Source organism: Lygodium microphyllum, chromosome 25, assembly GCF_053477565.2.
Source record: "Lygodium microphyllum isolate KBCC chromosome 25, Lygodium_microphyllum_v1.1.10, whole genome shotgun sequence".
Classification (NCBI taxonomy): domain Eukaryota; kingdom Viridiplantae; phylum Streptophyta; class Polypodiopsida; order Schizaeales; family Lygodiaceae; genus Lygodium; species Lygodium microphyllum.
In genome coordinates this window covers 7,406,336-7,550,514 of record NC_141159.1, presented here as the reverse complement: position 1 = coordinate 7,550,514, position 144,179 = coordinate 7,406,336, and the positions used below count along the sequence as shown (strand labels likewise).

General features: G+C 41.7%; 1 protein-coding gene and 1 long non-coding RNA gene across 12 annotated transcripts; both read left to right on the top strand.

Annotated features, from left to right (window-relative positions):
- Window positions 1-30,270: 30,270 nt before the first annotated feature.
- On the top strand, window positions 30,271-92,972 carry LOC148013881 (zinc ion binding protein). 10 transcript variants are annotated; one of them, XM_087666393.1, is made up of 10 exons: window positions 30,271-30,522; window positions 30,678-30,746; window positions 51,672-51,760; window positions 83,388-83,547; window positions 91,011-91,317; window positions 91,428-91,503; window positions 91,615-91,661; window positions 91,748-91,966; window positions 92,065-92,266; window positions 92,522-92,972. In XM_087666393.1, the coding sequence occupies exons 3-8, from the start codon at window positions 51,677-51,679 to the stop codon at window positions 91,947-91,949; spliced, it is 876 nt and encodes a 291-aa protein (XP_087522519.1). In that variant the 5' UTR covers window positions 30,271-30,522; window positions 30,678-30,746; window positions 51,672-51,676; the 3' UTR covers window positions 91,950-91,966; window positions 92,065-92,266; window positions 92,522-92,972. The 10 variants fall into 10 exon arrangements, with proteins under 10 accessions (XP_087522519.1, XP_087522518.1, XP_087522515.1 ...); XM_087666392.1 differs by having other exon boundaries at window positions 30,648-30,746; XM_087666389.1 differs by having other exon boundaries at window positions 30,642-30,746.
- A 12,139-nt stretch (window positions 92,973-105,111) lies between these two features.
- On the top strand, window positions 105,112-112,862 carry LOC148013880 (uncharacterized). 2 transcript variants are annotated; one of them, XR_015688712.1, is made up of 3 exons: window positions 105,112-105,662; window positions 111,925-112,057; window positions 112,501-112,862. It is a non-coding gene; the product is annotated as an uncharacterized LOC148013880 (long non-coding RNA). The 2 variants fall into 2 exon arrangements; XR_015688713.1 differs by having other exon boundaries at window positions 105,750-112,057.
- The last annotated feature ends 31,317 nt before the right edge of the window (window positions 112,863-144,179 follow it).

Here is a 144,179-nt window from a genome sequence, read left to right as displayed (position 1 = left end):
TGCAGTCTGAGATAGACTCCCTGCATAAGAATGACACTTGGGATTTGGTTTCCTTGCCTACAGGCAAGAAGTCTTTGCCATGCAAGTGGGTATACAAGCTAAAAAGTACCCCTGGACACCCCAAGCCGTCATATAAGGCTAGATGGGTAGCAAAGGGTTTTAAGCAGGAGCATGGTGTGGACTTTGACGAGGTCTTTTCTCCTGTGGTTAAGATGACCACCCTGCGCTTAGTCTTGGCTTTGGTTTCTCAGCTTGACTTGGATTTATACCAGATGGATGTCAAGATGGCTTTCTTACATGGGGACTTGCATGATGAGATTTATATGGAGCAGCCTACGGGCTTTGCAGAACCTGGCAGGTAGCACCTAGTGTGCAAGTTGAAGAAACATCTTTATGGCTTGAAACAAGCACCTAGGGAGTGGTATCATAAGTTTGATGCCTTTATGCAGTCGCAGGGCTATAGTCGGAGTGCTATGGATCCGTGTCTTTACACGAGGAAAGCCCGTGATGGTTCTTTTGGTACTCTATGTGGATGATATGCTAATAGCAGGGAAAGCTCATGATGAGCTAGATGCTCTTAAGGCTCAGCTCAAGAAGAGCTTTGAGATGAAAGATCTCGGACATGCTGCTCACATACTTGGCATGCGCATTAGACGTGGCAGGCATCAGGGACTCCTCTACTAGAGGGAGTACATTCATAAAGTCCTTGAGTGCTTCCGCATGCATGATGTAAAGCCTATTGGCTGTCCATTGCCTTCTTATGTGAAGGTATCACAGGCCGATTGTCCGCAGACAGATGAGCAAAGGGCTGAGAAGGCCAAGATTCCTTATGCATCTGTAGTGGGCAGTCTTATTTATGCCATGATAGCCGCTCATCTAGATATGACCTTTGCAGTTGGTATTGTGGCACGCTATATGGCTACACCTGGCAAGAAGCATTGGGATGCCATGAAGGATATCATGAGGTACCTAAAGGGCACTCCAAATATGTGCATATGCTATGGCAGCCAGGCTACAGGAGTCGTGGGGTACACTGACTCTGATTATCTAGGACATGCAGATAGTAGGAAATCCACTTTCGGCTATGTATTCACCTATGCTGGAGGTGTTGTTTCTTGGATGTCCAGGGTGCAGAAATGCACGGCCCTTTCTACTACAAAGGCCGAGTATGTTGCAGCCATTAGGTCTTGCAAGGAGGCCATTCGGTTGGGTCGTTTGGTTGCTAACCTTGGTATTGATGCTATCCCTACACTGCATTCGGATTCTATGAGTGCTATTCAATTAGCCAAGAATCCAATCTTCCATGTGAAGACGAAACACATTGAGGTGAGGTATCACTTTAGACGTGGGGTTGTTGAGGACAAGTCTGTTGATCTTGTCAAGATCTCGACTGACCAGAATCCTACAGATCTGCTCATGAAAAGCCTCTCTACAAAGCGCTTTGCCTTCCTCAGGAGGTTGATGGGTGTGGGATGAGATGATGTCTTTCCTCATCCTGTTGTACATGTGCACATGTTGTACTTTCTTTTTTCTTTTTCTTTTCACTCCTGACTGGGGCAGATTCGCCTTTAAGTGGGAGGTTGTTGGGGGTAAAGGCGCCTCTACCTAGCCGCCCGTGTATTACTACACTAACAGTCATCGCCACTGCACACTGCAGGTGGTGGGTGCCCGTCACCGTCACTTTATTCTTTATTCTTTTAGTGACAGTTTGAATAAAGGAAGGCCTGGTCACACATTGTGGCTGTTGGAGTTCCCATTTCTAGTCTCTCCCTTTCTTGCTCTTGCTCTCCTGCCATAGCTCTCGAGTCCAACCTTCGATCCGTCGCTCCCTTTCATGTGATTTGTCTCTCTTGTGATCCTTTTATCCATAGCTCTCTTGCCATGTCATTTGTCCTTGCATGTTCCATTGCTTAGCTGGTGTATGAGCATGTGTATATGGGTAGTGCTTCTCTAGGGTGGTTGTAAGAATTGGTCCATGATACTACTCACATGAAACATTGGATGCATTGTCCAATTACAAGGCAGCCCCAATTGATAAGTCACATCACTTAGCTTTACAATAATGCAGAATGGTCCCTTCTTCCAAGGTGCTAGCTTCGGTGAAAACTCCCCAAACTACTTCTGAAACTAGCCTTCCTTCAATGCATGGGTGGTAATTCCGTGATTACAACTTAATTACAATACTAAGCATTTATTGCAAAACTAAAAATACAAATTTACCTACTAAACTTTGGATAATGGACACCCGGTTTGTGGTCCTTCCAGTTGATTTACAATGGGATTCTCCAAATCCCCTTTGCAATCCAAACTCCGCTTACTATTCAAAGTGACTGGCAAGACTTCAATTTGATTTGCCCCTTGATTCGGGCTATCAATTGGCCTTCACCCACTTTGAGAAGACTAGAAATGCCCTAGAATTATTTTTTTTGATAAAGACGTGAAATGTATTAAAAATGTAAGTAAGGTAAGTATGTACAATTGGGGATCCTACCCCTATCAACCAAAAGCATGACTTACAAGGCTACAATGACAACACATTTGCCAAAACCTTATACAAAAAAACTTTTGGAGCTAGTCTATTTGGATGAAACAAGGTGAGTTCGTTAGTTTATTTGGCTGGGGCACAGCATGCGATCCATTATCAATGTCCAGTATGGAAGGGGCTTGGGGCTGAGTCATTGGGGGGAGTTTGTTCACCGTGTTTACCGCAGCATAGAGAGGGGGGAAAATGGAGCAGATGAGCGAGAAAATGGAAAAAATGAAATAGCAAAAAAGCTGTAGGATAAAAGAAGGGAAAGGCACCCTGACCGGTAACCAGACCCTGAAAAATTTAAATGTTCAAGCACGACCCCTAGAAAGTCTCAGTGTCACCTCGAGAAAGCAAAAGAGTAAAAAGCGCACCATTAAATGTGGAAGCGCTCCCAAATCCTTATTAAAGAGTGCCAGGCTCGCTCCTGTATAAATTGTATGCATTAGTTGGGAATAGGATAAATTATAATGGTGGGAAATGAGAAATGGGCTTAGGCCAATGGCCGGCCATGTAAAAAAAAGGGGATGACTGCCCAAAGAAGGGAGGGCATGTATATAAAGTTCAAAAGTGAATGAGAAGCTCATTCTTGTGTGTGGCAAAAAGTGGCTCTCTTCTTCTTCTCTTTTTCTCTTCTTCTTGCTTGTGTGTGCTCTTGAGAGAGGGAATGTGAGAGTGTGAGGGAGTGAGCGTGTGGGAGTGAGGGATCAAGAGGGTGAAGCTCTTCACCATCTCCTCCTCTCTTCTTCTCTTCTCTTCTCTTCTCTTCTCTTCTCTTTTCTCGCGCGTGCGGCTATGGAGAATGGAGCTCATGGGAGAAGGATTGAGGTTGCTTGAGCTTGCCACAAGGATCATGGAGCTACCAGTGTGTAAGAGAGAGGAGGGTACTCGATCGAGCATCAAGGTAAGCTCACTACACTCGTAAGGTAGGCATGGCGCGTCGGCTATGTGAGAGGTAGCCATGGCCGCTCGACTTGAAACGCTTGATCAATAAGCGGTCTGTAGGTCTCGGGGTAGAGCTTGTAGCTCCCCTCCATTTTGGTTCCGTTGTCGAGATCAATAGAATCGAGCCTTGAGTGCCGCGTGCATCAAATCGAGCATAGGAGTAGGGCCTTTGCCCGAAATAGTGCTTGAGATAGATAGGAGATTTGGGAGGTTTAATCATTGGAACAAGTAAGTATTTTGAGTTTTTTTATGAGTGCTTGAGTAGTAAATACAACCCATGCTTGGTTTTGCGATTTTTTGTTAGCATTAGGTAAGATAGGATTAAGATTCGAAACTGAAATGGTAGGGTTTTTGCTGCTGTAAAAGCAGTTCGAGCAAGTATGTGAAGCAAACGGTCTTACTGACCTTGCACAACGCTCTCAAGCTTTTGGCTTGTGCTTAGGCGATAAGGGGAGAATCTGGTATTCTAGACTCGATGATGCAGAACGTACAAACTTTGCTCGCCTTAAGGACCTCTTCATCAAGAGATTCTCGGAGGCAGGGTATTCTAACAACCTCATCGTCCGGTTGATGAATATCAGCCAAAAGGAGAAGGAAGACGTCAAGGACTACGTCACTCATGTGTGTAGCCTCTTCAAAAGGATCCCTGCCAATGAACGACCTACTGAGAGGGCAGTGTCTACAGTATTCATGAATGGAATTCGGAGTGAGGAGCTCTACAAGGCTTTGGCCAGTAACTCTACCTTGCAACGAGACGTGCTAGCTAGAGTTTTCAAAGAGGCAATACATGTAGATGATCAGCTTAGGGAACAAAGCATGAGGACTACCAGCCGAGAAGGTGCATATCTGAGGGATCCAGAGAGATCAACTATTTCGGGAGAAAAAGCAACCGCTAGTGTGTAGGAAAAGGGAAAGAGTATGGACCAAGGCCAGGAGATGGCAGAGATGAGAATGGAGATTGCACGACTGCAGGAACTGATAAGGAAGCCTGCGCCATCGCATGTACAGTGTATATACTATGGTGGCAATCACCTCCCAGCTGAATGCCAAGATCCTAGATCTAGGCCATGCTCAAATTGTGGTAGATTCGGGCATGATGCATTGCATTGTAGGATCCCGAGGAGATTCCCATACGCACAGCAGTACAATCCTCCGTACTTAGGTAATAGACCACTCAATTTCTTTGGGAGGGGAGCCCAATTGGCACTCCCTGCACCAAATGACTCAAGACCTGCCATACCTAGGCTGGAGATAAACCCAACAGGTATACCAAGACCACAAGGGCCTTTTGTAACCCACCCACCGAGCGATGCTCCAGTTCACTATGTGGAAGAGCCTAGTGAAGAGGAGACATATGTCAACTTGTACATATCCTATGACGAGTAGGGCAACCCAGTCCTGATGGACTATCGGCTAGTGCCGGTGATGGCATTAGGTGCCAAGCCAAGATCCGATCACATGCTGGACCTGCGGCCATCCAAGCCACATTTCATCATGTTGCCTAGAGAAGGAACAAGCTAACAAGGACAAAGCGGATCTCTGATGCACAGAATGTGGGATCACTCACCTGTTTCCTGATTGTCCTAGGCGGAAACCATTAGGTAGCTGTACCAACGTATCGTCAGTACCTCTGGGGTTGTTTGGAGTGGAAACCTTTGATGGTGAGGACACACCTATCCCACTATAGGTTATGACGCGAGCTCAAATAAGGCAGGCAAGTATCTCCTTGCCTGGACCAAGTAACCTTGACGTAGCCTCAATAGGAAAGAAAAGCCTAAGGAGAAGGAAAAAGAAAACAGATGCGAAGATAACCCTTAAAACCGAGGAAGCCACGACGTTAGTGACAGGAAAAATAGTCACGGATGCAGAGGTAGAGACCTCAGCCCCTAAGATAGCTGAGCTAGGGAGTGCCAAGGTAGGGTAATATCCCCATCCCAAACGGCAACTCGAAGCTATAGCCAAAGTCAAGGAGTGGGTCAAGGATGCCCAGGAGCACCTCAAGGATGCTGAACCCATACTAGAAGATCCAATGGACGATTTTTCCAGCGTGAGCACCCCAGTCTCACCCACAAAACCACAAACTAAGAGTGTATCCTTGCCACAGAGGGCACTCTGCAGCAAGGCAAAAGGGGGACTTACCAGGGCAGACAGAATGCATGGCCCAGGAGTGCTAGCCTTAGGGGAAGACAAGAGCCCAGCAGTCTCCTTGCAACCTTGCTGTCCACCCCAGTGACTCTAAGCATAGAAGACCTGCTTAGGCAGAATCCTTCTTTCTGGTAGGAGTTAAAAGATTTGGTGGAGGGACACACAAGACTTATAGGTGCTGATCAACAAGATCATGATGCAATTATGCAAATCCCAAGTCTAACTCTACACTCAACTCCTAAGTCATTGCACATCAATGCTTTCTGGGAAGGCACTGAAATGCATGCAATCCTACCTGTTCTAGCCTTAGGAGATATGACGCGGAAAGGAATTGTAGACACAGGCGCCGGTGTTAGCGTACTGAGCCATGCAGTTTTAGAGGCATGGGGAAACCCTCCTGTAGAAACTGCTAGGTTCAATGTCACGTTAGCAAATGGAATGAAGATAAGGCCATTTGGAGTCTTAAAGAACTGGCCAGTAAATATTGCAGGTGTGCAGTTTTTCGTAAACTTCATTGTCATGAAGGGAGTGGACTACAACATACTGCTAGACCGACCTTGGATGAGAAACACTCGAGTCATTGAAGATTGGGGGAATGGTTTGATCTTCCTAGGGAGCAGAACTGAAGCAGTAAGGGTAGAGATGGACACTTGGAAAACGACCCCCGTTGACCTAAATGCCATCTCAGCCATGCTGAAAGGCGATACTCAAACGACCAAACCCTATGGATCACTCACTAAATATATTCCCTGCCTTGAGGATGAGCGGGATTGGATACACGTCTTGGCAACCATTGACCTACCATTCTCAGATGAGGAAGAACTATATCGGCAGGCCGCTAAAGCCGCCACCATGCCAATAGAGGAGCCAATTGTGCCACTCTGCATGATGGCAGGAAGCTCACTCAACCCAAGGAAACCTGTCTCTTCCATATCCCCAGCAATAAGCTAGAGCTTCAGGAAATCGTAGAGTATCTAACAGACACATTGAAGGGCAACTTGGCTGCCAAGCGAAAGCCTCTACGTGATCCGTTGACTAAGCCAGAATGGAAATGGACCAAAGTCCACGATCTGAATTTGTTATACAATTGGGCCTTAGTTACTGGTGACAAGGAGACTGAAGAGGAAAGCTTAGGCGATGATGAACGGTCTGAAGAGCAAGACTCTGACGACGAGGAATATGAGGACTACCGCTCTACAGGAGATGAAAGTGAGGAAGAGATAGATACAGTAGAGAATGACACAGAAGGGAGAGCGATAGAGCAAATCAAGGCAGACTCAAGACCCAGGAAGGAAAAGATGAATTGGAGTGAAAAAGGAGTCATGCAGATGGAATGCGATAGATCCTGGCTAGAACACATAGGAGCAGTGGATTACGAGCAAGCCGGAGTAGCATGACCATGGGTAATCCCAGTGCTCAAGATGGATGCCCCTACTGAACTACGCCCCCTGGGGAAACTCCTTCCTCGAGCGAGGGGTGCGAGTTTAACTCAGAGTCAGAAGTCAGCACTGAGAGTGATCCCGAGATACCCCAACCCTCTAAGGTCAAACGTACAAAAGGGGACTTGCCAGCCCACCTAAGGTGCAGGAGATTAAAGGAGGAGGCCAGGACGCGAGCGAAGGACTCTGAAGCAGAGAGGCAAAAGAAACCACAGGATCTACCCAAACGGTTTACAAAATTTAAAAAGGGTGATAGAGTAGTCATTCTGCTAGGTGCGAAGAGGCAGGGCCAAACTAGTGAACCGATCGAAGGACCCGCCAAAGCTAAGGAAGTCAACTTGGCTGGGGAGGGCGAAAAGCCAAGACTTGTATTCATTGTAGACGATTTGACCGAGGATGAGGAGGCCAAACTTGTTGCAGTCTTGCAAGAGTATATTGATGTATTTGCCTGGACATTGGAAGAACTTAAAGGGGTCGACCCTAGGGTTGTGACTCATAATATCCCAATGGTCCCTGATGCAGTGCCAACAAAGCAACGACCTTACCCCATGAATCCCAAACACGCCCATGCAGTAAAAGAGGAGATTGATAAGCTCATGAAGGTGGGATTCATATATGAGATTGAGTACACGCACTGGGTATCACCGATTGTGATCGTGATGAAGAAGAACGAAAAAATCCGAGTGTGCATTAATTACAAGAAAGTTAATGCCGCTACGAAGAGGGATAACTACCCTTTACCATACACCAAGCACATGCTTGAGAGGGTAGCAGGTAAAGAGGCCTACAGTTTTCTGGATGGCTTCTTGGGCTACAATCAAGTGCAAGTGTACCCCAATGCAGGCACAAGACTGCCTTCACCACGGAATGGGGTGTATTCGCCTACATTGTCATGCCTTTTGGGCTGATGAATGCACCTGCGACTTTCCAACACTTAATATGCACTATCTTCAAAGATATGCTTAGGCGCGAACTAGAGGTGTTTGTAGACGGCTTGTGCGTACACTCTAGTTGGGCCGAACACTTAGAGAAATTGAGAGTTGTCTTTGAATGGTGTCGGTTATACAACCTCTCATTGAACCCCTTGAAGTGCCAATTCTGGGTGAAACACGGATGTATCCTAGGGCACGTGGTGTCAAAGAACGGCATCGCCACGGACTTTTCAAAAGTCAGAGTCATTGTCAACCTTCCGCCACCCAATAACTACAAGGGAGTTCAGTGTTTCTTAGGACATACTGGATACTATCGCCGCTTTGTACTAAATTATGCACTGATTGCTAGACCATTGTACAAGCTGTTGATCGTGTTCGAGTGGACTGAGGAATGCCAACGCGCATATAAAGAGTTGAAGAAGGCTCTTACCACTGCACCAATCTTACGAGCCCCAGACTTAAACATAATGTTTCATGTGCACATAGACGCCTCTAAGTTTGCTATTGGGGCCATGCTATGCCAGCTTGGTGAACATAACTTAGACTATCCGGTGAGTTTTGCCAGTAGGCAGCTCACAAAGACCGAGATGAATTATTCCACCACAGAAAGGGAGGGGTTGGCCATGGTATTTGCTGTAAAGAAATTTAGACATTATCTGTTGGCCACTCCCTTTGTCTTCTTTGTTGACCATCAAGCCTTGCTCTATCTTGTGAACAAGCCTTGCGCTACAGGACGCATAGCTAGATGGTTACTTCTCCTATTGGAATTTGACTTCTCTGTGGTTATACGCAAAGGAAAGCAACATTACATGGCTGACCATATGTCCCGCATACCCACAGGAGAAGCCGCTGGACAAGGCATACCTGACGATTTACCGGATGCTCATATCTTTAACCTGTCTAGTGAGGGAGAATTGTTTAAAACTGATCTGACGCCATATTGGGCCGATGATGTAGTTCAGGTGCTGGAGAACGGATTACCTGAGAGACCAATTGAGAAGGCCAAGCTGAGGAGACTTATTTTGAAAATCCAACCATACTAGTTGATAGCCGGCCAACTTTATAGGTTAGGACAAGACGATTTGTTGTGCAAATGCATGTGTGAGCCTATCAGTCCCGCGGCACAGTACTCTCAGGCTCGCTACATCATAGTGGCAATTGATTACCTAACGAAGTGGGCAGAGGCAAGAGCTACAAGGAAGAACGACGCTAGAATCACTGCAAAGTTCTTGTGGGAGTAGGTCATTTCACGGTTTGGGTGTCCAATAGAATTAGTCAGCAATCAGGGCACACACTTCATTAATGAGGTGATATCGCATCTGATCTCTACTTTTCTAATCATTCATAGAAAATCCTCGCCCTATTACCCTCAAGCTAACAGACAAGCAGAATCCACCAATAAAATCCTAGTCAATGTACTCACAAAAGTGGTATCTACAAATCGGAGTGACTGGCACAACAAATTAATGGCGGCCTTGTGAGCCTATCGTACGGCTTATAAAACGGCTATAGGCCAATTGCCCTTTAGGCTAACTTATGGAACGGAGGCCATTCTGCCCTTAGAGTTTTTTGTCCCTAGCTTAAGGATAGCAATGCAAGAGCGCTGGGAGGGAAGAGACGCTTGGACAAATCACTTGGTAGAGCTAGAACGTCTCATGAAAACCCGGCTCTTGGCCACCCATGCGCTGATTTGTGAGAAAGCACGAAGGAAAATGTGGTTTGACAAGCATGTCAAGCAACACGACTTTGATCAGGGTTAAGGTAAGCTCACTACACTCGTAAGGTAGACATGGCACGTCGGCTATATGAGAGGTAGCCATGGCCGCTCGGCTTGAAACGCGTGATCAATAAGCGGTCCGTAGGTCTCAGGGTAGAGCTTGTAGCTCCCCTTCAGAGTTGCACATGTTAGTTTAGAAGTGGCAAAGAGAGAAGGCTATCATGGGAGCTATTGGATATGGTGGCATGAGGGTTACTAGTCATTTGACCCATCATGTTATCCATTGCAGAGGGGTTTCCAGTGGCCTAACAAATTGTTGATGGTGAACCCAAATTTTAGCTAGATAGAGAAGACATTGGTTGGAATCCTGACGGTGTAGTCCCTAATCATTGAAGTATTTATAATGCTCTGGAATAGTTCAGCAATCTCCTTCTTGATTTTAGCTTCTCTTTCCTCTTTTGAGCATCTAGTACCCAAACATTTGATGGAGGTCTTCATATCATGTGTCACTAATTTTTGGGCATTTCTTTGAACCTGCCAGTAAAGATCCACTTTAAGTTGAGGAAGCCAATCAACATCTTTACCTTTAAATACTTTTTCATTGTGAACAAGCCATATGGACCATAGAAACATTCCATGTATCAAGGTCCATAAGGAGGGGGAGAGGCTGTTTGCTTCACCTAGGAGGATTTCTTTCCATGTCAGTTTATATGGATGACCGAGGGAGATGAACTCTTGTAACCAGTTGACATAACACTTCTTACCTGGGCATGAAATAAAAAGGTGCATGATGGTTTCTTTGTCCCTCTTACATTGTGGACAAAGGCCATTGCCTACTATCCCGATACATTCTGCTCTAACTTGGTTCCAGACCGCCTTATGGAGTATGAGCCATAGCAGATGAGAGATCTTCGGGGGGAGGTAGGGGGTCCATGTTTGTTGAAAACGATATTCCCATTGATAGTTATTCCAGTTAAGAAGCCATCTTTGATCGAGGGCAGCGATTAGTTTACTGTTATCCTTGGGTATGTTGGGCAGAGGGAGCAGAGAGTACTTGGTGTTCCACCTGAAATCCTTCACCTTAACCTGCGCATTACATTGAATAAGCATTGGGTTAAAATCTTGCCTTTTTTTTTTTGGTCTTGAATGAACCTTAAGTCACCGTTGTTCAACCTGTACTGCCTTTTGAGCTCTTTCGGATCCCTCCAAGTGCTATTGTCCTTGTCCCAAATGTCCAACCAAATTTTGATTCCTTTCTAGTCTTGAATGAACCTTAAGTCATCGTTGTTCAGCCTCTACTGCCTTTTGAGCTCTTCTGGATCCCTCCAGGTGCTATTGTCCTTATCCCAAATGTCCAACCAGATTTTGATTCCTTTCGTGTTAAGTTTGGAGGCTATCCCATACTAATGAGGTTCAATTGGGGGAAGACTGAGGCTTAGCCATATGTAGTCTCTTCCACTCCATATCCTTTACTTCCTGGCCTTAGGGATGGTTATCAGCCTTTTATATTGCTGCCATGCTTCCCAGATATGTTTGACTAGTGGGGATGCAATGCGGGATTTATATTTGTCTAGGGAGAATACTATGGTGTGCATTGGTAGGTCTTTAAAACAAGAGTGTTGATTGACACTGAAATCTTGAACCTGACTAAGCAGAAGGATTGCTGAGTCCTTCTCTTGATTAAGCAGGCATCTAATGACCCATTTTGCGGCTAATTTTCCAAACAGAGAGAAGAGGTCTATAAGCCCCAATCGCCCTTTGTCTTTGGAGAGGGTACGCGTGTTCCAAGCAACTTTGGGACATCTATATTTAATAGGGTCTCCCCCCCACAGAATGTTCCTAAATAAGGATTCAGGTTGTTTGAGGGACCCTTTGGGAGGGCGCTAGCATGCTAGGAAGTAGACACAGGTAGGAATTAGGATGTGCTTGAGAATAATGCTACATGAAGCAATTCCTTGTGGGAAATCTTTCCATCTTTCTAGTTTAGAATGAATTTTGTTCATTACCCATTGCCATCTTTGTTTTAGTGTCGCTCCAAAGCCCATAGGGATACCTAATAATCGAAAAACCTCTCCATCTTGAATTATTTGGCAACCGGCATCCAAGATCCATTGAGGAGGGGCCTGGATAAGAGTTCTGACTCCTGTTTTGGTATGGTTGATTTTGGAACCTGTGAGGCTAAACAAAATATATCCAGGAAGTTCCAAAAGGCGAGGATGGACTCTGCATTGTTATTGAGTGTGGCATTAGTGTCATATGCAAATAGGTTAAGTATCATTTCTTTTTTATTGGGTAGTTTGAAGCCGCTGATTTTACCCTGAAGTCTAAAGTGCTCTAAGAGCCAGCCTAATCCATCTACAACTATTATAAAGAAGAGAGGTGCTAGAGGGCATCCTTGCCAGATGGACCTATGCAAATGGAATGACTCTATTTGTACGCCATTGACAGAGATGACTGTGGTAGCATTCCCAAGTAGAATAGAGACAAAATTGACATACTTCCTGCCTAATCCCATGTCTACTAAGGATTGTAGTGTATAATCCCACTCCAGCCTATCATAGGCCTTATCAAAATCTATCTTGAGAAACATGAAGTCCTGATGTTGTTTTTATGCATATTCCATTCCCTCCAACAAATTGATGATAGCATCCAGTATGTAGCAGCCCTTAAGAAAACCTTTTTGATCCTTCTGTATCCAAGCTTATAGGTGGTGTACTAGTCTCCTTGCCAAGGCCTTGGCGAAGACATTGTACGCGGAGTTGAGACAAGTTATGGGCTACCAGTTGTTGAGCTACTCCTTAGCTCCCTTCTTATGAATTAGTTTAACCACCCCTTGGTTATTTGTGATAGGGAGAGCCCCGTAATGGATTGCTTCAGCCCACACCTCCATAAGGGGCATGACCAAAAGGTTTTTGAAGAATTCTTGAAAGAACTCATTGGGAAGCCCATCAAGGCCCGAGGATTTTCCCTTAGCTAAAGAATCAATCGAGTCTTCTATCTCAACCGCTGAAAGGTCCATGCCCAAAATTGGAATTAATTCGGGTGGGATAACTTTTTTTATGTATCGAGAAATCTTGGCTTTGGCTGTTGTCTGCTCTAATGAAGGTTTGTTTCTTTTCCCAAAAAGGTCGAAAAAATGGCTAAAGTTGACTGTTAGGTTTTCTGCTTGGTCTGAGGCAAAGGTGCCATTAGGTTTTTCCAGCAGAGGAAGTCTCTCTTTGGCCTGCTTGGCCTTCAAAATACTGAAATTTACCTTAGCTAGTCTATCCGTGTGGTCTGACCACCAATCTCTAAAAAAAGGTGTAAACTTTTAGCTTCTAAGGCCTCTTCTTGTCTAAGGGCCACTCTTCTAGAGAGAAGTAAATCCTAAAGGTGAGGTTCCCCTGCAGTTATTTTATCTTCTATGAAAGAGATTTCCTGATACAATTTTGCCCGCCACTCTTGCCTTACCCTTGTTTGTGTTAGTTTCACCCTACTAAGAAGTCTTTGGATTTCTTTGATGGCAACTGCCTAGGCTTGGGCTGGGCTGCCTATCATTGGGAAATGGTTGGACCATATGGTTTCGATTTCCTTACGAACATGATGGTATTTAAATATGTTTGGGTTCGTGTGGAACCAGCCCACTTTGCATGAGGCAGATGACACTAGTGAGAAGGAAGAGATCATTGATTTATGATTCGACATTACTATGGTGTGTGATGTGGTTTGGGTATAGTTAGTAAGGGATGTGAGGACAATTGTAGATACATAGCGCCTATCTAGATGAGCTTTTCTCATAAATGGTGGGCTTTGGTTGTTAGACCAAGTATGCCCCCTATTTGGCCAATATCTACCAGACAATGAAACCCCACTAGTCCATTCCATTCTAGCAAGTCAACACCCCCTGTGATGTTGCCTTTACTTTCAAAGTGATTTTGAATATGTTCCACCATGTTGAAATTCCCCGCAAGTACCATGGTGAAGGGGATGAATTTTAGGGATTTCCAAGCGGAGATCCTATCTCTCTGGAAGAGGAGGGGGCGTAGATTGACGTGATCGCACAGTTTTCATGTCCTTTGAAGACTAATGATACCCAAGCATGGGCAGTGTCCTTGAGTACCTCCTTAATGAGATGGGATAATTTTCTTGAAATTCCTATGGCTGTGCCACCACCTCCACCCGGATAGTTTGTAAAAAACCATTGAAATTGGCATGAAAGAATCTCTAGATTTTTAGCAAGTTGGGGACCGGCCACCTTCACATCTTGAAGCTAGACTACATGGTTTGATATTGTCTTGAAAGAGTCAGGTCTTGATGATTCGGGCCCGATTGGGGTCAGCAAGCCCTTTACAATTGAAGTTAATTATCTTGAGCTTGTCTAACATTAATTCTTGTTATTTTTAGAGTTGGAGCCTTTAGCCTTGGGACCCTTACCTGTTGGCAGGGGGTTGGCATTTCTTGCATTCATGGTAGATAATCTTCTTTTATTGATTCCAACACTACCAAAGTTTGGATTGGATGGGGGGGGGGGGGGGAGCAGAACAGTGATGACCCGCATTTGCAGGTTGAGGACAGATGGGGAGGGACTTCGCCCCTGATTTCTCATTATATGAGACCCCCTTAGCCAATTTTTCCTCCATCGTAGTTGCATCTAAGTCATTAATTTCTTTCTCAAACTCATCTACCTGCATCTGTGTTTCCTGAAAAATTTACATTCCGTCGACAAAGTCGTCCCCATGGTCAAATTCTACTTCTGTGGTTTTTCGTGGCCCATTAGCGTCATCGACTATATCCCCACAATTTTCTAGCAAGGCTATGTATCTATTCAAAGAGTTAAACTTAGTATTATTATTCTTTTTTCCTATTTGAGAAATTTGATTTTTATTAACATGTTTTTTGTTCTGCACTCTTTGGAATCCTTTCGCATCTCTGTTTGTTGGGGGGGGAGGGGCGCTCCTTCACCTCCTCCTTCTTTTGTTCTTTGCCCCATTCAAGGCAATCCCTAATAAAGTATCCCTATTTAATGCATTTGAAGCAAGAATTAGGGAGGTTTTTATATATGACTGGTTGCGTATGAATGGACTGACCCTTCAAATTCCTGATTATTATACTGTCCTTAAGCTTCTTACTAAAATCCACTTCCACTAAAATCTATGGATGCCACCTCGGATTGATATCAGAGGAGGGTCTCTATCCTAATACTTTACCTAATGGGGCTGCTATCGAGCCTAGCAAATACTGCATGCTTGAAATGCCCTAGACTTGACGGATGGCTGGTCCTCCACCTCATTTCAGTTGAAAATCACATTTAGTGCTGAATAATTCAAGTCCCTGGAGTCTTCAATGTTTAGCAAGCTTCTGGAGGCAGCTACTAAACCCTAGTTTTTGCTGGAAATTAGGGTTTACAACAGAGATTCACCCAAAAGCTCCACCTTCAATGGTTGGATTGTTGTAAAACTTGGACTAAAGCTAGAAAATGGCTCGAGAAAGAGAGAGACTGTTGTAGAGAGAGAAAATTCAGAGATTTGTCATGAGAATTTAGTGAAATTGAGCAGTTAACCTAGTTTTCGAGCCCCAAATGGATTCACCAATAACAAAGGGAGCATCAAAAGCTGTAATCTTTAGGAGGTAGTGCATGAGCTACAATCACCGTGTTGAGCTTAAACATGCTTTATAGTCAATTAGCATTTTTAAACAGTCCCAAAACATGCTTAATTGATTAAAAAAAACAATTTTGGTGTGTGGTTCGAGAGAGTTCCAATGGTCTCCCAAAACCCTAACTTTTTGGGACGCCCTTCAATATATATTAATAGATGGGCTATCCACCATTCAGCCTCATCCTTTAGTGTAGGTTTCTCACTCTACTGTGCAGATTTCAACCATCAGTCACCTATCATCTATTGTGTAGCCATCGCCAATTGTAGCCTATCACTATCCAGCCCTAGGCGGCTTGTTTTCAACTATTGCCTTGCTATTTGGAGGTCTCCATATGCTACGTTATCATAACACTTGATTAGGTTGCGTTCTTGGCATTTTGTGCTTGGCGATAGACTACTATCATCTCTCGAACTAGATGAGTGCTGCAATACTTTCGTTTTTGTTGTACAATAGGCCGTCTACATTAGCAAACACCTCTCCTGTTGTTGCCTACCAAATCTTTGCCTTGGGCGATCAATTTTTAGCCTTCCTCTGGTGGTGCAATACTACATTTACTAGATTTCAACCTCTAAATGTTGCACTTGAGTTTTGAGTTTTTGCATTTGGGGATTTGTGTTTAGGATTTGAGTTTTACTTGTCTTTGTGTGAGTCTTTATGAAAGTAGCCTTCCTCCTCGGATAGGGTGGTAAATAACCTGATTAAGCACTATTTACAGCAATTAACGAATTCACAAAACTGAAATGCACACTTTACCATATAATCGTAGACATTGGACACCCTGTTGGCTCCAAAATTGGTGTCCCTTTTGGTATTTATTTAAGTTAATTGAAGAAGAAGTTGATGTACAATGGGATTCTCCCAATTCCTTTCTGTATTCTAACTTCCCTTCCTGTCCAAAATGACTAGCAAATCTTCAATATGATTTGCCCCTTGATTCGGGCAATCAATTGGATTTCACCTGAAAGGTGAGAGAAGGATCGAAGCTTGGACTCGAGAGCTATGGCGGGAGAGCAAGAGCAAGGAAGAGAGAGACAATAAATGGGAACTCCAACAGTCACAATGTGTGACCAGGCCTTCCTTTATTCAAACTATCACTAAAAGAATAAAGAATAAAGTGACGGGGACGGGCACTCGCTACCTGCAGTGTGCAATGGCGGTGACTGTCAATGTAGTAATACACGAGTGGCTAGGTGGAGGCGCCTTTACCCCCAACAACCTCCCACTTAAAGGCGAATCTACCCTAGTGAGGAGTGAAAAGAAAAAGAAAAAAAGTCAGTACAACATGTACACATGTACAACAGGATGAGGAAAGACGTCATCTCATCCCACGCCCATCAATCTCCTGAGGAAGGCAAAGTGCTCTGTAGAGAGGCTTTTCGTGAGCAGATCTGCAGGATTCTGGTCAGTCAAGATCTTGACAAGATCAATAAACTTGTCCTCAACGACCCCACGTATGAAGTGATACCTCACCTCAATGTGTTTCGTCTTCGCATGGAAGACTGGATTCTTGGCTATGTGTTCTTGGCTAATTGAATAGCACTCATAGAATCCGAATGCAGTGTAGGGATAGCATCAATACCAAGGTTAGAAAACAAACGACCCAACCAAATGGCCTCCTTGCAAGCCTAAGTGGTTGCAACATACTCAGCCTTTGTAGTAGAAAGGGCCGTGCATTTCTACACCCTGGACATCCAAGAAACAGCACCTCCAGCATAGGTGCCGGAAGTGGACTTCCTACTATCTGCATGTCCTGCATAATCAGAGTCAGTGTACCCCATGACTTCTATAGCCTGGCTGCCATAGCATATGCACATATCTGGAGTGCCCTTCAAGTACCTCATGATACCCTTCAGGGCATCCCAATGCTTCTTGCCAGGTGTAGCCATATAGCGTGCCACAACACTGAGGCAAAGGCAATATCTGGACGAGTGGCTATCATGGCATACATAAGACTGCCCACTACAGATGCATAGGTAATCTTGGCCATCTCGGCCCTCTGCTCATCTGCCTATGGACAATCAGCTTGTGATACCTTCACATAAGAAGACAATGGACAGCCAATAGGCTTAACGTCGTGCATGCGGAAGCGCTCAAGGACTTTATGAATGTACTCCCTCTGTGACAAGTAGAGGAGTCCCTGATGCTTGTCACATCTAATGCACATACCAAGTATGTGAGCGGCTTGTCCCATATCTTTCATCTCAAAGCTCTTCTTGAGCTGAGCCTTAAGAGCATCTAGCTCATCATGAGCTTTCCCTGCTATCAGCATATCATCCACATAGAGGACCAAAATCAATAAAGAACCATCATGGGCTTTCTTCGTGTAGAGACACGGATCCATAGCACTCCTGCTGTAGCCCTGTGACTACATAAAGGCATCAAACTTATGATACCACTCCCTAGGTGCCTATTTCAAGCCATAAAAACTTTCTTCAATTTACACACTAGGTGCTCCCTGCCAGGTTCTGCAAAGCCCTTAGGCTGCTCCATATAAATCTCATCATGCAAGTCCCCATGTAAGAAAGTCGTCTTGACATCCATCTGGTATAAATCCAAGTCAAGCTGAGCAACCAAAGCCAAGACTAAGCGCAGGGTGGTCATCTTAACCACAGGAGAAAAGACCTCGTCAAAGTCCACACCATACTCCTACTTAAAACCCTTTGCTACCAATCTAGCCTTGTATGCTGGCTTGGGGCGTCTAGGGGTACTTTTTAGCTTGTACACCCACTTCATGGCAAAGCCTTCTTGCCCGTAGGCAAGAAAACCAAATCCCAAGTGTCATTCTTATGTAGGGAGTCTATCTCAGACTGCATAGCCCTCTCCTAGGAGTGACTGTCACCCCTACGCATAGCCTCATCATAGGTGAAAGGCTCTCCTGCATCTGTAACCAAGACATAATGCATCGAGGGATGAAATCTATCAGGTGGACATCTATCTCTAGTAGACCATTTCACGGCAAGCTCTGCTGCCTGCCCAGCTGCCTGTCCAACACCCTGACCATGAGCATCTGCTGTAGCTGTAGCCTATCCAACTGGCTGTGTGGGAGCTCTTGGCTCCTCCTAAAATATGACCCTGCGGATCTCAACAACTCTCTCAAGCTGCCCATGCATCTTGTCTTCATGGAAAACTACATCATGACTGTGGATGACTTTCTGCGCCTGTGGATCCCAAAGACGGTAGCCCATCTCACCTGCATCCCCACAACCAAGGAAAATGCATTTGACACTCTTAGGATCCAGCTTACTTCTCTTGTCCTTGGACACATAGCAAAATGCCTCACATCCAAAGACGCGGAGATGCGTATAAGAGGGAGGTTTTCCAGTCCATACCTCCTCTGCAACCTAGAAATCCAAACCACTAGAAGGTGATCTGTTTATAACATGCACAGCTATACTAACTGCCTTAGCCCAAAAGCTCTGTGGTAGCCCTGCGTGGCTAAGCATACTACGTACACGCTCCTAGATGGTTCTATTCATCCGCTTAGCCAAACCATTCTGGGGGGGGGGGGGGGGTGTAGGAGGCGGTCAACTGACGCTTAATACCCCTCTCATCACATAACTGCTCAAAAGCACGTGAGACATACTCACCCCCATTATCTGTCCTTAGGCATTTTACCCTATACCTAGACTGGTTCTCAACCAATGCAAGCCATCTCTGAAACACAGCCAAGACATTGGATTTCAGCTTAATGGGATAAGCCCAAAGTTTCCATGAAAAATCATCTATGAAAGTAACAAAATACTTTGTACCACCCATAGACTGACAAGGCATGGGTCCACAAATATCTGAATGTACCAATGCCAAGGGCTCACTCATGCGTGGCCTACCAGACTTCTTATGCGTAGACCTAGTCTGCCTGCCATAAAGACAATGCTCACATGAATCAAAACATATATAATCAAGGGGCGGTAAGTACTGCAAACCAGAAAGCATTTTCATTCCCTTCAAAGACATATGGCCCAAACGAGCATGCCAAAGAGATACATGTGGGATAGAACCCACAGACAAAACATGATCAAGGGAAGAAGCTGATACGATCAAGGGATAGAGGCTGCCAGCCTTGGCACCTCTTGCAATCACAAGTATGCCACGAGTGATCTTCCATGCAGAGTCTCCAAAACATACATGATATCCTGCGTCATCAAGCTGTCCAACTGTCAAGAGACTGCGTGTTAAAGTAAGTACATGACATACATCCTGCATAACAAAACTGCTGCCAGAGGAAAACTGCAGCGTAACAGCACCAATGCCCACAATATCAAGAGAGCTGTCATCACCCAAGCGCATAGAACCCGAAACAATACAGTATGAATGAAACCACTCTTGGCAAGGTGTCACATGAAAGGACGCACCTGAGTCCAAGAGCCAACACTGTGCATACATAGAGTGTATCTCTGTCATCTGCAAAGCACTAGAATAAGCTGCAAGGATATAATCATCATCATCAACATCCTCATGCTGCATAACATTGATCTCTTCAATTTTAACATTGGACTTTGCATGCACTATGCTGCGATCAGAAGACTTATCCTGCACTTTGTCTTTCCCCTTATCTTTGCGCCTTTCATTGCGCAATTCATGGCATTGTGGCCTAATATGGCCCTTTTTCCCACAATGGTGACAAGTAACATCTACATTCCTACCATGGGATTTGCTACATGACTTCCCACGAGACTTGGACCCAGATTTCTAAGAATCCCGTCCATGGCCATTGCCACTGCCATGCTTTCCATACCCATCATTCCTGCCTCTAACTGTCATAGCATGTGACATATGAGAGGCATCCAAATTCTTACGATTAACCTCTTCCTGCAGAAGAGTACTCTCAATATCAAATAATTTCAAGGTAGCAGTAGAGGCACATAATGCAGTGCGCAATACATCCCATGACTCATTAAGAGTACCAAGCAAGAAAAGAGGAGTGACATCCTCTGCAAAAGTGATGTCCTGCGAAGTCAAGTTCTTGAGTATAGCATGGAACTGGCTCAAGTGAGCAAACATCGTCACATTCTTCTTCATGCGCAGATCCATAAGCTGCTTCAGCCAATACATTTGACTCACTGGACTTTTCTTGTCATAGAGATTCTTGATTTTATCCCACAACTGCATCAATAGTTTAAAAGAGCTCTCGAATAAATTATTCAACTAGCATGAACTCATCACATTTAAATTATTACAACACACACACAAACACAACCATCTGAATGACACCTCCAAAAAAAGATATATATAATTAAGAATAATCCAAAATACATTGCAAGGGCATTAATGAAGGTGATCCCTTTTGAAGGCTTGGTGATTACGAAAACGATCCATGGAGAAGGACTCATCCACAAATGTCTTGGGAGGATTTTGAAAGAGCTGAAGGTAGCACATCCTTTCGAGCAACACAAGATATCTACTAGGTAGACAAAGGGCATGAAAATATAGGATATCCAACTGTTGGGAATCAATGTTCACATTGACATTTATACAAAGCTTGGGAATGGCCTTTTGATCATAATGGAAATGCCTATGCATATATGCTAAATACCAATCAAAATGAGCCCATTTGTTTGGGAACTCTCTCCTCCTCATTCTCTCCATGTTTCATAGAAGGCATGCTCTATTGGCCTTCATATGCCATTCATGGCACCCTCTATACAGGTGCTTGTACTCCCTTCTTTACCCAAAGAGGACTGGCTTGATGGTTCAAACTACTCGCTTTGGTTGTGCACGGTGGAGTGTATCTTTGATATCTTTGATCTTTGGGAGTTTGTTGCCTACCCTATTCCCCGTCCAGTGGAGGATCCCCCAATTGGATCATCGATGGGTTGTGTGGCCTTATGGGATTGGCTTAACTCTAGAGCCTGACCTTTCCTCTTTATGAGCTTACAAGATTCTGTCCTAGTGCATGTAGTATGATTTCTTTAGAGTATATGGCTATGATTATTTTGACTCAGGTGCCATTTCTCGGTTTGATGTCTTCTACACCAACCTTCTTACATCAAGGATTTGTGAAAAGCATCTATGGGAGGAGCTTACCCCACTTATTTTGGAGCCTAACGAGCACGCCAAAGAGGTAGCCAGTGGATCCACCTCCACCAAAGCTTTTGTTGTAGGTTTGGGAGGGGGGAAGAACAAGAAAGGGAAGTCAAATTCTAAAAGACAGGAGAGTACTTCAAGCTCTTAACTTCAATTTGGAGAAGCCTAAATTCCCATGTTGTGGCAAGGGGACACATCTAGAGGAGAAATGTTGGAAGAAGTACCCTCACCTTCATCCGGGAGCAAAGGATTAAGCTCAAACATTGGAGTCTTCTACCTTTTCTCCAGTTGTTAGCCATGAGTCACTGTTTCTTCATTTTGTGAAGTTGGAGGGGCCTTCTTCAGTGGTTGCCTTGTCTTTTGAGAGGCCTTGGCTACTTAATAGTGGAGCTTCTAGTCATATGACTCCACGAGGTGATTTGTTGTAGAATCTACGTCCTTTTGAGTTTTTGGTCACTATTGCTGACATTGTATTGGTGCCTATTTGGGTTGTTGGCACTTTGCGTTTATTTATTGGATGCGCATCGAGGTCCTTTTCATAGGCCCTTTATGTTTTGGACTTGGACTTGGACTTTCCACATTTGTCAGTTCATGGTCTTACTAGGCTTGGTGCGCGTGTTGTCTTTGTTGAACAGGCCGTTTATATTAAGGATTCTTCTACAAGGGCTATTATCGCAACCAGTTGGCAGGAGAGTGGACTTTACAAACTCCATTCCCCTTCTCTTATGTAGGTTCTCCGAGGCAGTTGTCTATTGCTACACCCATTCCCGCTTGTGCATAATCTTTTCCATAGGTTTCTTCCCATCCTCCACCCTCTCCTCTGGTGGTTCTCTCGTACCCCCCATCGCTTCTAGAGGGGGACAATTTTGGTGATGCGGCCATCAGGGGGGCCAATGGCTGCTTGGAGACCCCCTAGCTAGAAGCAGCCTCCACACCCCTTAGACCCCAAAATAGGAGTCTTTGATAACTCCCACACCCCGCAACTCAATGCATTGTGCCTTGAGTTGCTACCAGCATAACTGCTCTAACCCAAAGGCTAGATCCACAAAGGTCACCTTTTTGCCATCCGATCACGTAGACCTCATCTGACATACAAGTCAGGACCCACCCAATGTTTGTGGTCACACATGGCTTCTCCTTGGATTCCTTGGTTCGTAGTGTTTCATAGGGAGTTTCCAAGGATTGTGAGGGGTTGCTTCATCGACAATCTTTATTGATGGACTTCATCGACATTAGCATTCCTCTTGCCCCCCCCCCCTCCCCCCCCAAGATTCACTTCTTCTTTTGCCTTCCAGCACATCCAAGAATTCGAGAGGGGGTGCTAGCAGTCACGTTTGTCACGCCTTGTCATCTTCTGCTTGTGAGCCTTAATCTAAGTCAGACAGACGAGGACGTTTGGAGCTCTAACTAGTTTGTCATGTGTGATGATAGGGGAGGCTACTCATTCTAGAGTTGCCATATCTGTGCATTTCTATGTATTTCCTCCAATTGTTGGGTGTTTCAATGTGCCTTTCTTGTGTAGTTTTTACATTTTCAGAGCTGTCCTTGCCTATTGGACATTGTCCATGCCTTTCAATATTTTTTTTTGTGCCACTTGTATTTTTTTGATATTTTTACCAGCATGACCAGCATTAAATGCTGGTCAATCATCTTTTTGGCATCCTTTTGGGTTAGGTCAGTCAAATTTGGGGATTTTTGGCTATTTATAGCTTGCCCCTCTCCACACTTCATCATCATTAGGTCATCTTCCTTCCTCTTGGCAGGTGCACACTCCGACTCCATCATCTTCCTCTGTCTTAGGTGTTGCCGTCATCATCAGCATGATTCGGTGCCTTCACTGATGTTGTGGGCTGTGTGCAAGGACTTATTAGTCTTCCTAGTGTGTTCAGCATTTGTTTCTCGTTGAGTGCAGGTTTCTTTTATTCTTCTCTTGCAAATTCTCTCTCTCTCTCTCTCTCTCTCTCTCTCTCTCTATCTCTATCTCTCTCTTTGTGTTCGAATTCCTTCTTTTGTTGTGCACTTCTCACAAATTGGTTTGCTAGTGGCTTGCCTATTGTACTTTACACATTCATTCTTAGGGCATGCACTGCACCATTGAGGACCCCTTCCCCACCTCGTTGTACTCGATGGTGGCTACACACTTAACCTTTTCCTTTTTAGACCTCCACTGTATATCTAAGTACTCATTGCATTGCATTGCACTTAGCTTGGCTTTCTTTTATTTTCGATTTTTTTATGGAGCATCTCGCTACTCACCTTTGTACTCGTAGATTTTTTATCTCTTTTGTAGGGTTTTGTATTTTAATGTAGGGTTAACATGCAAGCTTGTATTAGTCCTTCCTAAGCTGGAGATAGGAATTGTGCACTAGTCCTTTTATGGTTCCATCTACCTTGAGTTTTACTCTTTTAGCAGCATGGAGGCTTTCCCTCTCATGGCAGATTTTGTAGCCTCTCTCTTGATACTATCATGGCGGTGACTTCTATCCTTGCTATTCTAGTAGGGATACTTCATCATCTTCTTCCACATGGTGCTTGGCACCATATGAAGATTGACATCCTTCGGCTTCTCTTTCTTCTTCGGCATGGACATCTAGTTTGAGAGGGGGTTCCTACCCTTGGTATTCTACAAGTTTCGGCACTTGTCTTCGACATAAGCCTTCCCCCTGTTGTACATTCCCCTATGCATTGCATGATTTCATCATCTTTGTACTAGGGTGCTTAGGCAGATGAACAATTTTCCCATGAGGGACATTGTCCAAGTGACACTTGTTGCATGAGCATTCTTCAGCGGTAGCATAGTATCCTATTGTACAGAGCACCATTGGATGGATCCTAAGTTGTTTCCACTAGTGGATTACACCACCATCCTTCTTTCTATGATACTTTATCACCTTTCCCTCCTCATGGACATCCTCGAGTGGTTGGGTAAGCTTGTAGTGTTTTGTGATATGTTGGGTGTACCATCTCTACTCCTATATTCTAGGCCATTGTTATTTAGTTGGTCGCCACCTCTAAAATTAACTTCCACAAAAAAAAAAAAGTTCAATGTGGTTCCATCTACCTTTGAAGGGCTTGATATGCCATTTTGTAGTCGACGTGCACCCTTTGTTCGATGCCTTGTCCTCTCTAGGGTGACTACTTGGACTCCTTTGGTAAGATAACAATCGCCTCTGTAGTTTTGGTAGGCCATTGGGCAATCGACGTGCACCCTTTGTGCGATGCCCTAGTTGCCTTGGGGTGGGACACCTTAGGGTAAACATTATTGGCCTTCCCTTTTAGGCTTAGTTTTGGGCGTAGGAGGGGACGTTGAGCAAAAACATGCGTTACAATTTATTAGTATTTTTATACAACCCCAAAACATGCTTGATTAATGAAAAATGCAAATTTGGTGCGCATTTCGAGAGAGTTTTAGTGGTCCCCCAAAACCCTAATTTTTTGGGGACACCCTTCAACACCTATAAATAGATGGGGGTGCCCACCATTCAGCCTCATGATTTGGTACATATTTCTCACTCTACCATGTAGATTTCAGCCATCAGCCACCTTCCATCTGCTATCCAGTCGTCAGTGATTGCAGCCCATTGCTATCTAGCCCTACGTGGCTTGTTTTCAACCATCACTTTGCTGTTTGGAGGTCTCCATCTGCTGCATCATCATAGCACGTGATCTAGCTGCGTTTTCAGCATCTGGTGCTAGGTGACATACTGTTGCCATCTCTCCTACAAGGCGAATGTTGCAACACCTGCATTTTTGTTGTCTAGCAGGCTGTCTACATCAGCAAACACATCTCCTGTTGTCACTTGACAGTTCTTTGCCTCACGTGATTAGTTTTCAGCCTTCCTCTAGTGGTACGGTGTTGCATTTACTAGATTTTGGCCTCCTTGGATTATACAATGGTGTGGTTACTGGATTTCAGGCTTTGACCATTGTGATCTGATGACCAATGTCAAGAGGACGTAAAATTTTGAGATGCTTTAATCTTGATGATTATATTTGATTAAGTTATTAATAAAATATGCAAGGTTGTTTAAGCATATGTGATGCACATGGCAAATATTCCATAGTAATAGGCCGAGGACCTTGAGACTCCAATGGGTGTCAAACACAAAAGTTGTGATAAGTCATGCCGATTGGGTTTTGTTGGTCAGTTGGTGTTAGTTTTGACCTTGGGACAATTATTTGGCCAATAAGTATCCGTGGTGACACTAGGGACTAGCATTAATTAATTAATTAATGCAAGTCTTAGGGTCAATAGAGGTTGGGGACCACTCCAAGTTGCAAATGGCCTAGCTAAATTAATTATGGATGGACACATTTAATTTTGGGTAGGGTCAAAAGTGCACATCCATAATTAAATTGGCTAGGCCATTTGCATCCTGGAGTGGTCCCCAACCTTTGTTGACCCTTAGACTTGCATTAATTAATTAATTAATTCTAGTCCCTAGTGTCACCACCATCACTTATTGGCCAAATAACTATCCCAAGGTTAAAACTGACACCAACTGACCAACAAAACCCAATCAGCATGACTTATCACAACTTTTGCCTTCGACACCCACTTCATTCTCGGGGTTCTTTGCCTATTACTATGGAATATCTATTTGAATATTAATGATTAATCTAAGCCCTTTTGACCCTACCCAAAAGTAAATGTGCCCATCCATAATTAAATTGGCTAGGCCGTTTGCAACCTGTAGTGGTCCCCAAGCTTTGTTGGCCCTTAGATTGGCTTTAATTAATTAATTAATGTCTGTCCCTAGTGTCACCACCGATACTTATTGGCCAAATAACTACACGAGGGTTAGAATTGACACCAACTTTTGCCTTCGACATCTACTGCGTTCTCGGGGTCCTCGGGCTATTACTATGGAATATGTGCCATGTGTATCACATGTCCTTAAACAACCTTGCACATTGGATTAATAACTTAATCAAATGTTATCAGCAAGATTAAAGCATCTCAAAATTTGTTGTGACAATCAGTCTGCTACCCTTCATTATTGAACACTCTCTCATCTTCGACTAGTGATTATTGCACTTGGGATCTGTCTTCGATGGACATCACTCTTCGATACTACATTGCTCTGCCCTTGGGTATTCTGTACACTCTTACATTCATTTGCAGCATTCATTCACTTCAGAGTTTCTTCTCTCTATGTTCATCTTTATATTTGAGTTTTGAGTTTTTAGGTTTTGCATTTTGTATTGAGGGTTTGAGTTTTGCTTGTCTCTGTTTGAGTCTTTGCGTTTCAGTCTTGGTCATACGTGCTATGTTTCCTCAGTGCAAAGCCTAGTATATCTTCACACGAGCTTCCCTTAGTTAGGATTATGTAACCTCTTTCACTAGAATGGTTTCCAATGGTTGAGAAATGGCCCCAAAGGTAGGAAATAGTTGTCCAACCTCTCTTCCTAATAGCTCCAAAATGCGAAAACAATATTTTCTTCTCCCTTCAATCCAATTCAACTTTCCCAAACTTGCATGGGCAAGTTTTGCTAATAAGTGGCAACCTTCTAAACTGAATTTCTAGCATTATCTATCTCATTAAATTAATTTTCGAAATATGAATTTTGAAAACCAATTTAATAAATAGTTTTGTGTAAAAAAGAACTAACTAGCTAGTAATTAAATTGGCTAGGCCACTTCATCGCCGCAGTGTCCTTGTTCCATTTTGGCTATTAGATCGGCATTAAGTACTATTGAATTCCACATCTCTAGTATCACCAATTGACACTTATGGCCAAATAAACTGAGGCCAATAACTAGCACCAGATACCACCTAGTATTTGTGCAACATAACTAATAACTAATTGCAACTTTTGCGTTTAACATCCATTGATTCCCTTAGGTCTTGGGCTCATTAATTTGCACTAACCTCAGTTGCACCTCACATGTACAACATTTACTAAAACATATGATTAAAAATTAATGCACATGTTAAGTGAGGCTTGCAAAAATACATGTCCTCATGATAGCCCTTCCCCTTACGATCCTTGCAATCATCCTCGATTGCATTGTAGAGGCATCAAAAGCAAAGTACTGCATTGGAATTTCCACAAGGCATCATAGTCAATGCAACATTGCGCATTGTTGTTCAATCATTCTATATGCCCAACACATACTCGAAATACTAGTCAGTATAACATAACATAAGATATATAAAGAATCTCAAAAACATTGCTAGATTATCATGTGATGGATCCATTAATCATGAGCTTAAGTATTTTGACAAAACTCAACAATAGTATAGCATAAACTGAATATAAACCATGATTGAAACATCAATGGCATCATAATATATGTTGTTGTCCTTTAAATCAGCTGAATACCACTACAGATTAATGACCATACACTAAAAATCAACATTCGATAATTAGCCCTTGTTGATGGTCATTAACTAATGCAAATGTATAGTTTCAAAGCTACATATAATAAACCATACCATATGTATACTAAACATGGTGCCTAGTACACTAAATAGTGATCTCCTGGCAAACATATTGTTAGTTGCAATACCTTGAATGTATGCTGAATATATCCGAGATCCACTACATGTAAAGCTGTCCATCATTGATGAGGAGTGGAGTGGCTATCTCCCTCATGAGCATTAGGTAATACTTTGGACCCTTGCTTTGCTAAACTTGACGAGTCTGATCTAAAATCGGCTCTAACCGGAAAGTATCAAGGTAAAGCTACAACAACTGAGGATGGTTTGCCAAGTCATCCTCCTCCATCCATTTGGCATCCATTGATGTATAGTTTTGAAACTTCATGAAGTATAGTTTGGAAACCTTACCCTTGATCTTTTGCTCTTTGTGTGCCAAAATCTACTATGGTACTTGTATCTCATCGAGCTCTTCAACCTCCAGTTGAATTTCAGTATTTACATCCTCTTGCACATCACCATGAAAAGGCCTAAGCAAGCTCACATGAAAGGCATTGGGTATTCGAGAGTGTGGAGGCTTTGGATATAATCTCTCTTTGCACTTCGTCTTTTTCAACCGTGCCTTTGCAAAACGCAACAAGTAATTGCCCTCTATAAAGTGCAAAGCATGCCTATGATGATCAACTACTCCCTTTTGCTTATCTTGTGATCTTTGAAGCGCTTACTTAACCTTGTGATAAGCTGCATTCATGTTTTCCACATAGTGATTAGCCTCAAAGATCTTATCCTTTGTGTGTAAAATAGGGGGAACTTTGTTACCACCCTCTACCACCTCAAAAGGAGCCTTACTAGTGGAACTATGCACCTTGTTGTTATATGCAAACTCAACCAACGGCAAATACTATTCCCACTGTGATTTGTGGTTTGATATATAACAGTTCAAAAGATCTAAAGCTGTGGAATTAGCCTCCTCGGATTGGCCATTAATTTGTGGATGAAAGGATGATGAGAATTTCTGTGTTGTTCCCATGTTCTTAAACAATCCTTTCTAAAACAAACTTGTCATCTGTGGGTCATGATCACTAATGATCAACTTTGGCATATCTTGGTACCTAAGCACATGCTACATAAAAAAACTAGTCATATGATTAGCCTTTATCTTTTTCAGCTTGCTGCCTATTAGAACAGCTCCTTGCCACGTGTGCTTCTTGCTCACAAATAAAGTATTTATTTGTAGCCATCAATTTCGTACATCATGCATCATTTATTCCACTCATCTACCATTTGTTTCTCTTTCTAACCCTATTTTCAAATCTGCCCTGATTTTTAGCTTGTATTTTAGGTTTGTCCTTTTTCTCAACCTTAGTCTCTTTGACATGTGGCTTAGCAACTATGCCTTGGAACCCTGCATCTTTTCCACGCAGTAATGCATTAGTTGTATAAGCATTTTCTATTAGCTAAGACATGCTAGAAATAGTGGACTTCATGGAAAAATAATGTATATCCTTTGGTAAACCATGAACACACTTCTCTATCTACTCATGGGGAGGTACTTACCAATGAGAAGTAATGGGCAACAAAGCATCCTAAAACTTATTACTATACTGATCGAAGTTCTTGCAATCCTTAGAATCCAGCTGATTTCATGTTGTCATAATGTCTACTTCAAACATACTTGTCAACTAATTTGAAACATTTACTTGAAATTGACCCAAGTGGTAGGTGCCGTTCTCTGAATGAGAAGCATAGATCACTATTGCAATGCATTTCCCTTTAAGAATGTGGCTATCTTACGTATCTTAGATGCCTCTGTGAAGTTGCCTCAAGAATAGGTTGTATCAAATGGCTGAATAAAAGTAAGTGTTTTGAGCCTATCTTGTGTACCACTGAAAGGTTCAAACTTCACAACTTTTACCACCTTCATCATAGTCCTTTGGTGATCCTATGGTGTCAAATTATAATAAATAGGTTGCTACAAAAAGGGTGCATTTATTGTATTTACATGAAAACTTGCACTACCACATGCATTTGCATGACCAACACCAAATCCTTGTGCTCCAACAGTCCCTCGGGGTGCAGTTACATGTCCAAATGGCCCTCTTTGTGCCCTAGGCATCATGCCTATGCTACCTTAGATGGGGTTATGCATTCGTCTTGCATTACTTATGTGTGTTGTGAGCCATGCATTGGTTGTGGCATACCATAGGGTTTTGTGCCATGCATTCGCGTAGGTGGTGCCTTTCCAACCATAGCATGTAAAACGACACCTCCACCAAAGTATCCTTGTTGCCCTGTGCTTACATTTGCACGAATGCCTTGTGGTCCATACTCCCATGGATTGGCACTACTAAGTTGGCCATGCATCTGCACTTGTTGTCCCATAGGTACTTGTTGGACGTAAAGGTTGGATGTAAAGGCCCTTTGTTGACTTCCCATGTATTATTTATTTGTACATGTGAATGCATCCTTGCTGGTAAGAACCCGTAAACCCTAAAGTAGAAATACATTCTTTATCTTTGTGTACCAGACACATTGTTCGTACACACAAATCGTGTTATCTGTCTCTCTCTCTTTCTACTGTTGACTTCCTGCACTTTACGCCTGCACATCCTTCACCTTTGCTCCTCCCATTTCTTTGCTTCCACCTTCAACTCTCCTTCAACTCGTATCGAGGCAGCTGGTTGCGAGCACGCATCCCTTGACAGCTGTTCGTGGACTGCAGTAGCAAACTGTTCGTGAGCAGCTCCACGCACATCGAGGCAACGATTTTCAGGTCAGGTCGTCAGTTTTTCAGGTCCGTGTGTGTGCAGAGAAGCTGGCGACTGCATTTATTGTAGTGACACCGGCAGATGACTGCATTTATTGCAATGACAAGTCATTTTTACTGCTCAGGATCAGTCGACAGCAAAAACTGCTCTGTGCATGTAGGTGACAGCCTGCAGGTGGCTGCATGACAGCAGGCAGCAGCAGTAGGTGACTGCGTGGCAGTCAAAGCAGGTCGAGCACCTGTAAAAGTTCTCGTTTGTGCAGAAATCTTGTTTCCCGAGCTATATACTGTTTGAGATACAGCACTTTCTTCAGTTTTGAATACTCTGACTGAGCACACTGATTGTATATATCTGTGTACTTGCTGGTTCAGCCTCTGTATTGGCTGGTTGTGCATAAACAGCAGTGGTTTATTGCTGATAAAGCAAGGACAACAAGTGTATTTGGTGGTTATGCTTGGGAGTTTGCAGATACTTTGGCTGATATATCTGTGACTTTAGCAAAATAGCTACAACTTCTTCTAGTTGTGACACAAAGTTTGATGGAAATCAAACGGTTTGATGGTCAGGGTTTCGATCTTTGGTAAGATTGTATGTTGGGTATTCTTTTCTTGAAAGGTTGTGAAGATGCTTTGCAATTAAAAAAGCATGCACAGATGTCTGATGAAGATTGGGCCAAAGTGAACAAGAAAGCTGTGGCCTATATTACAATGGGTGCCACTTATGATATCCTTTCAGATATCAAAGGCTTGGATACAGGTTATGCTATATGGCAGAAGTTGAAGACCACTTATCAGATTACCACACTTGTCAATCAGGTGCATTTAATGTGAAAGTTGGTGAATATGCGGCTAGATGAGTCCAAGCCGACTTCTGAGCACTTGAGTGCATTTATAGGTATTCTGTCAGTCGCAGGATGCAAATCTTGACTTTGATGATAAGCAGAGAGCTATTTTTTTGATCATGACACTGCTAGACTCATGGGAAATACTTGTGGTTTCTTTGAGCAAAAATCCTAGTCTCATATATTTGCTATGGCCAAATAGCCTCATTCACTTATAACCTTCATCCAATACAAGTGGACCTTTGGCATTTTGCATCAGCTTTAGATGAGATGCCTTTACTTGTCTCTTTCTACATTGGGACTTCTCACTCATAGGCATCATGCTCTTACTAAGAGGAACAACATCCACCCAAAGGCATGATTCACTTATAGATGGCGAAGGTCTTTCAAGAGCCTTTCTAAGAACAAAATGAGAACCACTCATAGGATGCTTATCCACACTTATAGTCCCAATGGTTCAATTGATTTTTCCTTTATAGCCATCTCTCATGGAAGTGTTATAAGCTCTACTAGGACTTCTTGGCCCTTTCCATCAAGAGGCATACTATCACTGCACATAGAATTCACATTGACTGCTTTTTGGTAATTTGAATTTAGTTTCAATTATCATTACCATACAATCCTGGATATTTCATTAGTGCAAAGTGGTCAAGACTCTATTATCATTACCATACAATCACAATTACGAGATGATGAAAATAGATATTCATAATGATTTTTTACTTTTAAAAAAATAGATATTTCATTACGGAAGCTTTGCTCTCATTGGTCTACGGCAATTTTTATACATCCTAAAATGCATTTTTGAGATCTCAAAACTCCCCTAATGTAAGCTTGTAATCCTAGTCTGAACATGAAGCATAAACTGTCTTGGTCACGACACTGAGACGAGGACCTTGTAGGTAGCTTTTGCTTGGCCATTTGGTTGATAATAATATGGGCTAGATTTCTTATGGATGACTAGAAACATAGATAGAAGGTAATTGACTACCTCATTCAAAAAGTGTGTCCCTTGATTAGTGACTATCTCTATGGCACCTCCAAATTGTGAGATGATTTGTTCCCAAAGAAACCTAGCAATAGTTGGTGCGCCATTTGAAATGGAGGGATGTAAGTTTATTACGACTCCTATGGATCGGAATCAGAAGGCTACAGTTCATTCCGATTCTCCTTTGGCGGATGCTACTCGTTACAAGCAGTTGGTTGGCTCCTTGATCTGGCTTCTCAATACTTGTATTGACTTATGTTATGCTTAGAGGTAGAGCTAATAAGAAGAATGCAAATGCAGGACAAAGAATCAGAAGTGAGAGTAGGGGGAAAGAAAAGCAACAAGATGTCTTATGTTATCTGTGTGGCCATAAAGGTCATAATAAGCCTGATTGTAGATACTTCAAGAAAAGGAACATGAAATAAAGAAAAATGTAGGAGACAATAAGAAAAAGGAGGAAAAGGTTAATGCACTTGAGGCTTCAAAGGACAAAAGAGAAGGTCAATGTGACCTCCAATGTTGTCATTGAAGAAGTGTGTGATGCAAATGGTGATGTACTTTGTGCTATCAGTGATGCTCTTGCCCTCATGTTCAGGACTTGCAAATCACTAAAGTAGATGTCATTGATGCATTATTGACAGTTGATGATGGATTGACACAGATATGGATAATAGACTCTGGTGTTTCATTCCATATAACTCCATGCTTGGAGTGTTTTGCTACTTTTCATGTAGGCAACTATGGCAAGGTTTACCTTGGTAATAATCATGCTTGCAGTATTGATGGGATTGGCACCATACATTTATCTTTGGACAATGGTCAGGAGCTTGTGCTCAAAGATGTTAGATATGTACTTGGCATCAAGAAAAGTTTGCTATTTGTGGCACATATGGATCTGTATGGTTACACCACAATGTTCGGTAGTGGTTTATGGAAACTTAATAAGGGCTCTATGCTTATTGTAAAGGGCGGCAAAAAGGGCACACTTTATTGCTTTTAGTGCAAAGCCTTACTCGAAAAATTTCTTCCTATTATTGAAATTGGTTCTCATTTAGAGCTTTGGCATAAGAGATTGGGTCTTATGAGTCAAAAGGGACTTGAAGTCCTTTCTGCTTTGAAAAGACTTGATGCTAAGGGCTCAAAGCTGGACTTTTGTAATGATTGTCGATTTGGTAAGCGAGTGAGAAATTGTTATTATTCTGGTGTCTCTTGCAAACAAAATCTTTTGAATTTGGTGCATTCTGATGTGTGTAGCATCCCTATAAAATCTATGGGAGATGCTACATATTTTATCTCATTCATTGATGATTGTTTCAGAAAGATTTGGATATATTTGTTGAAAAAGAAAAGTGATGTATTGGCTGTATTTAAGTCAATTTCATGAATTTGTGACCACTCAAACAAAGAAAAAGTTAAAATGTCTTAGAATAGATAATGGAGGTGAGTTCACATTTGCTAAATTTAAGTCCTTTTGTGACTTTCATGGTATCAAAGGGAGCTTATAGCTCCATACGACCCTTCTTCGAATGGGTTGGTAGAAAGATATAACAAGACATTGTGTGAGAGAGTGTTGCATGCTATCCATTGCTAATCTCCCTCATGAATTTTGGGGGGAGGCATTAAAAACTGCGGTACACATTTGCAACCGTTCTCCTAACAAGTCTTTAAAGAATGGCATCCTTGAGGAGGTTTGGTTTGGCAAACCAGCCTCATATGACCATCTACGCATCTTCGGTTGTGACGCATTTGTACATGTCAGGAATGAACTGAGAAGTAAGCTTGATGCTAAGTCCACCAAAGGTATCTTTATGGGTTATGGTGATGAAGGTGAAATGAGCTATAGGGTGTGGTTACCTCAGTCCAAGAAAATTGTACGCAATTGAGATGTAGTGTTTAATGAGGCAAAGTTGTTGAAAAATGCTTTGGCCTCTGATGAAGACTCTAATAGAGTCAAAATTCAGCATGTATAGCCACCTACTATGTCAGAAAAGGAACCTCATGATGCTTTACCAGAGGCTGAAATTGATGATCAGCCAATTATTTTTGAGCTAGAAGAAGTTGGACAGCAAAGAGATGCTCATGAAGGTGCTGGACAGCAAGATGTAGGTGCTGGTCCACAAGATGAAGGTGCTTAACATGGTTTGCAGCAGCCTGAAAATGCTGAAATTTATTTATTTCGTGATGTAGAGCCAGTGCTAAAGAATGTGGATCATTGGGTACACAAGTCTACTTGTTTTAGAAGGGAGCCACTAAGATTTGACCCCTCTTTGCATTATATTATGCTGACAGATGAGGGTGAGCCTCTTACTTACAGAGAGGCAAAGTCATGTAAGTTCAACAATAAGTGGGAGCTTGCAATGCAAGAAGAAATAAAATCTCTATATGCAAATAATACTTGGGATCTTGTATCTCTATCCAAAGGAAGGAAAGCTCTTCCAAATAAGTGGGTGTATAAGGTAAAAACAGTTGATGGAAAACCCAAGTACAAGGCAAGATTAGTTGCCAAGGGTTATGCACAAAAGGAATGTATTGATTTCTGGGAGGTCTTCTCCCCTGTTGTGAAGATGACCACTTTACGTGTGCTATTTGCTCTCACCGTAGTGCTTAACTTGGAGCTGTTACTAGATTGATGTGAAGATAGCTTTTCTGCATGGTGATATAGATGAAGAGATCTAGATGAAACAGCTTGAGGGCTTTGTAGTTCCTGACAAAGAGCACTTGGTATACAAATTGAAACACAACATGTATGGACTGATGCAGGCACCACAATAATGGTATAAGAAGTTTGATACTTTTATGCTCTCTCATGGGTTTAATCGCAGCCATGCATACCACTGTTTGTACATGAAGAAGGATATTGATGGCAATCCTATTATACTTGTTCTTTATGTAGATGGTATGTTGCTAGTTGGGAAGACAAAAACTAGTCTTGATCATCTCAAGGATCAGCTGAAATCAGCCTTCTATGAAGGATTTGGGAAATGAAGAGCATATCTTGGGCATGAGGATCAGTAGACATAGAAATCAGAAATTGTTGTTTTTATCACAAGAAAAGTACATTGCAAAAGTACTTGATAGGTTTAACATGGCTGAAGCTAAACCTCTTGGAGTTCCTTTGTCTCCATACATTGAACTTAGCAAAGCTAGCAACCCAAAGGATGAGATGGAAGCCAATGCAATGAATGGAGTTTCTTATCCATCAACATGTGGCTCTCTTATGTATGCTATGTTTGCTACTTGTTCGGATATTGTCGATGTGGTGGGAGTCGTTAGTTGCTATATGTTTGATCCTGGTAAAGCACATTGGGAGGTCGTCAAATGTATTTTCAATATCTTAAGGGTACATAAAGAAAGTGTATATGCTATGGGTAGGGTGCTTTGAGTTTGTAGGGATACTGTGATGTAGACATGGCAGGTGACTTGGATACTCGCAAGTCCACTAGCAGGTATGTCTTTACCATTGCTGAAGGAGCAGTTTCTCGGTGCTCTAAATTACAGAAAATTGTAGCACTGAGTACTACGGAAGCTGAATATATTTTAGCTCTACTGAAGCTTCCAAAGAAGCTATTTGGTTGAGCAGACTTGCTGAAGATTTCAGCATGTCTTTGAGTACTGTAGTATTGGGATGTGATAGCCAGAGACAATGTCTTTGAGTACTCCAATGTTGGGATGTGATAGCCAGAGTGATGTATGTTTGGCTAAGAATGCCATGTTTCATTCGTGCACCAAACATATTGATGTGCGGTATCACTTTATTGAATATTCGATAGGTTTTGGAAGATGGTCTAGTCACACTGACCAAGATCAAAACCCAAGATAACCTTGCAGACATACTCACTAAAAGTCTTGGCAAGGCTCAACGCGAGCATTGCATACGACTAGTGGGAGTTGGTTAGAGGTTTACTTTGGATCTTTAAGTGGGAGGTTGTTGGGTGTAAAGACCCTTTGTTCACTTCCCGTGTATATTTATTCGTACATGTGAATGCACCCTTGCAGGTAAAAACCTGTAAACCCTAAAGTATAAATACATTATTTATCTTTGTGTACCAAACACATTGTTGGTATACACAAATCGTGTTTACTCTCTCCCTCTCTCTACTATCAACTTTTCTTGTGCACTTCATGCTTGCACATCCTTCACGTTTGCTACTGCCATTTCTTTGCTTTTGCCTTCAACTCTCCTTAAGTACCAACTGTTTGTGCCTATCAAGCTTTTTGGGCTCTTCCAAAGAAGGCTTAGGCATCTCCTTCGGTTCTTCCAATTGTCGCGAAGCTTTAGAAGAGGTCTTCTTCTCTTTGCTTTTGCTGTCTTTCCTTGGAGCGTTTAAGAATTGAGTAAATTGGGAATCCTTTGTCAATTTAGCAAAGAGTTTTGCTGCTGTTCGCATCCGAACCTTGAAGCTATCATCGAATTCTTTAGCCTCTTGTTGGTCATCAACCTCTTGATACATAGGAGTGCCAACATTTGGGTCATTTCCCATGGTTTTAGGTTGCTGTCCATGTTGAGAACCACGTTCGACATTAATCATTGCATTTCTCCCTTTACCATGTGAATGACCAAGGAGCGATGCATCCTCTCCACTTGATCCCGTAAAACCGTGTCAAGACATGCTTGTTGTAATTCATTGCTGAGAGCAATTTCAGTAAGATTGCAATGATCCCAAGTTGCAGTCAAGTGCCATGGGCCTACCAATTCAAAGGATTTGATGGTATCTTGGCAATGGAACCATGAAACCAATCTTCCCTTAATGAATGGGTTGTAATTTCCTGATTACAACTTAATAATAACACTGAGCATTTATTGCAAAACTGAAAATACAAATGTACTTCCTAATCTTTGGACAATGGACATCTAGTTGGTACCCCTACTGGTTGACTTACAATGGGATTCTCCCAATCCCCTTTACAATCCAAACTCTACTTGTTGTCCAAAGTGACCTTATTGAGCTCTTCAACCTTGCTCTTCAACCTCGCAATCCAAATTCCCCTTGTTGTCCAAATTGGGAAATCAAATTGCCTTCACCCATTTCGAGAATGTGGAAATGCCCTAAATATGATGGTTGGCTGGTCTTGCACTTGATTTCAGCTGAACATCACCTTCAGCCTTGAATAATTCAGGTCTTGGAGTTTTCAATGTTTAGCATTACCAGTTCATAGTGACTAGTACATAAAATAGTGATTGCATGGTATAAATTCTCTCAACATACGGTACTATGAATGCAAATTTGGTACATCTAAGATCCAGACAACCCTAACCGCAAAACTCAAAACTCAAATACAGAAACTTAAACACAAATAGAAGAAGGGAGAGAAGAATACAACTATGAAGTGAATGACCACTGCAAATGAATGTAAGAGTGTACAGATACTCAAGGGCAGAGCAGAGTCAGAGAGTCTACAAGCTCCCCCTAGAGTTTGATGGAGTGGTCAATGTGCTGAGGGAGTAGACATCCTCGACACATGTGAGCTTTACCTATTTGTCCTTCATGTTGCTTGAGCATGAGGCATCTTTGCATCTCTAGGGCAGGCTTTTGTATCATTATACAGGTTTTGGTGACGCTCTTGTATCTTCAAAGAGAGGTGACAGGAAGAAAAAGTCGAAGGCCTAGTGTTATCAATGTGGTAAGAATGGACACTTGTAGAAGGATCGTAAAGAGTTAGTGGCTTTGAGAAAGAAGGAGAATAAGAAGAAGCAAGATCCTCTCGCTAGGGCAAAGGCCAAGGCGCCGAAAGGATCCACTTCTTGAGAACTAGGGAAGGGCTTGGCTACCCCTTCCTTTGTTGCTTTCTAGTACAGGTGATGCGGTCATCCCTCAAGACTCTTAAAGTGCTAGAGAGGGAGTGTGAGAGGGTGGTCATATGGGGTAGGTACGTCCCGTTTATACAAATATACATGTGCACAAGTTCTAGAGAGGACATCCTTGACGTAACGACTGATGTCTGACAGGTTCAAATCTTGCAGTTAGGATTGACATACAGGTTCATGATGGGTTGATATTTGACAAAGAGTGGGATTGGCTTCTAGTTTGAGCTTATGAGAGGTCACTTTGGTGGTTTGGCCAAAGGTGAGGAATCCATGGTCAGATATGCTCAGAGGCATTTTTGACAGGATGGTCTTGTATGCTACTAGAAGACATTGTTGATAGACATTGAGAGTTGCTTTGATTCTTCTCTATTTTTAGGAGCTAGTACAATTGATATTGATATTGGATTCTTTTCGAGGCACCTTAGTGGTGGTTGGCACACCCATTGCTTGGGTATCCATGGTTCTACTTTGGTGGTCCTTGCGTATCCATGTTTCTACTTTGGTGGTCCTTGTTGTATGTACTTTGATGGGACTTTATTATTGTATATTGTATTGTACTAGATCACCCATGATTTGAGAGAGGGTGTTAGTAGATATGTCAGTTTATGGCTGAGTCTGTGCATGTGATCTAGTGGGGCATGTCACTAGGATATTATCTTGTGTATTTAGACATTGTATTTGGCTTTTTATGAGGTCTATTTTGGCATTTTATGTTGGTCGACCAGTAGACTTGTTGCCATTTATGGCATTATTTCAGCGTATTTATTTAGGTTCGTCCTCCACACCCTATCATTCATATGTCATCCATAGGTCCTTGTTGGACAGAGGAGCCGGTGCAAATGCCTTCACAACCATTGACTCACATTGGTTCTATACTGTCTCATGTCTTGATATATGGATTCCATTTCTCAAGTCTTCCTTTGAGTTCTCTTCTTTTACAATGTTATTCTTTTCTCTTTGTCTTGTGTCTAGTAGTTTATTTCAGCATATGTATAGGATTCCATTCCTGCATCCACTTCTGACAAAGGGAGCCCTTGAAGCTTGTTTTGATAAACTTATGTGGACCGATGACGATGGAATCCCTTAAGGGGAGTTTGTACTTTATGCTAATTGTTGATGATTTTAGCAGGATGACATGGACGTACTTCTTGGAGTTGAAGTTGGAAGCATTCTCACATGATAGACACACCAATGTCTATGGACTGAGGCAGTGGCCATTGCTATTCACATCCTTATTTGGTTACCTATATTGGCCGTAGTTGGTATGACACCTTTTGAGGCTTACTTTTGTGAAAAGCCAGACGTGTCTTATTTTAGAGTGTTTAGGTGTGATATATATGTTCATATCTCAAAGAAATAGAGAGAGAACTTGGAGCCGGCTTCCAAAAGATACGTGTTTGTGGCTTGTGGGATATAGCTCAAAGTCACAAAAATACAAGCTTTATGATATTGTTTTATAGGAGGTTGACACGAGTCGAGATATTCAGTTTGTAGAGTTTCCAATTGTAGAGGGGGATACTAAGCATCTTGTTTAGGGTTATCACTATACGTAGTATGGATTGATCTGTATGATACGATCCGTATGCTACCATACTGTACGTATTCGTATAGTACAAAAAAATGGGCACTTTTTTGCCATCCTCCCCCAAGCCTACAACTTTCTCTCTTTCTTTCTCCTTTCTTCTTTTTTTCTTTTCTCTTCCTTTCCCAAGCTTCTCTTTCTCTCTCTCTCGTGCGTGCGTGCACCTTTCACATCCTCTTTTTCTCTCAAGCCTCTATAGCTCTTTCAAGCTTGCTATGCCTCTCTCTCTCTCTCTTGTCTCTTCTCTCTCTCTCAATCTTCTCTCTCGCAAGCCTACACTTCTTTTAGTTGTATGATTGATCATGTATGATGTATCCACTTCCATCTATGTATTTGTGGGTTGTAGGTAATAGTAGTGCATGTTGTATGCGGCATGAGGTTTTGGCGTGTTACCCTGAAGTATTCATGTTATATACTCTAATAGCGTTGCTATTTAAACTTTAAATATCTATTCTATCATATTTAGTCCAAAATAATCAAGTTATTTTTTTAAAATACTAATATCGTATCGTATCTTATAAAATCTTAAGGTACCATTATTATCATATTTTATTGTATCCTACAGTATTGTATCTTTCATACTTGATAACATTGAGATTCCTGTTGTTGGAGATCCGAGTGATAGTTGGACACTTAAGCAAGTGCCTTCCGAGCCTATGTCTCTTGAGGATCCACCATTAGTGGGCGGATTCACCTATTGAGTCTACACAAGTGGATGTCCCAAAGACTTCCTAAGAGGCAAGGTAACAAGGAGAGTATCGGCCTTCCCCTCATTGGGCAAGTGATAAATAGAGATTGAGGGGGATCTTGATGTTGGGAATAAAGGGCCATCGTGCCTTTTATATGTGCATGGGTGTGAACACACCCTTAGCACATTTGTACTTTCGTATATATATCTATCTAAAAAACCTAAAGAGGTACACTTGTCATTGTACCCAACAAGTTGTGCTCACTCTCCTCACTACTATGGTCACACACACACACACACACACACACACACACACTCTCTCTCTCTCTCTCTCTCTCTCTCTCGTGAGAAAGCATTGTCTCGATCCTCGCGCTCCAGGGTGCAACAAACTGGTATTAGAGCGTTGGTTACAACGTTCTTGTTCCAAGGAGTGTCAGGTCGCAAGACTAATAGAAGTCTACAAACAACACTCGACAAGTGAGGCAGAATAGGTCACGGGCAAATGATATGTCTAGCACACGTCGTGCATAAGACCAGCAAGTGGTCATGTAGAGGACCAGCGGTGCCAAGCGCGCAAGTTGAGTAGAAGACCAACGGCGCCAGCAAGTAGTCGACCAGTGGGCGCCTGCTAGCGGGCGACCAGATTTGACAGGGTAATGCCAGATGGGACCAACGTGGCGGCCAGGCAGACATATGATACAGGTCGACGTGGGCAGATAGGCGACTAGCCAAATTTTTTTTTTTCTTTTTGGGTGAGAAGTGGCTTATTTTAAGCCTTGGTTCACGGGAGGAAGCATGCTCTTTGGACCAGTGCATTTTTAAGCCTGGAAATTTGGGTGTTTTCCCAAATTTGATGCTGGTCATACATAACAGGACTAGTTGACCAGAAAATTGCAGAAATTGCACACATTGGTTCCAAAAATTTTGGGCCTTTTCTCATATCAATGAAATTTTGCTCAGCAGAGTCAAGTTTGTTGACATTGGTGTACAATTGACCAGAGAATTTTTGGGGCGTTTGTAAGATTTTGGCAAACTTTGCTAATTTTTGGTGTAGATTTGTACCAAAAATTTGGGGATTTGTCCAGATTTGATGCAACCAAGACACAACAGTGATATTTGTCTTAGAAATTGCAAGAATTTGTGACATTTTGCCTCCGACATTTGGGGCTTTTCATGTACATGCAAGAATTGGGCTAAAATTTACCCAATTTCTGGACATTGATGCACATTGGACCCCATGCAATTTGGGGCTTTTCCTGTTTGGGCGAAATTTGTGCGCCATTTGGCCATTTTATGTACATGTGGGTTTAATTCCATGTAATTTGGACATCTAGCACTTGAAAAATTTGGGGGTTTTTGCTGAAATTGCTCTATCTAGTCAAAATTGGCTTATTCTATGCATGTCCGAGACAGTGCAGATGTATGGTTGATGCTTTGAGCACAAAAATTTTGGGGCTTTTGACCATACGTGTCAAATTTTGTGCCCGTGGGTGCATGTACAACGGAAATTGCAGCTAAAATTTGGGACTTCTCATGTATTGTGATGTATTTGTCCTTGAAACAACTGTAATCAGTTGTGGAGTGCTATAGCACAAGGTTTGGTGCTTCTGAAAATTTATTTGCAGATCTGAAATTTTTACTTCTACGTGGTTATTTATTGCTGGTTGGTACTTGCTTGTACCTTGGTCACTTGTGTGCAGTTTGGGCCTGCATTTGCTGAATTTTTTGGTCACATTTGGGCTGAAAATCATGGGTGGCAGCAGTGACAACAGTAATCTCATGCACATTAAGAAGCTTGAAGGAGCATATAACTTTGCAGTTTGGCAAAAACAGTGTTACAATATGCTGTTGTAGAAGAAGTAGGCAAAGCCAATTAAGACCAAAGGAGCAAAAGCCCACAGACATGGAAGAGGAAGATTGGGATGAGTTAAATGAGCTTGCACGCTCAACCATTGAGCTATCGATCTCTGATGCCTTGCTGTTTAACATTGAAGGTTTTGATTATGCATATGCTATTTGGACTCGACTGGAAGAACTATATGCACAGAAGAGTGCTGCAAGCAAAGTTTATTGGCTGAAAAAGCTCATGGATTTGCGTATGGAAGAGGGTACATCAATGTCTACTCATTTGAGTGAGTTTAACTCCATTTGCTGGTTGCCTTGAAGTTCATGATTGATGAAGAATTTAAGGTTACATTCTTGCTTTGCACTCTACCAGAGAGTTGGGATACATTCACGACTGCTATGAGCAATTCTAATGCGATCCTTTTGTTTGTTGATATAGAGAGTGCTCTACTCATGGAAGAAACGAATCGGCAGAACAATGCATCCGGTATGTCTTCCAATGCTTTGCATACTAGGGGCAGATCGCAGTAGAAAGGCAAATCTAATAGCAAGGGACACAATAAATCACGTGGTAAAGATGTTAAAAGCCATCATTGTGGCAAGAAGGGTCACTTTAAACATGACTGCTACAAATGGAAGAAAGAAAAAGAAAAGGGCAAGAAGACAGATGATAGCAAGGAAGAGAAGAAAGAGAGTCAGCCTAAGAAGAGCAGTGTCAAAATTGAAGAAGTGAATGTAGTCACTCGTGACGATGACAGTGGGAATGACGTACTCTTTGTCTCTTCACACTTTAGTACACATGTTTTACTTGCAGATATACGGATGATGACATGCATACTTGGATTCTAGATTCAAGTACTTACTTTCATGTCACCCCTCATCGTGAATGGTTCTCTGACTACACAAGGGGTCGACATGGTGTTGTCCATCTCGAGGATAACTATGCATGTGACATTGTAGGTATTGGTAGTGTGCAGTTGCAGTTTCAGCATGGTTCTGTCTTCACACTTCCGCATGTACGGTATGTACCTTAGCTCAAGAAGAGCTTGATTAGCATAGGGCAACTAGATGACGATGGATTTCATACCACCTTTGGTGATGGGAGATGGAAGATCTGTAAGGGATCTAGAGTGATTGCCAGAGGTTGTAAAAGTGATACCTTGTATCCTCTCCATGTATCTAGTGTGAGTGATCATGTTGTTGCCGTGACTGAGCATCCAAATGTTTCTTTGTGGCATGGCCGGTTGAGACACATGAGTCAAATTGGAATGAAAGTGCTTTTGTGTTTGGGTTACTTGCCTCGTCTTCGTTATGCTGATTTTGAGCATTGTGATCATTGTGTTTATGGTAAACATGCACAGATGTCTCATAAGAAGTCTCTTTTGCTGAAATCTTCTTCTCTAGAGTTAGTATATTCCGATGTATGTCAGATGCCAGGGTTATCTTTAGGGGGAAAAAAATACTTTGTCACCTTTGTCAATGATGCTACACGAAAGGTATAGGTTTACCCTATATGTAGCAAGGATGAAGTGCTTGACAAGTTTAAAAATTCTTGGCATTGGTTGATAATCAGACTGATAAGACACTTAACTGTCTTCGCTTTGACAATGGTGGGGAATATGTGTCCAAGGCCTTTCAAGCATTTTGTGACAGTAAAGGGATAAAGAGGGAGCTCACTGTCCCTCATAATCCATCCCAAAATGGAGTTGCAGAACGTATGAATTGGACCATACAGGATAAGGTTCGTACAATGCTGTCTCATGCTGCATTACCCCATGGTTTTTGGGTAGAGGCTGTTATGACAGCCGTACACTTGATTAATTGGTCATCAAACAGGTCTTTTGGGGGGGAGGGGGGAGTTTCCCAAGAAGTGTGGTCGGGTAACAAGCCACCTTTGTATGCATACTTGAAAGTGTTTGGCTGTGAAGCATTTGTGCACATTCGTAAAGAAGAGCGCAACAAACTTGAGCCAGAGTCTTATAAATGCATTTTCCTAGGGTATGGTGATGAGGGTGAAATGGGGTATAGATTATGGGATCCCGAGAAAAGGAAAGTAGTACAGAACAATGATGTTATCTTCTGGGAAGATCGCTTGCATAAATAGCCCCAAAAGATTGAGGAGGTCTGTAGGGTTGTATTCCAGAAAAAAATACCTTTTAGACAGCAAAATGTGTCTGCTGTACAGTAGCAAATACGTGCTGTAAGTGAATCTTCAAATGCAAAAAATAATGCTGGAAATGATCAGCTAGCTATTGCCCATAATAATGAGCTATTGAATGTACAAGAATAGCCAGGACAACAAGCTGTTAATGCTGATTTGCAGGCTGAAATGCTAGGACAGCAAGCTGAAAATGGGAATTTGGAGGAACAGCTAGCAAAAAATGATCATTGGGTTAGGAGATTATTTATCCTGGTGCAAACAATGTGGCTGATTATGTCATGTTGGCAGACTGTGGTGAACGGTCTTGTTTCAAGGAAGCAATGGACAGACAGGATAGCAAGAAATGGTATAAAGCCATGTTTTGAGAGATAGAATCTCTTGAGAAAAATGGCACTTGGGACTTCGTGCAGTTGCCTAAAGGGCAAAAAACCCTTCCATGCAAATGGGTTTACAAGATGGTCACTTTTGGTTCCTTGCCAAAGTACAAAGCAATATTGGTTGCGAAGGGGTACAAGCAGGAACATAGAGTTGACTTTGATGAGATCTTCTCTCCTGTAGTCAAGATGACTACATTGAGAACCATTTTGGGTTTGGTTGCAGATATGGAGCTCATATAGATGGATGTAAAGACTGTGCTTTTACATGGTGATCTGCATGAATACATATATATGTAGCAGCCTAAAGGGTTTGTGGAAAAAGGGAAAAGAGAAGATGGTATGTAAACTCAAAAGGAGTTTGTATGGACTGAAATAAGCACCAAGAGAATGGTATCATAAGTTTGATACATTTATGCAGTCTCAAGGTTTTCATAGAAGTCAAGTGGATCACTGCTTGTATACCAAGAAGGCAACAGATGGTACCCTAATTATCCAAGATCTTTCATGTCAAAGCTTGATTATCTTGGTTTTGTATGTTGATGACATGCTGATTGCTGGTAGGGATACTCATGCCTTGGATTCATTGAAGCAAAGTCTTCATGGCAGCTTTGACATGAAGGATCTTGGTGATACAAATCATATTCTTGGCATGCGAATACTCAGAGATAGGTCAAAAGGATTACTCTATCTATCTCAGCAGGAGTATATCTCCAAGGTTTTGCAGCGTTTCAATATGAAGGGGGGGAAAACAATTGGAGTTCCATTGCCTCCGTATGTGAAACTCAGTACAGAGGACAACCCTACATCTGATGATGACAAGGTTGAAATGACTAAGATACCGTATGTTTCAGCTATTGGCAGTTTGATGTATGCTATGGTTGCTACACGTCTTGATATTGCCTTTGCAATGGGAGTAGTTAGCAAATACATGACAAATCTTGGTAAAAAGAATTGGGAAGCAGTGAAATGTATTATGAGATACCTCAAAGGCACAAAGGATTTGTGCCTCTGCTTTGGAAAGCAAAAGGCATTTGTCGTTGGCTTTACGGATGTAGATTATGCTGGTCATGCGGATTGCAGAAAATTCACTTCTAGGTATGCGTTTACCTTCACAGAAGGAGCAGTCTCTTGGATCTCCAAGCTACAAAAGTGTGTTGCATTGTCTACTACAAAGGCAAAGTATGTGGTTGCCACTGAGGTATGCAAGGAGGCTTTATGGCTTTCATGTCTGGTGGGAGAGCTTGGAATTACGGAGTTACCTGTTCTCCATTGTGATAGTCAAAGTGCTATTACGCTAGCACGGAATCCTGTCTTTCATGCAAAGACGAAGCACATATAGGTGAAGTACCACTTCATTAGAGATGAACTTGACAGCAAGAGCATTGAGCTTGTCAAAGTGTATACAGATGATAATCCTGCAGATCTTCTCACGAAGGGCCTTCCAGTAGAGCGGTTTGCTTATTGTCGACAGATGATGGGAGTTGGATAGATATATGTATTTCAGCTTTGTACATACCTAGACCTAGCTGATTCTTTTCTCCCCTTAAGGCATATTGCCTTTAGGTGGGACGTTGTTAGGAATAAAGAGCCATCATGCCTTTTATATGTTCACAGATGTGAACACACCCTTGCACATTTGTACTTTCATATGACATATATATATATATATCTATCTATCTAAAAAACCAAAAGAGGTACACTCGTCATTGTACCCAACAAGTCGTGCTCACTCTCCTCACTACTCTGCACTCTCTTTCTGTCTCTCTGCTATGAGAAAGCATTGCGTGTCTCGATCCTCGCACTCCAGGGTGCAACACTTGAGGGGTAGCATCTGCAAGGTGACCCATGGCAAGCTTGGAGAAATAAGGCACATTCAACTGAGCTTGTTTGTACTAAATACTATTTGATAACTTATGCAATACATGATAGAGAGCCCATCTCCATGAAGGAGGCTTTGCACTGACAACATTGGTAGAAAGCTATGGAGTGGGAGTTGAAGGCTATCGAGGGGAATGGCACTTGGGATCTTGTGCAATGGCTCGTTCATTCGAAGTGATAGGAGTGAAGTGGGTCTTCAAGACCACGTATCATAGTGATGGCACTCTCGACAAGCACAAGGCATGGGTCGCTGCTAAAGGTTTCGCTCGCGTAGCAACCTAGAGCAGATTTCCATGATACCTTCAATACCTTTGCACCAATAGCTTAGATGGCTACTATTAGGGCTGTTCTTGCCTTAGCCAACCATGGGAGATGGCCGGTTTATTAGGAAGATGTGAAGTTTTTCTTATCTTAATGGGGATTTGAAGGAGGAGATCTATGTTGAACAACCTTCTAGTTTTTCCTCATTTGATGGCGAAGTTTACAGGTTGAAGAAGGCGGTTTTCGGCCTCAAACAAGCACTACACGCTTGAAATGAGAAGATAGACTCCTTCCTCCAAGGGAAGTTAGGGTATTGACGTTCTGTTGGTTGATCCCTAGTTGTATGTCTACACATTACTTGGAGGGCACACTTTGCTCGTGCTTTATGTGGATGGTCTCATTCTAATAGGTGACCATCTCTAGAAGGTTAAGCTGACAAAGGAGGCATTACTTGAGATGTCGGAGATGATGGATATGGGCCTTCTCCACTTCTTTGTAGGTCATAAGATTTGACAAAATCTGAGATGGATTTTCATCTCCTAGCAGTGAATGTGCAAAAGCTTTTGAGCGCCTTTGAGGTGGAGGGGTGTAAGTCTATTTCTACTCCCATGGATCTTAACTGGAAGACTATGGCCCATGCAGATTCAGTGGGGGAAAATGTTACCCGCTAAAGGCAGTTGATTGGGTCATTGATATGGCTCCTAAGTACTTGGATTGATTTGTGCTTCACTGTTGGTTTGCTTGCAGGGTTCATCAGTGAACCCAAGCCGGTTCATTGGTAGGTTGCTATGAGGGTTTTGCAAATCTTGAGGGGGATCCTTGACCTAGGTATGTATAATCTTGCAGGTATTTGAGATTCAACTTTTGTCCTACAGGGCTGGACGTGGGCTGGAGATGTTGACCAAGGTCAATGACTGGGTATTACTTTGGGTGCAGGTGCATGGATCTAAAAGGGGTTCTTAAAGATTTAGTCATCCCCTCAATGGGCACCGGCATTGTATAGTCAGTTTAGGGAGGATTTATGCATTTCCAGATCAGGTCAGACAATATGATGTAGACGCCAGCATGTATCCAGCATTTCCTGGCAGGTCAGGCAGTACTGGGACAGGGTGGACAGTTTGTGCAAGCTGCCATGTCGCAGGAAGATTTTTCACAGCATTTGTTCTATTATTTTATTTGATGCAGTCAGCCAGGCTGATTAGTCGGCTAGTTTCAGCCACGCCAACCTGATATTTTTGGTTTTTATTTTCTCCTATTTATGTCCTTCCCTTCTTGATCACAGTCATTCAGATTGTGTGGTTTGCAGGTGGAGAGACTCCGGCTGGCATATTTCCATAGCTTGTCGTACATATTTGTTTTCTTATTCGGCATTCATTCACTGCAGATTTCTGCGTTCTCTTGTCTCATTCTGTCTCTTCTCCATGTTCCTCTCTTTCTTTCAATCTGGTCATACGCTTTTGCATTTGCTGCACTTTGACATGTGTGTTGTCAACCATGGCAACAAAACGGGCCTTTAGGCCAACCACCCAAGTGCGACGTATGTAGTCACCGATGATGGCAACAAAGTAGATGCGTCCACTAAGAGAGGGAGTGTGGATAGGACCACATACATCACTATGTACAAGTTGCAATTTCCGTGTGGCACCCACACCCCCATCCTTGGAAAAGTTGAGTCTATGCATTTTGCTAAGCAAACACCCCTAACATATGTGCATATGAGGTATACACATTTCGAGCAAATTATGCACCATATCATCTCTGTGCATGTGTGACAACCAGCTAAAACTTAAGTGTCCAAACCGAGCATGCTAGAACTTTGGAGGAGGTAAGGTGGAAGCATTCACAATCTATATGAATTAAAAGTTTCTGCAATATGAGCTGCCTCATCCTTCCCACCAATAGGAGCAGTAGATGTGGTAGTCGTAATAGCCAAATGAGGCTTGTTTCTTCTTCTCCATCCATAGCCTCGTCCTTGCGAGACTCAGAGATCTTATACCTTGGCTTGCAACAATAGTTGCATCTCTTCTTTTTTTTGCTTGTTCTTTCTTTGTGGGAAGAAGAAGACGACGAGTTACGCTTGTCCTTCTGATGGCTCAGTGAAGAATTTGATTTTCCTTTGCCTCTATGATGAGAGAATGCAAAGGCTTGATCATTTGAGGCACTAGTAGATTGGTTGGGATGACTTTTCTCTTCCTGCAATAGAAGTGCGGTCAACTCATCAAGAGAGCAGTGTTGTTGAAACTAGTTGCAAGGTGGTAGCAAATGTCTAAAATAGGACTATGGAAGTAAGTCATAGGATTCCATGTTGTCTCCTTCATGTATCTTCATGTAATCTAAGCACTTTCTCAATTATAACATAGTTACGTTGGCTGGAAATTTCAGCATGTGTATAGTAGTAGCATGATTACACAATAGTGGTCTATGTGATAATTGATTTGACTACAATGCTTTATGTTTTTTTGAGTTAAGTACTTTGCTTTTGTCACAATGCGGTGTGATTGGGGACAATTGGAAGGATTTCAAGGGGAAGGTCTGTCAGAGTGATGTGTTTTTTAGATGCTTAGCTTTGGCAGTATTAAGTTGTGCACATGTGAACTACAAGTCATTCAAGTCATGGTGATAATCTAAAATCAAGTAGCGCATTGGGGACATTGGTAGAAGTTGTAGTAAGCTATGCTGGACATGCACTTGTGGATAGCTGGTGTTAGCGCTAGAACATTAATTAGGCCCAATAAATGTTCTTTGTAACATTTGGGCTAGGCATTAATTAATTGATCAGTTAATGCCATACTAAGATCCTAAAGTTGGAAACAACTTTTTATTTCAAAGAACGCAGTGCGTTAAATGAGGATTGGATGAGGCCAATTAATATGGTTAGGGTCAATTGGAATTAACTAGAATCACCCTTTGAAATAAAATTTTGTTTCCAACTTTGGTTGACCATAATCTAGCATTAAATGTCACAAAGGATATTTATTAGCCCTAATTAATGCTCTAGGGCCAAGATGACCTTGAGCACCCACAAGTACCTATCCAACATAACTTATTGTAACTTCTACCAATGCCCCTCAATGTGTTAGTTAGGTTTTGGACTGCTATCACTGTGTCTTAATTGATTTGGACTTCACATTTGCACAACTTAATAATGCCCAAGCTAGGCATTAGAAATACAGGTCTCCGTGACATGAATCAACACCCTTCACTTCAATTCCTCGAAGAAGCTGCTTTGTTTCTTTGAACCGGACAGTTGTTCTATGCCACTTGCTTGCCCTTGATTAGTCTTCAGCTATGATCTACTACGAACTCTTTGGATCGGGGATCTCACAAAACACTTTAGTTCGCCAGCTTGACTTCTCTTTGTTGCTCATCGTAGTAGGCACAAATCGAAGAAGGAGAAGATTGCATCTACTGATCACATTGTCTGCAGCACAATGTTCGCCAACAGTTTGCCTTTATGCAGTCTTGGAAAATGTGAAGTAATTGTTTCTTTTTGAGCTCACAAACAGCCACTTTTCGTTTGTTGCTTTTGTCCCACTTAATAGTTGTCATATCATTGAAATGATTTAATGTAAAAATATCATGTGTTTTCACTCTATTTCAACCATGACTTGCTGCATGACCCTGCACGCCATCACTGTGACTTGTCTCACCATGTTTCACCGGTTCTACATTTGCTTGTCCCCTTGTGTGCTCAATGTTTGAGCTTGTTTATGCCCATATATGACATAATCAGTTTTTCATTATGTTTTCCTTGTGTATTATTATGTCATGCTATCACCTTTTTATCTATTTCCATTATGTGTTTGAGTATGAGAGAGGGGAAGGGGTGAAAATGGTGCAACATTTGGGGATCTGAAGCAAAAGGGAGTGAAGGTGATGCATAGTAGCAATCAATGAAGGTGTTAGTTCCTCCTCCTCCTTGTGACACAATTTCCCAGGTTTCTTGAAATGGCAATTTCTACAAATGAGTGAGTAGATTCAATGCATAGTTTGATCAGATGATGAAACAATGTGTTCGTGTGGATGTTTATTGATTGGATTCTCTGGTTGTTTTCTGAGCGTGAGAATAAAATTGGGGGAATAAACATGTCTTATGTATAAAAAATAGAAGAAAATACCTAAAATTAAGAAAGAAAATGCAAAAAACTACCTTTTGGATGCTAAGCATCAGGCCAAATTGATGGATGGCATTAAAATTCATTTGGATGCATTTCTCCTTGTTGCTATGTGTCAAAAATATGGAATATCATATGTATTCGTGTTTACAGTATGAGATTGGTCTTGATGCCATCCCATTTGTGCAGCTTGAAGAGCGTGTGATTTATATAGGTGCAATATGCATATCATGGAGAAATGGGAGGGGTGTAAGGGCTTCTCACAGTCTTCTCTCCCTCTCTCTGTAGCTCCCAATTCTGCTTCACAAAAGCGCAAATTTGACCCTCTTGCTCACTGTGAGCCTTCCATCATGTGTCTAGTATGTAGGGGTTTAACAGTGTAGTCTTTTATGAGTTGTTAAAAAGAGCTGCTCTTCATCAGGTTGATTTGTTTGGTTTAAAGGTTTGGCTTAGAGATCAATGACCCATCGGCCTACTTAGTACTCCGTCAATATGAATCTCTGCTTTGAGTTGAATGATCCTCTTGTTATTACATTTCTGCAGATTGGTTTGTGCAGCGTATGAAAATTGACTAATCTTTTTATATGCTTGCTCATTGTTCATTGCTTCCAGATATAATGCCTGTTTGCAAGGTCTGCAATGTTACCGTGAAATCTGAAGTATTATGGCCAGCTCATTTGGTGTCTCGTGCACACAAGGAGGTGAGTAATTTTGTTAGTATTTGGTTTTGTACTGTCATAACAGATTGTGAAAGTTATGCTTTTAAAATATGTGTTGTAATGGTGTTATTAAAAAATGTGATTGTTTGTTCCATTTGTTCTATGTGAAATATGACATTGGTTTTGGGGTTAAAACTTTGTGACAATGATATAGTTGTTATTAGCCCTTAGATCGGTATTAATAAATTAATTAAGGCCTAGTCTCTAATGTCATTGCTAACATTAGTAGCCAATAAATTCGTCTAGGACAAAATCGGACACGAAGTACCACCTAGTACCTGTCAGACATATCATGACTTTTGCCTTTGATACCCACTGCATCCTCGGGATCCTTGGTGTGTTACCATGAAATAGCCGCCATGTGCATCATACACTAAACAACCTGCACATTTGATTAATATCTTTATCAAATGTTATCGATAATATTAAAGCATCTTAAAATTTCACATCCCCATGACAAACCTTCCCCTTGAAATCCCTGCAATCTTTCTCGATTGCATTGCATTGTGCCAAAAGAAAATCATACTCCACTGGAATGTCCGTAAGGCATCGTAGTCACAACATTAGTCACTATTGTCCAACCATGCCACATGGCTGAAACCTTGCTGAAAATTTTTAGCCATCATACACATAAGATAATATTAAGAATTAGCCCAAAACTGTTGCTATAAACCATTGGATGCATGGATCCATAACTCATGTTTCTCAACTGTTCTGACTTCGCAATCACAGTAAAGTATATTCTTAGTATAAACCGTGGCTGAAACTGTCAATTGCAGTTACTAACATGTTGTTGTCTATGGAACCAGCTGCAAACCATTGAAAATTGAGTGTAATCTGATCATAAACGGATCACTTGCTGATTTGAGAACTGATCACAAACTGCTGCAAATGTGACCGTAGACCGATCACAAACTGATTGCAAAAATTGACCAGCAATCCATGCAAAAAGTAATGCAAAATTGATTCCAAAAGTGACTATAAATGGTTCGCAGACTGATAAAACATGGAGTTGAAATAGATTGGAATTTGATCTCAAAATTGAGACAGAAACTCATGCCAAAGTGACCATGAACTAATCCCAAAGTGATGCAAAAGTATAGTCTTAGAGCCATGGTAACAATCATACTCGTTTGTATACGTGTCATAGTGACTAGTACACTGAGTAGTGATCCCATGGCAGACATATTGTCAGGGAGGAAGGTTGGTTTCATTTCCAAGTATTGCAGCTCGTTGATTTGCGAAAAAATGCAATCTAGACAAAAGCTAAAGATAGTTATGCTAGATAAGGATGGTGAGTTTACATTCTACGAAATGTCTCGATTCTATACGCATCGAGGGATACATTAAGAGTTTGCCAATACTAACACAGTCAGAGAATGGTGTGTTGAAATGCAAAAATCAAGCGATGGTAGAGATGGTGAAATTCATGTTTGAGGTATTGTTTAGCAACAAACCTAATGTCTCATATTTCAAAGTTTTTGGGATCGATCCTACAGCATGTGATAGCAGTTTGGAGCCCTCCAAGAGTAGGTGACAGTACCCGAAGGTCTTTCTGATGGAGATGACAACATATAGGATAGGGCAATAGTCTTTCTGGTAGTCCTAAGTTGTAGGTGACAACTTCCATGGCTGTTTAAGGAAGGCAACAACTGTTTTTTAGCATTCCTTGTGATGAATCTCTGAAATTTCTCTCTCTACAGTATTCTCTCTCATCCCCTAGCCATCTCTCAAGTTATCTCAACATTTTCCAGGAGTCTGAGCCATCAAAGGAAAAGATTTCAATCAATCTCTGTTGTAAATCCTAATTTATAGGAGAAATTAGGGTTTTGACAACTACCTCGCGATGCGTGCTTATAATTGAGGGCCTAGGACTTGAATTTCAGCAATTTCAAGGAGATTCAAAAGGCCAACTAGCCAATATCAGATTTGGGAGTGAATTTGTCTTTGAAGGAGCAAGGTGATGGCCAATGCCTGAGGAAACTAAGAGGCAAATTGGTTTGGAGGCTTGCTAGTTAGTTTTGATAGCAAGAGGTACTTGGATCAGAGGACCTATGTTGTACTTCTTCCATTTGCAATATAAGATAAAGAAATACTGCAAGGGGCACCAATTTTGGGGCCAATAAGGTGTCCAATGTCCAAGATTAAAGTGGTAAAGTATGCATTTTCAGTTTACCGAGTTTTATGCTTGTTGTAATTCGTACTTAATGAGGTTATTTGCCACTCTATTTGAGGAAGGAGCCCGGTTTCAAGGTTTCATCGTGGGGATACCACTCAATCCCTTGATTTCGTGGGTTCGAAACACCCAATTGAAGGCCAGAAGCTTCACTCAAGTGCTAAAATTGTATTCAGCTAAGCATTACAGCAAGAATGACAGTATTTACAGCTTTGGTCCAAAAATGGTTTGGTAATCCCTTGCCATTTAGCATGCACCTTGCCATCTCCACAATGGTAAGATTCTTGCAACACCATTCTATGGAGATGTATGAGGCATTGTCAATTGACGCTTGATCCGTTTGGTCTTACAAAAGTCTTTAAACTCTTTTGAGTTAAACTCACCACCACCATCTGTTCTAAATTTTTTCACACTTCTCATTCTTTCATTCTCAACAAGTTTTAGCCATTCTTAAACTTACCAAAAGCTTGAGCGTTATCACGAAGGAAGTACACGAGATCAAGCAAGGATGATATCTCTCAATCTGAAAATTCACTAAGTGTTGGGAAAAATGCAATGTTTGATTTTGGATGAGCATAGGGCTTGTATACATGAAATATTAAGAGAAATAGACCTATTTAGTCATTATGTAGATGACCAATGATCAAATTCTACAATTTAAACCTCCAATCAATGTCAACTCTTCAAGAATGTAATTATATAGGTGTTACCTGTCATTTCTCAAGAATGTTATTATTTATAATAATGATTAAACGGAAAGTGACCACATCATTATAAAGAATGATTAAGTGACAATATATGAAGGGAAAGTCATAAATATAAAAAATCAAGTTAAAGCAAATAGAGACATGTTACATATATAGCAAAAGCGAAAAACACAAATATATGTGGTGAAATTGTTAAATAAAACCCATGGACCTTGCCAAAATGTTCATCACAAAATGAAGAATTGAAACCAACCTTCCTTTTTGGATAAGGTAGTAAAACTCGATCAAGATCTAAACTACAATAATTAATAACTGAGCATAGACTGAAATGCGCACATTACCTTAACAAATCTTGCATAATAGACACCTGGTTGGCCCCAGAATTGTCACCCCAATCTCAACTGTTGAATTCAGTGTACAATGCCTTCTTCTATTGACACAGGTCCTGAGATGATTGTCAATCTCCAATTTCAGTAGAAATTTAGGATCTACAACAAAAATCATCTTGTTGTCCCACCAAATTTGATTGAGATCTGTTGAGAATGGTTGAGAAGTAATGAGATCTTTTGAGAAGTTTGAAGAGGGGGAGAGAAAGCCAAGATGAGAGGGAGATCTGATTTTCTATACGAAAAAACCCTAAAATATTCTTGTTGGGTGCTCTAGCTTGCATTTAATGTAGTCACCTACTGCTAGGCACCTCCAAGATGCTGTTACTAGATTAACAATGCTGTTGCTAGTCTGTGGAAGGTGTCTTCTTACGGTCCCTTGCTTGTTGAGGACCCTAGATGGCTGTCTTCTCTAGCAAATTGTTGTTCCTTGATTAGGAAATGGACAAGCGGTTCCCTCCCTCTCTCTCTCCTAGTCTATAAACTAATTGAATGGCTGAGATCCAGATCCCAAAAACGTTTTCTCGGGCATGTTTGCCAAGTGGTAGCCTTTTAAACCCGTTTATCAACACTATCCAGCCATTTAATATTGTGTTCACACTATAAATCAAATAACTAAAACATTGGGCATCTCCCATAGAATTGGCAAATTCTAACACTCCCCTACAGTGCCAATGTAGATACTAGGCAATCTACTTGTGGACACTGTTTCTTTCTGGTCAGTTCATGCATTTCATGGGGCTTAGGAAAAAAGAGCCTACAGTGGCTATCTCGTCTTATGAGGCTGAGTACAGGGCAGCCTTCATTGCAATAGTGAAATGTGTATGGTTCTGTAGATTGTTAGTTGACCTATAGATTTCTTTGGAGGGTGTTACGTCCATTCTTTTTGACACTCAAAGTGCTATTGGAGTGGCAGGGAATCGTGTGTTTCATGCTCGCATGAAACACATTGAGATACATTATCATTGTGTCAGAGAGATGCAGGAGAGATCAATTTGATGTATGTTCCTATATAGGAGAATGTTGTAAACATTTTTACCAAAGCACTTTCTTGTAAGAAGTTTGAGGCTTTTTGAAAGTCCTCGAGCTTGCTGCCCTTTTTTGATTGATCTCCCTATAAGACCCTTTACTGACCAAATAAGCATCAATTTTAGAGTAGCATACATGAGGAGCCTATTTGAGACCATAAAGAGCTTCACCTAGCTTGCATATCATGTGCTTTTTCCCTTAATCACGAACCCTGGAGATTTTGACACATAAACATCCTCATGCAAATCACCATTCAAGAATGTTGTCTGTCCAACTGATGTACTTTCTAGCCATAATTTGTAGCCATAGCAATCACACATCTCGCTGTACTCATATGGGATGTAGGAGCAAAAGTTTCCTCATAATCTATCCCCTTCTTCTGTGCATAGCCTTTTGCTACCAACTGTACTTTGTTCCTGCCAATAGTGCCATCAGCCTTGCATTTGAGTCTAAAAGCCCATTTCGTGGCTATGGTGGTCTTACCATGTGGTAAATCCACAAGATTCCTTGTAAAGTTAGTGGAAATGGAGTCTAACTCCTCTTGCATGGCTTGCATCCAATGTACATCTTGTTGAGCTTCGTCCAAGGAAGAAGGCTCATCATCATCTTATAGTGAGCTCATAAACACATGCTCATCACAATTATCTACTTCTGTTATATTAGCCAAATGTGCCCCCTTGAATCATGTGTTGCATGCCTAGTAGGCCATCTAGTACGTTGGTGTAATGGGGCATCCATTTTACTCTCCTAGAGAGTTTGTAACATCTAGCTTGGGACTGTTTTTGCTGCATTTACAGCAGCCCTTTCATTTTGAACTATTGCCTCCATTTCTTTATCGATACCTTTTTGTTTGGGAGCATATCAAGCAGCAACAGCTTGCTGTAATAGGTCTGTCCTGCCATTTGCAGCAGGTATCGACTCCAAAGAAAGTGGTAAGAGGCCTTCAGACACATCACCAATGTGATATGTGGCTGGCATTTGAAATCAGTCATGTGAAAATGTTGCATTTTCAGCAATATGATATCCCTTTTGACAAGCATCTTCTTCGTGCATGGGTCATACATGTGATAGGCTTTGCTTTACAAATTGTAGCCAATAAAAATGTATTTTACAGCCTCAAGATTTGTACAAAGCTTTTTCAGAACATGTGTGTAGGCTAAGCAACAAAACATCGAAAAGTACTCAACTTTGGGTTTCTTACCATGCCAAGCCTCAAATGGAGTGATCGTCTTCAAAGCCTTTGTAGATGCCCGATTCAATACATGAATGGCAGGTTGAAGCCCTTCTAACCAAAATTTATAGGGAAGCATCTTGCTTTTCAACTTACAATGAGTCATTTCTATAAGAGTGAATTCTTCCTTTTAGCAATTCCATTTTGTTGAGGAGTCATTCTCATAGTCGCTTGATTTGTCATACCATGATCCAACAAATATGTCTTAAATGCACCAAACATGTACTCGCCCCCCTCTATCTGTGTGAAGTATTTGCACTTTTAAACCAGCTTCAGTCTCAAGCTTTGCCACAAGATGTTTAAAATGCATGAATATATCAAATTTAGCCTTTAGCCCATACACCCATGTATACCTTGAGTAGCCATTAATAAAATGAAACAAAGTAAAGATGACCCCCAAGTACATGTGTCCTCATGGGACTACAAACATGAGAGTGAATGAGTTGCATTTTGAACAACACGCACAACACTATACTTTTTTAAGGCAAACCTATGCATCTTGCCCAAAATACATCGGTCATGCCCAAAATACATCCCTCGCATGCATGACGAGGTGGAGTCTTCACTGGAGGCAATGCATCTACCATATGCCACCTTTGGAGGGTCATCAAACTCCTAGTGAGCGTAAGACTAGTGACTGCCAAAGCATCGTAAAACTGTTAGTCATAAGTATCTAACAAGAATAGACCCTTGCACAAGGTGATGGATAGCCCTCAAAAGGCCATCTCTCTATGTCTGATAATACATTTTTCATCCTCAAAGATGACCTGAAAGCCATACTTATTGAAGGGAGAAATAGACAACAAGTTCTTCATAATACCATGTACAAATAATACATCTAGAAGCATAAAGTTTGAACCATCTATAGTAGAAATAGTGATTGTCCCAATGCTACAAACATCATAACTGTTGTTGTTCACACATGTGACACGCTTTCTAGTAGGGGCTAAATGCAAAGAAGTAAACAAGCACTTTTTGAAAGTGATATGCTTTGAAGCACCATTGTCAAAACACCATGCTTGCTGCGTTTTAGTAGCATTAAATGCTGAATCAACCATAGAAGAATCATAATTTCTTGTGAGAAATGCATAATCCTCTTCTACCAAGTTAGTTGAATCATTATCATCCGATGTAGGTGGGCAGCCCCAGATGGCGACACCCCCCCCTCCATGGCTTCTTGCCCCAATCTTCCCTAGACCACCTTGAGAGGCTTGTATACATGATGGATTTGTGATTTGCATCAGCTCCAGCTAGTTTGTTGAGCATGTGCACTTCGTTGTAATCAGCCTTCTGAGTAATATAATTAGCCACATTTTTCTTGCAAAAAAAATTTAGACCTATCCCTAACTCAACTAGAGTTAATTTAACTCTAGAATTAACTCTAGAAGTGTGGACTAAAACATTGGGCACTACCCATAGAATTCATAAATTCTAACATGTGCTAGAAGCTTCATAGTCATGTCTTCGGAGGAGATCACCTTGCTTGCTTAAAAGAATCTCTTGTTGTAATTGTTATAGCTTGTGGATGCAGTCTTTCATTGAGGCACACTTTGTAGGATGAAGGATCCGCATTTGTAGTTCCAAGGACGCCCTTTTCATGCGTGCAGCCACATTTGCTTGGTGCCCATCATATGCTTCTCATGAGCAATGGCTACTAGTGTGTATGAGAGAAAGTTGAAAGAATGAATGAGAGCATTCAACTTATCCCCATGTGCCTAGCCCTTCATGAAGTTTGCTTTCTTAGAATCAAAAAGAGATTTTGGATCCTTGACCACTAGATGGTCAATTTGCTTGGTCACCATCTTTGCTAGACTGTATAATTCCAAGATGGCTTCTATAGTAACCTTCCATGTGCTGAAGTTGTCACCATCCAGCTTTTGATCTTGGGGTAGCGCAAGTAGAACAGGGATCGTACGGCCAACAAGGCCCAGAAATCGATGCCAATTCACTAGACATCCTTTTTTGCTTGTAGAATACCCTAATTTTGAATTTTGGGGGTTTAAAGAAAATTGTGTAATTTCCAGTCTGTCTTGCCCATCTTTGACATTCTATATGCAGCCTGCACGTAGTTCCATGTGTAGTCCCGCATGCAGCCCGCACACAGCCTCTCTCAACCTTACCTGTCGCCTCTCTCAATCTTGCTCACCATCTTTTGAGCCTTTCCTGCTATTTTCTACAAATCTTTTAAAACAATAGAGAAACACTAATTTTTGAATTTGGGGGTTTTCAAAAATTGTGCAATTTCTAGTTCATCTTGCCATTTGTGCCATTTTGTGTTGTGCAAAAAATATGAGAAACCATAAAAGTGAAGAAACCCTGATTTTTAAATTTGGGGGTTTTGAGAAATTTTTGAAATTTGGGGGTTGCCTTGCCTGCTCATCCTTGAATTCCAAAGGAGTTTTCAGTTTTACCTGCGCGAACGAAGATGACACATAATCAAAACGGGTTGTTTGGGATGCTTTTTACTGATGACAAGTCATGGCCACTCCTACCTTTGGGACTTCTGCAACTGTCATTGCATCCGCAAAGGAGGCATGAAGAACTATGCCGAAGAGCCGTCCAAAGTCCTCCATTAACTAGCGGTACTCTACCGCCAGTCGGGGGAAAAGTAGAGTAACTGGATGTTTGAGAAATCTGTTATGGAGCGCAAATGTCTCCGCTGTGAAGCCACTATACCAGGGAACCATGTAAATGACCCCCTTTGTGGAGGCATAGGGTGAGCTCTCCACTAACTCACGTGCTGCATCTGCAGAGGTAAATCGAACCATGAAGATCCCTTGGCCCATGAGGACTGCCTCCATCATCTACACTATGCCAATGCGCAACATGGAGTGGAGCCAATCTTGTAGCTAGGCCCTCGATGGGGAGTGTCCAATAACCTGGCCAAAGATTGTTGTTTCTTTCAACTCCAGCTCTGTAGCACGGATAGCTAAGAGCTGGTCCTCCGAGAGGATGATGCGTAAGGTGTTTGACTGGGGGGTACTCGCAGAATGCACCGACGTCTAACCAAAGGTTTTCATTGCGCATCCCTTCTGAGAAACGTGTCGATCACACTGTTGAAACTGCTGGAAGGGGAGGGGAGTGTTGCTGCAAATGGAGGGAGCAACCCGGGGGGGGGGGGGGGTTTCTGTTGTGTTTTCTGAGGATGATGGAAGGACTGTGCGCCATGGGAGATGTTTCCAGATGGGGCTTGGAGCTGCCGATTGAATGGAACGGGGGACCGCACGGGAGTGGGGGGGCTGAGCGACCGATTGGGGAAGCGCAAAGGGGGGAGAATGGGCAAAAAGAAAAAAGAAAAGAAAACCATCCAGTTGGGCGTCAGGTTTGGTGTTGGGATATAGCGCAGGGTTGGGGGAGGGCTGGCGTCAGAGCGGATCCCGGGCGGAGGGGGGGATGAGCCAGAGCAAAGACAAGGGCGGGATGGGTTGATGGGCGTGGGCAGCTTGGGTAGCGCTACGACAAGTTGCTGGACGAGACAGGGGTAGTGGGGGATGCAGTGGCAGTCAGTGGTGACGGGCGACGGAGTTGCCATGACTTTGAGCACGAGGCAGCAGACTACACGCATTTCGGGGCCACGGCGGCTTTGCCGACAAGCCCGTAGGTGGACGTTGACGGCTTCACACGGGTCCAGAGATGATAGGGAGGGAGACGGCAAGAGGGGCCGCAGCCAGTTCCTTAGACACAGCCTTGGTAGCAAGGAGCAGGAGGGCGACAACGCTCTCCTGGTAGAGTACTCCGTAGCTCCCCCCTGCCCGTCCCGCCCAATAGGACCGCAGTCCCCCACATCCACCACTTGCACAACCGACTACCTCACCTAAGATCCCATAGCCCCCACACCCACCCCCCCCACTGACCCGAGCCTACAGTCCCCTCCTTCCAGGGCCACCAGCTGCCCCCCACATCCCCCCACGTACCTCCAACCATCCCACCATCCTTCGATCTCCTCCCCACGGATCTGCCCCCATTTCAGGTGACCCCCCCAAGATCCACCCCTCCTCCCACAGGGGGTGATGAGGGCTACATCCTCCTCGCACTAGCAGTCTTCCCCCTCCCACACAGCCACCAACTGATCTACCCTTGCCGCCTGTCACACTTTTTCGAGATAGGCACAGCTGCTGCCACAGGAGTTCTTCCACAGTGGCCCATGGTTCTACCTGAGAGTTGCGGAGCACGGAGAGTTCCCACTACCTCCAGAGGTGGGGATCTTCGTGGTTTGTAAATCAAGGAGGTGCAAGGTCCAGCTACGAGCACCGCCGGAAGGACCAAATGACACTTTTTTCCATCAGTTCTCTCACTCAGGAGATTGGATGACGACATAGATAGAGGAGGAGAAGAAGAGTCGGGTGGAGGACCACATCTCTGAGTGGATGGGAGAAGGTCTAGCACTGTTTGCATAGCAGTGGCTTGGTTGCATGATGGACATTAACTGGTGGGCTGGTGCCGAGGTCCCACACTTGAGCATTATCTTTCGAGCCCCTCCACAGTGGAGAGCTCTGCGGGATGTGATCTAGTGGCCCCTGGCACAGGCGGCCCGTTTTTACCAGTGTGTGGAGTCACGACTCTCAACATGGCTGATAGATGCATTGTTAGTACCACCTGGAGCATCTATCACCCCTATGGTCCGGCCGAGGGCCACCATGGGGGATTGGAGTTCTCTGTCCAAACCGGTAGCAAAGCGTACCTGCATGCCCCATAGTTTCTCCTCCTCATCAGCAGCCTCCACACCAAACAGATGCCTGTTCGGTCAGTCACAGGTTTCCCCATGAGCGGACACCTTGCATCTTGGAATGTGAATAGTCTCCACTACAGTGGGGCACATGGCTCCAAGAAGTTGATTGTTCGGTAGGAGCTACAGCTTGCCCTTGCCGGACGGATTGACATCCTACTTCTACAGGAGCACAAGCTCACGCCCACCCAAGCCCAGCGGGTAGGGAAGGTACTCTCGGGCAGCTCGTGCACCTACTAGGAGCATGCCATAGGTGCCCATGGCAGGAGTGGTGGTGTATGCATCTCTATTGGCCCGAGTCTCACCGCTTGTATACGAGACCACAGGACGATAGTGGTAGGGAGGGTTCTATGGATCAGAACGAATATTGCAGACTTGTGCCTTGGAGTCCTCAATGTCTATGCCCATATGGAGGTTTGGGCACGTAGCAGGTTCTGGGTGGAGATCGCAGATGGACTCCCAGAGTTGTACTCCTGGATCGTTGGAGGTGACTTCAACAACCTGGAGGCTTTGGAGGACCAGCAAGGCAGAGGCAGAAATTACCATGGCATGGTTGGGGAGGAGCAAGAGGCATGGGAGGTCTTTCTACTGGCAGTGGGAGCACACGATGCCTGGAGGGACCCTTCCGTCCACAGGAGGGAGGGGTCGCTAGACTGCTCTTGGGGATACAGGCGGCTAGGTAGAGTCGTGCTGGAGCGGTTGGACAGGTTTTATGTGGGAGAGTGGGGAGGCTCTCGTGGATGTTAGATTGGGCAGTTGGCAGGCACCATGTTGTCGCCCGGTTCTCCCGACACTTGATCCCCCAGCATCTGCCATAGACACGTGATCCTGTCGGATCCCTGACTCGATCTATAGGAGGGAGGACGTGACGAGATTGATAGAGCAGATTTGGACTAGGGAGGGGAGCACGAGGGACCGGTCGTAGAGGAGGGTGCAGAGGTCCTAGCCGAGTCGAGCAATATCTGCCAAGAGGCAGCCATACAGGCCAGGCGGCAGAGCTGGGAGGAGGAGAGAGCATTGTGGCAAGACCTTGTAGCCACGCAGAGATTATTACAGGAGGCACCAGGCGATCCCATCCTCCACACACAAGAGGCGTGCACGCGAGCAGCCATTGCTGGCCTAGAGGACAGGCGCTCGGAGTTCTCTTTCCGCACCTTAGCAGCTTTCTGGGCATGGAAGGGGGATACGATGTGCAGGGAGTTTTTTCAGGTGCACTAGCCTTGCATCTTAGGAGAGGAGATTCGCAGCCTTCGAGATCAGTATGGGAGTACTCGTTCTAGCCTAGACGAGGTGATGGAGATTGCCACTGACTACTAGAGTCGCCTCTTTCAGTAGGAGACATCATCAACTAGAGGATTGCGATGTAGGCAGCATGTTTGGGATCACATCCCGTCCCTTGTCACAGAGAAGATGGGATGCTCCTTCTAGCCTTCTTCACAGAGAAGGAACTAGAGGAGGCTTTCCATACACCGGACATGTAGAAATGCCGGGGAGAGGATGGCCTCTCTAAGGCCTTCTTCACCACCCACTAGGAGGTCGTGAAGGACCCCCTACTGATGGCCTTTCAAGAGATCTTCACTTCAGGACAGATGCCAGGGAGTCTTTTGGCAGGCCTTATCAGTCTTCTCCCAAAAGGGGGAGACCGGTTTGAACTTTCCCAGTGGAGACCAATCACCTTATTGTCAGTGGCCTATAAGGCACTAGCAAAGATGATTGGTAGGCGACTACGCCCCGAGCTTCCAGATATCATCCATGACACACAGACAGGCTTTGTCCAGGATAGGAGCATCCTAGACAATGTATTCACCTTCTTTGAGGCGACAGAGTGGGCTTAGCACAGTGGGCAGAGACTGGCCGTACTACTCTTGGATTTTGAGAAAACTTATGATAGGGTGGACTGGGATTTCTTGGAGGGCACCATGGCAAGGTTGGGTTTCCCCCAGGCTTGGATTCGCGGGGTCCCGGCACTTTACAGATCGGCCACCAGCAAGGTTCTCATAGGTGGTAGGGGAGGGGTGGAGTTTCGAGTGGAGAGATCGGTCCGGCAGGGCTGTTCCCTGGCCCCGTACGTGTTCCTTCTCTTTGCAGAGGTGATGTCTCATTTCCTCAGGTCGTTTGAGCGGATTACACGGCCTCCATCTTTCCGTGAGAGAGGAGACTGAGTTGTTAGACTGAGAGTATGCAGATGATACAACACTCTACATAGAGGACGGTGAGTTGATGCTAGAGAGTGAGGCTGGCTCTTGAGGTGTTCTGTTCTGCAACGGGAGTGAAAACCAACTTTCGAAAGTCGGTTGGTTTCCTTACAGACCCGGACTCTAGAACAGAGTGGGGCGTCCACGTGGGATTTAGGTGGGTGAGCAAAGGGCGGACCGTTTATTACCTAGGGTTCGAGGTGGGACTTGACATTACTTCCGCCCAACAGTTTCTTCCAGTCCTCAATTCTATTCGGAGGAAGATGACCTACTGGAGCACGGCTCGCCTCTCACTAGCAGGTTGAGCCCTGGTGGTTAACTAGGTCCTCCGAGTGACAGCATGGTACATCGCCTCGTGTTGGTGCTTCTTCTCATCCTGTGTTGTGTAGCTTCGCCGCCTAGTGCGGAATTTCCTTTGGTCCGGCTTAGACGGCTCCAAGGATTCTAGGGCCAAGGTGGCGTGGGCGATCATCATACAGCATCGATCAGAGGGAGGCCTGGGGATCCTAGATCTAGAGTATTAGAGTATGGCCCTCTTAGGCAAGCTAGTTGTCTGCGGCCTCACACTAGGAGGGCAGACATGAAAGGTCCTATTGCGGAAGGGTCTTCAGGATCGTAAACCGAGGCTTGGTGGTGAATGGAGGCCGTCCTTGAGATGGATCTTCACGTCAACCCAAATCACCCTACCCAGATTACCTTTCCTATGTAGCTTGCTCTGCGTGTGGCAGGGCCTCCGTAAGGCGCTAATCCAGAGCCTCCTAGGTTGCCAGGAGGAGATAGATTGTTAGCCGGTGATCTGGAAGCCCTAGGTCAAAGATCGGGTATGCGCACAGATTGACGAATGTCCCCACATCCAGTGGGCTGGTTGGGAGGCCGGCCCGGCTCGCACTATTAGGACATGGCAGAAGGTGTATAGGATGGTGGACGCAGAGGTGGTGCAGCGAGTATCAGGCTGCCAAAGAGGAGTGGAGTTGAGAAGGGAGATTGACACAACAATACCTAAAGAGTGGCTTGCTCCTCTGCGATGAGAGCCGATAGAGCCCGGGGAGGTATGGGCCATTAGGTTTTCACTAGCAGGCATTCCCCTACAAGTGGTAGGTAGAGTGGGCGGCGCTCCACTTGGGACCCTCTTCACCGTACAGGAGGGGGGGCGTTTGGCCCTTGGCAGAGGGCAGCAGGATCAAGGGATAGCTGTCCTTTCATGGAGGAGGATCCGGGGGAGGATCCGGGTGATTGGCTTTTAGGAGAAGACATGGCAGCTAGACCCATTGGTCTTCTGGCAAGAGCTGAGGGAGTGGTGCCTTTGGATCCGGGAGGGCAGGCCACTTGATGAGCTAGAGTGGGACCTGTGAGCTAGCCACAACGATCGCCAAGAAGCCACCAAGGTTCCTAGAGTACGCTGCCAGGATTGGCAGACACGTACTGATGCAAGAGGATATGGTTTGGGCGCCGCCATGTAGCAGGCATTGGGTGGAGCACAGTATCACGGAGTCTTTCCGACGGACCTTTTGGCGCCGCCTATGGGATAGTTGGAGGCCGAGGATATCGTATTTCTTATGGCTGGTGGCACATGGAGGCTTGGCAGTGGGAAGTTGGCTTACCCAGATGCAAGAGGAGGGAGGTAGTATGCACTGTTCATAGCAGCCTTTGGAAACACCAAAGCACTACCTTTGGTCGTGTGAGGCAGCGTAGCTCGTGTGGAGAGTTGCATGCCGTATCCTTTGCTGTATAGCACCCAGCCTTGGATGTTTCTCATGGGGAGCTTTTTGCTGGCAGGCAGTTAGCCATGGCCGCCACCTTCTGTATGAGGCCAGGATGCATGATATGATATTCAATATCGGAGCAGGATTGTGCGCAGGGATCGGTTTGGAGGCTCTACCCATCCGCCAGGTACTGGAGCCCACAGCAGACCGCTTTGAGGTATGGGAGATCATAGGGAGTCTTACTGGTTGGCATATCTGGAAGGCGTGGTGTTATGAGGCTTTCGGTGGAGAGAGTCTTTTAGTACAGCCGACCTTAGCAGAGCTCTGGACCTCTATCATCCACTCCCTCCGCGGCCGATGGGATCAGGTGGAGGGCGAATCCAGGTCTCGTCAAGAGCTCCGATGTCATTTCATGCATACTTGGGACGGCCATGACTTGTTTTTCGTGATGTAGGCAAGCAGCCCCAGATGGCAATACACCCCCCCTCTATGGCTTCTTGCCCCCATCCCCCTACACACTGCTTTGAGAGGCTTGTATACATGATGTACTTGTGACTTTCATCAGCTCCAGCTAGTCCGTTGAGCATGAGCATTCTGTTGTAATCAGTTTTTCTAAGTAATATATAATCAGCCACATTTTTCTTGCAAAAAAAAAAAAGCAAAACTGTACCAATTTACAAGTAAAGTCCTTTATGTTTATACCTTAAATATATTTGTATTCTAAGAGGCTCATTATTATAAATTTTCTTATGTGGGAATGCAAAGAGTGCTTGGGATAAGCTTGCATCTCTTTTTCAGAACAGGAATGAGGCATGTGTTGCCTATTTGAGAAAGCATTGAGATACCGAGAAGATGTATGAAGCAAACAGCATGGATATCTATCTCACACGGATTAGATTGGTATGAGCAGTTGATGAACAACAAGATAGGTATGCTTGGCAGACTTCCACAGTCCTATCAAACATTTGCTACCACCTTGCGACTAGTTTCTTAGGGCAATGGGCATCAGTACTCCCTTGATGAGTTGGCTACAGAGTCTTCTCAACCACTGTCTAATTGCCTTGGATGATCAAGACGTTGGCTCCTTTCATCATAGAGGCAAAGAAAAGTCATCAAGTTTTTCATCATTTTCCTCTTCACACAAAGAAGAGGATAAGCAAAAAAAGAAGAGACGTGACTATTGTCGCAAACGGGGGCATGAGATCTTTGAGTGTCACAAGTGTAAGGCTATGGAGGAGAAGAAACAAGCCTCATTAGCTGTTACAACTACCATCTCTAGTGCTCTTAGTGGTAGGAAGGATGGGGCAGCTCATCTTGCAGAAACTTTTAATTGATATGCTTTTGTAGTATAGCTCATCTTGCAGAAACTTTCAATTGATATGCTTTTGTAGTGTCTTGTTCTTATGACCCAACCATACATGATGTAGGTCTTCCAAGAGAGGACAGTGAGGAGCATTATTGTTTTGATAGTGATGCTAGCAAGCATATCACCTCTTGTAGGCATTCTTTTATTTCGGTTGATGCTACATAGGGGGGTGCTGCCACATGTGCCAACAATGCTACTTATATAGCCAAAGGCATTGGGAAAATCCTTATTGTTGCAGTGAATGGGAATGGTGTTATCTTATAGGATGTTTTGTATTTACTTGATGTGATCAATGTTTCTCATTGCAACTAGTGGCTTTGAAGTTTACTTTGTTGGGATAGGAGGTGTGTGTCCATGATGATGATGTGATTGTCATCACTAGTACTTTATGCCATGGATTATATAGACTTGATGTTTATGATAGGCAACTTCGTTCGGATGCTATGATTGTGGATGTTTTCATTGTATTTGCTCTATTGATTTATGACATGCTTGGTTTGGGCACTTGAATTTTGACAACTTGTTGCACTTGTACAAAGATGATATGGTGCATGATTTGCTTGAAATGCGTGTTCCTTGTAAGCACATATGTGAGGGGTGTTTGCTTAGCAAAATGCATAGATTCAACTTTCCCTAGGATGGGAGTTTGGGTTCCATATGGAAATTGCAACTTGTGTATGGTGATGTATGTAGTCAGATAGATATATATAAAGTATAAGTGGTAAGGGTGCGTTCACACCCTAGTACATATAAAACGCATGGTGGGCCTTTATTCCCAACAACCTTGCATCTAAAGGCAACATGCCTTAAGGTTGAAGAAAAGAATCAACTAAGTATGTACAGAGCTAAAATACATATACTATCCAACTCCTATCATCTGTGAGCAATAAGTAAATTGCTTTGTTGGAAGACCTTTCGTGAAAAGATCTACATGATTATCATCTGTATGTACCTTGACAAACTTGATGCCTTTGTTGTTAAGTACATCCTTGATAAAGTAATACTTCACTTGTATGTACTTCATCTTTGCATGAAAGGCGAGGTTCCGTACTAGCATGATAGTACTTTGACTATCACAATGGAGGATGGGGGTCTTGGTAATGCCAAGCTCTCTTACTAGACGGGAAAGCCATAAAGCCTCCTTGCATGGCTCAATGGCAGCCACATATTGTGCCTCTATAGTAGACAATGCAACACACTTTTGCAGCTTGGAAATCCAAGAAATTGCTCCCCTTGTAAAGGTGAATACATACCTTGAAGTAGATTCTCTGTAGTCAGCATGACCAACGTAATTTTCATCTGTAAAGCCAACGACAGATGCCTTTTGCTTTCCAAAGCAGATGCACCCCTATTGAAGGTGAATACATACCCTGAAGTAGACTGTCTGTAGTCAGCATGACCAACGCAGTCTGCATCTGTAAAGCCAACGATAGATGCCTTTTGCTTTCCAAAGAAGATGCACAAATCCTTTGTGCCCTTAAGATATCTTATGATACCTTTCATTGCTTCCCAATGTTTTCTACCAGGATGTGCCATTTACGTGCTAACCACTGCCACCTCAAATGCTATGTCAAGTCATGTAGCAACCATAGCATACATCAAGCTACCCACATAGCTGAAGCATACAGAATGTTGGCCATTTTAGTCTTTTCATCATTAGCTTTTGTAGGTTTGTCCTCTCCATTGAGTTTCACATAGGGAGGTAATGGTACGCTAATTGCTTTCTCTTCCTCCATATGGAAACGTTGCAAAATCTTGGATACATACTCTTGTTGTGATAGATAAAGAAGACTTTTTGATATGTTCTTGAGTATACGCATACCAAGAATGTGATTTGCCTTACCAAGTACCTTCATGTCAAAACCATTGTGTAGGTTTTGCTTCAATGTGTCCAAAGCATGAACATCCCTACCACCAATCAGCATGTCATCTGCATACAAAACCAACATAATAAGGCTGCCATTTGCTGCCTTCTTGGTATATAAGCAGTTCATTTGCTGCCATTTGCTGCCAAGCACATTTGCATGCCCCATAGCTCTTTATCTTGCCGGACGGATCGACATCTTACTTCTTCAGGAGCACAAGCTCACCCCCTCCTAAGCCCATCGGGTAGGAAAGGTACTTCCACGCAGCTCACACACCTACTGGGAGTACTTTATCGGTGCCCACAGGAGGAGTGGAGGCGTATGCACCTCTATTGGCCCGAGCCTTACCGCCTGTGTGCGAGGCCATGGGGTGATTGTGGCAGGCAGCAGGACTTCCAAAGGTGGACTCTTGGATTGTTGGAGGAGACTCCAACAACTTGGAGGCCTTAGAGGACCAGCAAGGCAGAGGCAGAGAATACCAGGGTATGGTAGGGGAGGAGCAAGAGGCATGGGAGGTCTTTCTCCTGGCAGTAGGAGCAGGTGATGCTTGGCGGGACCCAGCTTTTCACAGGAGGAGAGGTCACTGGACTTCTCTTGGTGATAGTGGTGGTTGGGCAGAGCTCTTTTGGAGCGGTTGGACCGGTTCTTTGTGGAAGAGTGGGGGTGCTCTGGAGGAGGCCAGGTAGGACAGTTGGTTGGCACCACTTTGTCTGATCCCTAATCATTGCCCGATTCTCCTCACACTTGATGCTCCAGCTTTAGCCCTTCACACGCAATCTTGTCGGATCCTTGACTCGATCTATAGGAGGTGAGGAGGCAGATTGAGCATCATTGGACTAGGGAGTGGGCCGGGGGGGGGGGGGGGGATCAAATCGCAGAAGAGGTTGCAGGGGTCTTGACCGAGTTGAGCAAGATCTGCAAGGAGGTAGCCCTACAGGCCAGGCAACAGAGTTGGGAGGAGGAGAGAGCAATCCAACGAGACCTAGCAGCCACTCAGAGACTACTCCAGGAGGCACGAGGGAATCCCACTCTCCACGCGCTGGTCCTCACCGATCTTGAGGATTGGCATTGAGTTCTCCCCTCGTATCTCAGCAGCTTTTTGTATGCGGTATCTCTTCTTGGAACACAACCTTCTAACTTGCCCATTCTTTTCGGATTGTTTATGCATGTGATCTTCTTGGAAGATAACGTCATTGCTGCATACTCGGAATCCCATAATCTATATCGCATTTCACCCTTTTCATCATGTCCTAGGAAAATGCATTTAGAGGACATTGGCTCCAATTTGTTGTGTTGTTCCTTGCGTATGTGCACAAATGCCCTGCAGCCAAACACTCTCAAGTGTGCATACGAAAGTGGCTTACATGACCACACTTCTTGAGGGACTCTCCCTCCAAAGACCTGTTCAGTGATCGATTTATTAAGTCCACAGCTGTCATAATAGCTTTTGTCCAAAATCCATGGGGTAATGTTGCATGCGACAGCATAGTATGAACCTTCTCCTGAATAGGCCTATTCATACTGGGGTGGATTATAAGAGGCAATGAGCTTCCTCTTTATCCCTTTGCTGTCACAAAAGACTTGGAAGGCTTGACACATTCCCCACCTTTATGAGAGCGAAGATACTTTAATGTCTTGCTAGTCTTATTTTTAGCAAGTGTCAGGAATGTTTTAAACTTGTCTAATGCCTCGTCTTTATGATAGATCGGATAAACCCATACTTTGTGTGTGGCATCATTAACAAATGTGATAAAAATACTTCTTTTTCCTTGGAGACAACCTTGGCATCTTATATACATGTGAATGTATAAACTCTAAGGGTGAAGATTCTGGCGAAAGAGACTTTTTTTGTAATGTTTGAGTATGCTTACCAAATATGCAATGATCATAATGATCAAAATCAGCATACCTCAAATGTGGCAAAAAAAACCAAGCGAGAAAGCACTTTCATTCCAGTTTGACTCATGTGTCCCAACCGGCCATGCCACAAAGACACAGCTACTCGGTTATGGCGACAACATGGTCACGCACACTAGATGCATTTGATGGATACAGAGTGTCACTCTCTGAGTCCTTAGCAACAATCCTAGATCCCTTAGATATCTTCCATTTTCCATCCCCAAAAGTGGTGTGATAGCCTTTATCATGTAGTTGCCCTATGCTTATCAAACTCTTCTTGAGTTGGGGTACATGTCTCACATTATGCAAGGTGAACATTGAATCATGTTGAAAAGCCAATTGCACACTGCCAATCCCTGCAATGTCACATGCATAGTTGTCCCCCAAGTGGACAACACCATGTCTACCACCACTGTAGATAGAAAATCACTCATGGTGTGTGACATGGTGTGGTGTCACATGGAATGAGGCACTTGACTCAAGAATCCAAGTGTGCATATCATCTTCAGAATCTGCAATTAGTGACTGTGCACTAAAAGAAGAAGCAAAGAGTACATTCACTACCACAGTCACTTTCATGAATGACTACGTTGACTTCCTCCATCTTCACACTGCTCTTCTTTGCATGTTGGCTGTCCTTTTTCTCATATTTGCTATCATCATTGCTTTTGCCCTTGTTTTTTTCTTTTTTCCTTTTAAAGCAATCTTGCGTAAAGGGCCCTTTCTTGTCACATTGATGGCACTCTACATGTTTTTCCACGAGACTGGTTGCATGCTTTATTTTCAGAATTACCCTTCTGTTGGGATTTGCCTCTAGTATATAGTGCATTGGAAGATTTGTTTGCTGAATTATTTTGTCTATTTAGCTCTTTCATGAGTAAAGAACTATCCACATCTAGATATAACAACATCACATTGGAGTTACTCATTGTTGTCCTAAAAGTGTCCCAACTTTTAGGCAATGTGCATAGCAAAAAAGTTGCCTTGAACTTCTCATCAGTGTTGAACTCCAAAGCAATCAATTGGCATAGAGTTAAACACATTCAAATGTAGAAATATGGCCGTACCTTGATACAAAGGTCCATTAAAAATTTCGGCTAATAATTCTTACTTCTTGCACTTTTCTGAGCATATAACTCTTGAATTCTTTGCCACATATCATTAGCAAATTTTCGTTCCTCTTTGTTAAATAGCAAAGTGTCTAACACTAAAAGCTCTATGGTAGAGTGTGTAAGCTCATCTAACTCATCCCACTCATCTTGATCCATGGTTGTTGGTTTCATTCCTTTTGTCTTTATGGGTTTCACTTGTTTCTTCTTCACGAAGACATCATAGTGTTGCTTTTGCCATATAGCAAAGTTGTTCTTAATGTGCAAAAGATTGCTGCTATTATTGCTGTCAGCCATGATTTAAAACCCAAAAATGACTCAAAAGTCGACAAATGTAAGTCCAACTGTCACAAAATGGCTAAGGTACAAAGCATGTACCAATCAGCAATAAAAAAACCAAGTAATTGCAGAAATTTTGGATCTACAAATCAATTTTCAGGGTCACAAAATGTGTGTTGTAGCACATCACAACTAATTGCAATTGTGCCACGGGCTAATACATCAATTGTGTGAAGGAGTTGTGCAACAAACTTGGATGTCCCAAGTGATTACAAGAGCCTCACCTTCTCAAAGATACCAACAAGAAAATGGAGATACACCAAGTGAGGAACTTGTGCGAAGAGCTTGGGAGCAACAATATATAGTCTGGATCCCAGTATATCAATTGCTTCTTGGTAAAGGGAAAATGTGTGCAGCTTGTCATGATACAGAGGGAACACATACAATGAACAATCAAAGGGAGGGACACAGGATTGCGGCTCTGAAGCTCGAAGGCTAGAATAACCATGGCGGGATGGGAGGACCCATGAAATGTCCCAGGCAGGCCAACAAGATGCAATCGTGTGGAATCCTGTTTCCCACATTTCCCACAATGACTCAGTTGGGTCTCCTTGGGGGAGATTATGATAGTCAACAAGTGGAACGCAGCCAACATGTGGCAACTAGGGCGGACAAACTCGGATGCCCTTGGTACAGCTTCCCGACCCTGAAGAGTGACAAGTCAAAGATAGGTGGTTGAAGCGTAGACGCTCCCCTGGGTCTAATCAAGTTGGAAGGTGAAGGAAGCAGTGCAAAGACATATGATCTGTTGAGGAACTCAAGGGAGGACGACAACCCAAGGGACCTTAGGAAACCAAGGCTAATCCACAGGAAGAGAGTAGATGTCAAGGTCCCTAAAACCACCACTAATGAGAAACAGGATGGATCTCAGGGAAACCAAGGCTAATTCCCAAGGAGTAGAACGCCGAGAGATCCCAAGGTGCGTCATAGAACTCGCCCCAAGTGAGTGGGTTGCGACAGGGGGCGACCCAAATGGCCTATGCACAAGACCATTTCGGTGGTAAATGAGGATTTAGAGGTAAATGGACTCGAGCACACACGGTCTCGTGGAGCTGCGAGGCGCAAGTGCGGGTGAGAACTTGACCTCAACTCTCCAGTAGCTTCAGAGGGGTACTGCTCACTCGCCACATGGACTCAAACTCTACTTGTGTGTCTGTACAGATTTGGATGCACGAGCGGGTGGGTGGTGGTTCTTGTAATGAATTCAAGGTCTTGGGTGTGGCTTTGTTGAGACCTGAGACGGTATGGCCTAATCTAGGGTTAGGTTGAGGGTGGTATGCATTCAACGCATCGGGGAACACGAGGCCTGAGTTCTAGCCATGAAGGGGGGCTGGCCACTAAGAGGTGACGATGCTCCGAGGTGAAGGACTGGACATAGCCTACTCACTAGTCCCAAAACTAAAAAGAGAAAACCTAGAGTCGGGCGAGGCAAATGGCATAGAGGCGGGATTGCTTGACACAGTGCCCCCCCCGAATGAAAGTGTTCCTAGTTCCCCTGAAGTAGTCGTGCCAACGGGCACTATAAACCGGGGTGATAGAGAGGGTGGAAACCCTAATCCCCATGCGTACCAAAATTGGAATGGTAGTCCTGAGTACCCAACCAACGTCGTTGCCCTAATGACCTCTCAGAATGGAGGGAATGAGGATCCATCGGGTCCTGTCTTTATCCCATTGCCAAATGGGATAGGTGTATTACCCCGCAATCAAGGGTACTATTGTGGGAATAGAAGGAGAACGGTGACTTATACCTCGATCATCTCTCGGCGAGGCTCCCAAGTGACTAGACACAATGGGAGTCAGGGGAACGGAGAGGGACCTCGTAACAGAACGGTCAGTGACGCCTCGACCGTGCACAAAACAACCGGTGTCGGTAATGGTGACACAATTGCCTCTGCCATGGTGGGACCCTTGATGCCTCGCGATGAGACCCACAATGTCCTTATGCGGAGAGACAGAGACATGGCCCTAGCGTTAAGGTTGACAAGCTTGTGTACGTACCTGATAATTGTGAGATGGGGGGTTGGAAGCCTCATAGAACAGTCTATGTGGGGCGCCTTGAGACGTATGCTCCGATCAGATCTGTATTGGAAGGTTAAGAAGTGCGATTGAATCAGCTACTTGCGAAATCGTCCATGCGTTTCGATGTCATAGTTGAGTCTCCTGAAGCAGCCTTGAGCATTTTGACTCATACTATGGAAGAACGTACGTTTTGTTGGTGGCAAGCTTGCTTGACGATTCCTTTTAGAGAATGCAAGGTTGTGGCCTTGTCACAGACAAGCCAAGGCCTTGATAAAAGACATCTTTGCGAGCTTGAATATTAACTCATTTCGCTCCAAGCGAGGTAAATTGGATATGCTGGCTCGGAAAGAACACCGGACTTCAAGAGACGCAAATTTTCCAAGGCGGATGGCCACTACGGCTATATGGATATGACTCATTCCAGCGCATGGGCTCAAATAATCTCAGCGAGAGAGGATTGGTCACCATAATCTCATGGGATTACCGAGCTTTTGAGCTATGCCATTCGACTCCCAATTGTTTACTAGTGCAGTTTTTTCCCTGTGGAGTAGGGAAGCAAGGGCCATGGATCCATGGAAATGTGTATATTCCTCAAAAATAGTTGTGTGCAACAAGAAGATAAGTCCTAAAAGACGTGCTAGAAAATGAGTACCCTACATCGGAAAGACATCCCAATCATAGTTGGGGGTGATTGGAACTATAAGCAAAGGATACTAAGTTGGTATTTCGAAGCACACTACCCCGAATTCTCTATATTGTAAACTGTTGGCTGTGAGCTTACATACCATTCCAAGATGGGACATGGAAAGTCGGATCTTGACTTTTACGTCAGGAAGGATGCCACGATCACTAGACTCTCAGCAGGCCGTGTCTTTAGAGCAAGTGACATATCTGAACACTGGCCTGTCACCTGCAAGATGCAGGCAGTGGATGATATGGTGACAGTCTTGAACCTCAATACTCCATGAGTGACTTGCATCAATGCGAGCAAGGTAGACGTGGCGGCGAATGCCTTCCTATCTAGCAATAGATGGGCAGCATTAATTGACCTCAATGAGGAAGTAGAGGGAGAGGAACCACTCCTAGATCGATTGACGAGGGCCTTCATTGACACAGTAAAGGCCATCGCACAAGAAAACCGAGTCATGTCAGTGAGACCACCACCACCACCCAAGAATCGTTATAGACTCTTAAGTCTCATCCTAAGATGTTTGAAGAGTATGCTGAGATTTGGAAACAAGCCGAACAAGCCTGTCCGGATAGTGAGAACTAGAGCTTCTCTTGTGCAATTGCCAAAGGGAAAGGTTTACAACGAGCTAGGTTGGCTTATAAATGGTGGAAGCTTTGGAAAGGCATTGCGGGAGTTAGAAATCGTGGTGGGTAAAAGGCTCAGTCCCTCAAAGACTCAACTGGAACACTGCACACGGAACCGCTTGAACCCATGAAGATATGGGAAAGCCACTACTCTTAAGGTGTACGATGACCCCCTAGGAACAAGTAACACAAAGGTCCCACATTAAGGACCTAGACGTTCCTATTGCGTGGTACAAAGTCCGACATGTGCTCAAAAAGCACAAAGCCGCAGGCATAGATGGCATCCCTCCAAAGGTATTCAAGATTGCGTACAAGGAGGATGGATGCCGTGGATAGAGGGAAATCCCAAAGTCCCCTTATGGGCTAGTGATGTTACAGGTATTGAACGCAATTTTTGAGTCTGGTAAGATTCCAAAGGTGTTGGAGTCATTCATTGTGGTCTCCATTCCGAAGAAGGGTGATCCCACTGATCCTGACAATTATCGCGGCATATCTTTAATATTGCTATTGCTCAAAGTGCTAACGTCAATTGTGGTGTCTAGGATCTATAAGGCCCTAGAGAACTGCAAGTTCTTCCTCAAAGCACAAGCCAGATTTTGGAACACGAGGAGTGTATCGGGCAAGTTGCATGCCTCGAGGAGATAGTGAAGCAACAGCCTGTGGAGGGCAAATCAACATATGGTGCCTTCATCGACTTCAAAAAGGCATACGACACGGTACCGTACCAAGCCTTGTTTTGCAAGTTGCGAGTTTGCAAAGTGGAAGGATGTTGTATACGATTCATAGAGGGTTTGTACCAAGCTTCTAAGATAAAGGTGAGGGTGGGAGACCTCCTATCTCAAGCCATATCAATGAAGGGAGGCATGTGTCAAGGGTGCCCCGGATCCCCCACCTTGTTTAACATATTTATCAATGATATTATAAATGATGGTGACGAATTCAGGGTCAGCATTTGTGGGCTTTGAGAGAATATTCAGGGGTTGCTTTTTGCAGATGATCTAATGTTTCTTGCGGAATCCACCAAGGATCTACAAGCAACATTAAACTGGTTGAACAAGTGGGCCACCAAGTGGGGAATGAGCTTCAGCCTATCCAAATGCAACGCCATGGTATTCTTCGAGAACATGCAATCTTTAAGGAATCGGCCACTCTACTTAGGGACCGAACAGATCGAAGTTTGTGAGAGGTACACTTATCTTGGGATCATCTTGAATAGTGAATTCTCAATTGAGACAATAATTTGGGAGAGGATTGAGAAAGATCGTAAGACCCTTCACGCCTACCAGGCCTTCCTCTCTTCCCATTCGATCCCTATGTGTACTAGACTCAATGTCTTCAAGGCGTGCGTGCTCTCGATACTTACGTACGGAGCTGAGATTATGGGTGGATATCGTCAAACACTCCTCCAGCCGCTGGAGACGATGGCAGTCACGGGGATGAAGTGGATTCAGGGTAAGGGAGCTAAGTCGACAACGGTCGGGGCAGCTACCTTGCATAAGGAATTTAATATCCCCGCCATTCTAGCGTTTTGCAGCGGGCAATGTGTGTGTTCTTGTGAGAAGTACACGGGACTCAAGACGTGGATTTGAGAGCTGGTGAAATCACCCTCATTTACTAAGAAAGTACACAAATGGACTTGGTCATCCAAGCCTAGACGTTGACTGGAAAAGTATGTCCTTGAAGCACCTCTGCTTCGCCGTAAGACATCATGTTTGGAAGAAATGGGATCAGCAACATGAATGCTTGAGGCTCTCCTCCTATAATGAGAACAAGTTCGAATGCTCAAGGAACTACCTCCTTTGCACAAATTTATCGAAGAACGTCAAGGCTGCAAAGGAGCGGTTTTTGTGCTTGGCACGAGTCTGTGGTGTGAAGATGGCAGACCGTTATTGTCACTCTTGTCGACAAACCTGTCCCCTATGTAGCTCCCATAAAGCAGGAACCTCTTATGCACACATCTTGCTCTCCTGTTCCGCATTGATTGATAAATGTAATAGGCACATGTTGGGTATTATAAGCGGAGCTCGCGACCTTTTGTCTCGGGGGAGTACCTTAGAGGATGAAGCTACGCTACTCCTTGGTGGGGTGTGTTTACCCAACTGGGTAAGCACTCGTCTGCAATCGAGGATGTGGTTTCGGGGCATCGTCTCGTAGCAGTATTCCTTGGCAAGGCGATGCCAGTGTACTTGGGAGCATTATATGCGTGATCCCTGTCCTTAAACGGATAGAGAAATGACGATATCCTCCCTTTGCAAACTTGTGCGCAAGCTCGTGCTTGTACCAATGATGGCACTGTCTCGCCCAAGCAAGCGAATGCTGTTGGGAGGTAGTGTTTGCTTGGGTGCGATGGGACACCACCTTTGAGTCGACGGCCAACCTTGGGGTATGGCATCCCTTTAAGGGAATCCGCCGGGATTGGCAGTTCTAGCTGGTGAGAGTCCAATACCTGGACCCCTGAACTAGGGTGCTAGGGGCCTACCCATGCTCCACCCTTTGTGCGGAGTCTTCCAAGGATCTCGATCTTGAAGGAAGTAGCGAAATCATAAGCTAGTGGTACAAAATTTCGCCTTCGAGTGTGATTAGGCACCTGGCTCAAAAAAAAAAAACATAATAAAGCCCCAAATTCTAGCTGCAATTTTTTATCCAAATGTATTTACAGGCAAAATTTGACTCACACGTCAAAAGCTCCAAAAATTCTCCTTAAATTGCTCAAATTGCGTCAAACATAACTCCGAGTAGATTCCACATTCCAATTTTGCCAAAATCAGATTTTGTAAAAGCCCTAAATTTGGCCGGGGTCCAATGTGCTCAATTTGCATAGAAATTGTACTGCAAATATATACCAAGACCAAATTTGACACAAAATTTGCAAGTTTTGCAAAAGCTTCAAATTGTGCAAGGTCCAATGTGTCAAAATTTTAGGAAATTGTACCTATTACATTACAATTTCCACAAATACATGAAAAGCCCCAATTTTTGAGTCCCAAGTGCGTGCAAATTTAACAAATTTTACTCAGCCAAGTAAAATCTTCAAGCATACATCAAAAGCGCCAAATTTTGGGAGGAAATGCATGTACAATCTCTAAGATTTGTCAATTTGTGCTTACACTTGAACGACATGCCACAAAATTTACCAAAGGATAAACCTTTTGAAAAAAGGAATGTGATTTTGTTAGGAAAAAAAAGCATGGTCTGTCGGGATGCTGCCTGTAACTTGCACCTAGCTTGGAAATTACTGCCGACGTTGATACCTAATCGTCGGGCACTGGTGCTGACTTGAAAGGCTGTCGCTTGACCTAACGCCTATCCTGTGACCTACGTCTGCACCTTGCGATTGACAGTAGCTTGTGACTTCCAACAGATTGTGACTTGCGACTTACCAGCTGCCCCTAGTGACCTTGCCTCATCAGAATTGAAGGTGACCTGCTATTTTCTTGTGTGTGATGAGCTGACATAGCTTGAGCAAAGTTTAGGAAGCATACTCGTGATAACCGATGCTCTGATACGAGTTTGATACATATAAAGTACAAGTGCTAAGGGTGCGTTCACACCTGAGCATGTATAAATTGTGGCCCTTTATTTCCAACACCTTACTGCTTCGGACTGATAGGGAGAGAGTGTCTCTATGGCTTTCCCTTTCACATGGAGAGGGGGTGGCCTTTTTCTCTTGAGGGTGATAAGATTTTGGTTTATTCAGTTTTAGAGACATTTATTATTTAGTATATTGTATCTTTGTCCACATTCTGTGGATGGCTATGATTGTAAAAGAGTGCTTGGAAAAGCCAACAATTCCTTTGTGAGGGCACTGCCAAGTGGCACCATTGCATAGCATTTTACACGAGCATGATTATCTATATTGCCTATTCCATAACTTCAGGGTGCATCGTCATTTTGTTCTTGTAAACATGCATTTGTGCTCATTTATCACTTTTCAGTCATTTGAAGTGGTCGACTCTAGATCCACCATATTCGCAGCAACTCACATGGCAATCTTTGAGGGTAGTCTCCCTTGCTTGCTTTGCTTGCTCAAGTGGCCTAGCTTGCTTCCACCTATGTTTTTTGTTTACACTATACCCTTCATATATTTTTCTCCTCACCATCACGGTGACACCTAGTGGTGGTTGGGATAGCTTGTTTTTTTTATGATGGTCTAGGGTTTCCTGGCCATCCTTTTATTCTCCTCAAATGGCATAGATTACTCAAGAGTATGAAAACTGATTTAGAATCCTTAAGATAAATCTATTAAAAAACAATCAAAAGTTGTTTTTAAAAACAAGAGCAAAGTCCACTATGGTTCCATTCAGCTTTGTAGATCCTAGTAGGTCCCTAGGTATGTGATAATGACCGTTTGTCGGATGCCGTGGCTTCTTTGGGGTGACCACTTGGGCTCCCTTGGTAAGATCACTATCGTCTCTATAGCCTTGGTAGGTCCTTGGACAACGGTCATGCACTCTTTGTCTATTGCTCTGGTTGCTTTGGTGTGGGACAGCTTGGGGAAAAGAAAAAGAAGAGAAAATTTGGAATTGGGTTAGTAGAATCCCTTCCTAGTTTCAGTTTTGGGTCTGAGAGGGGGTGTTGAACTAAAAGGGATTAGCTTCATTAAGACAACCCCAAAGCTCTATTAATTGATGAATGAAACCCTTTATTGAAAAGAAATGCTTTCCTAGTGTGTCTGTGTCCCATAAACACGAACCCTAATTGGGAGGACCCAAACTTTCTAGAAATAGGCATGTTGCCTTCCACTTAGCCATAGTCTTGTTTTTGTAGCTTGCTTTCTATAAATAGGCATGCTGCCCTCCAGTCAGCCATAATCTCGTTTTTGCAGCTTGCAAGTTCCTTATCTCAGTTGTTCACACCCTGTACACGGAGGATATCTCAGCCGAGCTTCTGCCCATCAATGTCTACTTGTTCGTGTCTGATTTCCAGCCCTTCCAAGTGTTGGCGATTGCTGTTTGCTGCATTCCAACCTTTGTGTTCAGGAGATGACCTGATCCTACACTACTGATGGCTGCATTTGTACCTGGCAGCCTGACACCGTCCACGTCATCAACAGGCTGCATTTATTGCTTTATGACCAGCAGCAGCTTGCGTTTTCATTGCCAGCCCTGCCATGTCAGTATGCATCTGTGTTTTGCTACCCCAGGCGCTGTTGAGCCTGCCATATCATCACCCAAATCTGCATTTTGGTATATCAGCACCAGTCTGCTCATCTGTCACTAATTCAGCCACACTTGAGCTGTGTTTGCTGTTGCTGGATATTCTTAGAGGCTGCCAGCTGCTTTTCGAGATCCATTAGAGTGCAACACACTCTTCAACTCGTACTCTCTTCCCCAGTCCTCAAGACAGGGGAGTTTGGGGCTTAGTATTCTTCAGTGCATAGTGTGTCTGTTGCTTTGAGCATTGTATTCTATACATTATTCATTCTTCATTACACCGAGTTGACGGTCTTTGTGTTACCCTAACCTTTACTGTGCTCTGTATCAGTTTGTGCATTCGTCATATGATTGTTTTTGTGTTTTTTGCGGTAGAGCATTTCGTTACAGCCCGTGGATGTGTTGAGGTTTAGGAGAAGCCGGTTGGACATTGTCCATGTGTTGAGGTTCGGTAGCTGTGGGTGTATCAAAAGGAGGCACACTGCTAGAAGTCATGGTGACAATAGGAGAAAGGAGCATAGAGAGAGAAGAAACAAAGTATGGGAGAGGAAGAATGTGAGAGGTTGCTGTTCAGATAGACATAGAGTAGAGAGAAAATAGTTTGCTTTTAATGTAGACCTGAAGATGTTTAAAAAGGGAAAAAAAAGGAGGCACGGACTTGCTTGAAAGGGCATACTTCTTTATTTGTTGCTTTGACTAAGGGGAAATTGAATGTGAGTCACATGAGTTGTATGTCTTAAGAGAGGATTTCCTTGTGGTGCTGCCATCATTTGAAGCCACGTGGCTTCTGCAGAGACCTATGCAGCCGCGCAATGCTTTGTATCCCTTCTTTCATGTGACGAACAACTTATGCCTTCCCCTCCATCTGTCATAGCCAGAAGCACACAGCAATCAGCTGCTCTGCTGTGGCACTAGCTGCCATCAGCCAATCTTCACGCCAACTAGGTGCCGACTACTTTTATGTAGTCCTTTGCAGGCAACACTAGGGATCCCCCCTCTCTAGCAGGGAACCCTCTGCCCTGTTTTTCCTCTTTCAATCATTTTTTCTCTTTCTCATTGCTGCATGTTGACATCATCTGTCAACGTCTTCTCTCTCTCATCGACAAACACTCTCCTTGATAGAATTTCTCTCTCCATAAAATATCTCCTCTCTCCTCACCCTGACAGCATTATCAGAAATCAGCATCAAAGCTAATGTCAATTGTAACTAACCTTTTGTACATCAACAGTTAGCACGATGTATTGACTCAATGATTCAAATAGCCCGCCTAGTGGTTGGCCACAACTGGTAGTAGGTCCTCAGGGACTGGTGAAGAGGGGGCACCAATGGGAGGAGGGATGACAGCTGCAAGGTGTAGAGGGCTGATGGCTGGAACTTGCAAAACAAGTGGCTTCTATTTACAGATCTGGTGTTTTATGGGACACAGATTCTTTGGTAATTTTTGAGTTTTGGGGCTGTTTTGATGAGCTAATTAAGATTTAATGTGTAATGCATCTCTTTTCGCTTAACAAAAGTGAATGCTGAACACTGAGTAAGTCAAGGCAGAATATGTATGAGGGTGTGTGGTAGACTCTCTTTTACAGAACCTCACATCGACTGGCTGCCTGAACCACATGACTTTGGGCCATAAATACTGTAATCCCAATAGTTGTGAGATCAGAAAAATGGGCTGACTCGCTGCATATAAAATGAAGTAATTTTAAGAAATCTCTCTTTTACAGAACCTCACATTGACTGCCTGCCTGAACCACGACTGTGGGCCATGAATACTGCAATCCCAGTAGTTGCGAGATCAGAAAAATGGGCTGACTGGTTGCACATACAATACATTCTTAAAAATTGATGTGGTAGAAAATATCTGACTGCCCTCCCCACAAACTAACGGACTGCCATATAATGACTTTACAGGAGCTGATCAATTTCTAGTGGGGCATGCCTTAGCAAGCTGCTCTTTTGTTTGTCTTTGCAAGAGAGGAGGAAGGGAGAAAACAGCAGGGGGAGGGGGGAAGGGCACAGATTACACTGAATGGTAAAAATTTATTATAAAGCTCTATTAGCATTAAGACTTTACAGGAGCTGGTCGATCTCTAGTGGGGCATGCCTTAGCAAGTCACTCTTTTGTTTGTCTTTGCAAAAGAGGAGGGAGGTAGGGAGAAAACAGCGGGGGGAGGGGGGAAGGGCACAGATTACACTGAATGGTAAAATTTATTATAAAGCTCTATTAGCATTTAGACTCTTTGTAACTTGAGACAGTATGGTACTTGTCATTATAATTGCTTTAAAGGTAGGTGAGAAAGCAATAAATTTCAAATAATCATTCTATATGTTGTAGTATTGAGGTTTGTTTGATGGGAACAAATCTGATGTTCATGATCTGGTGCACACAAACAGAGAGTTGACTTGTATAAAGCTCAAGTTAAAGGTGCTGCTGCTCAAATTTCATCAAACACTCATCCTGAAAATGTAGAATCAAGCCAGCCTAAAGTTCGAGTTTGGTCATCACTTCCTGATGATTTTTTCGATGCCTCTGAAACAAAGCGCATTGCTTTAGGTCAGTATGTTCTATGCCCCCTTATCATTGCCTTGTTTACTGTAGTACGATTTTCTTCTCTACAGCCCATTAGTATGCATTTTGTGGAGTATTGGCCTGGAGAGAAAAATGTCAGTGAAGCAGAAACCAGTTGGCTACGTGTTGAGGTGCTATCTGATGCTATTCCAATTAGAGAGTTTCACCTTTGCTTGGAGGAGCTCGCTCCAATAGAGTGCTCTCCTTGGGGCCTGTAATTAGAATCCAAGAGACTGTCCTGCTTCCAGAAATCCATCATCTGCTTCTCTCCTTCAGTGTAGTAATCCCATGTTTCCTTCTAAAGTGTTCCCTATGATCCATAGGATAGGGATTTGTGCAATAGGAGGCATGAAATGGGTTTCATAGATTTCATATGAGTTTTGCAAAACCTTAGAAACAAGTTTCGTGAGAGAGAGAGAGAGAGAGAGAGAGAGAGAGAGAGAGAGAGAGAGAGTTGATGGCGCCTGCTCGTGACCTGCCGCCTGTGCCGTTTCGTCGTCATCCTTTGGCTGGTTCCCCCCGCGTGCAGATGGCATAAGCCGTCACCCGTCTGTTGTCAGTCCTGGTGGCTGGGGGCCCTGCCATCGCCCTTCCGTCCCGTCAGGCTTCGTTTCGCGCGTCCTGGTCCTGAGCGCCGTTCTGGTTTGTCACGGGTTCCATTGCACCTATCTCCTGCCCAGTCGCGCTGCCATGCCTGCAGACGCCCATCTGCCTTTGACTGCTCTGCTGCCCGCGGGTCCGCCTGCTCGTATTTGTTCCCTTCTGCAGAGGCGCCCAGTTGCTGTCAACCCTAAACCCAGAGAGGCAGCGTCTCGACCAGAGTGCCCGCTGATCTGTACACAGAGAGAGAGAGAGAGAGAGAGAGAGAGAGAGAGAGAGAGAGAGAGAGAGCAACAGCTTTCAGAGAACAGTGGGAGCCAGAGCCTGAGTGAGCAAGGGAAAGAGGTCTTGTGTTCCTTGCCTGTGGACGTGCCCTCTCTGCCCAGCGGGCGTCTGTTCCTGCTCATGCACTATCTGTGCCCCTTCGTCAATCAAGTGCAGGGTCCGTTCTGCCCAAGAGAGAGAGAGAGAGGCTTGCGCTGTTTCTGCTTCCCGTGAGCTCCTGGCTCGGCCTCTGACCGGCACACGTAGTGATACAACATGGTTGGTCTGGATATGGCTTTTATAGACCAAACGGTGGTAGCTCTTGGTCCAGATTCTGATACAGAGGAACCCGAAGATATGGTTCCTTGCATAGAGGAGATGCCCCCTAGTCCTGACTTCCAGCCTGTGGGCAAACGCACCAAGCATACTTCGGATGAGACAATGGATCATCAGGATCGTTCTTATGTGCAGGTTGCCTCGGATTCTGTGGACTCTCAGGATGTTGACTGGGAGCATTTGTTGGAGTTTGCAAACACTCTGCTTGGCGATTATGTGCAACATAATGAGGAAGCGTTTTCTGACTCTCGAACTGAAGATGTTCTGGAAGCCACTGTGGACCCGAAAAATGTATTGTGCTCATTTTCAGTGTTTTATGAACGTGCTGTTATACTCTTCTTCATTGGTAGGATCCCAGTGCTTTCTCGTATTCGCCAGTGGCTGCACAGTTTGCTACAAGGGGAGTGTGCTGAAGAGATTTTTGTTGGGCCCCGAGGCTTTTATGAGGTGCTGTTGAAATTTGAGAAGCATCGTGCTGATCTCTTGTTTAAACTGCCATTGTTCTTTGATTGCTGTTTGGTCCATGTTGTGCCATGGCGCCCAATGGCAGATTTTCAGCACTTGCTTCAACGTGAATGCCCGGTGTGGGTTGAAGTGGAAAATTGTCCGGCTATCTATTGGCCACTGTTAAAGGATGCCATGGCTGTGGTGGACACTGTTCTGGCCCCCCTGAGCCTCAGGGCCATGAATCGTAATCGTTTGTGTATGTTATGGGACACTGCTAGGAAAAGGCCTGCTTGGTTACGTCTTAATTGCTCTGGCCTGCATCCTTTGCACATTCGTTTGAAATGGGGTAACTTTGTAGGGCATTGCTTTTCGTGTGGAAAATTGGGGCATTTTATGGCCGAATGCCCAGAGAAGCAACCGACTTCAGATACTGAGCATGTTGTGCTGCCCATGGATGGTATGGTGCTTGATGCTCCGTTGCAGGATGCAACCCAGCCACCTAAAGTTTTGGATAAAGGTAAACAACATGTTTCGGGTTTGGATTCCCGTGGCAATGCCTGGGTAGATGTACATGCACAAAAAGGTAAAAGGTTTGATGCTGGCATGGCGGATACTGTGCCTAATGCCTCACAAAATTCCATGCACAGTTATATGCGCAGGAAAGAAATGTTGTCTTCAGAGCACACTGCTCTTGCTATGGTTTCCTCTGCTCCCCGTCATCAGCCTACCAGGAAAGTATATACGGACGGTCCAAAGGGTCCACCTGCTAAGTTGGCTTTTTATACTAGAGGGAACGTGATTACCCCATGGGATCGTCGTTATCCCCGTTTCATCCCAAGACAGCAGATATACCGTCCACCTCCAACTCTGGCCGTCAGAACTCTTTTGCTGTGTTAGTTGATTTTTTGGATGAGGGAGTCCTTGACATTCTAGCAGAAAAGGTTAAATCAAGGCAAGCTTTGCCTTGTTCCTGATTTTCTTTTTTGAATACACATGAAGATAGCCACTTGAAACGTGCGAGGCATTTGTTCTCGCAATAAGCAACATATCATGTGGAGTTTATTGCATGAGAATTAGTGGGATGTCTTGTGTGCTATTGAGCACAAGAGTCATGGTGAAGTAGGAAAAGTTGTGGATTGCCATGGGTTTCGCTTGTTTTATGCAGGGATACATGCCATGCATTATTCTGGTGTGCTAATGATTGTACATGAGAAATATCAGCATGTTCTTATTAAAAATGATGTACATGGTCGTTTTGTGGTGATTGAAGTTTTATTTGAAGGAGAGATCTTATGGTTACTTGGGCTCTATGCTCCAAATGACCCTTTATCCCGCCGGGATCTTTGGAATACACAGACCTCCTTGTCACTTGGCAGATGAGGTTTTTTGATGGAGGATTCTAATGTGTGTTGATTCTTCACAGTCTACATCAAAGCATTCGGTAATGGACGCTCTGGAAAGTCGTGTGTGGAATGTGTTGGCTCTTGACGTTCTTAAGCAAGATCTTTGGTCTTGGCTACACCCTTCTTCTACAGGGTTTACTTTCCACTCTGCGTAGTATGTGACTACATGATCGCGGTTGGACCGCATGTACATTATGCAGAAGGATGATTTTCTTCCTGAGATGCTCGAAATGAAAGTGTTGCAGCAATATGCCTTGTCGGACCATTTCCCTCTACAGCTTGAGATGCTTGCACAACCCATTGCACCCTTTAAGCAATTTCTGGATAGACTCCCTTTGCGTTTTAACTCATCTTATTTGAAGGATTCAATCTTTTAGAGCTATATGTAGCAATTGATTGATAGATTCTTATTGGACTTCTCTTCTAAGGGCAATGCTTCGTTTGAACGATTGCTCTCTAATGTGCAGCGGGTTGCTCGGTAGTATGGGATCCATCATGCCTCTCTTTGTTGGCAGCGTGGACAGGCAGCAGAGGACTTACTGGCTTTGGTTCGTTCTCTACTGGTGGACACTCCAGATGATGTATTTCTGCTGTCACTGGCGATGCGTTTGGCTGCTCTTATAGAGTTTCAGTTGAAATCTTATCAGCAGGCCAAATTGCAAAATTTGACGGAGAATTTTGCAAGACAGTGCTTGTCAGACTCATAAGTTCTTTCGAGCTCTCCATGCCTCTCCTGCTCGAGAGAATATGACTAGACTCTAGGATGCAGAAGGTCAAATGGTCATTGATCCGCAGACTATTGTGAATATTTGTAGAAATTATTTTCTCGACCTTCTTGGTTCCACTTCTCCACCTTCAGACCACATTACTCATGCCCCTTAATTTTCTATGATCTGGTCCGCAATCATGTTCCACAGGACATGTAAGCTACTTTGGAGACAGATATTTGTGAGGCGGAGGTTATGGATGTTTTGTTATACTTGCCCAAGGATAAAAGTCCCGGTTGGGATGGTCTCACCAATGAATTCTTTGAGGTTTTTGCTATCCGAACGGTGAAACCATTGATGGCTATGTTTCAGCAGGTTTGGGAAAAGGGGTTCATGCCTTCCTCATGGGAAGAAGGACTTATCAAACTGCTTCCAAAAGTTGCTTCATTGTCTATGTTGAAACATTGGCGACCAATTTCTTTGATGGGTTCTATGTACAAAATCTTTTCGAAAGTAATGGCAAATCAGCTCCATAAGCATCTTCCTGCCATTGTGCATCCTCTTCAAGATGGTTTCATTAAGGGCCGAAACATTCTGCATAATGTCTTAAATGTGCAAATGGCTATTGACTATGCAAGGCACTCTAATCAGGAGGTGGTATTGATTCAATTGGACTTGGAAAAGGCTTTTGATTATTTAGACTGGTCTTTCATTGCAGAACTTATGTCTACTATGGGCTTTGATACTCGGATGTCTCGTTTAATCTACACCATTAGTGCTGCGGCTTCTTCGCGAGTTATGCTGAATGGCGGTGTTACTGAGCCATTTGTCCTTGCACGCTCTGTGAGACAGGGTTGCCCTTTGAGTCCTCTCTTTTTTGCCCTTGCGACTCATCCGGTTCTTTCGATGTTATCTCATATGGCAGCTTCTACTCAGTTGGCTGGATTGTCTCTTTTTTTTGAACCGCACTTCATTAGTCAATCCTTGGCTGATGACAGCTTTATGATTTTACGTGCGGACAAAGATAATCTTCGTAAAGCATTAGATGTTTGGACTCTCTTTGGTCATGCTTATGGTCTTTATATCAATGCTTTGAAATCAGCCATTCTCAGTTGCACGGAGTCAAATTTGCAGTCATTGGATTGGCAGGGAATGGTTGTTCCCCATGGTTCCATTGTCAGGCATCTTGGGTACCCTTTGGGTGTTGATGTTCGGCCGAAGCAACTACTAGAGTGGATTTCATAGAAACTGGCAGCTAAGTTTCTGTATTGGAAGTCACAGGCTTGGCCCTTCCATGTTCGCCTCAAAGTGGCTTATACAATTATGTTGCCAATGCTCACATATTTCTTGCCATTGCTGCCTTGGACTACTACTACATTTAATGCTCCTACTCAGTACATTTGTTTCATGTTATGGAAGAAGAACTCCTTGCATGCAGGCATTTCATGGATTTCTTGGTCGCATGTATGTACCCCCAAACGCATGGGTGGTGGGGCTATTTTGGATGCAGAAACTCATATGCTGGCACTCCGTTGGTCTCTTTTTGGTGCCATGTGCTTGGATCATTACCCGTGGGTCTTTATAGCCCATTATTTTCTTGAGGATCACGGGTTTGTGCATGGTAATACCCAAATTTGGAGCTCCTGGTGGCATGTTCTTAATGCAGACTCTTGGTTTTCTAGTCCTTCATCATCCCCGCTTGCTCATTTGGTATGTTCCTGGAAATTGGTTCTCCAGAAGGCTTAGTGGCATCCAGCGGACTGCTTAGCTACTAACTCTTTTCAACTAGAATTGTTGGTAGCCTCGCGATTACTTTCTTGGGCAGGCAAACATGAGCTCAGACCAAAATTTAACCGCATGGCACGTTTGGGCTTGACTTCAGTTGCAGATGCCACCTTTGCCAGTCGCAATGTGTTGATATCGTTTCGTACAGCTAGGAGGCTTTTCAGGATCCCTCGTGGATACCGTGATTTATGGGGACAGCTTTTGATGGTGCTCCAGAGCAGACAACCCTTTCCTGCCCTTGCTTCAGATCGTCCCTGGCAAGACTGGGACCTTGCAGGCCGGCTGATTTTGGAAAAGGCTTCAGCTAACCAGGTGTATCATCTTCTGATTAAAGATCATCAATGGCTGGTTACTAAAGCTAATACTATATGGGGATTGCGTAAATCTCAGTCATGGTGGAAGGTAACTGTGATAGAGGGCTGGTTGAATAAGACACCTTTCAAATGCAAGGTCTTTCTTTGGAGGGTGATGATTGGTGGTCTTCCTCTTGCTTCAGCCCTTTCCAAGCGTCGAATCTCCAACGGCAATTGTTTCTTTTGCACCACTAGTGGGGAATCGGCCCGTCATGGATTTATTTCTTGCCCTCTCGCTAAGAAAATCTGGTCACTCTTATGAGCAGTTTGGCGAGCAGTGGTTGGTTTCCCGCTAAGCCCTTTTGATTGGGTTTTTGTGCGGCCCAAATACCCCACACCGGCACAGTCGCATATGAAGATGTTGTTTCACTTTCTTAGATACTGGGGCTGTTGGCACAATTGGACCATTCGGAATGCTTTTCTTTTTGATTCAACCTCTAATGTTCAGGGACATATTGCTAGGCTTAAAGGTCTCTTGCATTGGCAAATAGATCTCATTCGGCACTCTAACTTACTCCCTCGGGAGGACTTACTTCCCTGGCATATGGCAATTTCCTCTGCGTCTTTGCCATGACTTTTGTAACTCTTTTGTCGTTTAGTTCTTTATAAATATAACATCCATTACACACAAAGAGAGAGAGAGAGAGAGAGAGAGAGAGAGAGAGAGAGAGAGAGCTATGAAACTCTTTATACATATAGAATATGACTCATGTGATGTGATGTTAACTTTAAACATAGCAGAAGCATAGATGGATAATGGCCCAAACAAAATCCTTGCAATCAATGACAATCATTAACAATAATCCACACGAATGTGTCAAATGAATTTAAGGTAAATGTTGAGCATGGAGATACAAACCTTTTTCTATAGGACAGGGCTTATGAAATGTGTTTCTTTGCCACTATGTTCCTACCGTCCTCCTTTAAAAGCATGCAGATGGATTTTCTGCTTGACCTTGCTGTGGCACGTTGGATGGAGGAGGTGTGGTCTGATACCTTTAGTAGGCCACACCTAGATCAGGTGGCAAACAAGCACAAAGCTTGTAACACACAAGTAGAAGCATGGATTGCACATCTTAGTAGTCATAGATTTAACATAGGGTGTTTGAGCATGTTAGTCTTGAAGAAAATGTTTTCTCATTACCGGGAAAATTTTTAAGTGCTTTTAGGCTTTTCATCTCCACAAGCAGCATTAAAATCTTGATATTTCAGTGACCATTGAACTTATCAACAGTTATAAAATGTTCAGCAATAGCAATATTTTAGACTTTCAGGCAATTTACTGATGACCTCTCTTGTGGCACTCTCGTTTGTATCTCAATAATATGTTCATATATGCTTGTACTGATATAAAAACCCTTGAAAAACAAAACAATTGTCTATATTCAGGAGAATTTGAAGGCCATCTCTCCACAAGTATCTGCCGCTCTTTACAATTTTGGCATTGCTAGTACTTGACCGTATGGATTGGAGTTTTCTGATAAACTTACAGTTGTTTTTCTTGGCATCTGAGTGTTAGGCTGACAAGGGTTTGTTTCTTTATCTTTCCTCAGATGGTATAGCCAAACATGATGGACTGTCTAGTGCATCCTCAGAGATGAAAGTGAATGGCAATACAAAAGAGCATAGTAAGACTTTTGACAAACCTGCTCCAGCTGTAAAAAAGTGCACATTAGCCTCTGAAAAGTCTGCACGAAGTGCTGTGCAAATCTCAACAGCATCCAGTCAGGCCTCGCAACTGGTGCAGAACAGACCTGTGACTGCAAAGACTGTGCAAGCCACATTGCCTGAGGGCTTCTTTGATAATGTTGACGCTGATCATAGGGCACGAGGTCTTGAGCCACCTAAATATGATATGCAGTGAGTTTCCCTACTTTTATTTCAGTGCTGCACAGGCTTAAAATATCAGCAATGTTTAGTATTTTTACCACAGTACTTTTCTCAATGTTTTTGTCTTCATTTGGGTAAAGGGATGAATGGAAGGAGTTTCAAAAGTCCATTCGTGATGATATACAAGAAGTAGATCTACGGATGGAAGAGGAAGAGGTATTGGAATTCTTAAACGCATGCATCATGTTTTTCGTCTGTAGAGCAGTTTTCTGTGGTTGATTGTATTTGCTGACAGGGAATTCTGTGAACTCCATTTGTTTGGAACAGTTTGATGCTGCTGAGGACAGAGAGAAGCTTGAAACTTTAGAACAAAGGTTATTAGTGTTTAGTTTTTGAATCTAGACATGTCGGTAGCTTTTGCTATTTCCTACTTACTTACCCCTTTTCAATTGTTTAACAGGGTCCTTTTGGAGAAAGTAGAAAAAATGCGTCAAAAACAATATGAAAAAGCAGAAGAAACTGAAATTACAGAAGTAATAGCGAAAGTAGTGTCTAAGAAGCCTTTTTCTAATGTTAACCTAACACTGGAAGAGGATTCTGACAGCGATGATGATATCGATGATGGAAATCTTCTTGTTGACTGGAGAGCAAAGCAGTTCTAAAGACATTTTCAAACTAGGTAATCAAATGCTTTTTAATACATAGAGAGAGTCTACTCTTTCTCGAGTTTTGGGCTGTTCAGCAAGAAACTGGTTATATCTGGGCTTGTTTTTTCAGCACCTCCGTGGGTGAATGATACCAAAGGTGTTGATTTTACTGAGTCTTTATTGAAAATCTGGAGGACTCAAGTACGTTCTCCACATAGCAGAAGGATAAATGCAACACCATGTCTGGTTGCAAGACTAGGGTTTTGTAAGCAGCTGGGTCACATTTATTTCCTGGTGCATCACTGTGGGGCAACTAGCCTGAGGAAAAAGAGGTATGTTTTTGGTTCATTATTTAGTGGACTTGTAGAAGAAACATACCATTGGCTTGCAGGCGATTCAGTGTTTCTTACTAGCATATAACAGCCCAAAGAGTTCAAATATTAACTCGTGTTCAGCAAAAATGAATCAAAACCATAGTACTTTAAGCATTATCTTGGGCCTTTTATGTCACCTTGAAAGTTTGCCCGAGCAGGAATAGGAGTTATGCTCTACTATTTACCTCCTTCCGGTGTTTGTGTTTTGAATAGTTATTCAGCTGCTGGAATGGAGAGCTTTGCTAACCAGAGTTGTATGGATCAAATGGGATGTGTAATCAGGGAATAATATTTCCAGTATGCCTGATTTTCATGATTGGCTAGTGGCTGATATGGCTGTTTTTCATTATTGAGTAGTGGCTGAAAGGTAGAGCCTTTACAAACCTGACTGGAACATGATATAGGGATGTTCGAAATAGTAGATAGTGCTCTTATTTGCCAGGTCTTCTCCTGGGTTAACTCTATTCACTATGATCTTGGCAGGATTAGGTCAATTAGCCAATAATTGTACAGATACAGAAGCACATCACAAACAATTTGGGCATTGTTATTTTTGCTCGCATAGCTGGGTCATGTGAAGCTTGAGCAGACATAGCTGCTTGCACAGATAACTGGAAGAGTTATGAGCAACATTGTGCATATTCATGAGCTGCATTCACTTGGAGTTGTGCTTTTATCAAACCTTGTGTAGTGACAAGCCATTCTCTCGAAGGACTAGTTTTATTGTTTCCATGCTCTTTCTTTTCCGTAACAGGTAATTGTATAAACTCACCTTACAAGATGCAGGATAACTCCAGGCCATTGTGCATAAACTCACCTTACAGAAGATCAAATAACTAAAAAGTGTACATAGTCACGGCAAAGAAGCAACAAAGAATGCTGAATGCCAAGGAGCTAAATCCTCCCTAGGGAGAAGATCAGCATTCTGCACAAGATCTAATTGCTAATGCCCTTGAGTTTGGTTGTGTCCTTGGTCACCCATGGGGGCAAGTCAAAGACCAAAGTTTCAGCTTTCCAAATCTCCCCCTAGAGTGCTTCAAACATGCTAAAGTGAGACTACTTGTATTAAGTCTATCCATAAATTAAACTAAATTGAACAATATCTTACTTAATCGAAACATTGAAATGCTCCCAAATCCAACCATATTTGTTAGGTCCAATGTGATGTTTACCCACTTGAAAGAGAGAAAGGGGGGCCAATGGGATAAATCTACCATTAGTATGTAGTGTAAGGATTTGTAGGCTGCAAAATGTGATTTTCCCTCATCACTTTTTGATAAAAACAGGGTTCTATATTGTCGCTTGTGTCTAACACCCTTCACCATGTGCGTTGGTGAGCTACGAGAGTTATTGAAACTAGATTTGTGAGTTAGGTATTTAACCCTCTTACTAAACTTGCATGGTATCCCTTGTGGTTGTCTTAATGGCTTATAAATTCTTCATACCATACGTATTTATTTATAGAACCCAAATACTTGATCCAAGCCCTCCAAGGCATTAGGATTCCCACATTAAAATATCCCACCTTTGTTTTTTTGCTTGCATGTAGCATGTGAGCTCTCTTAAGCCCCAACAACATTCCCATGTGATCATGATTTTACCATGGACTTTGATTTCACATTCTTTATAGGAGTCGCCTTGTCCATTCAACTCATGGGATTTTTGCTACATATCCATGTCATTGTTTGCATCATCTTCGAACATCACTTCGTAAGTACAAATTGCTCTTGCCATCCAATACATCAACTTACTTGCTCTTGTGGTCTATTTGATGACTTATTTGAGTACCTAGTAGATGTGTTTCTTAGGCTCACAATCGTGGTCCCCATACATCCTAAGTAAAACTTACAATCATGTTTTGCAATAAAAGGATACCTTCAGTTCTTGTCCAAAACGTAGAGTCCAATGTACTTTATGCAAATAATTGAACTAAAAGGCACATGCCAATATAGTATCAACCACAAATGTAGTCTAAAAGTGTGAAAAAATTTAACATTTGTTAGAATGTTCTCTCTCACCAAAACCCCCTCCATACCATTGAATAGTCCACAATTGATTGTTATAGCTTAATCCTTCTTGTTGAGCTTCCAAGATTTCTCTATTTGCACTGCCTTAAGCTTCACCTCCGTTTCAACGTCAAGATACTCTATTTTAGCCTCAGGATGCTTCAACCTAAAGTTCTATAATAAGTGGTAGCAACACCTTTAGCCCAAGTTTACAGTCGCCCTTTAGTATCTTTATCCTTTCTTTCTCTTCTCAAGCTTTAGCTTTGGCCTCAATTGTTTGCATTAGGGACACACCACCAAGGAAAAAAGGAGGAGATTGCTAGCTTCAATTCCATAGAACTATCATTACAATAGCACATCTTCAATAGGAACATGGTAGCAACTAGCACATCATCAATAACTTGAACAAGTTGTTCAAAAGGAGATGGATACCCTCATTAGGAAAACAAGAAATCTTAATGTATAACATTAGAAATTACACTTAGAAATTATAGGGGTTCGAATGCAACAAAGATGTGGTAGTAAGTAGAGCATCTCCAACAAGAAGACTATATTAAATAATAAGTCATCAAAAACTTGAATAAGCTACTGGCAAGAGAGAGAGAATCCTCCCATTGGAAGTTTGACCACTTACACAACAAAAAGCATTTGGTGACATCACCATCCAATGCCTTTTTTTTTCTTTGAACATTTGTACACATGTTTTGAGATACCATTAAGGTAGACTACAAAATACTTAAGTCTCAACCAAAGTGACTTTATACAATGCCACCTTAATATAGGAAGAGAAGTTGTTTGGAGGTCTTGCATGTTCAATACTACCATATAGATTTGCTCAATGTTCAAGCCTTGTATTATTAGTAACTCACTTTGGAAAGCCTTGGCTAGCTATATAGTAACACCCTAATTGAAGGCTGATTTCTTTGCAAATTATACAATCCAGAACTAGGCCATCTCAACGTTGTAGCCCACCATGGTGGAATACATGTAAAAACTTACCTTAAATGGCTTTCTATTTTCAATTTCCAATATTAATACATGGTTGCAACTTTTATTTGAATGTTAAGAAATTCTCTTTTACTAATGAAGGGGGATGGTGAGGTAGAAGATACATGATTGAAGGGATATGATAAGCTCAATCCCTATGATTGATATTCAAACTAAACATAAAGAAAGTAGCGTATATAAAGGACAGTTTATATCACTATGTGGTAGTGCAATCTCTTTTTGAACCTCATGAGTTGGTTTCCTTGCAATGCATGGTGCAATGGACCATATGGTCATTATTGATGTAGAAAAATCATGGAGGACCTAGAGTTAATTAGGCTAACTAAAGTACCTTATCACCTGGAACAAACACAATGAACCAAAATTGAAAGGATAGATTGGAATGAGTGGACTAGGAAATTTAACTTACAATAATATATTTCAAAGAGGAGCCTTGTATTGCTTGAGATATTTTACAATAAGCCAAGGATGCTCTTATGGAGAACTTTGGTGGGTTGTTGTCTCTCTTTTGTCACGTGGGATTCATCTCATGTTAAAAATTCACTCAACCCTCCACAATAAAGTGTTTTCTAATGTCTCCCAAGTACATATTGTGCAAGCCCATTTTACTAACATCATCTCCCAAATGTATGTTGTGCTAGCTCGTTTCATTGCTTCTTAAAAGTGACTCGAAGCTATAAGCTTGGAGAGTTCTTGGGTAGCATTGTACAAATACATTGATTTATGAATGCAACTACTAGATGCACATATTGATATTCCTATTTGGTAACATTGATAAGTTGATGTATAACAAGTTTGCTATTTTTGGATGGCACTTACGAGTGCATTTTGCTAATGGCCCATGCAACATAATGTCATGTCTTTCTATGGAGTATCAATGGCACAGTAAGGTAAGGGACTTTATACATACTTATGTGAACATACATATTTAAGACCAATAGGAAAATTTTGTTCTCTCTTCTCCTCCAATAACAATAGCATGCTATTGTATCTCTCAGTAACAATTTGTGATGGTTGTTAGTTGTGAATGCACACCTTCTTGAATTAGCAGCCAAAACACTAACAATCAGCGCAAACACAATCAGTCATAGAGGAATAGTTGATGATCTACCTAACATCAAGGCTACACAAGTAACCTACAAAGAAAAAAATTCACAAATTGCTAGATAATCGAGGGTAATTTTCCCCATAGAAACATGTTACATTCCCCTAACCACTACTATATTGTGCCATTACTGGCAATGCTACAAAATGGTTGAATGCAAATATGAAGATAATTATTCAAAGAGAATATTCCTTTACCTTTGGTGGGTTTTCAAAATGAGAAGGATCATTTTTGTAAGGTAGTTGACTATCAAATAGCATGCTTTAGAGGCCAACTTAGTGCTTGCAAAATATTCATAATTTAATCTAGTTTCCATGGTACTATTGTTTATGCAACTTTAGTTATTGAATAGTGTTAAAACCAATAGTGATATATGAGTTGCAAGGTTTCATTTGTGTATGTTGATGCATTTGATGGCTTACTCTAAAGGGTCACCTTCAAATTAAAGCAAGTGGATCATGCCATTGAGGGTTTACAAGAACGGACTATAAAAGTAAGGCCTTGTACTAACTTATTAAGAATAAGTCCAAATAGGCTGAGGAATCAAAATGTTTATTAGTGAATGTGGATGTAAGCCTCGTCATTCAGCTTAGGGAGAATTCAATTTTCAAAGCTAAAATACATTGTCTCAATGTGGATTTGTGCTCGACTCTAAAACTTCGAACAAGTGACCATTATGAAATGCTTTTCTATGCCTAGATTTTCTAGCTATTTGGCCACATTAAGGGTCCTTTGGTAGGAGTATCATCAAGTTGCAATCAATATCATTGATATACCAAAATATACATTCTTTGAGCAATCGTCACTATGCATTCTTAGCTATGCTTTTATGACTATTGGTTGAAACCTTGTTTGTACCAAGTTGTTTGCGTTTTTCTAGATGATGTGCATGTGTGGAAAATATAGGAAGGAACACCTTTATTAGTTTGTGCGCTTGATTTGCAACATGAGCAGGCTTTGCGTCTAAAGAAGTCTACATGTGCATTCCAATTTCATGATTGTTACATATCTCTTGTGAAGGTACTTCAACAAATCCAATTAAAATTTGTCAAAATTTCATGGCCCTTTAGTAAAAATGTTTTGGAGATTTATTTATTTTGTTCGTCTAGTTTGTTTCAAGTATGGATATGAAAAATATATTGAGGTTATTGCTCTTATGTCTATTTAACCCATGTGAAGAGAGAACCTTTATTTTTTGAGGCAAACACCAACAATAGAATTTGGCAACCAATCATAAGTAACAATGAGTTCTCCAGTCTGCTATAGCCTCCTATGAATCATGCATTATCTATATGCAACAATTTTGTCAACTAAGAAGCCTTGTACTTGCATGTGGTCATCATTGTTTGGTATTTGTATGCGATAATTTTGCCAACTTAGAAACCAAGTATTTGCATGGCCATCAGACTCTAGTATATTATGCAACAATTTTGTCAACTAAGAAGCCTTGTACTTGCTTGTGGTCATCACTGTTTGGTATCTATATGCAACAATCTTGTCAACTAAGAAGCTAAGTACTTGCATGGTCATCCCACTCTAGTATATTTTCTAATGTGTCCAATTTCATTTGTGCTATATTTCATGTGCGATGACTTTTCCATTAACAAGTGCTCATAAGAATTGGGAAATCTTTTGTTGGAAAAAGTTGCTCTACTCGATCCCATGTGGCATAATCTCTTTGCAAAAAAATCTTCTTAATAACTTTGTCTTTTACATAAATTCTTGTTAGTTGGGTTTTGTGATAAGCTAGATACTTATGGTTCATGTGGAAGTAGCAAGTTCTCAATATTTCCTCAAGCACATTAGCAGTAATTATGTTGTCATCAGTTACCAACGTTTCGTACACATTGCACCTTGTAAGGAACACAATAAACTTATAAGAAATTCCATATGGGCCACAAGGACCCTTGGGGATAATTTTTCACATTTTTGTCTCCTTTGGGTCAAAAGTATTTCGAAAACTTTGGATTAGATTTTGTCACTCTCTTATGGAGTCCAAAAAAGAGCTATTTCTTTGTAGACCTATTGCGCAATGCACTATAGGTCAATAGTATCATGCAAAGTAATTTCCACCATGCATAAGTTAACTTCTTGATCTTGAAAGCACCAAGCCAACAATTTCATAATAATGCTACATATATATCAAAATGCATCCCATGTATTTCAATTGGAAAAGACTAATTTGGTTCCATAGTTTGCAAAACTAGCGCTCCAAGAACTTCTAATTTTACTTGTCCAAAATTATCCATTTTGTATATGACAAATATATATGGTGTGGCTAACAAGGCTTCATATAAGCTTGTGGGGTTCACTAAATGTAAATCCTCTACATCACATACATTCAAGGCCTCTATAAAAGTAGTGTTATCTATGAAATTTGCTAAATAAAACACACCCCCTTTTCTATTCAATTTATGTTACCCTTTTGTATATAAAAAGTGTAAAAATAGTATTTTAAAAATCCCTTCTTTTGAACCCACGTGATATGTTCCCCGCCCCCCAAAAACACACTGCCTCCTGTGGAGCATACAAGTAGCATAAATTATGTATGAGAACATTGAGTAAGCATGATGCAACAAGCAATTATTTTCACTAGTACCCACACTTGTAGGATGAGTGGGTCTAGGCCACTAGGTAGTGTCATGCTACTATTTTAAATGTCCATCTTAAGGATAAAATACAATAACTAGTTCATTAACCAACTATAGCCTCCTTTTAGACTCAAGGTTACCACTTCAGGATACCATTCCAAAATAGGTTGCTAACCACTCACTCAATGTGGAATTGGATGCCTTCTTGAAGGCTTGTCCCAAATATGACCAAGAAAGTCTTATCCAACTCGAGAATTTTGAACCAAATAAAATTGATTGTTCTTATAATAAGAAGTTGTGATTGATTTTAGTAGCTAAGAGATATGAGTGTAAATACAGGACATTTTAATATATTTCACCATGCTAAGTTGTCTAAGGGATAAAGTCTTGCATGCAAGCATGGGGCTTCCTTGCTCTTAATGTGAGATAGATGGGATTGTAGTGATGATCTCAAGCTTCTAACAAGTTATTTGTGCTATTTAGCTTTAGAGATGCTATCTTCTATTCTAAAACCTTAAGAAACTCCCATAATCCTTTCTTTTTCACATAAACAATATTGGCTATTCCCTTATCCTCTCTTATACACAATCTAATGTGTGTGTACACACACATGCATATGTGTGTGTTTGTGTGTGCGTGCACACACATGCAATTGGATAGCCAACTCAGATTGTGCTTTCTTACTTTTTTGTCGTTCTTATTCTATTCAACTACTTGGGTCCTTCTCCACCATGTTTGACATGCATTAACAACCAAAGATACAAGCATCTAGGAAAGGAGATAATTTGATGTTAATGCAAAGCTCCAATCCATGTGTATAAAATATTGAAGATACTCATTTGACACAAGGTTCACTTCAAGTGTCCCAAAGAATGGACAAATTGTTTTCCACCTTAAGTTTACCAATTTTAGTTGTACCAAAGGGAACATAAAGTACCTTCTCTCACATTGGCAATCTCCTCATCCAGACACATAGGAAGACAACAAAAGTTATCCATGCTAGACATTCATTCTACATTACCCCATCAAGGGAAAGATAATACCATGGCAACACATAAATGAGGTTGCCTTCAAATCCAACTACTTCTCTCTAAACTTGGTCAATCTTAAAGCCATCAAAAACCATATGAAAGCCCCCTTACTAATGAATTTGCATTGGACCAAAGTTTATTTGGATGCATGGGTGGTAGGGAACCACTGAATAGACTTCTTATAGCATTTACATTTCTCTTCCACGCAAACATTATTGACTACCCCTTTATACACACACACATTTGTATATTCTCATCCTCTCTCATTTTCAAAGTGTATGTCCCTTTCTTCCTCCCTCTCTCATTCCCCATCACACACACACACACACACACACACACACACACACACAAAACTTCAAATTTCGATAAAGACAATAAGGAGTTCTAATGCAAGCACTCGAATTCCAAGGAGACTAAATCGTACAAGTACTAGTTTTGAAAGGTAGCACCTTTACCATCTTACTTATGATAATTTGGGTGATGATGAGAATCTATTACTTATGATACAAATACTAGTTTTGAAAGGCAGCACATTTACCATCTTACTTATGCTATTTTGGCAATAGTTGAATAAAAGATGATGACTAAGGATATATACGCTAACTTTTGGAAGGGAGCAATTTACAAAATAAGAGTTGGGAAAAAAAGATTGTGTTTTCATGAAAAGCATAAGAAAGTTTTAAAAGCATTACATGAAATTCCATGTTACAAAAGGTCATCAAATAGTTTTCCCCATGGAAGATACCATTGTTGTTCATACACATTCTAACAAAAGCATACGAAAGTTTATGAACATCATATGGCTAGTCAAAACATGCATTACATGTGAACGACTCAATTAGGAAAGGTGCTTTTGGCATGGAAGGTATTGTTGAGCCATGTAGAGATTTTGACAAAGAAATCGTAGGTGATGACAAGTAATGCCTTTATTGAATTAGGAAAGGTGCTTTTGGCATGGCATGTAGAGATTTTGACAAAGAAATCGCAGGTGAAGGGATTGAAAAGAAGAGTGCACAAGTGAAGTTTTTCGATGGTATGGTGAATGATTCACCATCATGAACAATGATCCAATAGTTCTAAAGCTAAGATGACTTGACACTAGACTTCCTGTGGAATTATGAAATATAGAAGAGTCACATTTTTTGATGTGGTTGAGGAACCATGCCCCTCCATGTGTAGGAGGGCTCGACTCATTTGGTGTCAAAAAGAGAAGGATGAAGCCTTTCAATTTAGAGACCCTATATCAATTTTCTATAGTTGTTCACCATAGAGTTCAAAAGTTCATATATATAGGCATGCATCAAGCATAGACTTCAATGTTATGTGAGCCTAGACTATGCCATGTACACTCAATAGGATGTGTTAATGCTAAAATGTGATGTGGCAAAAGCTTTTGACTTGGGATTATCATGCACAAACTGTAATGATTTTATCAAAAAATGTAGAACATGTTTTGGATTGTGGCATGTATCCTTGTGTTATACACCACTATATTTTGATGATGTATTAATGTCATGACCATGACAAGATGATGATGCATGACTTGCATCAATGGACCATGGGCATGATTCTCCTCCCTTAGCACATAAGATCGGCTAGTCATGTCTTTATATGTATTACTATGCCTCATTAGTATACTTGAAACAACATTATCTTGTATACATTTTGTATCACTTTTGGCTATAAGTATTTTAAGCTCGAAGCATTCGTGTTGTTGGAAAGACCAGCTAGCATGCATGATTGCATAGACTTTCACCACACATCATATATGTTGCTCTTTGTCTTACATTTCAGCTTTATCATAAGCAGCTATATGGAATGAAATGCAATTCTTGCTTATGGTTGAGCCATGTGGATGTGTTCATTCTAAGACTCCTAGTAATCCAAATGTTATTGACATGTTGCCTTATAGGACATAATTCTTTGTGATATTTGGAATATGTAGTTGTCCTCATCCTCTTTTTATTATTTCTTCCGATTAAATGATAGGAGTCTCCTCGAGTTCAACATTTTGGGAGCCTCTGTGTCCGGACATAAATCATTCCTTTAATACATCAACCACATCCTCCTTCGTGCTCCCTAATGAGAAGGTAAAAGATGATGAATCAAAAGTGTAAGAACATCTTTACTATATTATCTATACTATCTATGCTATATTATAATTGACAAATTTGCAAGGTCTAGCACCAAGCTTATATGACAAGTATATAGTGATTCCAAACCTCCCAAATTTTTAAAATAATAAAATAATGAAATAATGAAATAGAAAATGTGGATGAGTTAATGCAACACACGATCTCTGTATAGTTAAAGAAATTAAAAAATGTAAAATGATAGGAGAGGATAGATATATGCTTGTCCCTCTCTTTTGTAACATGTGATGAGTGGTGAGTTAAAGCACCACCCAAATCTCTTGACATTACTTTTGACCATAGGCATACGCCTTTCCTTCACCCACCATTGAAGAATATGCCAAGCTGCTCTCACTCACACACACACACACACACACACACACACACACACACACACACACACACACACAAATGCGTTGTGCATTAAGGGTGAATGTGAAGGCCGATGATAGGCTTTTGTGTGTGTGTTTCTAGAGTGTTCTCCACTACCATGAACACCTCCAACTGTAGTTTGAAGTGCTGGTTTAATAAGACTCTCCACTCAAAAGTTCGATATTCATAGTATCAAGGAAACATTAAGGGGCAATTGAGAGAGCAGTAGGAACTCACACACACTCTCTCTCACTCACTCACACACACACACACACTCTCTCTCTTTTATATGTGCATGCACATGACATGAGATCATTGATAAACCCTTTCCTTGTGCTTGCTCTTGCCCTTCAATTGCTATTGCTTCGCTCATCAAAGTTGCCATGTTGGTGCTAGGTGGTGGATCTAGCTCGACAATGGTGTAGCCATCACAATGCTATTGGTGAACGATAAGGTGTGGAGTTGCAAGGCGGAAGATGTGCTAATGGACCACTCAGGCCACATCCATCCACATGGGCACCCACTGATGGGGGTGCATCCACAAAATGCTCTCCTCCCATGCCATCTTGTTGATGCATCGAGTAGTGGATCATCCCTCACACCATGATCAACATGTCTTCTTGTGTAACATACACCTACTCTCTCACATGCACCCACCCATCCCCACCATCACCACAACCACCAACATAAACAAGACACCACCATGGTATCACTCTAATACACTTGCAAACTCTCTCTCTTTCTCTCATATATCATTACTTATACCATGGGATGTTCATTTTAAATGGGTCACCACCGATGGACTTGCATCCTTCCCGTGGTGTGGTTGTTCATGTGCTACATGTGGCCGTTGCTCCACATCTGCAATCCATCATTGAAGTAAAGTCCACTAAACAAGTAGGCCATTGATGAAGCATAATAAAATAATATACAAGTTGAAAAAATGTCCACCAAAAAAGCATATTGCTAATGGCCTTTAATATACTATTGTGCGGAAGCATCATTTTTCTTGGTAAAAACGATGGTTAATAGGAGAGGACTAAGGAGGTGAAGAGAATGATGCGAGAGGAGATAGATATACTTCTATGAGTTGCCAAGGGAGTTCGACGAAGGGCTCCTCTCGAGAGAGAAGGAGCGCAAGAGGGCTCGTTGTGTGGTGCGCGACAGAATGGCGGAGAAGCATGGACTCGGCCCATTGATAATTGAAGCGGGCAGTGGCGGATGGGAGGGGCTGGCTGGTGCATGGCAGGAGGCACGTGAGCTTGAGAAGGTGATATTATTCCCACCACTGCCTCACGTGGGCAGCCCCTAGCGCTCGACGCGCCCTTGCATGGCCTTCACGTTTATCAAGCCACGCATGTAGCTCATGCATCGTGGGCTGCCTTTGCATGCATCCTACGCCTACTGGCCTAGCAGCTAAGAGCCTGCGTGGTGCCGCTGTATTTGACCATTGCCTCTAACTCTACCATGTGCGTCTCAGCTAGCCATGTTGGCCACTGATCCAGGTAGCTCCCCGGCCATAACATTGGACTGCCTCACTGTGCCTTTCAGTAAGTAGTAGTTGGTAAAGAGGGGTCTTGAAGGACAATACTTCTTAACCAAGTACGTGTACGTGTTACTAGACACAATCTTAAGTTAAAAAAGTGTCGCATTTTTTGTAGATCTACAAGTGTCTACACCAACGCATCAATTTTGTGAGAAGATTTGCAAGGATTCAAGGAGGTTGGGTGACATATACATGCAAGCATCTCACAAGACAAGGTCTCTTTAATAGTAACATTGTTGGCGAGTTTTCTATTATTCAAGTATAACAAAGCTATTTTGTTATATATGTGTTCACGAAAGGAAGAGTTTGCATAATTGATTTTTTAAATTTCTTTGAGCATTAGTACCTCACATAAGAGAACTATTACACCCATCAAGGTTACGTATTAGGTATCTATACTATCTAATATTTGAAATATCCACCAAACCTTTACACTTATCCTACATGGTGCATGTAGAGTACACTCCCAAACTTGAAAATATTTTAATTATAAATAGCTTATTTCGCAAACTATTTGCAATTCTAAAAATTGCATTGCACAGAGACTACCTTTAAGACTCCTCTCTCTCTCTCTCTCTCTTAACAAAACGTGTGTGTGTGTGCGTGCATGTGGCACTTGCTAGTGTAGTGAGTTGAAGGGAGGGCACATTTCCACACCATGCAATTAATGATGATGATCTAACTCTATTTACTCCTCTCTCTCTCTCTAGGTGTGTGTACTCGAGTGCGTTTCGGCTTCAATTTCCCTTGACTTAATTAAAAAACCTTCCCTACTTCAACATTGTCTTTTAATTATGATTGTTTTGAATCTTGATGGAGTACAAACATATACATGTATAAATTTCTTCCTTAGTTCCATTAGTTACAACATGATCCTTAATTGCACTTGCACATCTATTCGATGTGTATCATGAATACATGCGGCATGTCTTAGGTATCTATTTGATGTGTAGCAATGGGATTGGGTGGATCAATTCATCTATTGTGCTAGCCTTTTCTAGCATTATAGAAAGATATCGAACTTGGTTGATCTCACAAGTTAATGCATTTTTACATGTAGATAGATATATGTTCCTGACGTTCCACACATTAGGAAGCCGAGTCTGGGAGTGTGTGGTATGCTCCGAGAGGGGCTTTGCACAGGACAGGCATAGTTAGCCAGTACGTGTTGTAACTACTGGCAAAGAGTACTAGTTAGAGAAACAGGGCACAGTTTGCTGCATGTGAAAGTGAAGCAGACAAAGCACTCGATGCAAAGGCCACAATTTCGAGTTAGCGCGCGAAGCCTGTCTCTGGCTCTGGAAAGTCTTTAGCGAGTCGGCGACCACGAGAAGCTCTCGCAGCGAAAGCCTTGAAGACCAGTGGGGACGCCATGGAGCTGGAGTACGCGTAGGCTCTGCAGAAACATGAGGTGAACTATGAAGAGATCGAAAATCAGCTACATGACAGCATCAAAGCTTGCAATGACTGGAGGAAGTAACAAGTCGGAACATTCCTAGTGTTATTGATATCGGTGAAACCTTCGATGATAAGTTTCCGTTTTATGCAACGACCAGAATGGAGGTATTAGTCCAGTCATCCCTGCTTTCAATACTAGAAGTATTAGTGCAAGTTTCACCGATATCAATAACACTAGGAATGTTAGTCCAGGCATCGATGGGCGCAAAGTGCTGTGCACTGTAGCAGCCTTCAGCTTGCCCAAGCTTAAGGCCAAATACGCTCAGTATGCGACTACTGGGGTGTATCTTTTCTGCATGGGCCGCGTACCAACAGAAACGGAGTTCCCGCGGTAGTTCACCTCAACCTACCACATCCCAGACTTCTTGGAGCTGTTTGATGCCAATCTGCACAGAAGTCAAATTTGCCCCCTTCCCAGATTCCTGCTACATCTGCAAGGCATCCGGTCACTACACCAGAGCATGCCCCAAGAAGAATGAGGAAGGAGGAGGCACGGGTGCTCCAGAAGCCCCTCAGACGGCTACTGATCTCAAAGGAAAGGAGACATCTAAAGAGGCCAAACATGATCAACAGAAGAAACCATCGGAGGAGGCTCATGACAGAAAGGGGAAGGCACCATAGCAGAACGCAATTGAGGGTTAAAATCACAAGGAGAGTTCCAAACCTTGCACAATGCCATAGAATCAAAGCAAGCATGTCCCAGATTTCCCGAGTGGGTCGCGTGACCTAGCAAAGGGTCCTGTGAAGACCTCTGCCAACAAGGAGAATGTGGAACAGAAAGGGATGAATGGGCCAAAGGAAAGAATGGCTCGAAGAAGCGGCTGAACCTCAAACAGCTGGCCAGGCACCCTCTCATTGAGAAGAATATTTATGCCACATTGGAGGATGAGGAGGAAGAATACATAGAACGATAAGAAAAATCAAAGCCCTCTCTTGGAATGTGAGGGGACTGTATGGTGAGAAAAAAAAAGAAGATTTGCTTTGAGTTAATTCGCAGTACTGGACATAGTGGCTCTAGAGGAACTCAAGAATGTTCCAAATGCTGAAGCCTTGAACCCTCCCTTGGGCTTCAAAGGTTTTGTAGAGGCAAAGATCAAGGGTAAGGGAGGTACGCTATTTTTTGCTAGGGAGAGTATGACTTGTACCTCTCAGGGATCGTGGCAAACCCAGCGGATAGGTTGGAAGAAGTCATGGGCAAACTTGGCAACTATGCTGGGAGATATAGATCATAAGATCTCAAAGGAGCATAGGCTGCTCCTAGATAGACCATTCTCAGTACAGGAGTTGCAAGGGGTCATCATGCTTCTCAAGTGCAATAAATTGCCAGGCCTTGATGGGATCCCAACTGAGTTCTATAAAAAATTCTGGGAGACAATAGCAGTGGACCTTTGCAGGATGCCAAATGCTGCCCGCAACAGTGGCAAGTTGGACGAGAAGACCTGTCAGTGTCTAATAAGGGTCATTCCCAAATCGGCAAGGAGGTTCTCCCGACCCTGCAGATTGGAGGCCCTTGACTATGCTGCTCACAACGGTGGCAAGTTGGACGAGAAGACCTGTCAGGGTCTAATAATGGTCATTTCCAAATCGGCAAGGAGGTTCTCCTGACCCTGCAGATTGGAGGCTCTTGACTATGCTAAACACCTCCTATAAGGTGATGGCTAAGGCTTTAGCATGTCGAGTCAAGTAAGGCCCTGCAGATTGGCGGCCCTTGACCATGCTAAACACCTCCTATAAGGTGATGGCGATGGCTAAGGCTTTTAGCATGTTGAGTCAAGTACCTGAGGCCCTTGACTATGCTGCCCACAACAGCGACAAGTTGGATGAGAAGACCTGTCAGGGTCTAATAAGGGTCATTTCCAAATCGGCAAGGAGGTTCTCCCAACCCTGCAGATTGGAGGCCCTTGACTATGCTAAACACCTCCTATAAGGTGATGGCTTAGGCTTTAGCATGTCGAGTCAAGTAAGGCCCTGCAGATTGGAGGCCCTTGACTATGCTAAACACCTCCTATAAGGCGATGGCGATGGCTAAGGCTTTTAGCATGTCGAGTCAAGTACTTGAGTCCCTTGACTATACTGCCCACAACAGTGATGAGTTGGACGAGAAGACCTGTCAGGGTCTAATAAGTGTCATTTCCAAATCGGCAAGGAGGTTCTCCCGACCCTGCAGATTGGAGGCCCTTGACTATGCTAAATACCTCCTATAAGGTGATGGCTTAGGCTTTAGCATGTCGAGTCAAGTAAGGCCCTTGACTATGCTAAACGCCTATAAGGTGATGACTAAGGCTTTAGCATGTCGAGTCAAGTAAGGCCCTGCAGATTGGAGGCCCTTGACTATGCTAAACACCTCCTATAAGGTGATGGTGATGGCTAAGGCTTTTAGCATGTCGAGTCAAGTACCTGAGGCCCTTGACTATGCTGCCCACAACAGTGGCAAGTTGGATGAGAAGACCTGTCAGGGTCTAATAAGGGTCATTTCCAAATCGGCAAGGAGGTTCTCCCAACCTTGCAGATTGGAGGCCCTTGACTATGCTAAACACCTCCTATAAGGTGATGGCTAAGGCTTTAACATGTCGAGTCAAGTAAGGCCCTTGATTATGCTAAACACCTCTTATAAGGTGATGGCTAAGGCTTTAGCATGTCGAATCAAGTAAGGCCCTGCAGATTGGAGGCCCTTGACTATGCTAAACACCTCCTATAAGGTGATGGCGATGGCTAAGGCTTTTAGCATGTCGAGTCAAGTACTTGAGGCCCTTGACTATGCTGCTCACAACAGCGGGGAGCCGCGTCTCATCTTTCAGGGTTGTTGACATGGGGAAGCTGCGTTTTGCCTTTGGGTGGTGGTTGTGCTGTGAGGAAGCCGCGTCATGTCTTTAGATGGTGGATGGTGTCGGGGTCGTTGTGTCGAGGGTCATCATGACGGGGGTTGATGTGTCGAGGTTGACGCGATGGGGGTCCATGCGATCGTGAGGTGTGGTGATGTGGGTCATTTTGGCTCGTTCTCTTTGGCACTAGATCTCTCTTTTTTCCGTGAGCACTCCTTCACTCCGAGCAACAATTGCTCTGATACCAAGTGTGATACACCTGCACTTGTTCACTCACTCAACACGGCACAGAAATGTAACATGATATGTGAGAGCAATGTATACTCTTGTATTATTCAATTAAAGAAACAGTACACCATAGGCACATCCCAGGATTAAACCCCCGTGATGTCGCACAAAAGAGGGTTCACCATTGGGTATAGGGAATCACACGTAGAGTGGAAACCAAGCAGGGCTCAGAGTTACTGCTACTTCCTATATAAGTGTTTTTGGTAGCAACACCATGGTATAGCTACAAAGCCCTTACAAGGGGGAAGGGGGTTTTGCTTTGCTTTAGCTTGTCTGGACTCTACCTAAAGCATTTGAGACAAGCTTCATCTTGGCCAAAATGCAGGGAATCTCTATCCTTGAGTAGATCTAGGAAATGGTTGACCAGGTGGGCCGACCTTTGAAATCCAGAGGGGCAAATATGGAAGCCATAGCTTGTGGTACAGTAATAATTCCACTTAAGTGATAGAGAGTTAATCTGGATGGTGAAGCTATTTAGTAAAAAGAAGAACAATTGACCTTTCTCCCTCATTTATTGTGATCACTCTCCCTTAAAAGTTTTGGAAGACAAAGGCAGGAGTGAAATTGAGGTGTTGGAAAGGTTCCAGCAAGGGGAATTCGGCCTTCATTTCCAAGCTACATCGCAACTGGTAATCAAGGTGTCCGAATGACTCCCTTATGGTTTGGAAGAGAGTGAATGGATTTGGGCAATTACTCCCTCTTTTTGCCTCAAAAAAACAAATTGGCCTATGTCCACTATCATCACCAATGCCAACCCCTACAAGTTCCATACATCGGCCAAAGGTAGTAGGCTCCTCTAGTAGTGCAAGAGCACCAAGGACTTTAGAAAGCTTTCCAAGGACCATATCACTAAAGTTGTTGCCTATTGGAGCAAGTGGCACCCTAGAACAAAACTCCTCACATGGGTGAGGATTTGGATAGCCACTCCCTTAAGAAAGCTTAACTTGGCCCTGTGGAGACTCCTAATGAACAAGCACCCCACCCGAATTGTGAGCATATGCACAAAGCCCTCAAAGTGTCCCAACTTTGTGGACTTTGTGGTAGGGAGATTGAAACTGCTAGGAAACTTTTTGGGAAATCTATTACTTACTAAGCAAAGGCTGGGCCAGGGGCCCACTTGTTGACCTCCAAGCCTCTCCATAAGTACCTTTCCAACATCCACGCGTCCTCTCTCCGTGCCTCCCTGTTGGTTCCAAATTCCCACCTGCATCTATTATATAGCCCCATTGATCCTGTAGGTCCAATAAGAGTGCGATAGTCCATCCAAATGAAGAATAAAATAAAGGGTAGGGACGTTTGGAGATGCATCATAGTTGTGGCCTCTTCGATTGCCCACTCAATTTAGAAATGTATTTCCAAAACATATATTTTGAAAATGTAAATACGCAACATTAGTAAGTACGGTAATTCATTTGCGTGTATTTACATGTTAATGTATACAGCTGCCAACGTGAATACCTAAATATGCCACTATGAATGCAATAACATACATATTTGTATATGTATACACTAATTATGCAAAGCATAAATTTACGTAAATACACAAATATACATATTAGTGTATGTATTCTGCATTAGCTCTCTTTTGGGCATGGTGTTGCTCCTTTTTCATCATGGCTCACTCCACTTCCTCTCGCTTTGCAATCTTGGCCTTCATGCTTTCAATGTACTAATCGAAGGTCAATATATGTGAGTTGGTGTAATCCATGTATGTCTCACCTATAGGCCTATGTATACTGAGCACAAGACACATTTAGGAACTCCAATGTTCGTGGAAGGGCATCAGTCAAGGTGGCTTGCACATTGGGCATTGATGGCTACTACAAGCCTAACTATCCAATGCTTGCACATTATCTTGTTTGGTTGTATCCATGGGCATAAAGTTTAGGTGTGTGCAAGGGAGGTGATCAAAGTTGAGTGCATCCTAGTTGAGAGGCCAAATAGCTGTGGCTCTAAATCCCACCTTTATATTCCCTATAGTCATGGCCTTGTTTAGTGCCCTTGAAGCAATGCTCGCAATATCAGCCTTGTTTATTGTAGCATCATGGTTCTTTAATCACCAAATCATCCTTTCTTTTTTGAAGGCAATCTTGAATGGCTTGAAGATTGATGTCGAATGACTGAAGTCAGTGGGATATATGAGACGGGAGGGTGACAATGTCTATGCCCCACAACTCAACCTTTGCAACAAGCTCTAAGCTAGTGTGGCTACCATGACCATCCAAGACTAGTAGGTGATGATTGCTTGATGACATGCTGTTTGGCACTACCTGCCTAAAATGCTCCATCCATGGTGAGAACAATTGCATGGTCATTCATGCCTTGTTTGCATCGACATTGTGGCCCCCTCTTCACATTAGCCAAGATAATTATGCATGGAGTGGATTTGAAAGGGAGGATTCAATGAAAGTGTGGATCCCAAGCTTATCCTCTTTGGTGAAAAGAATGGTAGAGATGGCTACACAATGTTGTGGAACATGGTTCGTGCTTCAACCATCATGGCTTTTTGGTCACGTAGGAACAATTAAAAATTCTAGCCCTCGATGGCTAGATTGATGATACCACTAGATCTTTGGTAAAATATTCGAAGTGATATCCTTGCGGATCTAAAATCCTTTTGTAGCATAGATAAATCATTCAAAGCCTTTCATAATAGTCTTAAAGAGGCTAAGGGACTTTTTGAAAACCCACCTATGGTGGCTGATGTATACATAATTTCCTCTTAACATATTTCACATGCATTATTTTTTTTAAAAAAGAGACACACTCCTACGCCTAAAGAAGATATCATATTATATGCCATCTCTCAATCATATATACATGCTTCCATAATAGTGTCTATACATAATCTACGTAGCATTCAAGCTAGTGACCACTATAGTCTATATGGGTAATAAATACACTTCCATATTTAGGACCCTCGACCATTAGTGATTCTTGTTTAGTATTTGAATATAAATGTAGATGCAAGTGTATATTGTCTATTCTTGCAATTTATTTTTTCTAAGAAAAAAATCCTATAGAAAAAACACATCAAAGATGTCAGTAGGATTCTTCAATTTTTGTGTGAACAGATGTCATGCACAAGGAGCTTGTTGGTTGCAAGAGCCTCTCATTGTGTTCATCAAATGTAATACAAATGACTAGATGGATGTGTTTCACAAATCGTATGTTTAGAATTATCATATCTTTTGTTTTTTATTTGTTTATGTTTCAAGATAAATTATACTTATATGTTGATGTATTAACTCTTTTAGGTTGAACGGAGTCTCCTTTATGTTGTCTACTTCGAGTGGCACTCCATTCCTTTTGCAGTGGCATGCTCCTTTTAAATCACAAAAGTGGCTCTAAAAGTACGAAAGGGAGCAAATAATCCTATCCTAATGAACGGTGAGTTGGTGTCTATGAGCAAAAACATATTCCCGCACAGATAACCATGTGGTTGCTATGGGAACCTACTCTTTATGTGTAGGCGATGAAGTTTTTGCATACGAATCTTATAGAAGGAGGCCTCTTGTATTTTAAGTTGAAAACGTTTCCTCCTCAAAGCATGGCATATTGTTTTTTCAATATCTATAGCACTTTTTAAAAAATTTATAATATCCCAAGTCCATTGTATACTTCAATAGTATAATCTTATTGACATTATTTGTGAGAAAAATGTATGGTCAAGTTGTGTTTTGACCCTTAAAAGTATATCCTATGCATGATTTTTGTAAAAATCTTCCATTAACTTAGCTTTCTCTTGTTATTGTATCAAGAATACCTATATTCTTATTCTCTTATTATTGTGATTACCATCATGTCTTCAACATCTTGTTTCGTATTTTTAGATCTCAAATGTTGATGGGGTGGAAATGCACGTGGATAACATTCTTCAATGAAGGAATGCTTAAGGAAGCTTCAACGAAAGAATCCTCAACTCTATGAGGAGCTAAGAAGAAAGTACGATCAAGACAAAGAGAATGATGAGCATGTGGATACATGCAAAGATGGTGCCATGATTGACTTTCTTGAAGATTACTACCATACATGTGATCCTCATGGTATATCTTTTCGCATGGATCATGGGAAGCCCATTTGAAAGAAGGAGATTTCACACCTCTTTATCCAAAAGCTCATCTAACATGATCATTGGCTAGTTAACTATTTAACCTTGAAGTAGGGTAGTAGTTTAATTATGATATTACTTGAGCAAGTCATACTTTTCAACTATTATATATCCTTCTTTTTCCAAGGCATCTACGCATGCACTCTCAAATATTGTATTTTTCTTTTCAGCTTATTGCACTAAAAAGTGCTATCCCTAGAAAAGACTTTGCTAATGCTATGTGACGAGGGAAAAACTATGTAAGCCACATGGGACTTGATCACATGAGATACCACTAGCACTTCATGCTAGGACCCATGCAAGCATACTTTGCTAATGCTATGCGACTAGGGAAAAACTATGATAAGCCACATGGGACTTGATCACATAAGATACCACTAGCACTCCACGCTAGGATGACCCATGCAAGCATGGAACTATAGGGCACCTCTAAAGTGATGGTATTAACCACCACCCCCCTCCCCTAGAACATCATTCCAATTAGCTAGATCCCAAACTATCTGTACATTCTCTAACATTAGTGCAAAAGCAAAAGTAACACCTTGTCTTCACATAATGCACGTTTGCAAGAGGGGAAAAAATACAATGAAATATTAATGTAATTTTTCCATACAAGAAAGCAATAAAGAAACATCTAAATTATTTTATTCTTCAAATAGTTTTCTTTTGAGAGCATTGCTATCAATGATAGAAAGTGTCCTCATTTCTATATACATGGATGATGAAATTTTAGGTGATGTATCGCATATGGACTTCTCTTCTCTACAAAACATGTTATGTGCTGCAACAACACAACACAACATTAGCAAGAGAACGTCTTACGTATACACTAAATAACAAAACTAATTATTATGGTGAATGCAAACAAATATTTTTGTTGATATCCATATTTAGTTAATGCAACATAATCAAGCAGCACAGGTCATGAGACTCCCATCATTGCCACTAAGGAGGAATCCTCCTTGAGTGTGATTGAGATACAATGTGGTTGTAGATAGGGGGCGCTATATAATAACACTTCACAAATTCTTCATAAATAATGTTAATAAACAAGCCTTCAAACCTATGAACAAATGGAAGACTCTCAAGGTGATCAACCACACATGCAAGAGATCCACACATTTTAGGTTCTTATACTACTAGAGTAGGAATTTCTCATGCAACATGATTTGAGTTAGAGATGCACAATAGTAATTGAATACTAATGTCATTATTTTCCTACAAAAAATAAAAAATTAAATAAATATAGATGAAATGATTTTAAAAATGTAATAATACTTAAAATAATTAAATGTCACATATTGCACTCTTTGCAATGCTTCTTTGTATACTATATTAATAGTGGAACTTGAACTATGATCACTACCTTGCAAAAAGATTTTTAGCTTAGCCAATGGTTTCACTTGGGAAAACGCCACATATAGCTACACATGCATGAAGATTGGGTTGTTAAGATAAAGGACAAATGAAGTCAAAGTTTGTCATTGAGCCTTGTAAATAGTCATTGTGAATGCTAGGCATATAGGAAATTATTGTTGCCACTTAGAGAAGGGAAAGTGTCACTTGGGAAAACGCCACATATAGCTACACATGCATGAAGATTGGGCTGTTAAGATAAAGGACAAATGAAGTCAAAGTTTGTCCTTGAGCATTGTAAATAGTCATTGTGAATTCTAGGCATATAGGAAATTATTGTTGCCACTTAGAGAAGGGAAAGTGCAAGGTTTTGGGAATAAATGTGATTCTTGGAATAAACACCCTAGCACCAATGTTTGTTTGTGTAGTTATCTCAACTTCCCAAACCTTGCTACTAAAAGCCTTGCATATTAGCCTCGTTCTATTATGTAATTCTCTCGTAAGATTCAAGTTTCAAAGTAAAATATAATAGGTGGATTTACCTTCAGGGGTAGAAATGCAATGGAAATCCACCTCCAAGGTCAAGAGAATTTAAATAATCTATAGAGTATATAAATGCATCAAGATTTTCATTGTGTTGAATTATCATGAATCCAAGTAGATAAAGCTAGAACTATAATATTTCCTTTAGAGATTTTAAATAGTGATGTATCAATGTTGGTTTTTTTTCACATTTTTGCACTTATAAAAATGCTATGCCACCATATAAACGTTTTCCATGATGTTTGGTTCTATGTTTGATATGTTTTTTTTTCTAATGGTTAGCATTATCACATAGTCATAAATCCTATATGATAGTGTATTGATTTCCAAGCATCAAGATTCTCAATGGACATGGCTTTACCGTTTAGTTATTACAACAACATTTGACCATGAAGTGATTCATTATAGATTTTTTTATCCATGAAATATATAACAATCAATGGCCATGAGATTATAAGAGAATCCATAACACTCACACCTAGTTTAGAAATATGTAAAATTGAGGGACTTAGAGAGAGTATACCAGCTTGCATGATTAATGGTGTATTCATGCGACACAACCTAGTTGTCATAGGTGTAAGATGAAAGGCTAGGGACCCTTATAGTGCAATGCACAGAACAAAGTGATGTGTTGTGTTGTGGTAGTAGAGGCCCATCCTATGTGTGCATAGGAAAATGGGAATGTGCCCAATCGCCAGATGGCATAACATCCCTCAATCCTCTCCCTTCTATTTTGGTGGGAATAGAAGGTCAGTCACTCACTTTGCCCCTCTTTGTCTCACACCTTGTTGATAGATACAAGAGAGCAGCCACCCATTGATGTAATCCTCACCATCACTTGTGCAAAAGGGTGTGTGCCTTTTGTGCAGTTGATGGTGCAATCGTGCATCCCAACCTGTGCAACATATGGTGCAAGAAGGAAGACTAAGGAGTCTTATAGTGTCGTACACAAAATAGGTTGTGCTTTGTGCATTGAGAGGCCCAACCCGTGCATGCAACACTCCATTCACTCAACTAATCTCTCATTTAAATTCAAGGGACCATGATAGGCAAAACCCATTCACTATTAGCTACTATGTAGATGAATTTATCTACTTCTGTAGAGACTCTGTAAGAGAAGAATAGGCTCTCTATTTCTCCTTCTATTTCTATCTTTAACTTTGTTGGCTATGTAACTAGGGAGATTCGTACATCCATGCCTCTATCTCACTATTGGAGGTAATTTCAGAAGTCATTCCTAGTTCGGATAGGAGATATTCACCCATTGATAATGATGTCGCATCTTTCGAGAGATGGCATTCAGTGCCCGCTATTAGGGACTGTGTTTTTGGTTTCTTTTGGAAAATTTGCTTGATAATGACTTCTTTAGCTAATGTTCCATCCACTACTTCATTGGAATAATCATATGAGACTTCTATAGAGGTGGATCCATGGTGTTTTTGCAAACCATAGAGCTTTAGCACCATTTTTTTTGGTTCCATGCCTAGGGTTAGGGTTCCTTTAAACTAATACGTCCTTGCTCTAGCTTCAAACAACCATGGTCTTTCCAGCAAAATAAGGGGTAAGATGTTCCATAAGAGTTGGGCTTTACCACCAGGTATGTCATCCAGTAATCTCTTCCTACAACTGTGATCTTTATGTAAGAAAGGAGGTCTAAGGGTTTGATTTTTCTCTAATCAACTAGTCTAATGAAGGTTACGTGCCTTGTAGGCCTAGATCTTTCATCGTCACATCTATCATGATGTTCACTAAAGAGCCTCCATCTTTCAATGCACTTACAATGAAGCAACATCAGGAAGGTGTTGGTCACATCCACTTCTTTCACAAGCTTTGGGACCTTATTGTTTTTTGTAACAATTGCAAGGTTGGCAATCCTTAGGCCGCGTCTTTGTGTGATCATTCTTTTGATTCTCTTTATGTAACTAGCTGAGAAGAGTATCAACAATTGTCAAAATGTTAAATTAGGGCAGAAGGTATCCAAGTCCTTTGCTAAATCATACTCTTTTATTGAATCCATGAGCTTCAAAGTGGGGAATGGGGTGATACCCACTTTCACTTTTCCTATTTCTTCAAGCAAGGGATGCATCTCCACTTCGTCAATCACTAGAGGTACATCCATCTTTTTTGTCTCCTGGTCCTTTGGTTCTACATCCTGGATTGTCTCTGTATCCTTGTGTGGCACTAGAATATTTTGCATTGTACTGTCCTATACTATACTACTCTGTGGCTCTGTTGGGAGCTTGAACTTGACATCTTTTGTAGGTGGAACATTCACTTTTGGATTTGTTGGCTCTCTTTTCTTAGCATGTATAACTGTAGCTACCTCCAATTCCACCAAGTTGGAGGCAAACTCTTGATTCTTCTATTGGTTGTTTGTGGTATTAGCCTTGACATGGGATGGATTGGAACAATCTTTAGCAATGTGGCCTTCTCCTTTGCATCAGCTATAGAGAGGCTTGTAATTCCACTTCTGGTCTCTACCCACCACTAGATTGTGTTCCTCTATAACTTTGGCAAGGAACCTCCTCGGACCAAAATTAGGACCAAAATCTTCAGGCTTTGGGGTCGAATATCTTGAGTTTTATCTAGAATTCTAGAAGGTTGAACCTTGCTTCCTCATCTTTCTTCCTCCTTTCATGCATCTCCTTCATAGAGCAGATATCCTATGTGTGGTTCTTTCTTAGCAATAAGAACATAATGCTTTAGGGATAGTTGGCTTTCACGTACATTCAATGGCTAAATGTCCCAAATGATGGCACTTTTCACACCAGGTATTTGATTGCATCGCATCTCTTCCTGCTCTTGCAATATTGGATATGCTAGCAGTATTCACTTTTAGTGTCTACAACTATTTTGTGATCACATCTATTAGCTCTTTCTTTATGCTTGCAAAACTGAGTTAGATAAATAGTACTTCAAATTTTCAAGTGCTATAGGATTAGCTTTCCACTAGGAGGGGGAAAAATGTCAACTAGTTTGAAGATACAAAGATATGATGAAAGAGAATAACATAGAAGCCACAAATTTTTTGAAATTATTACGTTTTAAAAAAATAAATCATTTGTTGTAATGAGAGGCTCTCTCTTGTATAAATTGCAATTAAAATAGGTAACCTTAGCATAGAAATATAGATCTAGATCACTCTTTGATCCAAAAGATAGGCATGTGTAACATGCCCGCTTATTGATTGTCCAAGCACATTTTAGCGGTCCATCAAGAAACAAATCTAAGTGTCGCCGCCCCGCATTCCCATGGAATGTTCCAAGGTTTGTCGCCTAGGGTTTTCTGAGTCCACCTCGCAATGGAACATTCGTAGCCAAACCCACTAGGATCAACTTGAAATCTGGGTTTCTAGGGGTCAAGCTCTTCTAACAGCATTCTAGCATCGGGTCCTGGTTGGACATCCTACTTTACGCAAAGATACCCACTTCGAAGCAAACCTATGCTGCACTTGGTTCAAAGAGAATGGGAAACAAGAGAGATGCACCGCTCAACCTCTCTACCCGTAGAGCATAGTCCCATTCCGGTCCCCTAAAACGGCATGAATCAGGCTCTCACCTAACCATATCTAAGGGTCAAATGATGGTAAAACCTTGTGAGAAGCCTCCTAGTTCTCTAGGACTAGCGGTCCACCCGCTTCCCTCAATAGCTTTAGTTTTCTAATTAGGTCCTATCACATTTATGTGTGACATTCAAAATCAACTTCATTAATTAAGCATTTTAGGAAATAGGGTTCATTCGCGTAACTTATTGCACATACACGAAAACAGTGTAAGCAGTCCTTTTGACAAACAAGTTTCTTAACTTATTTTCCAGTTAATCTTTGTCTCCTGCCCATACAGGAGAAATTATGTATCCCTTATGTCCAACAGAAGTACCCCCTTCTGCCTTGCAGAAGTAATTGGTCCAAATCACATGGCACCATAAATTCTATCCAGTATCTAGAATAGGATCTTCAAACGCCCTACATGTTGGGCTCACGGTAGTCTACAAGTCTGTCTTGGACTCGGAAAGGGGTGTCTAGAGCTCCACTGACCCTAAGTGATCTAGGAGTGAGACACAAATTTCATGGATGGCCTTTTCACCACTCGACCTTCGGCCCATGAATCGACCAAGTGCCCTCTCAAGTTGAAATGCAACGTGACCTTGGAGATGATCCATCTGTGCAAAATATCATTCCTTAATTAATCCAATTAAGAAACAAGCACAATCAAGGCAATCAACCTAATATCATATTCCAAGCAAACATTCCTTTATTCACCATGGCAACTTGTCATTACTAACCCCTACCATGCATTTACCATCAAACACAAACACTTGGAATAATAATCCAAATCACATCCCAACAATCAATTTAATGCAAAAGCATTTAGGATGTTGTTTGATCAATCAACAAAAACAATGGTATCCTTTTCCAAACATTGCATGAATAGTCCCGATAATATTTCCATCGCATGTTTGCTCTCCCCATTGGGATCGGGAGTGGCTCTATGTAAAATTTACCTAACACACTCTTCTTTCAGCTAAGGCATATGTTAAGGTTTCAGAATCTGTACAAGACATAAGGTCCATTGATCACTTACATTGATCGATAAGCTAGCCTTCTTCCCAATAAGTACAAAAACATCAGTCTTTCCTTTGACTTAGGGTTTTCTAATCCCTAGAGCTCTCTACTTACCTTTGAAGCTTGGAATTGTAGTTTGTACCTAGCCCAATTTCCTGAATAGGATTGATAAACATAGTCGCTATTGGACGGATCTCAAGGCATCGTAGTTTTAATCCTAATGATTGTTGTTTGTACTAGCTTTGCATAACTTCAAAATCCCAATGAACTAATAGTTTGTGATATTAGCAAGACTTTAATATCAATTTGTGTACTATCGATGTATGTCTCATATAATATTTGTCATGCATGCACCATCTATATGTATAACCCTTAAGTAGTCTTATATGCTCTTTATGCTATGTATGATTTTGTCACGTAGCATTGGGATGCAAAGATTGTATTTGGCTATAAGGTTTTGTGCAAACCTCAATGCACCATATACATAAATCTATGCAAGGTCATCTTAGTTGTGGAAAGAGTTACCCCATAATTCCCTATGAGCTCATTACCTATTGAAAAATAATTTTGGGTTACCTATTAAAATGAACTCATGCGTATGCCAAGGCAACATAATCTATGTCTCAATGAATAGCGAAGATGACAATTAGTACTTGGATATTTGGATATGAATTATCCATACTCAACATTGCATTCGTATTCATAGAAATGCCATGGCCGGTGGCTCCATTGTTGGATGTACGATTATTGTTGATGCGTGTCTCCCTCTGTTTTGGGGCCATGCCTTCACCTTGCGAATCTCTCTCTCTTTCTCTTGTTGGAGAAACGGTGTGCTAGGGTGACTCCTTTCGATTGCGATGGGGTTAAACTGGCCGAGATATGGGTTTAAACTTGTAGGAAGATGGGGAGAAACGCAACGCATGTGGTCACCCTCTAAGGAGGGGAAGAGGAAGGAGAATCCTCAGAGAGTCTCTCTCTCTCTCTCTTTCTCTCTCTCCCTCTCTCTCTTCCTCTTCTTCTCTTCTTCTCCTCTCTCTCTCGCTCTTTCTTCTTCTCCCTCTTTCTCTTCCTCTTCTCACTGTCGAGTAGCATCGGGCCCTCGTTTTCTCCCCATGGGGTTTTTTTTCCCCCTAGTGGGGGGGGGGAGGAGAGAGAACTGCTTTCCAGCGGGGTGTTTATAGGGGGGGTGGGATATTATTAGGGGCGAGGAATGCGGGGAGAAGGTGGTGTGGTGGTGGTGGTGACCACCACCCATTTTGCATGGCGGTGGGGTCGTTTTGGAGATGCCCAAGGCTATTATGCCCAAGGGGCGGTGTTCTACCAGGTGGCCTACCCCCTCCATATAATGTCCCGCAGCCTACAGAAAACCCCCGTAATTCTTAAATATTCAAATTTATTAGTATTATTATCTCCCCCTATCGGCGCCGAACAAGTGGTGGGGAGGGAGGAAAAAGACGATGCTGAAGGTGATGGTGAAGACGAAATGAGGGGAAACGATGATGTCAAGGGGGAGATGACATGATGATGTCGAGAGTGAGGGAGCAGGCAATGATTAATGTGGCGGGAGAAAAGGAAGGAGGTGACAATGATAGGTGTTGTGAACAAGGAGAAGGTCTTGATGATGACAATGATGGAGGGGGGAGGCCACGTAGTGAACCCTCCCCCCTTGGGCATAACGGCCTAGCTGGGTGGCTCAAAAAGTCCTTCACTGCCATGTAGAATGGCTAGTGGTCATTGCCACCATCACATCACCTTCTCCCCGCATCCCCCCCCCCCCACTAGGGGGAAAAAAAGACCCCATGGGGAGAAAAGGAGGGCTTGATGTTGCTCGACAGTGAGAAGAGGGAGAGAAAGAGGGAGAAGAAGAAAGAGGGAGAGAGAGAGGAGAAGAAGAAGAGGGAGAGAGAGAGGGAGAGAGAGAAAGAGAGAGAGAGACTCTCTGAGGGTTCTCCTTCCTCTTGCCTCCTTAGAGGGTGACCACATACATTGCTTTTCTCCCCATCTTCTCATGGGTTTAATCCCCATCTTTCCACAAGTTTAACCCCCATCTCCTGGCTAGTTTAACCCCATCGCAATCAAAAGGAGTCACCCCGGCACACCATTTCTTTGAGGAGAGAAAGAGAGAGATTCGTAAGCTGAAGGCATGGCCCCAAATGGAGGGAGACACGCATCAACGGTAATCTTGCATCCAACAATGGAGCCACCGGCCAGGGCATTTCTATGAATATGAATGTAATGTCGGGTATGGATAATGCATATCCGAATATCCATGTACTAATTGTCATCTCCGCTATTGATTGAGACATAGGTTATGTTGCCTTGGCATGCACATGAGTTCATTTTAATAGGTAACCCAAAATTATTTTTCAATAGGTAAGCTCATAGGGAATTATGGGGTAACTCTTTCCACAACTAAAGATGACCTTGCATAGATTTATGTATATGGCACATTGAGGTTCGCACAAAACCTTGTAGCCAAATACAATAATTGCATCCCAATGCTACGTGACAAAATCATACATAGCATAAAGAGCATATAAGACTACTTAAGGGTTATACACATAGATGGTGCATGCATGATAAAGATTATATGAAACATACATCGATGGTACACAAATTGATCTTGCATCAAAGTATTGCAAATATCATGAACTATTAGTTCATTGGGATCTTGAAGTTATGCAAAGCTAGTACAAACAACAACCATTAGGATTAAAGCTATGATGCCTTGAGATCCGTCCGATAGTGACTATGTTTATTAATCCTATTCAAGAAATTGGGCTAGGTACAAACTACAATTCCAAGCTTCAAAGGTAAGTGGAAAGCTCTAGGGATTAGGAAACCCTAAGTCAAAGGAAAGACTAATGTTTCTGTACTTGTTGGGAAGAAGGCTAGCTTATCGATCAATATAATTGATCAATGGAACTGATGTCTTGAACACATTTTGAAACCTTAACATATGCCTTAGCCGAAAGAAGGGTGTGTTAGGTAAATTTTACATAGAACTGCTCCAGATCCAAAGGGGGAGAGCAAACACGCGATGGAAAGATTATTGCGACTATTCCTACAATGTTTAGAAAAGGATACCATTGTTTTTGTTGATTGATCAAACAATGTCCTAAATGCTTTTGCATTAAATTGATTGTTGGGATGCGATTTGGATGATTATTTCAAGTGTTTGTGTTTGATGGTAAATGCATAGAAGGGGTCAATAATGACAAGCTGCCATGGTGAATAAAGGAATGTTTGTTTGCAAGTGATATTAGGTTGATTGTGCTTATTTATTAATTGGATTAATTAAGGAAGGATATTTTGTGTGGATGGATCATCTCCAAGGTCACGCTGCATTTCAACCCAAGGGGGCACTGCTCAATTCACGGGCCGAAGGTTGAGTGGTGAAAAGGCCATCCATGAAAATTGTGTCTCACTCCTAGATCACTTGGGGTCAATGGAGCTCTAGACACCCCTTTTCGAGTCCAAGACAAAGTTGTAGACTGCCATGAGCCCAACATTTAGGGCATTGCAATATCATATTCTAGATACTGGATAGAATTTATGGTGCCATGTGATTTGGACTAGTTACTTCTACGGGGCAAAAGGGGATACTTCTGTTGGACAGAAGGGATACATAATTTCTCCTGTATGGGCAAGAGACAAAGATTAACTGGGAAATAAGTTAAGGAACTTGTTTGTCAAAAGGACTGCTTACATTGTTTTCGTGTCTATGCTATAAGTTATGCGAACGAATCTTGTTTTCTAAAATGCTTAATTAATGAAGCTGATTTTGAATGTCACACATAAATGTGATAGGACCTAATTAGAAAACTAAAGCTATTGAGGGAAGTGGGTGGGCGGCCCCGACGGGTGTCCTATGGTAGGGTGGTCCCAAAGAATTAGGAGGCTTCTCATAAGGTTTATGGGTCGTTTGACCCTTAGATGTGGTTAGGTTAGAATCCGATTCATGCCGTTTTAGGGGACTGAAATGGGACTATGCCCTATAGGTAGAGAGGTTTAGTGACATATTCTCTCGTTTCCCATTCTCTTTAAATCAAGTGCGGCATGGGTCTGCTTCGGAGTGGGTATCTCTACGTAAAGTAGGATGTCCAAGACCTGACACTAGAATGCTATCAGGAGACCTTGACCCCTAGAAACCCAAATTTTAGGTCAATCCTAGTGGGTTTGGCCGCAAACATTCCGTTGAAAGGCGGACTCGGGAAACCCTAGGTGACAAACCCCAGAACATTTCATGGGAATGCCAGGCAGTGATGCTTAGATTCATTTCTTGATGGATCGCTAAAATGTGCTTGGACAGCTAATAGGCGGGGCACGTTTCAACATGGATATTGTAGAAATCATAACACTACTTTTTTGTATAAATTAGTTGAAAAAGAATGAAAAATATTATTGTCTATGCCAACTTTTGCTTCTTGTCTTCTTGCTTTTGCATTAGAGAGTGAGAGAGTGAGAGAGAGAGAGAAAGAGAGAGAGGTGAGTTTGAGAGAAAGAGAGCGAGAGTGAAGGTGAGGGGACCAAAAGGGTGAAGCCTTCATCTCTTCTAGTCTCACTCATAGTCCTCTATTCTGACTCTAGTTCAAAGCTCTTATTGGGACTATTGGTTTTTGGTTCCAGTTGATAAGATTCCACTATTGTTGATTTGCCATTAGAGGAACTGTTTGAGGCCATTGATGTTGTGGTTGAACCATCATTTGAGGCACTATAGTCTGGGCTACTATGAATTGGGTGCAGTGTACTACACACTATTTCATCTTAGGATAGGGGTAGGGAACACTCCTTAAGATTGCATTTGGTGGGTATACCATTCTTGGCATTGGAGGAGATAGAATTCCTTTTCCTAAGGTCATAGATAGCCTTGCTTCAACTTCATCACACAGTCTTGTAGCTTCCATTACAGCTTGCATGTTGATTGGTCTTCTTAGCTCCGCAAACTTAAGAACTTTTGGTTGTAGGTCTCTAAGAAAGACTCCCATCTAGATGCCTTGATCCAAGTTATGGTTGGTCCATGTCTTCAATATAGATTCAATTCTAGAGACATATGCTTCTACCCCTTCTCTAGAGGACTAACTTAAGTTCATGAACTCCTCTCACATTTGCTCTTCAAAACCTTCATGCCTGAATTCGGTGAGAAAGACCACCTTTAGGTCATCTCATATGCCAAAAGCTCCTGCTACTTGTCTCTCATATCACTACAATGCCGCACCTTTGAAGTGGGATAGAATATCACGAACCAATGCTCTAGGATTCTAGCATTGTTGGCCATATATGCTACCATGTACTTGGCTACATGAAGATCAAGATCTCCATTGTATTATACTAAAATTTGATCTCTTGCTCACTAAACACAATAGAAAGGATATATCAATCTGAATTGGGATTATTGTCTTTTTCTTCATCACTCTCCATAGCAAATTAAGAAAAACACATAACATAGAGAGAGAAGGAGAGAGAAAAAACCACTTTCCCAAGACACACCACATGGAGTAAGTGGATGCGAGAGAGGAGTGTTTTTAAGAAAGTGCACCCCCTCATTACCACATGCACCCCTTCGCATGAAATTTAATAATATTAATATTTTCTTATTACATTGGCTTGACCTTAGCCACTAATAGTTAAAGGCAACATTGGTGTATGAAATTGTTTATGTGGATATATTAGGGTGCCAAATTTCAAGCATCTTTCAACTCTATCAATAGTGCGGATTGAGTTGTGTAGAGATAGATGATAACTCATTTTTGTACTCTTTAGAGTACATGAAAACCCTAGATATGGGAGGTGGATTCCCTCCTCGTGTTTTATTATTGAAAATTAATGCACTTATAATTCTCCTTAGAAACTTGAATCCAAGATAAGGATTGTGTGATGGCATGAAAATGATATGTAGGGCTTGTGAGAGAAAGCTTATAGATGTAGAGATAATTAGAAGGACAAATATAGGTGAAAGGGTTCTTATTACAAGAATCACATTTATTCCTAGAAATTTGTATGTTCCATTTACTATGAAACAAATGTAGTTTCTTATTCAACTAGTATTATAACAATCTTTACTCATTGCCAATTAATTATATGTAGCATTTTTGTGGATACAATCATCATCCAGTGTGAAAGTTTTACTAGAAGAAAGCTTAGATGCTACAAACATCACCATAAACATTATAAGGATGCACTTCAAAAGGTACAATGATATGAAATGCCTTTTTTGTGAGATTTGCTTTATTGATATCCCCTTTCAATCACTTGCTTAAAATATATTAGAGATATTCTTTATGAAGTTTTAGAAAATGGTTTTTTAATATGTGGATCTCTCTCTTTCTTAAGTTTTTGGCTCAAATTTTGCATATGCCTACTCTAACTTATGGCTATTATCTAGCTTCTGAGTATTGCAAGTCTCTATAATGTACTCCATGGGATGTTACTAACCATGCTATTATGCTATTATAAGAACGACTCTAGCTAAAGTCATAGAGCACTTGGAGTTTGATCCAAATATAGACATTATGGTTCCCCTATTTATCGAGACTCACATGTAGGGTACATTCAATGGTTTTGTATTCACTTGGTTGTGCCTATCTAGAACCACAAGTATACATGATCTCACATTAATAAAACACCCATGGGTCAGAAGAAACATGAAAGTAAGGACTTGGGTTGCTTTGTCACCTTACATTAAGGTCACATAGCTCCTACCAAGTGGTCTAGGAATGTCAAGCCAAGTATTTTTCTTTTATAAGGTGCATGTAATGTAAATATATTTATTACTTTTATATTATGTTTGTTAATTACAATCTAATGGTATTTATCCTATATTGTGCTTTCTTTGATTATAAGTGCAAGAAGGAGGGCACATCATCCATCATACCCATGCAAGAGCATATTGTAGCTTCAATGAACCATGTTAGGTGTGGAGATCAAAGTGTTTCAAATCATTCTAGAAAAAAGAGAAAGCTTTACTTTGATGAGCTAAATTAGGCAAAGTCTTCTTTTTCATTGACATTCAAGATCTTTTGCATCACTTGGATGCATTTTGATCTATGTATTATCGTTAGTGTCCAAAAATTGGCTATATGTTTTAGTATTCTTGCTTTGGTATATTTTTGTATTTGGTGAGTTACATTGTTTCATTCTCATGTAAATAATATGTTAGGTAATGTGTGTGTGTGTGTGTAGAGAGAGAGAGAGAGAGAGAGAGAGAGAGAGAGAGAGAGAGAGAGAGAGAGAGAGAGAGAGAGAGAGAGAGAGAGAGAGAGAGAGAGAGAGAGAGATAGAGAGAGAGAGAGAGAGAGAGAGAGAGAGAGCTTAGTTAAAGTGGCAACGATTTGCATGGCTAGCAAACAATGTAAATGAATGGCAAGTTTGTTTATTTCACAATACTACTTCATGGTAGCTTCATGCATGACGACTTTGCTTCCCTTTGCACGCCGCTTCACAAAGCAACATCTTCACAAAGCTATTGCAAAGCACACAAGGAATGTTTTAGCTCTATACGTATATTGTTGCACTTGTATTATACTATTTCTCTCTTTCATGATAGTGTGCCTTGGATGCATCATTGATATATTTTGATGTAATCCAAGTTGGATTAGATAGATGAGTTGTTCAAGTAGCTTATTATTTATCTAACTCAAACGCATGATGGTTTCTCATCCTCTTATGACATTGATGTAGGATTTTACATTCTCTTCCTACATATGCACACACACATAACTTGTGTGTGCTCTTCTTCTATGCAATGGCACATATATCAATATCCACAACACACACACACACACACACACACACACACACACACACACACACTCTCTCTCTCTCTCTCTCTCTCTCTCTCTCTCTCTCTCTCTCTCTCTCTCTCTCTCTCTCTCTCTCTCTCTCTCTCTCCACACATATAATCACACATAATACATACTAGTTGGCTTGGATGGCATTGCTAGTTAGGCCCACTAACCGCACTTCATGTGGTTGGAATTTGGCTTCATTCTAAAGGTCGTGAGTCTACACCTTGCTTGCTTCACATTTTTATGAGCAAAGAGAAGCAACCACATGGTACCATAATTTCTTCTCTTTGCCTACAAAAAATAAAACAAATATCATATTTTTCATGTAACAAATATCACTATTTACACGTAATGATGCACTCTTTAAAGCCACTCAAATGTACAGTACTAATGTTTAAATATGGAATGTAGGTTTTATGTGAGTGAAACAATTTGTGTTTCTATATCTTAACTATTGTAGAACCTTCAAATGCATCCTTTAGTCTCACTCTATTGGTAGCCATTGTCAACTAAGCTTTTTATAGAAATGTGTCATTATAATATTGATCGTGATTTAGTAGCTTTAGGTTTTTTGGGTAACACAAATTCTCCCCTTTGTTACCAAAACATGAGTTGGGTGTGCCTTACATTGCACTTTGCACACATACTTAGGCTAGATGCATAAAGATTTAATAACTTGAGTTAAGATTTCAGTTTTCTTTAGGTGCACCTAAAAAGATGGTGAACTTGACCCATAAGCATTGGGGTTAGTTTTGTTATTTTAATCTATTTAGCAAGAGGGGATAATATGGCCCAAAAATTATTGATATGAACTAAGATTTTAAGTAACAAGTTGTTGTGATCTCAGTGAATATTAATTCACAAAGTCCCAAAATAAAACTATTTGAATAAACAAATGTACATTATATTGATTTAAAGCTAAATGTCAAAGTTAAAGTGCTACAATAGGGAAGCATGCCTAAGTAAAGTTGAATAAAAGCAACATAATAAAAGAAATTTTTTGTAACGGTAGTCTAGAAAAGCCTCCTTTTTCATATTGGAATTTATCACTTAGCACAAAAATAGAGCCTTAGTGTTTCCAATAAAATATCGCAAAATTTGAGATAGAAGATATTATATGATCATCACATAGGATTATTGCTAGACCTTGTAGATTTAGGTATTATATTAGGCACTTAGTATGTCCTTGATTTTTTATGAGATCCATGACCATCTTCCACATAAACGTTTCCATATCTTAGCTAGATCCTTTACTAATATTATCCTGTGGCAATTCTTTGTGGATATATGATTGTTGCGACTTATGATAAGGGACCATAAAACATTAGGTGCAATTGGGATAAGGCTAGTAGAACATCCACTAATAATAGCAATCATAATATAGCTAGTGGAATATCCATTGATAGTGTCAACCAAAATGAGGCTTGTGAAACACCCACTAATAGGGTGGACCAAAATAGTGGAATTAAATAAACAACCAAAACCTAAAAGTTGTGGTTTCAATAAATTTGTACACAACTATAATAGGTCATTGAGGCTCACACATATATAGTCTTGTAAATATGTCATGCAAGAATTGAGTTGGTAAATTCTTAAAGGTTAAGGTCACTTCTCCATCCAATTCTATCCATTTTCAAATAATTTTCTATTGTTATATACACATATATACATTTACAAGATTCTCACCATGCATGCAAATGCTCACTTCAATTCTTTTTGGAATCTCTCTCTCTCTCTCTCTCTCTCTCTCTCTCTCTCTCTCTCTCTCTCTCTCTCTCTCTCTCTCTCTCTCTCTCTCTCTCTACCCCCAACACCCATAACACTTTTATATACATCAATTAAATGATTGTATTGACCAGTAATATATGTCTCTAAATATCGTCTATAACAACCACTCTAAGTCAACCTCTCACATGTAACATATAAAAAGAAACACACTCGTGTGAAAAATCAACCTCACACTTTGCATCATTACCATTTTATGTGTATCATAAATGATACATGTGTTTTTCATGCAAAGATACATGATTCTTAGAGACCTACTTTATAGACCTATGTTTATGTCATACACACAGATGATAGATGGTACACCAATGAGTATTGAAGTATATACACTCTTGGAGCTTTGTTGCATCCAAGGTTAGTGGGGGTTTAGTCGAATCTTGTGCAAGTGGGGGTATAGGGAGCACCCCCCTTCTAATGGGATGTTAAAATGGTGCTAATAAGGTCAAGTCAAATGAAAGAAGCTCATTATCATAGCACAAATGCGTAGCAGGCCTAGCCAATTGCTAGGTTGTGTCAATGAGATGAGTTGTTGAAAAGTATATTAATTTAAACAACCTTATGTGAATTGTTGAGTGGCCTTGTGGTAGCTCTTGGGACCCATATATTGGAAATCACGAGTTCAATTGGTTCAATAAACTCTCACTTACCAACTTTTATAACTTTGTTTTTATCAATTCTAATGGACCTTCATTCTAGTCAATATTAATAAAGTCTTACCAACATTTATATCCAGTTTTTATCAATACTAATAAACTCTTTCTTGTAATATTATTATCGATACATGTTTATAGACACATACAACACAAACACAAGGTTTAGTTAACATATTAGAGACAAAAAGTGAAAGGAGCCTTCCCACAAATAGAAATGAACACAAAACTAGGGACAAAGCACACAAAATCTATGTGTATGGCTATGCCATTAATCTCAAAACAAGAAAGAATCACAAATCTTGTACTTAACAATGAATAGAATTAGCATCTTCATCTTCATCCTCCATAACTTTAGTTGTAAAAGAGAAAATAGAAAAAGGAAAAGAGAAAGAGAGGAGAACTTTTGCACAGGGGAGAGAGGAGAGAGAAATTTTGGCACCACACAAAAGGAAAATGTGTGCAACTTGGAAGAAAGAAGAGAAAGAGGCACATAATCAGCCATGCACTCCACCCCACTTTTTCCCCAAAAGACACACAACCCTTCATATTTTTATTATTTCTTTAAATTTTTGATACATTTGCATTTGTAAGCCTTTAGCCTTCACATTTCAGTTCTTTCTAACTTTTTAGAAGTGTATGCACATATACTTTTGTGTATACCATTTATTTATGATGAATGTGGATGTGACCCCCTCATGTATAAGGGTGTATTTTAGTGATTTTTAACAAAGTGAATATTATCCCTTTACAAAAGCTAAAAATGTGATATATGCACATACATCTTTGTGCCTTGTTTTTATGCTTCTTTTACTGTCATTATTTTCTCCCACACTAAAATCTGAAGTGTCCTCACGAACCTTGTAAAAGAAGAACCACTGTCTAACACAAAACATTTTCAAAATTGTTAATAAAACTACTTCAATTAGGAGGCCTAGCCATGGTAGGGTATGGGACTCCAAGGCCATGACCACCAGAGTAAGGGAACTCTTGCCTCAATCATACTCCCACACTAAAATACTTGCATAGTCTCCAAAGGATAGGGTTCAATCTTCCACATGGGATCACAACTTCTCCATTCAATAGGGAAAGAAGGAAGACTCCACCACTTAGCTCAAAAACACTTAAGGGAATGGGATTTGTTGTATTTGAGTCTTTGCAAAAGTGCTTCATTTGAAACGACTCTCTCCTATGGGCTTATCTTTGAGGGGAGAGAAACAAAATATGGGTTACCACCTTGGGAAGGATGGAACTAGGAAGTATAAAATTAACAAGGATGGGGATGCAAGTGTAGATGGTGGTAATGAGAGATCTTTGCTATTTTGAGGTGGGGTAATAATTTGCTTGTGTGTGTTGATGTAGCAAAGGTTTTTCAAAATACAAAAAATGGAAAAAGTAGTTGGCTTTTTTTTTCTTTTGGGAGGGGAAAGTGAGAGAGGGGGATGGGCCACTTGAGTAGGACTTGAGTTTATCTCAATGTGTGGTTCCGTTCATAAAACTTAAAGATACTCATTATTTTCTTTTACTTACTTTAGGAAGGGATAAGCATATGAAAGTTTTTAACATTATTATTTGATTAATCAAAGAGATAATAAACCTTATCTCGTGTATTTTGTGGCTATTGTTGGAGATCCGAGTAGTGGCCGCATGGAGGTCATGGACCATCTTGCCCTTTCTTCTTCTCCGAGACTGCCTCCACCATCCGGTGCTTCCCCACCGCCCAATCTATCTCAGCCCTTAGCTTCTATAACTCAATCGGATTCTTCAATATCTCTACCATGCCCCATTCCATGATGATGGTTGATGTATTGACTCCAGGACTAAACATGAGAGGCCCCCCGGGATGTAATCGCATTGTCTCCTTCACCACTGCCATTGACATCCCCTAGGAAGGAGTATGCAGTGTTCACATTGCGTTTTTGAAAGATACTTGGGGTGGGCAAGAGCACCAAGCAGAGAGGATGCTAGCAGAAGAGGGCATGAGATATGGAAAGTGGAGGATGCAAACTAGAGGAATGCCTCTTCTATTTTTTCTTTGTTCTATCTTTTCCATTTGGGATGGGAATGGCCTCTTTCTTCCCTTCACTTCCTCCTCCTTCTTCAATCTTCTTCATCTTCTTTTGTGTTTTTGAGGTGTCAAAAGGCTTATTGGCAGCGATGCTTGGCCGTTAGTCATAAGCAGCTTGGTAAATGCATCAGGTACATTGATGATGAGGGTTTGTGCAAGTTGCGGTTGTTTCTAGCTGTGACCAATTTTGCTCCATTTTCAAGACACCAAACTCTTCTTCTCTGGTGATTGCACCTATGCCGATTGGGGCCTTGTTCACCATTGCCCAATGTCTCTAATTTGTTTGCTTCAAATTTATTGGAACTAGTCATTGATTCATATCTTGGATCGTGTTGACTTACTGTTCAGCTTCTTCATCTTTTACACCATATATATTTGTGAATAATATTTTCTTCAGCTACAATTTCCTACATCTCCTCTTTTGTGATTTTTCAATCTATCACACAATACAAAGAAGATTGCATTTGCTATTAATAATGTACCTTTTAAAAACTTATCATTAATGATGGATGAAGGTATCATAAGAGGTTTAAAGGCATTGATATGTTTCCCAATCTCTCTCACCTTGCTTGCTTCTTTTGGCATCTTCTCAACAATCAACGAAGGAGATTCATCTCTTCAACCTTTCAAATTATTGTTGCCAAGAGCACAATGTACTAGTTGCCTTCTCGCATCAGCAGTCCTCATCTTCATCCTCTTCTTCTATTTCATCTTCTCACTTATCTCCTTTCTTGTGTTTTGTTGTTTTCTTCCACATATACTTGCCTCTTGCATGAAGAAAAACCGCCCATTCCTCTACAAAAGGATATAGTCACCATTATTCATTTCTTCCTTTTTCTTCTCGGGTTCGTCAATATAGTTTTCTTTATCTTCTTCTAAGATTCTTCTAAGTTCATGGAGATGACTTCTTTCTCTTCACAAGTAGACCATTGAGAAGGGTAAAAAAGAAGTAGGTTTTGGAAATTGAATTGGAACCACCGCTAGCACTTATTGCCAAAATTTTATGAATCTCTTGCACCACCATTGCTGCACCATTACAAGTTTTGAGATTAGCCTTTTCCTCAACTGCGCACCAAAAACATGGAGCCCCAAAAGGAACACTAAGAAAATAGGGGATCTACTGCAAGAAAATCTATCTTGTATCATCAACAAACATCTTTTTCATATTTGGTATGTCCACAACAAGGAAAACAACACCATGAACAAGAAATCTTCACACAACTTCATAGACACAATTCTCCCGCGGCTTTAACTTGAACAACCAAAATTGATTATGCTCTTCATATTCTTCATAGAATTCATCAAGAAACCACAAATACACAAGATAATACACCACTTTGAATAGAAATCATCACATACTATTCTTCTCCAAAGGTTCCATAGCTTTCTCTCACAATCTCTCACCCCTAGATACATTGTTTTGCATAGATCTCTCTCTCTCTCTCTCTCTCATACATGCTCTCTCTCAAATTACAATGAGATAATCAATAATCATCATCCATAACCCCTTTTTGGTCATGGATAGCCCTCCTAGGAGGTATGTCTAGTAGGAAAGGTCACCAGGACCACTATAGTGTCCCTTGAGAGCTCACTGTTGTTACTGTCACTTCAATTCTTCAACAACTACTTCTTCGAGCTATTTTGAACTTATATTCATCTATTTTCAAGGTTGGAAAACTTTCCCAAGCTACACATTCATCCATACAGAACATAACATAACAAAAATAAATGCTCTATAGATAGTCAACAGAGGGTTAACAAAAGGCATCATGAAGCCTTTAGCTCAACTTAAATAACTCAAAACCATCAAGAATCAGTCAATAAGATTTGAAACGCTCTCAAACTTAATCAATCATCATTCCAACTCCTCATACAAAAGGAAAACAAAAAAAAATAGAAGCTCAACAAATCCAAACAGAATCAATCAGACACTGACATGACATCAATAAAACATATCAGAACATTATATCTCCACTATAAAACATAATGAGCTTCCAAAACATAATCAACCTCATCCAAAACACTCTCAAACACTCCCAAAACAACTAAAAATTGTACAAAATCCATAAAAAATCAACCATTTAGTCCACAAAAACAACAAAAATTTGATCAAAAGGCAAGTCATTTCAACCCTCAACATATCCCCACAGTTAATTAGGGAGCGTCCTCATGACCTAGAAAAAAGAGAATACAAGTTCTAAATATAGCTCATCTTGATCTTCTTCAATTTCTTCAAGAACACCATCCAGGCATGACCCCATCTTATAACCTATATCTAATAAAGAATTACAACAAAAGGAAAATACCTTTATCCATTATCACAACTTAGAAAGAGAAAAGCAGAACAAACTTTTAAAGCATATAAGAGGTTTGTTTTCTTCCACCATAAGCATCCATCTCGTCGATAAAATCTCAAACTAGCATTAGTCATCTTCTCAATCAGCTTCATCTTCATCTTCAAATCTATACAAGAGGAAAAAAATACCACATATACACCATCACATGGATACAAGACAATGTAGTCTAAATGGCACATGCTCCCAAAAACTGAAGAGCAAGGAGAAAGATTTTAATTAAAAAGGATCAATACATCCAAGAGTGTGTCCACCACACGCTATGTAGAATGAAGATATTTTTTCTTGAACTTCATACTCAACTTGAGATGTTCCAAAATCTTGTTCTCATCCACAAAATGTAGAGGCACATTCTAAAGAAATCGTAAGCAACACATCCTTCCAACATGATAATGAACCTAGTAGGAAAAGCTTATGCGAAATAATACAGAACATCCATCTGAGGAGCAATAGTCACATCCTCATTTGGGTTAATCATCAAGTGCAAGATACAAACAAAAATTAGATGCCAATGTATTGAAGTATCCTCAGAAGAAGCATGTGCTAGTAGCAAACTACAGATAAGAAGTGGAACATTGTGCCGAAGTGTCCCAAGAACCTAGAATGATAGGACAATTAAACATTGGTCATGTTAAAGAATCATTCAATGTCCGCTACCGTCGACGGAGGATATCATTGTTATGCCTAGGAGTATCCATAATTGATTGGGGAGGAAGATTAATATAATCAGATTGTGATAGTAGAGGGATAATAGGACAAGAGTGAAGAGGGGGATAAGATAAATCATAGAATAAAGATATTTGAAGGGATAATGAGGGTGGTAAAGAAGGGAAAGAAAATAGGAATTTTTGAAGGGATTTTGTTGGAAAAATAGAAGAAATAGGCTGAATAATAGAAGTAGATTCAATAGGAATAGGGGAGGATATAGGATCAGCAATAAATGGGCATGTAGTAAAAACTGAAATGTGAGGGGAAACAACAAGGGTAAAAGATAAAAGAGAGATACTAACTAGATTAGATTGGAGGATAGCAATATACAATGGTAATCGATAGGAGATTAAGGAATATGATAGGATATCATGAGGATCATAAGGATAGATGGAACAACAAAAATAAAAAATTGAAAAGAAATCCTCATTGAATAAAGGATTGTTAGCAATATGGTTTAACAGTTGGGATCTCAAGGGTTGAATTTCAGACTTGTGAAATACACTCTATCAATGGCAAGGCTCTAGAACATCATACTCCAAAGTAGGATGCCAAGCATAGCCTTTACACCACAATGTTGGCTGATGATAAGTCTTCAGGCCACCAACTAAAGTTATTTCAACTAAATGGACATACATGACTGCCTGCAAAATCACATCTCCTACATAAAGGTTCATATCCTCCTCATCAGGGATGTGCACATCTCCTTGAAGATACATAAAAGATAATATTTGAGCTTCATGAGAGATCAAGTCATCCAAAAATCTATTAAATACTGCTTTGAGTAAATCGGGTGACCACATATTCTACTACCCATCCTCTGGAGATTCTAAATCCACATTACTCAAGGAGATATACAATGCAAAGGGATGCTACTGATACTGAATCTAAAAGGATAATGGAGGTGACACCAATTCAGCATAATGGACAAAATCCTCATGGGCACAATTCATGCACTACTGAAGGTGTTCTACCTTTGGTAGAAAACCCATTACACAATTTAGCATTTTTTTGCAAATGAATAATCATTCAATGTCCACTGTCATCTGGACGATATCAATGTTATACCCAGGAGTATTTATAACTAATTGGGAAGGAAGATTAATATAATCAGATGGAGATGGTGAAGCGACAATAGGAGAATAGTGAAGAGGGCGATAAGATAAATCATAGAATGAAGATATTTGAAGGAATAATATAAGTATGGGAAAGAAGGGAAAGAAAGTAGAAAAATTTTAAGGGATTTTGCTTTTAAAAAAAACAAGGAATAGGTTGAACAATAGAAGTAGATTCAATAGGAGTAGGTGAGGATATAGGATCGGGCATGTAGTAAAAACTGAAATTTGAGGGGAAATTATAGGGGTAAAAGATTAAAGAGGGATACTATTTGGATTAGATTGGAGGATAGCAATATACAATGGTAATTGATAGGAGATTAAGGAATACGATAGGATGTCATGAGGATCATAAGGATAGATAGAACAATAGAAATCAAAAGTTGAAAAGAAATCCTCAGTGAATAAAGGATTGTTAGTAATATGGTTCAACAGTTGGAATCTCAATGGCTGAATATCTAACTTGTCAAATACACTCCGTCGATGGGGCAAGGCTTCAGAACATCATCCTCCAAAGGAAGATGCCAAGCATAGCCTTTACACCACAATGTCTACTAATTATAATTCTTCAAGCCATCAACCAAATTCATTTAAGTTGAATGGACATACATGACTGCCTGCAAAATCACATCTCTTACATAAAGGTTCATATCCTCCTCATCAGGAATGTGTAGATCTCCCCTCAGGGATACATAAAAGATAATAGTTGAGCTTCATGAGAGATCAAGTCATCAACAAATCTCTCAAATACAGCTTTAAGTAAATTAGTTGACCACATATTCTGCCACCCATCCTCTGGAGGTTCTAAATCCAAATTACTCAAAGAGATATACAACACAAAGCGCAACTGTTAATACTAAATCCAAGAGGATGATGAAGGTGACACCAATTGAGCATAATGAAAAAAATCATCCTTGACACAATTCATGTGTTGCTGCTGAAGTGTTCTACCTTGGCACAAAATCCATCACACAATTTAGCCTTTTTGTGCAAATGATCTAGTTCTTCCCTAGACAACAAAGAAGACATTATGGAGGCTAGAGGAGGAACAAAAAGAGTGGAAACTTTCCGATTAAGTTCATCAATAAACTTCTTTTGTGACTCTACAGTTTCGTGAGAATGTTGCAATTGGACTTCACAAATACCAAGTTGTGAGCTTATTCAATCATTTCCACAAGGGCAGCGTTCTTCTCTTTGGTTAAGGACACATTTGCTTCCTCTAAAGTGACAACCTTAGCTTCTAACTCTTTAATTATGGCCTACTGTGAATCCATCAAAGCCATAGCTGTAGTCATTTGGGTATGGATATCACTCACAAAGTAGTTTTTTTAGAAGCTAAAGCCGCAAGATCTTTGTGAAGCTGACTAGATAAAGAATCCACCTTGCTTGCAATGAAGTATACACTCCCATATAGATGGTCTGAAGACATGAAGTCATGGAAGTCTCCAAAGCATTTTGAACACTAGAATCTAGTTATGACAGCATAGATCCAGAAGGTATTGTTTGCAAGGAAGGAGGAATCTATGGATCTAGTTATCCTTCCCTTTGTGCTGCAAAAAGATTGGTACAAGACAAGAATGAGGGAAGGGAGCTACTAGACACCTTAGGGATAGAAATATGTACCACAGGAGTTGGAATAGGTAGAGGATCAGATGGACCCTATGTGCAGCATTTTGTTTGAATGATTTGGGTAGCGAGTACATCTACTAGATTTGATTTGACTTCCATAGGAGAAAAAGGAATAAGTGAAGGAGACTAATGTGGAAGGCGAACATGATCAGGCATTGGAATGCCACTTGGGGAAGGTGCCAACTAAATGATTTTTTGTAGAAAAACTCTATAGGAAACATTACTGAGTTGACCTTTCGTGACTCATTGAAAATGTTGATCCATCTTAGCCAACAAAAAGTTTGTCTAATTAATCTTAACCCCTTCCAAGTTCCTGATAGAGACCGTGAAGAGTTCTCTGGACAAACACTTTGAAGCAGGCTTGCCTGACATAAAATGGTCCTGGAGGAATTGGCATAATTATTTCCATAAAGGAGAGGTAATATGTGCCACTGATGAATTAGTGATAACTTTTTGTACTACTAAAGGAGTAGAGGTTTCCTTTTGCAACAAGGCAAGGATCTCTGTAGTGGATAATAATAATTGATTGCCACTACGCATAGGAAAAGCTACAAAAGTCAGGAACAAGGCCTCAATGACAGTAATAGGGGATAGACAAAATTGACGCCATAAACCAAGCCTGATAGCTAGTCTCCAAGAAAGAATAACATAGATTTGCATCCACTAGAGGGGAACTTCAAGGCCACAAAGAGATGAAGGCCAGCCTTTTGGATACAATCAGTATCCAAGAGAAAAGAATAATCATAAAATGGTAACAACACATGGTGGATGACAAGTGGGGGAGTGGAAGAAGATTCCATTTAAACCAAAATAGAGTATCCACAGACACACAAAGCTAAGAAAATGAGGAAGGATTCTTGCAAAACACACACAAACCACCACTAAGATAAATAATAGGGAAAATAAAAAGAGCAATAACAACACATTGACTAGACTAGACCAAACCTCCCCAAGCATTTCACATCCTATGAAAAATTTAACATGACCTACCCACATGTGCGATTGAAAGCTTCATGCGATGCATACATGTGGGCACCCAAAAACCCTGTAATCAAACACTCAAAAGAAAATAAAATTTCATGCATTCCATATCCCAAACATAATACAGAAATCAAGACTAAACCATCATAAACTTCGACCATCACAATAAATATAGATAGATAAGACCTTTATCTCTGACCAAGAAAAATCCCAATCCTCATAAACATAAGACATATACCTAGGGTGCGTTAAAGTGGATGAGTGAAAGCTACACAATTCATTTTTATTAAATGATCAAGTAATTAGATTTCATTATTAAATTAATACATTAATGCATGGTGAGTCATTTGCATAGCCCAACCCGAACTTATATTGACTTGAATGGACTAGGGGTCTCTATAAATGCAATTCATTTTGTAAAAAGGTATATGATCTGTGGTGCAAAGCGCATGCATGTGTGACTTTGGGGTGTTCATTATTAATTACAAATTAATTATGTGTGTAGCACGTGTGGGCGTGCACATGTGAATGGATTTTTAATTTACCAAATTAAGTGGATTATGATGCTATATGCTATGTGCTTGTGCAACAACGGGATTTCTTTTATAAATTAACAATCAATTTTTTAAATTAAAAATTTAGGATTTACATTCGGCTAATTTTGTGGGTGCAACGGTCGATTGATTTTTAATTACAATTACTTGTGTGACGATGCATGCGAAGGGGGGAAAGAGAAAAACCTAGTGGCATGTGGACACCTATAAGGTCTGTCGTGCAAAATCCACTTGCAAACAATCCAAAAAAATAGAAAAATCCACGTTCGCAACCAACAAGGCCACCAAGTGGCAGTCAGCCTCATGGAAGTTGCAAAAAACCGAATACTAATATAAAAAGGAATGGGAACAAAAAAGGGTTTCACACTTTGAGAATTTTATGTTAAGTGTTTTTAAAAAAATATATTTTCATAAATGTATCGTTATGTGAGATAAGTTGGATTTGGTTTTTTTTTTTTAGTTTGGTGTTTGTTGTGTGTTTTTGAATAAATGAAAAAATAAATAGATGATGGTGAGTATCCAAATGGTAACACAAATATTAGAAATATGAAAAGAGTTTTTTTTGGAAAATTTAAGGCATTAAACCAACCTTTTTTGGAAATTTTCGCAATATCTTATTGTTGAAGTTGCTTTCTCTTCAAATAAATCATTTCAAATATGTTTTCTAAATTTTTATGTATTTTTAAAAAGTCATAAACATAATGTAAATTTATTTGTAATTTTCTAAAAAATTTCCAATTTTTTAGAAAATTTATATGACATATTGAAGTTGTGTGAATTTTTATTATTTCTTTTTAAATTGTAATATTTTTATACTTGTTATTGGCATTTTTCATTAAGACGAAATACTTCAATTTTTTAGAAAAGTGTAATTTTTTTCTATGAATTTTATGTAATTTTCTTCATTTTATTTAAATTTCTATTGATTTTAGATCATTTTTAAATGTTTATATAATAATTTTTTTGAAAATTAAAAAGGAGAAAAATATGGTACATGGTCATGGATGATGTGGACTGCATGTGAATAGCTGTAAGCTCTCCACCCCGCAGATAAAACCACACGCACGTTCTCGAGTGTGAATGACCGCGATCATGAACACGTGCAACAAGGTCCAAAACTCCACATCCGAACAAGACCTTAGGAAAGGGATACACGCACACAATACAATGGGAAAAAATGGGTGGACACACATTGAAAAAGAAAATATATGCAATAAGGGCCAAAAATCAAGAGGTGGGGATAGGGAAAAATTATTGTTGTTTGTCGTGTGATTATAGGTTTTTATTTATTTTGATTTCTTTTAAATGGAAATATAGTAAAAAATTTTGGGGTAGTTGGGGGCTCGCGGTGTGTTTTGTGTTGTAGCACACACACACACACACACACGGGTGGGTGATGGTTATGTGTGGGGTTGTGTTATGTTGTTTTTGGTTAATGTAATGTGTTTGGTTTTTTTTTTTTTTGAAAATTTAAAATGTAAGGTGTGGGGGGGAAGGGGGGTCACGGGAGTGGGTGGAGTGTGGAAAGTGGGTGGGGGGGGATCACTTGGGGCGGGCGGGGTAGTTGAGCGACGAGCAGCAGCAACCTAACCATAGGGCCTCAGTGTAAGCCTTTGTGGCTGCAATATACTTAGCCTAAGTAGTAGAGACAAGATAGTGTACTTCTGCACCCTAGACATCCAAGAAACAATACCTCCGGTGAAGGTGAAGACACTATCAGACGTGGACTTTCTAATGTTTACATGTCCTACATGATTTGAGTCTAGGTAATACATGCCTCCAATGCCCTGGCAATCATAACAAAGGTACACTTCTGTAATGCCCTTAAGGTATCTCATGTGACCATTGGAGCACTCATGGATTGAGCACCCTTCCTTTTGGTCTTTCTCCTCCCCTGTTTTGGTTTATGTTTCTAGGCCTTGGTTTTTGGAGCATGAGATTGAGGATCATACATGGCACTTGGGAGTTTAGACATCCAGGTGTTACCTTCATAGTAGCATTGGGCTCATAATAGGACTTTTGGGACCCATGACTGCCTAGTCACCTATGAACTATAGGAGTGCCAACTCCGTTGTTTAGGCCTAGAATGTGAGGCATGGAAACTAGGAGTTCGAAGTTGTGGTCTCTGCTTTGGAATCCACTCAAGCATTTGGTTCGTAGCTTTGGGTGTGGCTCCTAGAGGGTGGTGGTACTTTGCAATGGGCATACATTGTGGTGTACTACCCCTCTCCTTAGGGTTGATACTAGGTTTAGCACTATAGGCTTTTGGATGGCCGTGGTGCCCTTGCTAAAATCCATTACTATTCTAGCATTGCCGATGGCAAGATGGATGTGCTACGAGTCGTAGTCAACATTACAATGAGTTTTTTTTAAAAACATGTGATCCAATAGTGATTCCTGACCAATACATTGCTTGTTAGGTAGCACATAAAATATGATAGGTAGGCTCTCAGTCTATTAGTTTGCATTTTTCCAAGAGTGGATATGACTGCTCCCCAAACAGGCTAAGTTTTGCATTGGTTGGTTGCAATTGGGGTTGACCCATGGTGGTCTAGTGTTCATGTGTTAAGATATTTGAGTTAGCTCCCTCATCAATTAGTGCATCAAGGGTGTATGCCTTTTGGGCAGTCATGGTTATTTGCAAGTAGGCCATTGCCATTGCTTCCTCATCCTCCTCCTCTAGTTTTGTGATGATTGCAACTCTCACATTCTATGGTGGTCCTATCATCACAGGTTCATGAAGTGGATGCAAAGGAGGGTAATAATTTTTTATGCAACTTCCATTGAAAAATCCCACACCCTCCCTCTCTAGGGTTTTGAGTTCCACATTGCTCATTCTACTGATATTGCGAACCTTGAAAGGTTTGAATCCCCTGAATTTCATTTTTTGCTTGTGTCCCTTGATAGAGTACAATAAGTCTAGGTCTCCTTGTCCAAAGTCTCATTATTTGACATGTTTGTCAAACCAACTCTTGTGTTTTTCCTTTTCACAAATTAGAGCATGGGTTGCAATGAGACAAGTCTAAGATAGACATTCTAGCTCTACTAATTGATTTATCTATGCTTCTTGGCCCTCCCATCTCTCTTGGGTTGATATTCTCAAGCTTGGAATAGAGAACTCTACTGGTAGAACAGCTTCAATTCCATAGGTCAATTTGAATGGAGTCTATTCTATGGTTGTTTTGTAGGCCATCCTATATGCCCACAAAGCTTCCATGAGTTTGTTGTTCTAGTCTCACTACGTGAAGCAAAGACTACTTTTGTTAGAACATTCACCAAGATCTTGTTCATGGACTCAACTTGACCATTGGCTTAAGGATAATATGATGAGGATTTTTTGTGGATTATTAAGGTGGATACCAAGTAAGCGATCACCTCATTGATAAAGTGTGTGCCTTGGTCACTAACCAACTTTATGGGACAATCAAACCATGGGATTACTTGCTCCCAAAGGAAGTTGGCTGTGGTCCTAGTATTATTTTTGCGAGTTGCTTTAGCTTCTGCCCACTTGGTGAGATAGTTCGTAGCAACAATGATGTACTTGGCTTGAGAATGTTGTGCCACAAGGTTGATTAGACCAATGAAGTCAATTCCCTATTTCTCAAATGGTTGGTGTACGATCACCAATGTCAACTCTATTTTGTCCTTATGAATAGGGACTTTGGTTTGTTGGTACTCATCACAGTGCTTCATAAACTTAGCTGCATCACAAAATAGTGTTGGCCACCACAATTGAGATTGGAGCACCTTGCTTGCTATGATGTCTCCACTGAAATGTCCTCTAGCAATCCCGCCATGTTCTTCCTAGAGCAAATCGTACATTTCATATTCATAGACACATCTCCTTAAGAGTCCATCCTATCCGAACCAATACAATTGACCTACGATAAGTTGATAGGGTTGAATCTTCATGATTAGTTTCCTTAACTTAGCCTTTTCAATGGGTCGTTCAGGCAATCCATTCTCTAGAATGTGGACTATGCCATCTTCCCAATATGGTGTAAGGTCTGCTCTAAACAAATCTTGTTCACTGGACATTATAAAAATATGTGCATCTAGTAGAACATCAATGATACCCTGTCCAACTGCTTCACCTATGGATATGCGAGACATGTGATCTGCCATGTAGTGTTGTTTACCTTTGCATATGACCACAAAGAAGTCAAATTCCAAAAGTAGAAGTAACCATCAAGAAATGCATCCTATTGTGCAAGGTTTATTCACAAGATAAAGTAGTGCTTGATGGTCCACAAAAAAGGTAAAGGGTGTCGCTAGAAGATAGTGTCTTTCTTTACGGCAGTGAACACCATGGCTAAACCTTCATTCTCTATTGTGGAATAGTTCATTTTTATATATCAGTGAGTTTTCTAATCACTAGATAGTCAAGGTTTTGCTCACTAAGTTGGTACAACACTGCCCCCATGGCAAACTTTGATGCATCAATGTGCACATGGAAGGTAATGGACCAATCTGGGGCTCTTAATATAGGAGCTGAATTTAGAGCCTATTTAAGCATTTTAGAGGCTTGTTGACATTCTTTGGTCCACTCGAATACTATCAATAGCTTGTACAAAGGTCTAGCAATCAATGCATAGTTTAGCATAAACCCCTAGTAGTATCCTATGTGGCATTGGAAGGTAGCAAGGGCATTGGTCAACCCAAGTGGCATGACTATGTAGGCAAACACCCCCCATTCGGTAGTGAATGTTGTCTTATGCCTATCATCCAAATGGACTTGCACTTGTTTATAGCTTGAGAAGCCATCCAAAAAATTGTAGGCTTCCTTTTCTACCACTCTCTCTAGCACGTGCATAGTCTATGTTAACGGGTAGTTATCTCTCTTTGTAGTTGCGTTGACCTTTTTATAGTTTATGCACTCTCAAACCTTCCCATTCTTTTTCATGACTATGACTATGGTTGAGACCCGGTCCATGTGGTCTATCTCATAAATGAATCCTACCTTCAACATCTTATCAATCTCTTCCTTCATTGCGTGTGCATGCTTAGGATTCATCACGCACAATCATTGCTTGACTGGTACTGCATCAAGGATCATGGGAATATTATAAGTCATGATACTTAGATCTATTCCCTTCAACTTGTCTAAGGACCATGCAAACACATCGATGAACTCCCTTAAGAGATCTATGAGGTCATTATCTTCCTCCTTAGTTAGGTCGTCTGCTATGTACATTGGTTGAGGCTTGTTCTCTTCCCTCACCAAGTTAACTTTCTTAACTTTGGCTAGTCCTTCAATGGGTTCACTTGCTTTCCTCTTCCACTTGGCTCCTACTAACACCACTATTC

Coding starts and splice junctions, on each gene's coding strand:
- LOC148013881 (XM_087666387.1), top strand. CDS start 51,281: ATGCATATCATGGAGAAATGGGAGGGGTGTAAGGGCTTCTCACAGTCT. Junction 91,318..91,427: donor CCACCTAAATATGATATGCA/GTGAGTTTCCCT, acceptor ATTTGGGTAAAG/GGATGAATGGAAGGAGTTTC. Junction 91,662..91,747: donor CTTGAAACTTTAGAACAAAG/GTTATTAGTGTT, acceptor ATTGTTTAACAG/GGTCCTTTTGGAGAAAGTAG.